Source organism: Columba livia, chromosome 5, assembly GCF_036013475.1.
Source record: "Columba livia isolate bColLiv1 breed racing homer chromosome 5, bColLiv1.pat.W.v2, whole genome shotgun sequence".
NCBI lineage: Eukaryota > Metazoa > Chordata > Aves > Columbiformes > Columbidae > Columba > Columba livia.
In genome coordinates, this window is record NC_088606.1 from 12,816,014 (window position 1) to 12,937,909 (window position 121,896).

The following is a 121,896-nucleotide window of genomic DNA, read 5'->3' on the forward strand; positions in this document are numbered from 1 at the left end:
TGGACATGAAAGAAGAGAATTTTTTTGCCAGCCTTTCACCAGCTCTCCCTTAGTAGGGCAGTGTTTAGGACAGGATTTTCAAGGAAGCCCAGTGATGCAGTAGCCCTAGGTCAGCCAGGCTGGGTAAACCCGCAGAACCTGGGGGAGCTGACTGCAGGGGCTCTGGAAGCAGAATTAGCACAGCTCCATCAGTGCATTGCTGCCCTCACCTAAAAACCCAGCTGGAGAATGGGTTCATAGCCTCGGGGGCAGCATTGGACTGACTCAGCCACCCCGCTCTCCCAGCCCAGCTGAACCCGCTCCACGCTGTCCTGAGCGTGCAGGTTAGCGCACAGCCTCACACTGCTTGAGGGATTTTATTTTTTTGCTGTACCATGAGTCTGCGGAGCTTCAGTGCTACGTAGGATTTAACACATACAGCAAGGCGCTAGAACAAAGGGCCATGCCCAGAAAAGTAATGAACACATGCTGTCATAACATGACAGTTAAAGTAACCTCCCTACCCCTATGAAACCTTCTGTTTCTTCAGCCTCCTCAGGACATATGCTTTACCAGCTCAAACTCACTCCTGTGCTGATAAATACGTATCATCAACTACCCTTTGCTACTTTATGCTAACAGAGTCTATATGCCTGCTGGAAAACATAACGCCATTTTGTTTGCTTTAATAAGTTTAGAGAGGGTTTACTCAGCTGCAAGCAATACCGCAGATTGTTGCACAGTGTATTTTACCATCTGACCACAGACACAAAACTAGTACACAAAAGGAAAAAAAGAGGAATTACACTTCTGAAATTTATTTTCAAATATTTGCTCTGAGACAAATGTCTTCCAACAGTTCAAGAAGCACTGAATAAAGAAACAGCCATAAGGTAGCAGATGACAGAGGGATCAGGATAGATTTTTTTCCCACAGAGGACAGTTTGTAGTTGTCTTACAATTGCCATATCACTCATGGAGCAGCCAAACCCATAGAGAAGATACATCCTAAGGCTGAAGACCTAGAAGTCTAGGGGCCTGATGGCAGAAATTGCAGCCAAAACTCAGGACTCTGTCACGGCATCAGTTCTTTAATTTCACGGAAAATAAAAATACTTACCTGTTACAGGTGTTCCAAAAGAATGAGGTGACATTTGTTAAACAAAGCACTTATTCTAAAAGTATTTCAGTGTTACTCATTAGAAAGAAATTCAGACCAGAATTCAGAATGAGAAACAATACCAGTGCACACTAATGTACGGTTTATATAAGTTGCTCTCATTCTTAGACTAGACATGTTTCTATTTGGTAGAACTGAAAACAATGTTTACGTCTGTGTTTTTCATAGGAAAAAAAGAGTTCAAAACCTAAACCCATCCTACCATCCAGCCTTTGTAGTGATTTTGGTGATAAATGCTTCTAAAATACTGGCACCCAAAAAAATCTTCAGTTGTCTTCCACCACTGTCAAGTTTAAATGACTTAGTTGCTCTGGATATTAATTGATAAAATACAGCAATACTAACTTTTCAGTAACGCTGTTTTCGAGAAAAGTTGGTACTTTTTTTTTTTTTTCCCCTGAATCAGTTCAGTTACACTTCTAAGCAGGAACAAAAGAGTGTAATTCAGAGGTCGTTTTTTGTTCCCTCATGTAAAAATGCTATCTTAAAAGTAGAAACTGATTCTTTAGATTGCACTTGTGGAAAAAAAACCAAACAAAACGAAACACAAACCTGACCATTTGAATAGAATGAAAGAATTGCTAGAGCCTTGCTCCAGATGAACCTTTTGAGCTGCACCAGCAATTCTGTGCCAAGACAAAGAAAGTTTGCCATGTGCGTGATGCATGCTACTTTGTTGAAGTACTAAACTTAAATATCCCAGCAATCATATGATATTCTCACTGAACTTACGGAAGAATGCAGTTGTGTCAAATGAGAATGCAACCCTAAGGCCCTCTGTGGCTCCAGTTTCAGTTCTAATTTCAGACTAGGAGCTTTATCCTGAAGTCTTTATTCAGATACACACACACACAAAAATGAACCAAACTGCAAGTGTATATTCTTCCTGCTTGCCCTTTTCATGTGCAAGGATTTCAGACAGACTTTGAATAAACATTACAAAGCTCTCAGTTTAACAGTCTAAAAATGCACATCTCTGCCCCTGGAAGGAATTTAGAGTAAGGTTCTCAGGTCCACCACACTCCAGGCATAGAGACTTACACACTCCTGTAGATAACAGATCACCACGGCCAGCTGCATCTTGTAATCATGTACAACTGTTAGCTCACAGCAAACACAAGGCATCAGGAGTTCACTGAAACTGAAAGACAAAACAACTCAAATTACCTTTTTTATTTGCTCCAGCTTCATGCAGCCTGTAAGCCTGGCCAGTTAAGGCACAATAGCTTGTTATCTGCGAGAGAATACATTTCAGCCAGAAGCTCCAAGACACTGGGAGGGTTGATCTCTGACCTGCAGGAGGTGTACTTCTAGTTTTAAAAGGCTTGAGATTTATCTGGATCGGTTGTCTCCAATAAACCTGGTGTTTACTCCCCTCATACTTGCTGTTTTAACCATTGCAAGATAACTAGAAATTCATGGCACCCCAATAAAACTCATGTTAAAAGGACATGAAGTTTGTATGAGCAGCCCTCAGAATAGTACTGTTATGCTTCAAGACAACTGTCAGATTATTATTTTTAAATAACAAGCAGAAGAGACAATCTCTTCTGATCCTTGGAAACCAAACTGTTTTTTTGCTGAGACTTAAAAAAACATTTGCCTGAGCCAGACACTGAGCATGGGAAAGCTGAATGTGGATGATTTGCATCAGGCATTGCTGTTGCAGCTCCAGCACAGGCTCCTAGAAAGAGGATTGTCAGACACGTTTCAGTACAGGCAGACTTACAGTATAATTGCACTGCAGGCAACATAAATAATAGTGAATAAGGCTTGCTAGGTGCTTGGACAGAAATAGTGTGGTGTGTTGCCTGTAGTGTTTTTTGTTGTTGTTTATGTTGTGTTTGGTATATTTTAGGGGGTGGTGTTACACTGAATATATGTTCTTAATCTTAATATGTTCTTAATCTTCAGACCTCAAAACCCAGAGTTCCCACTTACCTCATGGCTGAAATGGTCCTTCCCCAAAGATGAAGACAGATATGCACACAGTAATCACTACCAGAGTTTTCACAAATACCTGTGTAAGGAGCAGCTATCACCACTCTGTTCCCAGTTTCTACATACCACACGGCAAGTGCACCATCTAGTCACAGCATTGCTTGCTGCTACAGCCACAGCCCGATAAAGCACTTTGCAAACATTCAGGCACATGCTGTCGACTCCTTTATATCTAGACACAATTTGGAGATTTGAGGGCAGCAGGAGACAGATATTATACACAATGACTTAAATTCATTGGAGCTATATGTCGAATGTGGTTGTGCAGGAGAAACATGAATATTAGTTGGGCAGAGCTTTGTGGCCAGCCTTAGCTGGAACATTTTCAATGGAAACTCACTCATTTGCAAACTCAGCGCTGCCCAGAAGAGACAGAACATATGTAAGTGTTTATTATGTGAATCCATCTGAAGACCTATTTAGGCTGATAGTTTAATGCTCCAAAATTTGTACCACAGGCTTTAATAACATTTTGTCTCCTCCACATAAAGTTCTTCCAAAGACTGAAGGGAAAAGTGAACAGCAAGGAGTCCTCTTAAGCTACAATTGTTTTTCTGAAAGAAATACATCATGGTCCTACCCCAAAAAACAACACTATTTTTGCATAGCTGTAGGCATCATCAGGCTTCAGAAAGCCCACCAATACCCCAGGCACATAGTTTGTCTTTCCTCAATAAACATGAGCTACCACCTATCCCATTTTAACCTCCTCACTTCCTACCTACTTTTCAATTGTGGGTTGAGCTGTAGATGCTCATCCATAACAGGATGGTCAATCCCCTCATCATCTTGTAGTGGTCACACCTACCCTGCTGTCTGTAAGTGATTGGGTAAGAGTATCACAAATCTAACCAGCACATCTCGGGAGGAGCAAAAGAAAAGAAAAAAAAAATAAATTTGCTGCTTCTTCTAGCTATGCCACCTACTTTGATTTCCTCCCCTGCCTTGAGCTAGTCGTGCCTGCTAGACTGACAAGGCCTTTGAAGTTCATTGCTTCCAGGTTAACTGGGTGGCCTTCATTCCTCTTCTGTCTTGAGGCTCTGTGGAGACCATCCCTCCATACTGTTTTACTTCATATTCTCAAAGTAAATGCTTGAACTCACCATTCCATTGTCCCTTTAAACTAGGCTATTTCTCCCTCTTCTTCTCCTTTTTTGTGTGTCTCCGCAAAGCAAGACACACGAAGCCCTTTCCTAAAGTTATTACTGGCTTATGGCTGTGTTGATTTGGGCATGATCTTCATTCTTAAGTGCTCTACCACTACTCTGTTTGTTTGCTTTTATTCATGCTTAATATACATTGGCTTGTAGTCAGTTTCAAAGACAGATTACTTTGACACACTGATAGGTATAGTGTAAAACAAGCCCCTTTACTCCAGATGTCATATTTCTGCAAATGGTGTCAACAGACATGGTGACCCTGGATCTCCCTAGTTAGGAACTGGAGGAAGCTGCTGGGAAGCCATTTGCATGTCACACTTAATTTTGTAACTTGGTCAACAGAGCCAAGCATCTCTAACCTTTCTTGTTGGTTTCTCTGGAGAAGGCTTGAGACCGGGGACAGCCTGAATTATTCGCATTCTTTTTCACTGGTAAGCACTGGGAGTTTTTTGGTGAAGATCGTGATCTTAGGATAGAATAATGAAAATCTCTGCCAAGATCAATGCAGAATCTGGGTAGTAATGAGCAAAATATCAAAAGGATTGATATTCAAAAGGAAGACAACACCCCTACCTAACAGCAGCAGTGTCACTGAAAGTATTGGATAATTCCAGCTTTTTGGAGGGGAGAACAGGACTGGGCCTGCAGGCAGCTATGGAGAGCAAACCTGGTAAAGGGGCAGCTTCTCCCTCTTAGTTCCCTCAACCTCACACATGCTCTTATAGAGCACAAACTGAGATCTCCCCTGATGAGCTCATCTGTTAGCAGTATAGCAGCCCTGCAGTTGTCTAAAGAAAAACTCCCTCAGCATGGGCTCCACATCAGTCTTGGTCCCTTTATGGCTCTCGCCTACCACTAAGCCCACATGCAATTCCTTATGCTTTCATCTCTGTCTTCCAGGCAATCTTTGTTCTCCCTCAGCAAGGAGCCATCACTAACTCTCAAGCTCAAAACTACAAAGACTGCTCCAACACTCCCTGAAAACAGGCTGCCTCTCATATCTCACTGCAATCCAGGCTCCCAGCCATCAGATCAATCAGATCTCAATAGTCTTCCAAGCCCCATTATTTAGAAAGAAAACCAGACACAGGTGAGCGTTGAGGTTTAAATCCCTTAAAAGCTTACATTTGCCCCATGATAAGATGCAGGACTCTTGAAATACTTCCAGTAATTTAAACACGGGAGGGTAGAATGGAATAGCTCCAATGAAATCCACAGTTACTTGTCCTGTCAAAATATTAACTATTCCTTGCTGGAAATGTTGTAGATACACATCTGCCAGCAAGATGCCTCCCACTGCTCTGGAAAAACCAAATGAAGTTCTGGCCTTGAATTGGGTAGAAAAAAGATTTTTAAAAATTAGAACATGTGTTTTCCCCCTTCCAATTTGAACACCTTCGAAAGTCAGTGAGACAGAGGCAGGCAAATAAAAATTTCAGCACATGGTTTGGAGAGCGTGAGAATGAATATGAGATTACTAACAAAGTTGTTGTGCATGCTCTTTTGGATTGAAAAAAATACACAAGTAAAATATGAGAGGCTAGGAGTACACTAATGTATCAAAAACTTTCCAATTACCTGAATTTGCATAAAATATTTTGGTTTTCCTTTCATCGTTCTTCATTACTTCTTAGTGACTATCTTCATTCATTTACTTTTGTTTCTCAAGTGCACACTGTCTGTGTTGAGTTTATCAAAACCCAGGTACAAGTTCGAAGAATGGATAAATTTTGCATATCACAGGTAGTGATCCAAAATCCAGCATTACTTATGAATATGTAGACATGCATACGTTCAGGTAAGATGGCAGAAAATCCAAATTGGGTATTCTTATTGCAGTAACCTTTCCAGAAGTATCGTTAACCCCATAGGTCTGTAGATGTCATGTCTCTACTCTGCAGTTGAATTCCAAAGGAGACCAGTAATTCTGTTGGGGTAACACTACTGGCTTTCTCTACCAGTACAGTTGTGGTTTTGGTTTTGCTGCAGCTCACTGCATCATGAGCAGTAGTTATCTGCAGGCAAAGGACCACGAGCAAGTTTCTGTTCTTCCTTTTTGCTCTTTTCCCATTACCAGTCGCTTCAGATGGGTTACAAACTTCCCGATGCGAAGGGGATAGAGTTTGAAGAGATTCAAACGTTTCTGTGTACAAATGCTGCCATCAAGTGGCCATACATAGTAGAAGGTTGGAATTAATAGCAAGGATATCATTTCGAAAGAGGAAAGTGGACCAAGAGAGCAAGAAAAAAAACAGTATTTTTGTTTCAAGTTTCATGTGGCAAAACATTATAAAAACATTTTTGATCTAATAAAAATTCCTAGTTAAGCCTGGATTAGTCCCTCTTCTTTGTATTATACCACCTTCATGTTTTAGCCTCTTTAAAGTTGCTCAAACTTGCCTTTGAGAGACCATAAACATAAGGATGTTGCTCTGTGCCTGCAAGATTTGTTTGGATAGCTAAGGATAAGGACTAGATGTTACATTGTGTTCCCATGAACTCAGAAGTCTGGAACCCTGATTCAGATATGCACTTCAGGAAAGGTCCTCCACCTTGAGGATCTATAGGGGAGTGAGACGGAAAAAAAGTCCTTTTCTGAGCATTAGAGCTAATGAACAAGATCAATTAATTCAATGGTTTTCTGCAAGAGCAACCTTTCAGTTTGTGTCTGAGACTGAAGTACTCTCCTTCATATAAAGTCGTTTCCCCTCTCGTGAAGTTTTAAAAAACCACATCCTCACTTCCTTCAGGAAATTTAGAAAGAAAGTTCAAAATAATAGTTGATGTTAGAAGAGCAAAATCTAATACACAGTACATTTTCTGGGCCAATCTCATTTAATGGTCACAGAGATACAGTAAAGTTGGCCCATCTTTATGGGCCTCAAGTACTGGCTCCAATATGGGCTGAACAACCACAAAAGTCTTCTCTCAAGACTCTTCTTTCACCTAAGCCAGGCTGAACTGAATATTTTCCTAGGCTGCGTGACATCCAGGAATGCAAGATTTGTCCATGGCTCATTCACAAGAAATGCATAGTAAATGAGATGTGTTTTGGAAAATCAACAATGCATCCATAGTACGTGTGCAGTAATTTAGTGTGCTCTGGATGGATTTGCATGTAATTCTGCCAGGAAAGCCCTGGATTAAAAACAAAAACCAAAAACCAACAAAACAACAACAGTAAAAAAAAAAAAAATCACACAAACAAACCCCCCCCAATAAAACAACCAAAACACCCAGATACAAACTAAATAAAGTCCTCTCCCTGTAGCAAATTGTTTTGCCTCTAAGGCTGTGATAGTAAATTAATTTTGCCAATGCACAGGCAAATTTGAGAACTTGGAGAAGGAAGGACATAATTATGAAAAGTATTGTACTCAGGTATTGCAATCTGGACCATTATCTTTAGTGACAGTTTGTATATATTCCTGCTGCCAGGTCCTTAACATTGCTTCACCCTCAAAAGCTGAAGATCTATTTAAAGTAGTAATGCCATGGTCCATCTGGACCTCAATATTTCTTTTAAAACAGAACTCAGGTTATCAACCCGGAAGAGCAGAACAGAATCCTTATTGATCAAAACCAATGCATATATTATTGGCATATGGACAGGTATCAAGAATGGCAGTAAAAAGAAAAGTCGTGCACATGTTCTCTATTCAGACATCCTTGTCCAGAGTTTCATGATTATCACTTCATATGTTCTACTTCTACTGCAACCAGACCTCTCTCCCACCATGGCCATGAAAAATAATATTCCCCCAGAGTAAAAACAAAAAAACCCACCCACAAACAGAAAACCATTCACACCCTGTCTCTAAAAACCTGATCATTGTGAAACACCTTTTTTGTTAATGTAGCAGGAATACAGCTAAAATGGCTCAAAGGAAGATGGTTAAATTAAAAATAGTCTATCACAGGCCTATGTTATCTAAACAGAGAGGTTCTCCTTGTCAAACACACAAGTCTAAACAACGAGTATGATATATGTGTTTTTCTACACCCCAGGCGCAAGTCACTTAAGCATGTTTACAATCCTCCTCGCCAATCTTCCATTGTATTCTGACAGTGTCATAGATATGTCGTTCTCTGTCTGTCAATGAAAAATATGTAAAATAAGCATAAAATTGAAGTGATACCAATGGGTCTTTTTTTCCTCTTTGCCTTTATGTCAATGTTCCTGCATAATACTTGTTTTAAACTTCTTGCTTTCAGGACCTATTGCAAACTATTGATACAAACACTACAGCTTTCTTAAACTTTCTTATCCTCTTAGTTCTCTGTCACTTATATGGCGATCAGGCTTCGGAGATATTCACTACACTAACAGCACAGATATCAGAAATTCCCATACATATGTTTAATTCTTTTCTGGAAGGGAGAAGTTAAAGACAGCTCTTGTTTTATCCAGCCTTTCAGGTTTAAGATAAGACCTTTTTCCCTTTGGAGAGTATGGAAGGACAACAGCAGCCTCCTAAGCCGCTTCTCTGACACCACCAATGACAGGAAGGATGCTGGCAGCTGAAATCTGTGTTTTTTTCCATGCTGAGCTAGTGACCTTCCCTTCGAAGATGCTCACCTGCCTACAGATGAAAAAATACACCATGGTGGAGGAGCTGCCAACTAGGTCACCATGGCCGAAAATCATGTGACAGTTTATGAATATAATTTTCTGGATTTGATATTTTAAACACAAACTTAGTTACTCAAAGCCTTGCTCTGGCCTGGTGCGGAGCAAGCTGCAAGAGCTGATGAAGCTTCAGCCCAACGGAAGGATTAAGGTGAACAGTCAAGTCTGGAATTTAATCTCTGATTCCTAGCGGGTAGCTACTGTTGTAACTGTTTTTGAATCAAAGCCGTACGGTTTGAGTTACCTCATGGAGTTATTCAGTTTTTCTGATTACCTTCAAATTGGTCCTAACATACTTTTAATCACAGAATAGGTCACATTAAAATGCACAATACTGAATTACAGGTTTAAAAAATATATTTTTTCAAAGAAATGTGTAAACACTTGTGACTCATGTTTCATGGCTTCAAATTCAACACTGCTTACCTGGTTTTACATTCATCTGGATTTCTAAGTTAATGAACTTCACTAAGGCTGGTTAAAAAGTCGCTGGGTTTGATGAATATTTGTCTTCGTAACAAGAATTTTGAGGAGGACCGTCTGCTTGCTTTAAGATGTTCATCCTGTTACCTAGTCAATACTATCTACAGTAGAATTTCAACACCCTTTTCCTGTTAACTCTAACCTTTGCACTTCATTGTAATGCTATGATATGTGTGAATATTATCAGCAATACAGAAAACATGCTATATACTTGTAGCAAAGTCAACAGAAAAAAATCTTAGGGTGATGACCTGTTTGTTCCTTAAGACTTTTTTTTTTTTTTTCAATTTGAGCAGCTGTTGATGGATTTGGGAATAGCATAATCATCAGACGGCTTAGAAGACACTGCTAAATATCCCCATCTTAGGTATCTGGGGAAGCAAATTGTTACTTAACAGTAGCTAAGGTCACCTTAAAGCACTACATTTTGAAAGAAACCAGCTAGACACAGGCTGCCCAGTAAGGAAGTGAAGCTGGGAGACCCAGAAGGGTCATGCCACAGAGTGGGACATGCCCTCACCAACAGCACAGGCTCACAGAGACTGAACACATTGCCAGAGCTGGTGCTGGTAATAGGGTCTATCAACAGTTCCAGACACAGCAAGTGATGAACCAGCTCCAGAGTCCATCCATGGGCTCCTGTCAGCAGCAAAAGGAGACAGGGCTGGAGGACAGGTCCAAAGTTCCCATCCAGCAGATGGCTTGCCCACAGTACAGGTCTGAGGTGGAAACCAGCACTCCGACAGCACAGCTCAGATCAGGACCAAAAGCCCTGTGGGCAGAGGGTGAGTGAGGGCCCCAGGGGCTTTAAGTGCTCTCAGACCCCTAACGATTTTGTGGGTTTCCTGAGTCTTTGCCTGTTTGCCAGTGCTGCTTTTGTTTCTTGAAAAATCTTGTCCTCTCCTTGAAATATGACAGAGAAAAAGTAGAAATGAAGAATGAAAAGCAACTGTCCTCTTACAGGTGACACACTTTATCTTTTTATTTCTCCCTGTGACATAGGCATAAAGGATACTATTTTGGCAGAGTTCCTTTAGGAATACTTACAGAAAAGTCTGAGTCAGATCCTTTACTTCTCTGCCAGGTCTCTTTACAGAAAGTATGACCAAAGACATTGAATACCTTTTTAACATTTTTATATGTAGCTAGAACAATTTATGTTGTGAATGTGCTCCTGTTGATTGCAATCTCTAAAGTCCTTACAACAGGCAGAAGAAGAATTAGGCAGAGACACTTGTTGTGGACTTCATCGTACCATAACGTTTACAAATGAATAAATAAACCAGCATAACCTTAATTGCTGTTTATAAAAAAAAAAAAAAAAAAAAAAAAAAAGCACGCATTACTGAATAATTTACAGCATTTACCACATTTTCAAAATAAACTATGCACAGGACAAGAAAGCTGCAATACAGTTCCAGTAGTAAATTATCTTTATTAAAAAATAATTAGCTGCCTGGAAAAGAAATCAAATTAACATTCCCTGCTCTTTGATGCCTTTTTTTTAAAAAAAAAACCACCAACTTTTATTTTGGATAATGAAAAAATCCTTAACAATACAGATACATTATATTTTTTCATTATCACTCAGCGCAAGCTACAGCAAATGTACCCACAAATATTGAGGCCAGTCACAGGCAATATGTTCAATCTATTGATATTTTACATATTGCTAAGGAAAGTTACAAGTTGCTGCTCAGCTTTCAAGGGCCTAGATGGCAGTGTAGTTCTTAGTGTAATTTGTCAATTTGATCTTCTCTGGGAAGATAATATTAATTGAGAGGTTTTCTCCATTGTTAGATTTCAGAAAAAAGTTCTTTTTCTTGCGTAGGAGATGACTATATTTGGCATTAGCAAGCCACATTTCACATTTTGAAAAAAACACTATCCCAGTTGTGCCCAAGACAACAAGACACGTAAGCAAGCCCAGTACAACAAAACATATCACCTGGCTTCTACTGAGCAAGGGATCTGTGTTTTGGATTGTTTCTTTCATTGTTATTTTCAGGATTTCTTGTTGATGATGCACAGATCTGTGAAAAGCTTTTGGGGATGGCTTGTAATTCTGCGTATGCTTTGTCTCCATATTCACTCCAGCAAGGCTTGTGTTTTGGCTGGGATGTTTACAAGTTGCACCAACAAACTGTGGTTTGCAGATGCATCTGAATCCTCCCTGGGGATGTTCACTACATGTCCCTCCATTCTCACATGGGTCACTTGCACAGAGCATGACATGGCTGCTGCAGAGTTTTCCTGTATAGCCATGGGGACAAAAACAGTTGAAACCTACACCAATATCTGTACATGTTCCTCCATTTTCACATGGGTTGGATTCACAGTCATCTCTCTCTATTTCACAGAAGTTACCAGCAAAACCAGAAGGGCACAGACAGGAAGCATGTGGTGCAAAACCATTGTCATCAATGCACGTTCCTCCATTCTGGCAGGGAGAGCTAGAATAAATAACAAAGAAGCTATTAGGAAATATTTCATATAATAAAAGGAGGTAGTTTTCTTTCAAAGAGCCGATTCAAAATGCAAATCCACTAAGTCAATGAAGTCGAATCAAGAATGAGCTTATTCAACAGCTTTGTCAATACAGATTATAGTATCTTCTGCCGACCCTTTGGGCAAGATTAATACATCAGTATTAAAATTCAAACTGAAAATCTGTGAAGGGATTTTAAATTATTTCAAACATTTATTCAAATTAATCTTCCCAGTGCTTTCATATGCTTATAAGTATTTAGCTGAGCGACTATTCAGACAAGACTGAACAAAGACACTAGCAGCATGGCTTTCTTTTCCACATGATTATTCATAAGATAATCTATGTATTGTATTAGCAAAGAAAAAAATATAAATGCGATAGTGTCAGCCTTGGCAAATACTGTAATGTGATGACAGGACCATAGGAAACCAAGTATTTCTGCAAACCCTTTGAGAACTGACTAATTAATAGCCTGGTACTATGTTTTAAGTGATGTAAATGCACTGAGGTACCTTTTTTCACCTTTTCAATGTACCTGTGCCTTGCTGAGTACAATGCCAGAAGATGGGGCCACCCATTGACAGAAAGGCACAAATGTGTCAATTCAGTGGAGCTAGGAAAAGTGGACTCGGTCCTTCAACTGGCCGTGTTGCCAGAAAAGGGGCCATGGGTCACAGGTTTACAAATCTCAAAACACACTTTCATGGCAGTTTGTCATATATGCACAAAGCTTTTAAAACTTACCTTCTATTAATAAAAGTCAATAACACTTGGCAAAGCTTACAAGTTTCTTTTGACTCCCATTGCTCTGGGAGCAGCTATGATAGAGACTACCCCAAGCACCTCTGGCTTTACTGGGGACTGAAACACTTGGTGACCACCCATCAGCAGAGCCTGAATATTGTGTTAGAGGAATCATCTGCCTGTTTTTTAGCTGTTTCCACATAAACTGCTCTGTCTTCTTGTATTGTCCTTCATTGTAAGTGTTGGCTAAAAAAGAGGCTACTAAAAGAACAAATTGGAAGTTTGAAAGTAGTATCAGGAAAATGAAAGGTGTGGACTTTGACATATTAGTTGTTCATGACAACCTGAGGTGATCATGCAAACAAGGAATTTTGAAACAATCACTAGCCACTGTGTCTGCTTTAAGCAAAACACAGAAGCTGTAGTTGTACAGACCTTGAGAAAATGAGTGGATATTGCCTTCTTGGAGAGTCTAGCACCCTCAGCTTTACAGGTCCCATGGAAAATCTGACAAGCTGTTTTGGATGTAGCAATGTGTAGAAGTTTGAACTCTCATGGGTGGGTTGAATTACAGCATTTTCTACGTAAACAGGAAGAAATTCCTGGAGAATGTAAGTGTGAAATTTTCTCTGAAGCTCTCAGAAGTGTAAACAATTTAAATAAAAACACAGCTAAGGGGAAATATCACAGAATCACAGAATGGTTGGGGTTGGAAGGGACCTCTGGACATCACCTAGTCCAACACACCTGCTTAAAGCAGATTCACTTAGAGGAATTTCAAAAATTTATTCTTTATTTATTACTGAGTTGTACTTGCCTAATTTAAATATATTTAAATAACTAAGGTATTGATATTAATCTGCTTGAATGGATCCAGTTACTTTGCATTCTTGGCATTTAACCACATGTTCAGGAAGGTGTGGTACATGAAGAGCTAGCTGTGGAAGCATGGACGTACCACTTTTTTGCTTTCTAAATACTCTGCTTTCATTTTAGAAAGTACTCTGTTTCAGAGCAAAACTTCAAAACATCACATGCATGTCACTAACGCAGATACATCTGCCTGATTTTGTAAACAGGCTAGAACAATCACTTTGATTTGTGAATTGTCTTGGTTCCATCTGTGAACATTAACGAAGGAGCCAGTGGCAATGCTTAATAATCTCAACATTGTTAATATTACCACTGAGCTAGAGAGGAACTGAGAGGAAGTGAGGTGTGAATGAGATGACATCATATGATGAGGTCTCTTTCCAGGATGTGAGATGCTCTATAATCTCAACATTGTTAATATTACCACTGAGCTAGAGAGGAACTGAGAGGAAGTGAGGTGTGAATGAGATGACATCATATGATGAGGTCTCTTTCCAGGATGTGAGATGCACTCTCTGGTGGACTGTGAAGTGTTAGCAGATATGGAGTGGCTGTCCTTTTGAACTGAAAGCAGATTCGCAGAACCTGCTACTCATTTTCCTGAAAAAAGACACAGCTTCCTAGAGAAAAGGAATTGCTGATTCAGGAATGTTGTTTCATTATGGAAAATTGTTCATGAGATGTTCCCACCCTTAATCATCTTCCTGACCCTTGACTAGACTCCCTCCAGTAAGTCCATGTTCTTTTTGTACTGGGAAGTCCAGAACTGGACCCAGCACTCCAGTTGTGTCTTGTCAGGACTGAGCAGAGGGGAAGGATCCTGTCCCTCAGGCTGCTGCCAATGCTGTTCCTGATGTCATACCTTCTTAGAGAATGGAGAGCAATGTCCTCCCACACTCTGTTCTGCTGGAAGTGAGATTATCTCCTTCAGTAAACTATGGACCTACCATTATATGTCAGTTAAGAAAATAACAGGCTGGTGACTAGATGCTTTTGTGCAGCTTGTGCCTTGGCTACTGTTCTTATTACTGTATATGGTTTGTATATACAATCACCTCTCTCTACAGATAAGAACAGGGGCCAGGAAGTTTTTCAAGTTTGTTTACAAAAATCATAGGAAGGCATAAATTCACCACTTAAAAATCTGCAAATTTTCAGTTTTAGTACTCAAATTGTGCACACAAACCCATGCTTATAATCTGTAAATCTTTACAATATGAACAGATCAGACTTGTAAAGTGTGATAAAAATGTCAGCAACCAGCAGAAGCATTGTATATTTTAGCACAGAGATATGTCCACTTAGCAAAACATTTTGAACAATAGTCAGTAGGAGTGTGTTTTTGAATTCATGTCAGAAATGAATATTTACCCATTAATAATGCAGGGTCCTTTTTTGAGATGGCAGTTTTTTCCTGTAAATCCCTGGGCACACAGACAAATATATCCTCCATCACCAGTCTCTATGCACGTTGAATTATTGGTACAGGGTTTTGCAGAACAGGGGTGAATATCTGTTTTTTTTTTAAAGAAAAAAAAAAAAAACAAACAACAAACAAACAAGAAAAAAACCCTGTGCTCAATTAATCTGATGAGAAAAAGACAGACATGGTATATAATACTTCAAATAAGATAAATAAAATATACTTTAATGGTCTTTCATCCTGCATTTTATAAATTCTGATTTATTCCTCCCTCTGTTAAAATGGTGTTCAGATTTTTCAACTATTGTAAGTAGTTTCAGCTTGTTTCTCTCTTCCTAGCTCCCACTTGCAAATAGATTTGAATTGTTCCAGTAATATTATGAATTAATTTTTAGTTGGGGAGAAAGGACTATGTCTAGTCATCCTTGCACAATCTTGGCTTCTCCATGAGCAGAATTATGATAAAGCAGTCAGGAACATGGAATTCTCCCTACTCTGTGCCAGAGAGCCTATCATTACATGCTTGTGAATAAATAATTTCATAATAACAGCAAGTTACAAAAATTTCTTAAAATTTCATCTTTTGGCTGGGCTGCATCCAACCCTTGCACAATTGTGCCAGAAGAGAGCTGTATGACGTCTGGACCCAAAGTCACATATCCCATTTTGTTTACAATTTCCAGCTGAGCCATTTCCCACTCGAAGTATTACTGAATTTTTAAAATAACTAAAAATAAATAAGCAAACAAGTGCGTATTTTAGCCAACTAATGGAGCAGCTGCACAGAAGTGTTGACTTCAAGTTATCTGGTGCCTCAAACCTGCATGTGCACACTTTCTAAGAAGATGGAAAGGGATTTAAGGGCATTTATATTTTACTTCCCACACCATAACATGAAAGTTAGATGGTATCATGAGGTACTGCAAAATTTTAACCACAGTAAAACATTTCAAAAGCCTTAGCTTTCAAATACAATCTTCCCTGGATAAGAGGCTCTATTTTCTAACGTATTAGCCTGTTCTCATTGCAAGACAACCACTTTGCATGCACTTTGAGTGTAAACTCCGCTCTTCACAACGACCAAAATAACCTGGAATGCTTTTTGGAGCAGTGTTGTTTGCCACTCATTTTCATAGGCTTTAAAGGCAGCTACTAAAGTATGAACCCCTGAGCAAGGAAACTCTGAAATAGATACATGGATAACTGTGTATATACATATATATATATGTACACACACTTATTTATATATGTATATACACAAACATATGCACATATGCTACTGTCGGTAATTTATGTCAGGGATTTAATTTTAAAGCAAAACTTAAAAGCTTATTGGAACATGTCATTTTAAAACATAAATAAATAAGTAGCCCCAAATAGCCCATTTTAAATTTTTTCTCCAGTTGATCTCTAAAATCTCCAACAACCATTTTACTTGCTTCAAGTGATATCTGAGTCTAAGAGGAGAATTCAAAAAGAGGAAGGTACATTGACACATATTATGAATGGCCTCAATAAATTACCAATAAATTAATTAATATTTGTATAAAACTAAGTTGCCATGCGTCAGTATGTGAAGCAATCGCTGAGTATTTCTGTGAGGAAGGCACACTCAGTACTACTTTATGTCACAGCAGAATTTCTAGACCCTGCCTCACGCACACCCAGCACAGGCATAAGGGGCTCCCCCTGTACCCTGATGACAGCTTCCCGACACATGCCTTGGCAAAACAGTCAAGTGACAGGTACATTACAGTGGATTAAGCCCAGCCTATAATCTGCATGCCTATAAATTACTGGGAAGGCCATACTTGACCCAAACAGAGGACAAGACCACCCATAGTAAAAACAACAGCTACACATTCAGATGCATTAGCAAATCACTTGGTGATCTAAAACTTCCATGATCCAAGGCAAGAAGACTAACTTTCCTAGAAAACAGAAAAAGAGGCATCACCACCAGTCCAAATTATCCTTTTTTCCTCTCACAACTAGCAAGGAAATAAGCTACTGAGACTATCTCTATATTTTACAAATATTTCAGGTGTTTATGGTAGGGGATAAATGAACTTCAGACCCTCACACAGTTTTCCATTCTCAATTTTACCATCCTTGTGCATTGGCATTTGATAACATTAAAATAGTGGCTATGCTAGAAATTCCCTGGCAAATATTGCACTTTCTGTAGCAGCAAAAAGGAAGAATTTCAAGAGAATGCCGAAACTGTGTACTCATGACCATTCATCAATCTCCACAGAAGCAACAATGTAGCTTTCTTGCATGCTTTATCTTATCTGAAGGTAAAAATTGTCTCCATTAGCTAAAAAATGGCACTACGTGATATGCATGTGAAAAATATAACTGTGACCTGCTCTCATCAGATACAAACGTTTTGTATTAGAAGAGAGAGAGAAGGAGTCTGGTACTTTATTGTAAGAAATTGGTGGGTTTGTATTTCCACATTTAAAAGAGTTATGTTTAAATGACAGTGAACCCCAAAAGTGCAGGAGTCTTCAAAACTTTTCCTTTTTCCTAATTTAATCAAGTTTCATTTAGTGGTACCTGTTAATAAGCTATAGCAGTCTGTATTGACTTTATACAGCCAGGGAACTGACACCAACTTTTTGGCTGAGGATAATGAGATTGGTGGCTGAGCAATTAACCCATTTGAGTTTTCAGTGCTTTATTGAGTCAGGATAACAATCTTCAGCATCCTTCCAGTAGCAAGAAAAGGAGGATCCTTCTGCTGATCCTTTGTGGCAAAACAACACATTTATTGTAGGTAAATCCACTGAGATGAAAGCCTTTCAACATAACATGTGCTTGCAGATAAAAATATGGTTATTTCTTTTTGGCTGAATATTCTTGACAGCTCTTCATGAGGATCTAGAGTCAAATTGGCAAATAAGACTCTGAGATTATTTTAAGTGTTGAGAGAAATAATAGTATCTGAACTTAGGCAAGGGATACCTTTTTAATTATAGAATTATCTTAATGAATTTATATTAAAATGATATTTTTCCATAAAGATATGTATACAATTTCCAAAGCATAATTTTGCATCGTAAGTACCAATTGCAAGAGGCAAACATTGCAAGGCTCATAATTGTAGAAATATATTAGCACTTAGAATTTCAGCTAGGCTTTTAAAAGTATGCCCAGCTTGAAAAATTTACAGGAATCTTTGGGTGTGAAGATGGTGTCTTTAAAAATCTGGTCCTTTGGAGTCATTGACAAGAAACAGAACTGAGCCTCCTAAGGTGGCAGTGGGGGGTTGCTCTGTCTAGTTTTAGAAATCTATGACTGTAGATGACAGACAACAAAGGGACCCATTCCTCCTCTATAACTGTAATTAGAATCTAGGTGGCTGTTTCAGGTACAAACACATCTGTGAGAGGTGCCCAGAATGACATCTCTGAGAGCTTCTAATCACATCTGCACCATTGCTACCACAGTTCCTGCAAATATGCCAGGACTAGCTTTAAATTAAGAAGCCTTTCTATGCTTATGTGTGCAGCTGGTGAGTGAGTATGGGCTGAAAAACCTGACGAGAAGCTAAATGACCACCTGAGTACCTTGCGCCAATCTCGATGTCACTGGAGGATGTGAACTACCTGAGTCTTTCAGTCATCTTGTAAATTTTATCCAGTTCAAACTGTGTCATCATTAATCACTGTTTTGAGTATTCATTGGCAGAACATAGGCATGCTCCATAAATTATGAACTGTGTAACAACAACAGCCTGACAGACATGAAAAGTGAATGAAGCCCCGGACACCTGTCCTCTTCCAGCTGTAGCTATGTGTGCTGAACATGCACACATTCCTGGATGATCATGCAGTTTCAGTGCCACCAGATCTGTTTGACTGAACATTGACTGTGTCAGCCAAAATAAACCAGCTCAGCAAAGGCCAGTTCTTCAGCTTGTTTATGCTAAGCTGGCGCATTCTGACTGGCAAGGGAGCTGTGCTTACCCCTCAGACCTGAGAGGGAAGTGGCAGTCTGTCCAGCCGGATCTTTTTCTCAGTCATACTAACGCTCCTCCACTGAATTGGTGCTGGGTTAAGTAAAGAAAGAAATAAGCACAATGCTTTTCTTTTAAAAAAATATCAAGGAAGTAGCATATATATGTATATATATAAATATTAAAAAAAAAAATATATATATATATATAATGTCCTAGGTAAATCTTTCAAATTTTATATATACAAGACAACTGGTATTTTTATAGAAAGGTCTTATATGAGAACAAGAGAGCAGTTACTTCTTGGCATTGTCCCTGATAATCAGTGTTCAAAATAGAATGCTGACTTTACACTTTGCTCACACATATGCCCAGTCACGAAAGACACCATGCTTGGGCCTAAATTACCATAAAAGTTCCAGGCTTATACGCCGCTGCCCAGAATCCCTTTATTGTCTGGCACTAGCATTAAAATCTTCTAGAATTAGTTATCCAGAAGGACTTTTGCATGTTTCCAGCACCAGATGGGGCTGTTTCATCTCACTTGCCCAAAGAAAGGAAAGGATGTGCAAACCTATGTCACAGAGGCTGCCAACCCAGCCCTCCTCACAGATGCACTGCCAGGGTTTGGTGCAGCTGCCATGCAAACACCCAGGGAAAGGAACACACTGATTACAAAGAGCACCCTGCCAACCAGGTTGACACCTGAAAGAGACAAAAGACAAGATAGAGGCATAGTTTATTTTTAATGAACATAATTACAAGGATGTTCCCCCTTTTCAGACACAATAAATAAACTTTGGATACAAAATTGGACTCTGCAGCACATTTGAACAAAGATATCATCAATGCTTCTGGGATATTAGAAGCAGTTTATGTGTAGAAAACCATTTCATTCAGTGAGAAAAAAGGAAATAAATGATAATCAATGTAAAGTCTTCTTACTGGGAAAAGTAGACTAAAAAGGCACCTAGATGTCTATGCTCTTTGATTCCAGTTATTGTATTCTAACAGAGTGCTGTTTCATTACAGTTCTATGTTTGCAGAGGGCAAATCATTTCAGCTTTTGCTTATTTTACATGGACTTATTGAAGCTGTCTGTTCCTGTGCTAATAGCCCTGTCTGACATCTTTTTACCTGCATTCACTGGGAAATTCACAAAATCCATTCTCTGGGTGGCAGCCAGTTCTACAGTTTATGCCTGGAAGAAGAGATTTATAACATCAAGCCAGAAAAATTGTCACTCAGAAAAATATCATATCATGTCCTACACATGACTGATGTTTATGAATAACCCAGACTGCGTTATTTTCTGATTTTTTTTTTTTCAAATATATGTTTTTGCAACATAAAATTTTAGATTAACTTCATCTGGAGCATGTAAACAGAGTGTTACTATAGAGTAAGTGAAATGACATAAAGAATTAATTACGAAAGAGTACAAGCTATGCCACTTTAGCATACGCAATGTGTATGTAACATCACTATAAGCTACTAGGGAAATTTTGGAAGAGATCCATGTATGTAATTTCACAACATACTACTCCAACTGCATTGTTTTAGAACTACTTGAAACAAAAAAGTGCCTGTAGTCAGAAAAAAAAAAAAGTCCATTTAAAACTACTTGCAGTAGAAGTGTTCAATTCATTTCAACCCTAGGTCGGATGAAATAATAATAATAAAATCACCATTTTCATTACATCATGCATGAATAACATAAGGACAAGAACTCTCAGATAATTTTTGTTTGTTTGTTTAAGTATTTGCATGAAGCGCACTACGCAATGCTCCTCTGAAACGGCACCACTAGCTACTGACATCCCACGCAAGTGACACAAGAAATGCGCTCAGTCGGATGCAAAGGAAAAGCTCCCTCAAGACCACCAGCATCTTGGCCGGAGCCAGGGCGGCTCTGTCCCCAGGGGTCTGCAGGGGTCCCTCCGCCGCTCTCCCCCCTGCCCCGCCAAACTCCCCAAACTTTCCCAACTCGCCTCCCCTCTCTGCTCCGCTCCCCGCGGCAAACGCCGAGTGTCCGCTGCTCGCCCCACTCCCGCCGCCCCCCTCCAGCGCTTCCCGCCGTCAGCCTTACCTGGGGCTGCGGGAAGGACGATGGGCAGCAGGCAGCAGCAGCCGATGAGCCCTGCGGCGCGCAGCCCCATGGCCGGGACCGCTCCGCACTGCACCGCGCTGCTCCGCGCCACCACGCGGGGAGTTCGGCGGAGGGAAGGTGGTATCCCCCGCCCGCAGCGCCTCCGGGCTCCGGAGCGAAGGGGAGAGAGGAAGGAGGGACAGGAGGGAAGGGAGGACTGCCCGCCTCCTCCCGGCCCCCGGCCCTCCACCCGCGGGCAGAGGATCTGCCCAGGGGGCGAGGCAGCCCGTGTCTGACTCTGCCGCCCTATGCCCGCTCCCCTGCGCGGGAGCGGAGGGAGGAGCCGGGCATCTTGCGCACCCCGGAGAGTGCGGGCAAGGAGAGGAATTCTGTAAGGGCGCGGGAGAAGGGAGGTCTGGTGGGGGAGTGTTAAGCACGCCTCTTATCTCGTTCAAACTTATTCTGACTGTCAATGGAGATCTAATCTGAGGTTTGTCTTCAGAAATCTGAAGACTTCTCTTCATAGTCATTCTCATCAGAGCTCCAACTTTTTCAGCAAAGACCCCAGCAAAAGGAAGGTAAAACATTTTATGTTTCTGAGGCTAAAGAGTTAAATAACCAAACACCCCAAACGCTACTTTTGTAGTCTTTCGTACACTGATCATGAAGAAACCTTACTTCCACCACAAGGCAATTTATATACTGTGTTTATTCTGTGACTGCTCTTTCCTATTTTCTATCTTTTTATTCTTCCTTTGAGCTGTCCCTTGTGGAAATAGACTGGCTATTTCTTATTCTTTGTATTGTTTCTTGTTCGTTGTTTTGTTCTTTTCAGGAAGTTATGTCTGAGTTTTAGGATTCCTGAGGGACCTGTTTTCTTCTGCTTGCTGATGTAGTGCTTTCTTCCACCAGACCTCATTTACCAATTTGCATTTATGTGAAGCAACTAGAGATCCCTGTAATATGGTAACAAACCTACAACCATCTGCTTTTTCCCTAGAATTACAATGGGCTAATTCAAGATTACCTGCCTGAAAATTTACACACTGTAAAGCACACATTACCTTCAGATAGCCCATTTACTTGTACTTGAAGACAATGATGACATGTGGGATGAAAAAACTTCTATCTCTTAATGGTGACTTTTAGTTTTAACCAAGACTGGGGAAAGTTAAAGACAGAGAAAAGAAGAGTAGAGGGGTGTTTTAAAAGACAAAATTTAGGAATAAGGTGAAGGAGGCAGACACTGCTGCTTCAAAGCTCTCCAAAAGTTTTGGTAGCTGAAATAAGTTGTGCCTATCTGACTCTATGGACACAGATTGTGTCTCTATGCCTTTTCTGCTTGTCTTGCTTTCCTTTTATTACTGAAATGTTACTTATGGTTTTGAAAAGATTACTTTGCTGCTACATCTTTCGCTATAGCTCAGCAGACCAAGCCTTGCTGGGGCATCATGAATGACACTCTAGAGAAGTGAAAATGTGGAGTGGTAATGATGACTGCTTAATCCTTTCCTCTGCTCTTCTGTGAATCTGTGCCTTTCTAGGATAAATATCAACAGTTCCTTTTCAGTCTGTTCACTTCGCTTTTATTCTGACTTTCCTAGTTATTTTTTTACACTCAGGTTGTCATAAGTCCAGGGTTGTTCATTCCTCCTTTAGGTCGTAAGTTTTCTGCTTGATGATGTAGAAGTCTTTTTATGTTAGAGCTTGGGTTGGTTGGTTGGTTGGTTGGCTGGTTTGTTGGTTGTTTTTTTGGACCAAGAGATAACCTGGGTAGTTAAAAAGCCTACAAATGTAATGTGATTTCAGATATTCCTATACTAGCTTCAGCAACTGGTCAAAGTAAAGCTTTAATCTTTCTGCCTTCTGTCCTAAACAGCTGGCAGAATTTTCTCCTTGTATTCTTTTATCTTCAGACTGTAAGATTAGACAGTTTATAAAATTCATAGGTTTCATCTGTACACTCATCACTGTCAAATTATCTGATCTAATTTGCATTGTAAATATATACTCTGACATATGATTACATGGTTATTCTATTTTCTGAGTTAACTACTGAACATCAGGTGTATTGTCCAAAATGGATATCTTAAGAAAAAATCATTAGGAAAATCTTGTTCTTTGGTTTTTGTACTCTTTTCCTTGCTTGCTTTTCAGGCTTTTTGTATTTTTACCTAGGTACATTGAGAGGCAATTTTTTTTTTTTTAGAACTACTCTACTTTTTACTTTTCTGTGTCTCAGGGGTACCTCTTGGTTTGCTGAAATTAGGACAAATCTCTATTTTTCCATATTTTCTACTTACTTCAAAAGTTATCTTAAAATATATGTTAATTTTATTTCTGAGAGGTCAGAATCCTTTTTGTTAGGGTGGAGTCTATCCAACATAGCCAGAATCTGTTGAAAGAGAATCTGCTTGAATACTGATCCAAAAATAATATCAAAACAGAAACCACAGCATTCTGTAAATCCAGATTAATTCTCTCTTCTCTCCTTCCACCTGAGCAAACCAAACTGCAAATCTTTTTTACTTAGCTCGCTTGCTGCCAAAAACACTCTCCAAATCTCTCTCTTTTTTTTTTTTTTTTTGTAGATCTTTGCTTTACAAACTGGAAAGTAAAGAACCTCATGTAATCTTTGCCTGTGTATGGAGATCACTCAAGGTGTTATTGATTGTACTCCTTCATCTAAAAATACTTGAGTGGTGAGTACAGATTGTTGCAGGAATAAGAAGCATCAGGCCATCAAAGACGCTGACTGCAACAACTGAATCCAGAGAAAAATCTTAGGTCCTTCTCCAGAAACTGAGATACCATTATTTCATTTTTTTCCAGGAAAATGACACACAACCAGCCTGCATTCTTAGACAGGAATAACGAACATGTTCAAGGGCTGAGCTACTGGAAAAAGCAGACTGAGATTGAGAATTTAAGCTTGCTAAGAACTTCCTTTTTTACACTGAACATAGAAACAAGGTGCTTCAACCTTCTGGTCAGCACTGTGCAAACAACTTTGCAAAATCTGAAATCCAGAAACAGCAAGGAATCCTTGAAGTTCTGTCCTGGATAGGAGTGTTAGTACTTCTAAGTGTCTGTTTGCCTACTAATATAACACCTTTTGACTAGAGAGAAGTTCAATTGAATTTTTATTTCACTGTTGCAAGAATCTGGAGATGGAGAATCTGCATCAGTGACAAGAAACACAAAGTAAGTCATTAATATAACAGCTCCCAAATGTCCCCGCAAACTCCTGGTAGCTAAAATCTAAAGCTAACAGCAGTGTCACGTAGAAACCATATGTGAGACACCACATAAGAGGGAGAGATAACTGTGATTAATTTGTCCTATCCTTATACAAATTGCACAGACAAAGAAAAAAAGATCAACTGCAGGGCAGTGCCATCTCCCTGGCAAAGCAGCAATACTTTGTGAAAGAAAGTATCAAAAACTGTAACATTATCAGTGGAAAGGTTTTTCCTTAATCTCTTGAAGGTATTTCATCAGCCATGGCTATACATAGGCACAAAGTTCTAGGGTCTGTTAGCTGGGTTTATGAGTTTGTACTCCATACTGTATTCTCTGAGTAAAGTTGTTTGTTAGAAAAAGCTCATCAAATGCACCTGGAGTCTTAAGGAACTATTTTAAACTCTATGTTAGACTGTTCCGTCCTCATGTGTGACTGGACAAGATGGGCTGAGCCAGTCTACAAGCTTATTGGCGTTGACTAGAGCACCCTCTCTTCCCTTTTCTCCTAACCTCCTTGTTGTGTCCCAGCTGCACAGTTGCATTTCTCCTCTCATGCCAGCCTTACTTCTGGCGTTTCAGTGAGATGACTGGCAGGAAAATATGAAATTATTTCTGTTGTCATTGTACCCACTTCAAGACCCTGTTTCTGCGCTCACAGAAGGCAACAGGTGAATATGTATAGATTTCAGTGGGGAGACTGGGGTCTCATCCAGCACCTTCTGTATTAGGACACATAAACAAGAAAGTTTTTCTGCACAGAACAGTTTTCACTACACATGGAAATGGCAGCTATCAACAGTTGGCTAGAGACTGCCAAAATACTTCTTTTTTTTTTTTTTTTTTGTCATGGTAATTTTCTCCCATTGGAACAGTAGCCAGAGTGTGTAAAGCTAAAATGTACAGCAATACTTTACAGGAGTTAAAACCAAACCCATTCCCTTGCCCAGCACTGAAAATTCTCATAACCTCCCTCTCTAACTATTGACTGAGCACTAGCTCAGTGCTATTTATCACCCAGTTACTACAGCACAGAGAATTCTGCCGGCTGTTTCATAAAATACATTACATGAAATCTTGGCCACTCTGAAGACTGAGGCAAAACTTTCATCACTAGGGCAGCTTTCCCTTGACTGTAACAACCTTGATCCAAAAAATGAATGCAATATTCCTCTAAGGCCAATGTTAGGTAAGTCAGAGATTTTACCATTCCTGAGGTCATAGTCAAACCCTTCTTCAATATGGTCAAGAAAAAGCCCTGAATGTAGAAATTTGAAATATTCAGCAAAATTCTACATTCAAAGTTATTCCACTGATAGAGGCATGCACCTAGCAATTAAAATGCATCACTGAGAAACTACTACATAAAAAGCAAATCAAGACAACAACGAAAATCCTTATTCTTCTAGTAGATATTTTTCCATTCTGCTCTTCACAGCACAAAAGGTGAGAAACTGGAGGAGAAATTTGTAGCACAAGAATAAAGTAAAATAAAATATATTTAAGGAGTATGATTCTGTCACTAATGCAAAATAAAATGATAACTTATCTGAAGATGTTATGAAAATAATATGCGGTATTTAAAGAAATATAAGCAAAGTTATTTTTCAAAGAGCTGGGAGGGTATCATTATCATTTTATATACTACCAGGCTGTCTGTACTTGAAGTACAGAATGATGTAGACAAGCTCATTAAAAGACAGTGTGAGAATCATGGAAAGACTTTTTTAGTCTAAAGAGAGAGAAATGCTAGAAATATATCCATCATAATGTCTGAAAACAGGAAATACAGAAGTGTGAATATTTGTAGTGTGCAAAAGTAGCACTCAGAAATTTAGTTGGAAGAAAGATTAATTCAGCCTGGATATACAGGCATTTTCTTCAACACTGAGGTTAATCAGACAGTTTGATAATATGCCACCAGAGTAAAGGCAAAATAACTGGATGTCTTTAAAGAGAGGTTAAATACACTTATGGGAAGGGTGATATAAAACCATCATTACTTGAAGCAGGTGTTTGGATTACATTATCCAAGATGTCTCTTTCAAAGCCATAATTCATGGCCATGCAAGATCTTTCAGTCAGGAAGTAATTCCTTTGCAAACTGATGTTAAAAAAACCCTGAATCCTCAGAATTTTTAAAAGATGCTTGACAGTCTGACAGAAGTTAACAAAAGCCAAGAACTTTGTATCATAATAAATCCAGCATATCCAACATGCTTTACTCGCTTGGAGATGAAGATAATGTTCGGTTTGTAATTCACACCTCCTTAATATGTTTTATTTTCCTGCAGTGTGAAAGATTTGGCGCAGTGAATATGCACCTGGATTCTCAATAGTCGGCCAGTAAGCAGAACATTTTTGTTATCATGTTAGTGATATATATCTATTAAGTACATTCCTGAGGCTAGTAAAGTAATTTTACTACCTGTATAAAACAAAACTAGATTTGAGAATTCATTTCAGGGCAGGAGCTTCTTGTGTGTATACAGGAGAAAAAGTAAGAGAGGGAGAAACTGTCTATTAAGGCACTATGTTCTTATGGTTTTCTGGATCAGCAGAATAAATTATTCTGTATTCTGGCTGAAAGGGTTATTCATAAAGAATGAAGTTTGAAATGATAGTGAATCCCTAAATATTAAATGTCTGAGAGGGGGCAAACTCAACATTGAACAACTTTTTTTTTTGAGAATTCTCCATATATGGATAATGCAGAAAGAGGAAGCATTATCGTGTATTTCTGTGTGTGTTTAGAATCTACTTCTATATGATCTTTATAATACATATCTCTATATGATATCTATATATGGATCGTGAACAGGAAAAGAAACAGACACAGGGAAAGTATATAACAGAAAAAACAAATGCATGAAGGATTTTTTTTGTTTTAAATATCAGTTATTAGTTCAAAAAAAGAGAGGTAGAATCATAGAATTATGGAATCATAGAATGGTTTGGGTTGGAAGGCACCTTAAAGATCATCTAGCTCCAGCCCCCACTGCCTCAGGCAGAGGCACTTTCCACTAGACCAGGTTGCTCAAAGCCCCGTCCAACCTGGCCTTGAACACTTCCTGGGATGGGGCAGCCACAGCTCCTCTGGGCAGCCTGTTCCAGTGTGTCATGACCCTCATGGGGAAGAACTCTGAAGGTACTCTCACAGCTTACAAAGCTTTAGACTCTGAAACCTCTAGCATCTTCTGATACTGACATCTTCAACCTGAACTCTAATCCTTAGAAGTGCCTGAAATTTGTAAAGCTTTGAACTAGTTGTGGTAGAGGCTCTAGGTGCTTGCAATAGCCTAAAGGGAAGTTTGTGTTTGGCAAAAAATAAATGAAAAACAGTCCACGTGCCTTATGGACTCATTACTGCTGTCAGATCTCTAGCTTCTAATCAATCTTCTATTTTTTCTTAATCTCTGCGGTATTTTTTTTTTTTTTTTTTGCTAACTACAGAGGTGAACTGTTATTTTAATTCTTAGTGCTTTCTCTGTTTTCGTGCCATTTCAAAGGAAAGATGCTGCAATTATTTCCATTGTACACAACTTCTAGCAGTTCCGTTGTTATTTATACATACCCACATATGGGTATTTATTGTTTGCTGTTTCCCATTGTATGCAAAATTTCCAGTCTTTCCACTTTGTTTGTCTTCTGACAAAGGAACCAGAACTTTCCTCTACTCACTTTTGTTGTTGTTGTTGTTGTTTGTTTTGTTTTGTTTGTTTGTTTTCCAATATATGTGTTTATTTGCCCAAATTTCTTTAGCAGTACTAGAAATTAGCTTATATTATCTATGTCGTAGTCCCAGTTCACAGTTTCTTTTTTGGTTCCCTCCTCTTGCATTATAAACAGTGCTATGCTGTACAATCTTTTTCCTTTTCCATACTGTTTCTAATTAGTTTCTCTGCTGCTGCTTTTTTATGTAGCATCTTATCATTATAGCTTTCACTGCTCTTTTTAATGATAATGTTGAACTATAAAAGGAAACCTAAATTACGTTCTATTTGCCTTATTACATTTACCTTGAATTCTGTCTAGGTCTATTTAATCTTCATTTTATTACAGGATATTATGTAATCACCAGTAGAAAATGATCAGTTTTGATGAAATTTTTGCTGTTTTCTATCAATTATTTTTTACCTCCTGAGTAAGAGACACATGAAGAAACTTCCTCAAGAGTATTGTTCCAGTTGTAAATGTAAGGATAACCAGAAGGAACATCGGATTGGAATAATAAAGCTAAACATGCCAGAAGGATTCCTTTTTGCCATAGTCAAAAGCTCTTTTCCTCAGTCTATCACTGAGGAAAAGAAAAATAGAGATTGGCAAAATATCATCCCTTTATACACATGTAATATTGAAGAAGTCATTTTCACTAAGATATATAGCCTGTTTTCTTTGGTTTAATTTATGTCTCAGCTCTGCATTTCACAGGAAGTCTTTCTTCTTCCTAGACTTATCTTGAAATGAAAGAATTTACAAGTGATTGAAAATGTTCAATAATGGTACCACAATAATATGTTTAAATTCATTAGTCCTGCTAAATACTTGCAGGCAGGAAGCCTGACTTCTCACGTAACAAAAGGCACAACTTTTTTGTCCTGTAATTCCTGTGTCAGTCTTAAGATATTCTATAACTTCGGAAAGACAATTTTCAGTGAAAGATTTCCAATGAAACAAATTCAATACTTCAGTGAGCCAGTCCAGTAATGGAATATGTAGTGGACACAACAGGGCTTTGGGAACAGGAAACAGAACAAATAATCTATCATATATTACTTGATAGATTGCTTTTCCATACTATAGGTAAAAGCCAATAGTGCCAAGGAGGGGAATAAATAGCTAGACCTTTAACTGAAGCTCTGAAAAGCAGTGGCAAGCTGGTCTGATATGAAAGATATAACAATGCTCTCAATTATGTTTGTATAAATGCAGAAAAATATTGTTTTTTTTTTTTTTTTTTGCTGGTAGGACCACTGTATCTTGTTATTATTTCATCTGCTTGTGTCTTATGTGCTGTTTCTTATTTAAAATTTATAAATCCCTGAGGTCAAGGACAACCTTTTAATATTGCATTTTAAAAATACCAGTCTCTGTGATGGGCTGTTCATGATTTTGACAATACTAAGGTGATTTAATATTTGTGTTGCATTAAACATCTCACAGCTGCTATCAGGGCTGTAATCTGACTGCATAGGGCACTGTATAAATATACAGAAAGATACACTCTTACTCAAAAAGAATGTGAAAGAGCACAAAAATGAAACAGAACAACAGATTAGGATACAACCACACCCAAATCACATGATCACATTGATCTAGAAAAGAGTATGCTATCCCCATGGCTCTGGAGGTTGGGATTTTCTTGGTTTTTCAATATTTGTTTCTGTCACAGAAATTATGAGTATATACAAAACCTGTGCAATGTTATTTTATTATACTACTCTTGAAGCTGAAAAGTCAAGCCCTCAATAGAGAATGCAAGAATTAAGATCTGTATACAAACTTAATTTGGCTTTTTGTGATTATGCTTTCTACTTCCACCTGCAATTTCACTGTTACATACTATGCTTTTTCATAGCACATCTGCCTGATTCACCTTTTAAATAACTTTTCAGTATTTTGTGTATTCATGTGGTTCCTTTGCCTTATTTCCTGTACTTTTCAAAACGTGTTCTAAAGACAGAGTTATTGAACTGTCTCTGAAACTTTTCATGCTGTTCTTATTAAAATCCAACAGCTACACAAATAGAAATGAACGTATTTTCAGAACATGTCTGTAACATAAGGCAGTACTTGTACATACATTTTATATCTGGATGACTGAGGAACAACAGAAATTAAAATAGTTCCTGCTCGGTTTCAGTTAGCAATGGAAAACATTTTTTTTCAGTACATTTGGCATATTAGACATTCATAGCACAGCTCTCAAAGACATGAAAGGCAATGGTGAAAGCACGAGACCTTTTCAATTCAAGCTCAAGTGAGAGGCACAGATAATGAATAAGGCATAATTAATTGCCACACATGAATAGATTTGCTCTATCTACTTGCCTAGCATCATAGACAACACCATGGAAGGAGGCTGGGTAGAAGATAATTCTGCAGAAGGTTTAATGGAGAGATCAGACTTTCTCTTCCCACTTCCTTCTGTACACACCTTCTGACCTGTGGGCCTGCAGGATGTACACCTTTCACAGCACAGATGTAGCTCATTTTCACAACAGGCTGTTTCCATAAAACTGATCCCCAATTCCTGTTGCAATAACAGTTCAATAACCTTTAAGTAAATCTCCCACCATAATAAAGTCACGCAAGTGGATTGGGAAAAGATCTCACAGAGAAGTACATTTACAATGCTTTGGGAACTTCATGTTATCTTAAAAGCATTGTGCAGGTAATATTGTGGGGTTTTTTTAATAGTTTGTTTGTTTTTAAACAGAAAAAGGAGCAGGATATCCCATAATGTGACATCATCCTCGTGACTTCACAGTTCACCTGTGTAGTGGTAACACCTATAGCCACTACACAGAACTTGGCAGTCTGAGCTGGTGAAGTAACTGCTGGCCACAGCAAGTTCTCCTTCTAAGTGGGGCAATGAGACACTTTGCTGAGGGTTTTTACACATATTTGCTGACAGCAGATCAATGAGACTTATGAATATTTAACTCAATTCCAGGCATAGCTCCTGCTGTTTCTCCATAAGATCAATCCCTTCTGCCCCGTGTTTCCAACATTTCCTCGTGAGAGTATTTTATAGCTGTTGTTACTGTCTCAGTCTCTGTTACTCTTTCTCGGATTTCTCATGCCAGTCTTCCTTTGCAATCAGTCCCGCTTTCTCCCTTCTTAGTCCTCATGCAATCTGTCCTGCCCGTTCTTTTCTTCCCACTGCACCACTGCTGTCTGGGGAGCTCAGCCTCCTCATCTACTGTGTCTTCTCTCACTCCCCATGGGTACCCCCTATGCCTCCCTGTGGTCCTTTATCTGCGAAGCTGCACCCAGTACGTTTTCATTACAGGTTTCCTGCCACAATGTGTTACCTGTCCAGTCCCTGTTGTTCCCCAGTATCTGGGACTATATTAAACCCAGTACCCTTCTTGTTTCTTCTCATTTTCTCACACATTAGATCTGGTCTCTGAAAACATCTGATCACTAGCTTTAAGTCTTGTTCCTACAGAAAAGATGGGAAGGAACTCTTTGTAAGGGAGTGTAGCAATAGGAGTGACAGTTTTAAACTGAAAGAGAGTATATTATAGATTAAACATCAGGAAGAAGTTCTTTACTGTGAGGGTGGTGAGACACTGAAACAGATTGCCTAGAGAAGTTGTGGATGCCCCATCCCTGGTAGACCAGGTTGGATGGGACTTTGAGCAACCTGGTCTACTGAAAGGTGTCTCTGCCCATGGCAGGGGGGTTGGGTTAGATGATCTTTAATCCAAAACATTCTGTGATTCTATGATTCTGCTCATCCTCATAAACTCATCTTCTTACCTAGTAGTCTTGGTCTTTCTCTTGATCCAGCTCGCATCTCAAAAGTCTTCTTACCTTTTTCAGACTCTCATCCTTCCCTTGTGGGACACTGCACTACAGTCCCCGGTCTGCAGCATGCACCACATGAGCAAAACCTCTTGGGATCTTATCTGGTAAACACTAAGAATTCTCTGTTGAAATGTGCAAATGGCAATTTTTCAGGGGCTTATAAGTTATTTGGAAAAGAGCAGGTATTCACAAGAAAAACAAGAAACATGCCCTATAGGAAAGTGCAACATGTCCTGATAAACTGCAAAACCCTGCTCTGTAGCATGGTGATAGTACAAAGTATGGGAAATTTGTTTAAGTTTACCGTAATTTTGGCCCAGGCCCATGTCAGCCCTGTCCTGAATCTTGGAAATATTTTATTAATTTTGGCTGACAATAATTACATAAACTTCCGGAAAATACCTTCTTCATGCAGATGTTTGGCACACACAATTCCAGCTGGAATAGCTATAATCTTGATTAAGTTCTCATCTGTTGGAAAACAAAGTCTCATGATACAAAGGATCTTGCAATGTAAAGGGCAGGTGATGCTGAAACAATCCTACCAGAAGCTATGGAGGGTGGCAGGGTGGGTGTGAGCTAATGGGACTACAGGTGTAGAAGGTGAAGTGTCAGCAAAGGAATACTACAGAATACACAGAAGAATGGGAGTAGAAAAGGATGAAAGAATGAGAATGAGGCAAACTATGAAGAAAGGGAATAAGACTGCAACAGCAAGGATGGAAGAAGTCAAAAGAAATCAGTGCTCTGCAGACACACTTTCACACTCCTCAGAGGACTCTCTCAACTACAACACTGCATTTCCCAGTTATTTCACCACCAGCACATAGCACAACCATTCACACTTTATTGCCTTTGCTTTAGTAGTCTCTTTGCATCTACTACCCAACAATTTTTATTGGAGAAGAGATCATCACTAGCTCCTGGTAGTGGCTTTCACTCCAAAATTCTTGTCTTGTCTTGTCTTGTCTATCCTCTGAGCTCATAGACCACAGCATCTACATGTCCCTGAGCAGTCACACCAGCTCTGTGTCTCCCCAAGAGGTACCATGCCCAAGGCCAGAGCAGGAAGGGAGCTTGGCTCGGTCTTGCAGAAGCTCAAAGACACATTCACGCTCGTGCTGTGATTTCTCTTGCACAGTATGCAACAAAGAAACCTGGCAGGAGTGGGATGACCCATTTGTTTGGTTGCCATGACAATGTGCTACACAGCACAGAATGTTGCTCTGAGCAGCCTTGATGCTTGGCTGCTGTGGGCTGACAATACTCTACAAAAATAAAGTAAAAGAGTTGTCTGTTGTCATTGCACTGCAGTGCGTTGACCTCTGCGGGATGAGAGGTGAAGCTCATCTGAGGCGACGAAGATGTCTTGCTCAGAATATCCCATTTCTTTGGAAAGAGCTTTTGTTTTTTTCCCCCGAGAAAGATTGGTTGAATAACATGGGGTTTTATTTATTTATTTGAATTTCTAAGAGGGGTCATTTAATTTCTAGTACTAGTGTAATGCTGCAAATAAAGTACAACAGTGGCATATAAATGCGGGGGCAGAACTGTATTCACATTGCAGGAGGAAGACAAACATTTTCTCTGAAGTGGAAGCTGCTGACATCTGTAAGTGAGTATGCATGAGAAGCATGTAAAGTTATGCCCGAAGTCTGATTTAGAACAGCAAATAAAGACTGTTCTCCACCTGACACATGAGGGTGGGCAGCATTTGCTCTCTCAACCATGAGGAACTACCTCTGCTGGTGCAGAAAAGAAAAATACTTTACCACTAGCTTATTATCCCCCAGAGATAACTTAACTTTATTTCTTTAAAGAAATATAGGCTTCTCAAGTGCAGATTACCCAAGAGATGTGCCTGGAAGGGCTTTGCTGAGCCTTTGAGGCATTTTCTATGCTCCTAGCTTGCTTCTTGCTGTGAGACAAAGATGACTTTTATGTTAAATTTTGTGCTTTGCTATAGAAGTGTTTATGTTACTATTATTATTATTGTTAATTATGAGAATAGTAATTTGCATTGTTGTAGAATTTAGGAGTTCAAATCAAGAGTCTTTCTCTAACATACCAGACTCCGTATATACTTCCTTGTTTTTATTTAAACTTCTAGACTAGTTTTTTTTAAAATGCATGTCGGTGAGCATAGAGTATATAATGTGTCCCCCTAGACCAGATGCAATTTCTTTCTATTCTTCAGGAGATTTGGGGACGTGTATCTGCTCCTGTCACAAAGAGGGATATGCTTTGCAAATCTCTGTACCCTTGACAAGAGCAGCTCTTAGCAACAGGTAATTTCCCTGTATAACACTCTTGGAGTGGATTTTCCCTCTCTCTGTGTATTTCTTGTTAAATAAACAAGTTTGTCTCTCACTGGAATTTCTGCCTAAATTGGCTCAAAAACAATGTCTAAACAAAGTGTTGCATACACATTCACTTAAGAGATGAAACAATGAAGTCTTGTATACAGGTTTCTCCCTGGTTTATGTCCCCATTTGTGCTCATCAGTTTTGATTTGCTCTTCAACAATACACTACTTTAAAGTGAATTATTTCCTGAAGGAACTTGAATATCATGGTAAATGGCAAAATTGTAAAAGGGGTTTACATAGATGCTATCAATAGAAATGGATAACATTCCTTAATATGAGAATTGATTTTCTAGGCAACTGAAAGGGGAATGAAATAATCTCTCTGGATATCGACAAAGTAGGGTCACATGGATATATATTTATTGGGAAGGTCTGGTACGAAAGTACATGAACTATAATCTGGGTAAGTTAGTTAGAGGAGAGATGATAATAGGAAAAGCAGAAAGGGAAAGTATGTGGCTGGATGAAGGGAAGTTACTGGAGTTCTTCTTTGATAGTTTCTCAGATCAACCTAGTTTAATATTTTCAGTAATGATCTTGACCCCAAAAATAGAAATGTGCTGAGGAAAACCCTTGTGTTGCTAACGGCCAAGAGAGCTTGTCTCAAAAAGACTGTAGCAACTCAGACCGACTGCCTGCCCCAAACCGTGGCTGTTCAGGTTTCTGGCTGCAGGGAGTGCCAGAGCCTGCTGCTGCCAGGGCAAGACAGCCAGCATTCCACCTGTGTGAGCAGGTGCAAGATCTGCTCAGCATGGTCGCAAAACTTAAGGAGGAGGTCAAGACGCTGAGGTCCATCAGGGAATGTGAAAAGGAGATCGACTGATGGAGTAACTCCCTGGAGTGCCACTCAGAGAGGCTTCAGGGGGATATCCCCCATAAGGTGATGGAACCCTTGCCCTGTTGGGTGGAGGGGGAAGACCCAAGACAGCCCCTGCCCTGTTGCTGTTGGGCAGACATAGGAGACCAAAAATATGATGAGGGTTGGAAGCGAGTTCCAGTTCGGTGCCGTGGGCAAATCCCCTCCCTACCTGCTTTGCTTCCCCAGCTGCCCCTCCGTAACAGGATTGAGGCCCTGGATCTTGAAGAGTAGGTGAGGATGTGGTGCACGGCCCATCTACAAGGTCACACAGAAAGAGGCAGTTGACTCCATGCCTCAAGACTGCCACAGATAAGAAAGAAAGAAGGGTAATTGTATTAGGCAATTCCCTTCTGAGAGGGACAGAGGGCCCAACATGCAGAGTTGAACCTCATCGTAGGGAAGTTTGTAGTCTACCTGGAGCCCGAATCAGGGACATCACCAGGGTGCTCCGCAATCTTGTGCACCCAACAGACTACTACCCACTGCTGATCTTCCAGACAGAGGGGCAGGAAGCTGCATCCTGCAGTCTGAGGGGAATGAAGAAAGATTTCAAGGCCTTGGGACGGATGGTAAAAGAGTCTGGGGCTCAAGTGATTTTCTCTTCCCTCCTTCCAGTTTTTGGTGATGACATGGGATGGAATAGAAAAATTCAGTCCATAAACAACTGGCTACAAGACTGGTGCTACAGGCAGGGCTTTGGTTTCTTTGATAACAGCTGGTTTTACAAGACATCAGCCCAGACAGTGGTTAAACAGGGAACTGCTGGGTAAGCTCAAGTGGAAGAGGAGAATTTATAGATCATGGAAGGAGGGGCTGGCCACTTGGGAAGAATGTAAGGCTGTTGTCAGAGGGTGTAGGCAGGCAACTAGGAAAGCTAAGGCCTCCTCAGAATTAAACCTGGCGAGAGGGGTCAAGGACAACAGAAAGAGCTCTATCAAATATGTGGCAGATAAAACTAACACCAGAGGCAATGTAGGCCCACTGATGAATGAGGTGGGTGCCCTGGTGACAGAAGATACAGAGAAGGCAGACTTACTGAGTGCCTTCTTTGTCTCTGTCTGCTCTGCCGGAAGCTGTCCTGAGGAGTCCCATACCGCTGAGAACCCAGAGGAAGTCAGGATAATGGAGGAGTTTGCTTCAGTTGATGAGGACTGGGTTAGGGAGCAATTAAGCAATCTGGACATCCATAAATCCATGTGTTCGGATGGGGTGCTGAGGGAGCTGGCTGAGGTCATTGCTGGACCACTCTCCATCATCTTTGCCAAGTCTTGGGAAATGGGAGAGGTGCCTGAAGACTGGAGGAAAGCAAATGTTACTCCAGTCTTCAAAAAGGGCAAGAAGGAGGACCTGGGTAACTATAGACCGGCCAGCCTCACTTCCATCCCTGGGAAAGTGATGGAACTTGGTGCCATCTCAAGGCATATCAAAGATAAGAGGGTTATTAGGGGAAGTCAACATGGCTTCATCAAGGGGAAGGCATGCTTGGCCAACCTCATTGCCTTTCATGAGGACATAACGAGGTGGATAGATAATGGCAGAGCAGTGGATGTGGTCTACCTTGACTTCAGTAAAGCATTTGACAGTCTCCAACAGCATCCTTACAGCTAAACTGAGGGAGTGTGTTCTTTATGATCGGGTAGTGAGGTGAACTGTAAACTGGCTGAAGGAAAGAAGCCAGAGAGTTGTGGTCAATGGGGCAGAGTCTAGTTGGACACCTGTATCTAGTGGAGTGCCTCAAGGGTCAGTACTGAGGCCGGTATTATTCAATATATTCATCACTGATTTGGATGAGGGAATAGTGTACTATCAGCAAGTTTGCTGATGACACCAAGCTGGGAGGAGTGGCTGACACGCCAGAAGGCTGTGCTGCCATCCATCAGGACCTGGACAGGCTGGAGAGTTGGGCGGGGAAATATTTAATGAAGTATAACAAAGGCAAGTGTACAGTATTTCATATGGTTAGGAACAACCCCAGGTTCCAGTATAAATTGGGGAATGACTTATTAGAGAACAGCGTAGGAGAAAGGGACCTGGGGGTCCTGGTGGACAACAAGATGACCATGAGTCAGCACTGTGCCCTTGTGGTCAAGAAGGCCAATGGCATCCTGGGGTGTATCAGAAGGAGTGTGGTTAGTAGGTCGACAGAGGTTCTCTTTCCCCTCTACTCTGCCGTGGTGACACCACATCTGGAATATTGTGTCCAGTTCTGGGCCCCTCAGTTCAAGAAGGACAAGGAACTGCTGGAGAGAGTCCAGCACAGGGCAAGGAAGATGATTAAGGGAGCGGAACATCTCCCTTCTGAGGAAAGGCTGAGGGAGCTGGAGCTCTTGAGCTTGGAGAAGAGGAGACTAAGGGGGGACCTTATTAATGTTTACAAATATATAAAGGGTGAGTGTCACGAGGATGGAGCCAGGCTCTTCTCGATGACAACCAATGGTAGGACAAGGGGCAATGGGATCAAACTGGAACACAAGAGGTTCCACTTAAATGTGAGAAGAAACTTCTTCTCAGTGAGGGTGACAGAACACTGGAACAGGCTGCCCAGGGGGGTTGTGGAGTCTCCTACTCTGGTGACATTCAAAACCCACCTGGACACATTCCTGTGTAGCCTCATCTAGGTGTCCCTGCTCCAGCAGGGGGATTGGACTAGATGGTCTTTTGAGGTCCCTTCCAATCCTTAACATTCTGTGATTCTGTGTGAGTCGGTGATCTCGTAAGATAGGATCTCCATGAAAGAAAATAAGACATGAGGAAGTGAGAGGATTAATAAGAGGTGAAATGAGATGGAGCTCAATTAAATGTCATGCAAATTTGTGTAATTGAGGACTCAGATTTTAAAAGTGAGGAGCTCATTCATGATAAACAACTGAAAAGAAGGACCAGATCACAGCATAACAGTGCATCTGTGATGTGTTACTGTTGCCAGTGAAACACAGCTGCTCAGAAAAACAAGCCACAAATGGACACTGTGAGAACCTGTTAATTTGCAGTGTTCCCCCACAACCCCAACCACTCAGCTGCATACAGTCACCTGGAGAGGCCGTTGAGCTATGAGGCCTGCAAAGGGAAGGGAATGGTGGGATCTGGGAAGTACCGGATATGACCAGAAGAGACTATTGAGTTCAGCTTAGGCTGAGAACAGCTGCTGTCTCTCTATAAATATGTCACTGAGGATAAAAAAGTGTTATTTTGCAGGGGTCAAAGCTAGCACAAAACCAGATAAGTTTAAACTGGATGATAATTAGATTTGGCTGGAAATTTGAAGAGTGCTTATAACAGAGTAGTGAACAGCCTTTTAGAAGGACAATCAAGGACAAATAAAACACACTGTGAAGGGAGCTCTTTAAATATTTATGAGGAGATCTTGCGGTGCAAGCGGTGAAGGTCCTGGAACTCAGTGACCCAGAATCTGTCTTCCAGGTCTGTTTTTCTGCACTTATTTTTCCTAGTATCACCATGCCTCTAGACGTTCTCCATGCTTCCCTAATATCATTGGCATCAGCACAGATCCTGCCTTTGACTTGTCCAGAAGTGCATCCAGTTATCCAGTGACAACTTTTCCTGTTCTTTAGTAAAAAAGCCACTGTTTTGAAATTGTTAGTGTTTGGCCTCTATTCTTACCATGTGATTTGTCTTATAGCCATAACCCTTTCTCCTGATAACCTTGTCATGTGAAAAAAGATTAAACTACTATTGCAGATCTCATGATTGAAGGAAATATGACATCTGTTCCCATTTTAAGAATTGCTTTTTTCTTGTTGCTTTGGTAATTATCAAGTCCCCATAGTATCAGCTTCCAAGCATTTAGAAACAGAAAATCTCTCTCACTCTTTCCTTTTTAAGTCTGTTGGAGAAAACAATTAATTAATTTGTTTATGTCTGCATGTATAGGATGAGTGGGGGCAGCTTCTGTATGTATAAATAAATGACTGAAGGGAAACTAAATCATTTAAATAAATGTTACATTTAGACATGACAATTTTGAGACTTGTGGCTAATTTTGTTTCCAAGAACCTGCTTCAAATCCTCATCTTGTTTGGGCTCACAGATTCGGATGCCCCCATATTTTAACAGTTTCTTAGGACAGCTATCATGAGAGGTCACTGGACAGCAGAGATGAGCCCCCTGATTGTCACACTTTTCCTCACAGAGGCTTTGCCTCTCTGGCAGATTAGAGTTACGGGTTCTGAGGTGGATGCAGTCTGGAGCTTGTCACCTGTTACTCTTGTATTCTTATTCGGCTTTTCAGTATTTGCTTCTTTCATGCAGTAAGCTTCCAGTCTCCCAGATGTAATATAGTTTTGGTATATTCTTCTAAAACAGTGTGACCTTCTGTTTTGAGATTTATGCTGGTGGGTGGCAGAATCAATGACAAAAAGCCTGCAGTATCTGAAAAAGAGAGGTACTCAAGAACATGAAATAAATATTTGCAAATTTCAAAACAAAAGCTAACGATTAACTAAGCATAAACTCTTTTTCCAGATTCATTCTGGAAGCATCCCCTATTGCCTGAGAACTGCTGAAGTTAAACACATTCTCGAAGCACCTTAGAAACGCATTTTTTTCCTTCTGATCTGTGTAGATGGTGGGTCGATCATGACTTCTGCTGAGGAGAAGTGAGAAATCAAATTAAACCCTTTAATAGGATGTAGAAGAAGAACAACATTACAAAGGGTCCTTACATTAGCCAATGATCTGAGAAGGTTTTTCCTGAACCTTTTCTTTTAGTGACCTTTCAAAGATTGAAATTATTTTAAACTCAAATAAACTAGGTTTTATTGGAATGTGAACTAAAACATTAGCTTTAAAACAAAGAAGACTGGAAATCATTGGGTAGGAAAGAATAGAAATAGATAGATACATACATCCTTTATATGTCTAGAAACAAAAGAAGAAAAAGCAACAAAGACATTTAAGAGCAATTAGCAAAAGTAATTAAACTAGAAATAAGTATTTATTAATACACATCAGAAACAAAAAGCCTGCCAGAAAATTTGCAGGGTTCACTGATGATCACTCTCAGAGAAGACAGAGCAATTCCAGAAGTGATAGAGACTTTTGTTGCACCAGTGTTCACCGCAGAAGAAATTTTCCTATTGAAGAAATTTTCCTATTGAAAAGTCGTTCTTCACGGGGGACTCATCAGAAACTGAAGTGGTGCTGAAGGGATGCTGGGACTAAATGAAAAATGAACAGTCACATATCACCAGGACCAGAGTGTGTTCACTCATGAGATCCAAAGGAAGTAAAGGATGAAATAGTTGAATTACTAATCATGGTATATGCCCTCTTAGTTAAATTGCAACTACACCTGAGGACTCAGGGGTGACATTAAGGTATCTAGTTTGCTGATGACACTAAGCTGGGAGGGGTGGCTGACACACCAGAAAGCTGTGCTGCCATCCAGCGGGACCTGGACAGGCTAGAGAGTTGGGCGGGGAATAACCTAATGAAATTCAACAAGGGAAAGTGTAGAGTCCTGCATCTGGGCAGGAACAACCCCAGGTTCCAGTATAGGTTGGGAAATTACATATTAGAGAGCAGTGTAGGGGAAAGGGACCTGGGGGTCCTGGTTGACAACAAGATGACCATGAGCCAGCACTGTGCCCTTGTGGCCAGGAAGGCCAATGGCATCCTGGGGTGTATTAGAAGGGGGGTGGTTAGTAGATCGAGAGAGGTCCTCCTTCCCCTCTACTCCGCCCTGGTGACACCACATCTGGAATATTGTGTCCAGTTCTGGGCCCCTCAGTTCCAGAAGGACAGGGAACTGCTGTAGAGGGTCCAGCGTAGGGCAACCAAGATGATTAAGGGAGTGGAGCACCTCCCTTATGAAGAAAGGCTGAGGGAGCTGGGTCTCTTTAGTTTGGAGAAGAGGAGACTAAGGGGGACCTTATTAATGTTTATAAATATATAAAGGGTGAGTGCCATGAGGATGGAGCCAGGCTCTTCTCGGTGGCAAACAATGATAGGACAAGGGGCAATGGGATCAAGCTGGAACACAAGAGGTTCCGCTTAAATTTGAGAAAAAACTTCTTCTCAGTAAGGGTGACAGAGCACTGGAACAGGCTGCCCAGGGCGGTTGTGGAGTCTCCTTCTCTGGAGGCATTCAAAACCCGCCTGGACATGTTCCTGTGTGACCTCAACTAGGCGTTCCTGCTCCAGCAGGGAGATTGGACTAGATGATCTTTTGAGGTCCCTTCCAATCCCAAACATACTGTGATACTGTGATCTATTTAAAAAAAAAAAAAAAAAAAGAAAAAAAAGTGTTTCCAGAGTAGATCAAATTACTAGAAACTATAATAAAAAATTGAATTAATGGACATGTGGTACACTTGATTTAACTAGCAAGAGTCAACCTGTTTTTTCTGTGAAGCAGTCAGTATGTTGTTTTTTGGAAAGGGAAGTCCTTACTTGCAGATCTTTTACAGTTCTTCCCAGAGGTCAATGAATGTATGGATAAGGATGAAGTGTTTGATTTTCAGAATGCTTTTGATACAGAGTCTCATTTTTACTGCAACATTTACTTCTGATATAGGAAGCTCACCGATAGGGACAAAATGCAGAGCAAAATGAACTTTTGGTTTAATGTGGCTTTGCCAATGTCTTGTTATAGCCCAGATGACTCCTGTCCACTGTGTCCTTGCAAGTACTTTTTTTTGGTCCTGAGATTGGTTTCAGACAACACAAAACACTTCTGAGTTGCAACAACCCACAGACAATCCTGTCTGTCCCAGCAGTATTTATTTCCATAATCTGAAAATCCCAGATTTCTGATCTCTGTTCCTCTAAACCAGGGGTACCAAACTCATTTTCACTGGGGGTCACATCAGCCTCGCTGTTGCCTTCATGGAATGGCAAAATGTAATGGCCAAATGTAATTTTAGGCATGTATAAATGTAATTGCTCCTACTGTGGCTGATGTGGCCCCCAGTGTGGCAGAATGCAACCCCCCTCCCTCCTTCAGTATGGCACATCTCCCTCTTTCTCTGCTACTTGAGGCTAACAACTTCTTTTGTTTGGCCCAGAGCACCCTGGCTCCTGGGACATTAGAAGAAGGGAGTGCCAAGGCACACTGAGCCGCGCCCAGTGTGGGGGATGTTTGGAGGCTCCAGGGGCACCCACAGCCAGTGTGGGGGGTGCAGAGAAGCTTCTAGAGTGCCTACAGTCAGATCTGATCAGATAAAAACGGGATTCTCGTCGAGACCCAGCCCCATTTTGTGTGGGGGTCTCTCGGAGTACGAGCTTAGCCACTGCCGCCAGGAGAGTCCCCCTCCCTGGGATGGAGAGTCCGCTTGCTTCGCTGCCACGGGTGTAAGTAAAACTTCTCGCAGGATTGAGAGTATATTTATACTTTTCATGCACATATGCACGTATAACTTTCCGCGCTCCATATGAGCGCGTGTAAAATTAATCCTCGCAGAATCGCGGGTGTATTTTCTTTCCGTGCACATTTGCATAAGTACTTTATTTCCTTGCACAATCGCGAATGGCCGCCGAGAGCCCCTCACACAATCGCGAGTGTATTTTCCTCCCGTGCTTCCACATAAGCACGTGTAGGATTCCGTGCACATTTGCACGTGTAAAATAACTCTCGCAGGACTGCGAGCGTATTATAAATTTACTCTCGCGGAATCGCGAGTGCACACTTTCCGTACTCACTACGAGTACGTGTATCTCTTTAAAAATAATCCCGCACCGTGTTCAGGCAAGTGTGTATTCCTCTGGGACTCAGGGACGGCTCCGGCATTGTTTTGGTGAAGCCACGTGCATGCACTCTGTGGACCTCCTGTTGTATTAGTGGCTGCCCCTCTCAATAATTTTCCTCAGCTGATATCCGTATTTAAGTCACTTTTGGAGTGCTAAAACCCTGTTTTCCACCGGTTCAATAAAAGTTGTTTTTGGACCTTGTTGTCCCTTAAATTGACCTGTGGGGTGCCTCCGTGACACCCAGTGAAAATGAGTTTGACACCCCTGCTCTTAACAGTTTCTCAGTCTGTGCACGTACTGCAGGCTCCCTGTTCTGAGCCAAAACTCTCATGCCGCAGACACTCCACTTCTGTGCACAAACGTATATCTCTTGGGAAGGAGGAGTCTTCTCCTGCCTTCTAGAGGTGTCCGCCTCATGCAGTTAGTCCCTTCAAGGAACATAACATAACTGCAAGAATAAGCAGCCTAACAAAGCTTGTCCATCACAACTATGGACAAAAGAGAGCATCATGCTGGCAAGCAACCTGATTAGCAGGAAAAATTCTAGAAACACCTGCTGCCAGCTCACAAATGGAAGCATCACTAGTGGGCTCAAAGCCATGTGGGCCATTGAGATATCAACTGCCACAAAACATCCTGGCATACCAGATGTTATGTTAGGAAAAACAGGGGAATAGACAATATGATTTGTTCAGGAAGATAAGAGAGGGACACTATGCCACACTGATCAACAGCTGAAGAATGCCCTTTAATAACCAGGATCAACTGAAAAGCTGTTAGCCTTATATTCAAAGCCAGGCAGCTTGAGAATTTGGGAGGTGTAGCCAGTCTCCCTCTGTGAAGCAGATCTTGTATGTAAAATAATCCAGCCCTTTATGCCCTCAAAGTGAATCTACCAGATTTTGTGTCTCATTTAGATGCCTTTCTGACAGCCGAAAGGCAGTTGAGTTCAGACAGTGTGAGCTGGGTTGATATATACTGCCTTCATTTCTCATTGTTGCAATTTTAGTAATTTCCCTACTTCAGATGTTTGCAGCTATTCTCTTTACATCCACTGAGTATCACTGAATCATTAAAGCACACTAATTTTCATAATTGATCTCTTAAATGCACACTGGTTTCATCAGAACCTTTAGTTTGTCAGGTACTGTATGGCTCAAACTTGTTTGTTTTCTTGCTTCTCTGTGGAAGACAATAAAAGTGTCATTCATATTTTTGCAACATTTATTTTACAGTTTTAGTTTTGTCTTCAAATTATTGATGATCTTAATTAGGTGTTTCCAAGTGTTTTTATTCTAAAAATGATTGAAGACCCAATCCAGCACTGAGGTTAAAATAAAAATGGATATGCTGGATCAGCCTATAGAATCATAATATCTGATAGTATAAGAAACAGAATAGGCATTGCCATGTGGTTACACATTCCTTCTTCCAGCAGGTGATCATGTCAGTGGGCTTATGATTTCATACTGAGCCCATTTCTTTACTAGTTACGAAGGAGAGATTCTGGTACAAATAAAAATTCTATTTCAAATAGAAAACTGAATTTTAAGTAGAAATTTAGCCTTGTTATATTACTGGAAGAATTCATATGTACTGGAGTAAAAAACTAGGAATTTTCATTGGCTGCCTTCAAAAAGAAAAAAAAAATAAATCTCTATTTCTATGCAAACAAAGTGGTCACTGGAAGGCAAAAGGCAAATAAAAAGCATTTTGCTTAATTTATACATCCCTTTGTGCTTGGTTACCTGCTGTGAAATATCATCTGCTTTTAGTAGGAAGCCACAGGTATCGAACTGATTGGTACAGTGTCTTTATGAGAAATCAGTGCAAGTTGGGGAACACTTTCTATTTCACAGCAGGTCCGTCCTTTACTTTGAGTAACTGACATACTGTGGCTGGATGAAGAAATAGTGAACTTTTGATTTCAGCCGGCTTTCCTGAGTTACACACAGATGAATGTACAGATAAAACAGACAAAGAGAGAGAAAAGTTGTACTTGCAATCTGCTGCTGGTTTCTGGCTGGCAGCAGGCTCTGCCTTAGCTCTGCTGAAGCAGGAGGCAAGCAAAGGACAAAGTCGCACCTGATGTCTGCTGTTCCTCCTGGTGAGGAGAGCAAGGGACTGGTTTGGCTACAGCATTGCTGCTGCCAAGACTCAGGCACCATTTCACCATCTCAGGATCTGTAAGGCATCTCCAGCCTTTTCAGCCCTGACCTTACACCATCATCACCCAAGGGTGGATCTTCAAAAGCTCAAGAGAACAAATGGACCTCTGTGGTGAGGACTATGCAGCCAGACAGGACAAAGAAGAAAGGAAGATCAGTGTTGTTTTGGGGATACCTCCCTGAAGATGCTGAATGGCTAGGGTTCGATTTTCTTTATGTGACAATGTGCTTCTTTAAGAAAAGGTGGGTTCTCCCCTAGTGACAGCAGCTCCTGGGAGGACACTGATATTGCTAGCATGCATTTCTCATCTAGTGTCCCCAGCTGCTCTGTTCCTTACATTCCCACGTGTGACTAAGGACATGTCTTACCCAAATGGCTGTGACAGTCATTTTTTTGGGTTGGAGATGGAAGCAACAAGGAAACCTCACATCTGGGAGAGTGGTGGAGGAAGGGAGAGATTCAAAGAGTAGTGCTGTCTTTTTTTTTTCTCTTGCACCTATGGAGAATTTCAAAAGACTGATTTAGGGCAACTGGTGGCTTCTTCTTGGGCGCCTACTCTGGTAATGCATCCCTATATTTTCTACTGACCTGTAGCTGTGTGGAACAAGATTTCCTCAGTGAAGTAAATGCCACTACTGGGGATACAGAAAACTGAACTGTCTTCTGCAAAGCAACTCCAGAAATGAAGAGTAGAAATATCAATAGCTAATGGATTATTCTTCTCAAAACAACAACAACAACCAAACAAACAAAAAACCCAACCAATTCTTGGTTCTGTTTTTTAATAAATACACAATACTGTTGAGGATATTGGCTCTCTTTCCTGAGGAAATCCAGCATGCTCTTAACAGTTCCTGCACGTCGCCAGGCAGACATGAAACCTACACGGCCAAAAATGTAATACCCTTTCTGTACATGTAAAGGAGACAAATAGATAACCCATTGAAATGTGATCTTCTAAAGATGGCTGAAATTTTCAAATGAAGTATTTTTGGTGGAAAATAGGTTTCTACTAAGCAGAAATGTCTGCTTCAGAAAATTTCCATTTTCATTATAAGTTTGAAAACAGCCCAACACTGAGGAAAATTCTGATCAAGTTTTGAAATTCTTTTTGGCTTTCATGTTTGTTTATTTTTTTTTACAGAAGACCTAAATGCTCTGCAATAACTCTCCTGTCTTTAATTAACTCTACAATACTTTTAAGAAGCACACTTCTTATGAAGTGATAAAAAAATTTCAGTCATATTATAGAAACCAATGATTTTGATTCAGTATGACAACAAATAATTTGTGGCATCCAAGAAAGAGATGATATCATTATCTCACATCTGCAATAAACAACAGTTTAGGAGGAGTATGAGAAAATTCTAACCCCTCACTATAAATGTTCATTCTTATCCTTTTTCCCATATGCACATGCTCCATGTGGAATTCCCAGGTGTTTTAAAATGCAATGTGTTTGGCCTGCTGCTGGGATAGTAGCTTTAGTTGCATTTTTTATTATGATTTATTCAACCCTATTCTCTAAAATAATTACACAAATGGTAGAGTGAAAAAAAACCACCCTCAAGGCAACATGAAGTAACATTACAGGTTTTGTTAAATCTCACTGAAAAGAGTGGACTGTTAATCACAAGACCTAAAGGTACATTAAAAAACACTTCCTTATCCTGCTACGAAAAATTCTTTCCTCCAACATAAATTTAGGTCTTTTACTGCAAACCACGCACCACGTGGTAGCACATAAAGATACACTGAGCCAGGTTTAACAAGATTACTACCACAGCAGGAAGAGTCACTCCCTGCCAATGTGCTATAGTACCAAAGCTGATAGGTCTGTCATGAAGACCCATAAGGATTTTTGCGGTCAGTTGTCTTGAGGACATCCACATCCATGTAGAAGCACCAGAGAAGGGCTGAGCAACCAAATAGAGTGAAGGCTGCTACAAGACCTAGGTTTTAGTCTAAGCCACTCTTTTGAAATTGACCAAAAGCAGAACAGTAAAAATGCCACTTTTGCAGCTGACTGCTGACTGAAAGAGGTGTCAGAAAGTTAGTAATGGCAAATATTCCTGTTAGGTCCTCCTGGGTGTAGAAACATCACTTTTCACGTGCTTACTAAAGTAATGGGGAGACATCAAAGAAACAAGTGGCTCCATCATCATTCTTTTTATAAAATTATTTAACTTTGCACTACCCAGTAAAACAAAGGAATAAAGGTAAATATAAAGGTAAGAATTGTGAATAAGGCTTGCATTTTTCATTATACAAGTTAGCAAATGTTTTTTTAATTACTGATTAATTTACCTTGTATAAGAGTTTTGAATAGGCAAAAGAAATTACCACCACATCAGGACACGGGAGTCACACATCTTTGTACTACATCTTTTTGATGTTCCTAATCTAGAAAACTTTGTAAATCCATTTGATAATTAACAACTAAAATATTAATTGCACACATTTAGCGATACTGAGGATGGCAAAATTGAATTACTTTCTTAGGCTTAGCAAGTTATTTGCTTTGCAGAAAAACAGATGTATTGAAAACAGGTCAACATAGATGACTTCCTATCATATCTCTTTACATAAAGTTTTGTGTTTAATGCAGGCATAGGATTTTGCATGTATGCAACTTACTTCAGGATTTCCTGTTGCCCTCTCCTATGACCTAGAGCTACTTTGAGCTATACAAAGACTAAGGGAGGAAAAGAGTCCTAGTGGGGACAACTAATGGCAGGAAGGGAGGGAATAGAAGTACCTGATGAACACATTTCATTCCTTCTTTAGCCCATGACCTAACATACATTTAAGCAAAGAAAGAATGTCTGTAATAGTTCAGCTTAGGTATAAAAAATGAAGAACCTGTGCTGAAGTTTATACAAGGCCAGACCGACCTTAAACGTTCGCACACAGCTTCCCCAGAGCCAGCTCCTACAACTTGGATAGATAAAGGTCAGGCATCTGTAAGACAGATGTGACAAACTGATGTTTTAGTTGTAGTTTGGGACCATGATACAGCTGCTGCAGAAATCAACTGCTACAAGTATTTCCTTCCTTCTCTCTCCTGTTGGCCTTGGCTGGAGACAGGATTCAAGAGTCCAGCATGACCTGGGAGTTACAAACGTGGGCTGTAGTGGGCCAAAGGAACAGTGGGAAACGATGCAGAAGAATACAAGGGCAGTACTAGGGGTTTACTGGTTTTGATGCTCATTTGCTTAAGTGTATTTTTAACAGCAGGTTTGCCATGGTGCTAGAGAGCAGTAATATAACTAGAAGAGACCTTGTATTCACATCATGTCAGATCTCTTATTATTTGGTCTTAAATTACTGACATAATTTTTAAAACTTCAGCAATTATTGTCTTTGACACCACTTGTGGGTTAGTTTTCTCAATAGACATACTGTGGTTCTGGCGGATATCACAGCCTGTAATATTCCTTCCTAGCAAATTCCTCATCGGCTTTATTAACACTGGATCTATATTACATGCTGGCAAATCCTATTATATTATGGTGTACTACTACACTCTTGTGCACTTTACATCACTGTGTGAGCATTTTGCATCAGTCCTGTTCAGCGCCTTTGGATTGAATGCTAATTAAGTGGTTTAAATCATCTTTCTCACTTTTCTCCTTCTCTATTACCAATTTCCTTTGCTTTTGCATTCTCTCCTTCTCCCAATCCTCTTCAGGTCTTCTCAGATTCCATAGCGGTTTCTCCATCTTTCAATTATCACCTGCGCAAAAAAAAAATTCATTTTCTACTTAGTTTCTGGCAAGCCACTTCGGTATTTATGGACTGGAGTCTGCCACTGATGGTGGGTTGTGTCTCTCCTTGTAGCTGCCAAGCTACAAGGGAAAATCCTGCATCCCATGGGGAGGTGCTTGACCTGACACCCACAGTCTAGAAGGCCTAGCTCAAACTGCCCTTAGAGATGGCAGATTCAAGCATCAATGTCTCAGACCTATCCAACCAGAGGCACAGAAAAAAAACACATCAACATGCCTGAAACTATGTGCAGGAAATATATATTCCTTTTAAAACAAGAGGTTTGCTGGAGAATCACAGAGGTAATAGGGGTGGATTATTTCATATCTCTTTCAGACTCACCTTTTTCTTCTAAGGATATTTCTTACTTCAGGCTTAGAGAATGACAGATTCATTTTCATGCTGGTGTAAATGATAATAAATTAGCTGTGAAAATCCCTGCTTCCTAGTCTACAGAGAAAATAAGAGACATTCTCATTAACATTTTATGCAGCCTCTGGATAGAAACAATACAACCAGAGTCAACAAACAGCTCTTAGATCTCAATATTGAACTCTTTAACTGCCTAAAAATAAACTGGTTTCCTTAAGGCTTGCTAGGAAAAAGAAAAAAAAAAAGTGCTATGGTCAGGGATTCCCTTGAGTTCACATTGGCATAACAGAGATTTTCTCATGGCATTTTTATGCACTTGCAAATGGCCTGCATTGTGGCAATGATGGAGTTAAATGTGGCTGCTGACATACTTAGGGTTCAAGAGTCTACAGCCTGTCTATAGAAAAATACTGGAGCAGCTGTTTAGGACTTTTTATCTCCCCCCCCCCCTTTTTTTTTAAATAACTTATGGTTAAAAACATTATTCAATTTAATAATAACAATTCTTGTCCAGGCCTGATTAGGTCCTCAGTAGTTTTCTGGAGTCATGATTTTCTTCTTATTGTCTTATGAAGACGAGTCTGAGTCCATAACTGAACGATATTGCAGTGGCTCCTGATCGCTACAACCTGTCTTTCATGCTAGCTGCTCCAGCTCCTACCTTGCTCATCTGCAATTGGTTCAAAATTCCTTTGAGTTTGTCATGTTTATTGACTGGGTAGGGTTTCTGGAGTACTCCAAAAATATCCAGAGGGATCTGCATTCTTCAGCCTTGGCTCTTGAATGTATTTAGCCTTGTATTTTTTCACTTTGAAGCACATGACCCTTGCTTCATTATTTTTTCTGACCCTTTGCACCTAATTTGAGCATCTGGTCTTCTTTTGAGAAGTTATTTGAAGCTGCATTTCACTTATATTTCTACTTTCATGTTTATCTGCTTCCTTCTATTTCCTTTTGCAAACCATTAGCACCTTCTCTGCCTGTCCACTTGTCTTTGCTTTTGCTTTGATGTTTTAATTATCCATGAGCATTCTCTCTCTTGCATTCCAGCTGGGGTTTTTTTCTTCACACAAATTCTTTGCTGAAATACAGCTACACATTGTCCTTTAAACAATCTACATGCAAATAAATTATTTAGACACACACACAGATGTGCACACCTTATAAAATAACTGCTGATTCCAAAAGTAACTGATTCTATTTCTGACTTAATTTTGCCCTACTGACAGAAAAATCCACTGTTATCGGAAGAAGTTAATCTTTTTATGTAACAAATATTTTTTTCCATGTGACCAAAACAGATTTTTTTCTGTGAAATGCTTTATTTGTGAGTGGGAGCAGGTGCAGCAGGTCCCCCACAGAGCTATAAATTTAAACAGGAAAAATTGTCTTACTATCTATCCAAGAGCAAATCTATTTAACAAGCTCACAGAGTACACTGGCAGTTAAGATAATCTACTAAGCATTTTGTGTGGAAGCTACTGACTGATCTGAATATTCCTAAATGTACCTGATTAGGTCACATGCAAAACTTCTGTCCCAACACTTGGATAATCCTCTGTAAAAAGATTGTGCATTCTTTCATCATTAATGACCAGATATATACTACCTTTCTTTTAGATTACTAATGCAATCCTCCGAAAGGATACAAGTCCTGTCTTCATGAAAGAACAGGATGTATATTTGTTTTCTAACAGTCTGCCCAAACCAGAACACACAATGTTTCTCATAGTCTACAGAGAAAAGAACTTACAACTCATCAATTCATAGCAAAAGACCTTACAAACTTATCTCTAAATGTCCATAAAACAAATGTTCTGTAATTGTTTCCTGGAGAGAACACAAGAGAAGGCAGCAGTTCTGATTCTAGTAAATACTTCAGAATTGCAATACCTCTTTGCCTGAGCACCATTCTGTCAAAATGTGTTCACTATGCAAGTGTACCTAAATCACCAATCCTACATTTAATTAATTATAAAATCACAATAATCAATGAAATTTAGAGTCTCTTTCTTTCAGAGATTATTGGCTTGTGGCCCTTGCACAATCCCTCTGAGATCTGGAGCCTTAAATAGGGCAGTTAATGGCTCTTCGGCACCTTTTGTGCCCCATTGTGCCTGTGCCCACCTACACACCTAAGGTGGTCCTGACAGTCACATCCTCGCCACTTGGGGGCAGGGTAACTTCATCTCCACAACCTGGGGGACAGAAGGGGCGGGACCCTCAGTCGATTGACAGGGAGGTACCCAGAGAAGCTGAGAAGCTTCTGGACCATGTTGTAATGCCCACAGGCAGATCTGATCAGGCTATAAAACAGGGTCCTCGCCAAAGACGTGCTTTGAGTGGTCTTAGAGCAGTGGGTCTGTTAACTGGAGACCTCTCCTTAGACTAAGATGCCATCTGAAGGAGACTTCCTGGGATTGAGAGCACCTCACCTTCTCCTGTGGTCAGTAGTTATTTTTCTCTACTGGATATATCCTTAAACAAGTGCTTGTGTAACCCAGGGAAGTGATTATTTCTTCTGGGTACACATGAGTGAGAGGCCCCTGGTTTTGTTTCTTGTGAGTGCATGCATGTACATTGTGGATCCTCCTTATTCTTATGTTGTCATACCCCAATAATCTCCTCAACTGATACTCAAACCTGTATTTTATGTTGTTGGAGTGTTAAATAATTGTATAAACCCTGTTGTGAGTCAGTTGGTTGGCTACACTTTTCTGATTGGAATAAAGTCTGTTTTGGAACTTGTTATCTGTCTATAATTGACTTCTCGGGTGCCTCCGTGACATGGCTGATTAAGATACAGGTGGGATTGCAGGAAAGTATCTAGTCCATTACCCTGCAGCAAGGTAGGGACAGGGAAACCTAATCCACTCCTTATAGATGTTTTTTCAGTCTGTCCTTAAAAAGCTGTAACCACGAGGAGCCCATGTTTATAGAATCACAGAATCATAGAATCATTTTGGTTGGAAGAGACCCTTAAGATCATTGAGTCCAACCATCACTGAAATGTAGCACTAAACCATGTCCCTAAAAACCTCATCTATATGTCTTTTAAACACCTCCAAGGATGGTGATTCCACCACTTCCATGGGCAGCTTGTTGCAGTGCTTCACAACCCTTTCCTTGAAGAAATGTTTCCTATTATCCAATCTGAACCTTCCCTGGTGCAACTTGAGGCCATTTCCTCTTGTCCTATCAGTTGCTACTCAGGAGAAGAGACCAACACCCTCCATACTACAACCTACTTTCAGGTAGTGGTAGACAGTGATGTCTCCCCTCAGCCTCCTTTTCTCCAGGCTAAACAGCCCCAGTTCTTTCAACTGCTCAACATAAGACTTGTGCTCCAGGTCCCTCACCAGACTTGTTGCCTTCCTCTGAAATCTCTCCAGCACCTCAATGTAGTGAGGGGCCCAAAAATGAACACAGGATACGAGGTGGAACCTCACCAACACAGGGAGATGATCTCTTCCTTAGTCTTGCTGGCCACAGTATTCTTGATGCACACTGGGATGCTTTTGGCCTTTTTGGCCACCTGGGCACACTGCTGGCTCATGTTCAACCTGTTGTTGATCAATACCCCCACATTCTGTTCAACCAGGTAGCTTTCCAGCCACTCTTCCCCAAGCCTGTAGTACTGCTTGGGGTTGTTGTCAACCAAGCTCAGGACCCGGCATTTGGCATTGTTAAACCTCACACAATCAGCCTCAGCCCAACAATTCAGCCAGATCCCTCTGTAGAACCTCTCAACTTAAGCTATTTCAGTGGTTAATTATCACCACCGTGGAGTTTTCCCCCTATGTCTATCCTAATTCTCCTTTGATCTAATTTAGAATCATTATGTCTTGTCCTGTTCACTGTAGTTGCAAGGAACAGATAATTCTCTTTCTCTTTGCAGCAACATATCATATTTCATGTATAAGTTTTTCTATTGGAAGGTCATATATTCTAAGCCTCTCTATTTTTTTGGTTGCAGGCAATGATTTGCCTGAGCATTTAAAAACTTAAAACAGGTTTGGATAAGACCTTCTGCAAATTTGGAATCTAAGAGATAAAATCTTTCATGCAAGGTTTAATCCAAGTTGGCTGCACAGTAAATAGTAGAAGTGCCTCGTGATTCTTCACATAAATCTTTCCTAGAGCAGGAATAAAACCTTATAAATATCATGATTGTAAACAGATTTCTTCCTGGATGAACAGATATCAGATTCCATAATTCTAAAAAATAATACATCTTTGGTAGTCTGTCCTCAGTCTCTGCCAGCTTCCTAGTAATTAAAATCAAAATAACCTGATAATTAAGGCTTTCATTACTAAACAGTTAGTACTTGGGTGTGGCTGAAAGTGATTCGTAAGGGAAGATTGAGCCCTTTAGCCAAGAAAGGAGAAGCAGGAGGCAGGGAGTGGTTGTAGCTCCAGATTTCACCCTTTAGCAGGAACCCAGGTTTGAGCAACAAAACTGTGCCCACTGCCCTGCTGATGGCCACCGCCCACCTCCATCCACCCTGTCCTGATTCCATGGTAGATAAAACTGGTAACCCATAGGCTTGCCAAACTGCAGTGGATTCTCTTCTGTTAGGCTTCGACAGAAGAAGTATAGTGGATTATTGCCATGGGAAAGAAGGAGCTTGCTGGAGACAGGTTCAGACCACAGCATGAAGTCATCATGTTTGTGGAAGCTCCTAAATAGTGGAACTGAAATGCAGAAAATAAACTTAACAGCAGAGTCAATTATACTGTTAAGCGGCATTCTTTATTTTATTAACACTGGGAAACACTGGGGATCATCCTCCATAAATACTCCAATGACTGGATACTATATTCACATAATTATTACGTGTGCATTACAATTTTTGAAAATTTTGACATACAATACATCTATACTAAGAAATAATTGATTATGTTAGGTATAATTCTTTAGTTTCTTACTTACAATACACCTATTAATTATTTGCTAGATATTAACTAAGCACTCTGCTTCTAAACAATGTATCACTCATCTTCTGTCTCCCTCTTGTCATGCAGAAGGATCTAAAACTTGAAAAATATCCCATCTTGCAGGTGGTCAGAAATCATTTATCTCATGTCAATTGGTTAATGATGTGTACGTCTTTTATAACTTAATCACAGTATACATTAATTTGGCAGCTTCTCTTCAGAATTATTAGGAGCTAAGCTCCTAAATTGTGGAACTCCTAAATAGTGCTGCTCATAGGATTACCTGGTAGTGAGAGCTGACAAAAAGACCAGTGCCTGAGAATAAAGACATTGCCATCCTAGGAAAACCTCCCCAGTCTTATCACAAACCCTTCAGACACAAATACAGTGATATTTTTCACATGTCTTAAATAGAAAAGAAGGTACCATTGGTACTCTTATTAGTAGTTCATTCACTCTGTAATGAGAAGGAACATTTAATCACCTGAAAAGGATTAATCTCATTTTCCCACCGTGCTTGGAAAATATTTTTCTTTTTTTCCTCACTTTTTGCCATCAGTCAATGCTACATAACACTAAGGAGTTTACTGCAGGTAATAGAGCTGTACAACACAACCAAAGAAATTCCAGTAACACATCCAAGTAGAGATGCACTGAGAGCAGAAAATGTGACAATGTAAGACGGCCTTGCAGTACAGATGATCAGACCTGGGCTAAGCTGTGCCCAAACCCTGTGTTAGCCTTTTCGCTGCACTTTACAAGTAGAGTCATCCAACAGGCTGGATACCTCAACAGGCTAACAGTAGACCTAGATAAATGCTAAATGGCTACTAGTCCAGGTTAAAATCCTGTATATGGTTTAGTAAAGGTTTTAGCTGATGCTTGAGCCTTCTCTGGAGAGAATTAATGACTTTTCACACAAGTCAGTGTGAGCGTGGGACTGCTCTATATACAGCAGGAAAGGCAGAATCAAATGCAAAAAGAATGAGATAGGCACAGTTGTCAGTAAGGAAATTCTTCTGTTCTGTAACATCCGCAATAATTTCAAAGATGAAAAGGTTAGACTGCTGGTGTGCTGAGATGTATCTATGAACACTTTCTTTGTCTTTGAAAGAGGAACTGTTTTGTGTTCTCCATTTATTCACAGACCACCCAGATGAGTCCTTCCGCAGACTTGGGCTGCTGTCCCTACGAGATCACAAGTAGTGTTGAGAATGCTGGTCTTATGGAAATAAGTTGGTTTGTTATAGCTACTAGTTGCACACTTGCAGTTAAACTCTAAATAGAAAGTATATGTGTAACCATAGTAGCCACATAGTCAAGTCATTTTCAAAACCAGTCACTTAGATTGAGGTTAGTTTTAACAATGTTCATACAAATTTATAAGTAGACTGTCCCCGTTGTGGAAAAAAGGGCACCTCATTCAGCAAACATGATTAAAGAGTAACGTATGTAATGAATAACATTAGAAGCAACAGATTATAATAATGTATGACCACTAAATTGGAAGTAGGAATTGTCATGTTTCACTGAATCATCCATTTAAATACTGCTGAACAAACAACATGCATCACTTATTACTCATCTTAAGAAAATAATCAGAAAGCATTGAAGTGTTTTGTCTAAAACTTCTTAAAAATATTTATCAGTGCATGTCTGGAGCTGAGGCTGGGCCATAAATTCATCATATAAAGCTAGTGGCCAACTTGAAATTGTTAGGCACCTGGAGTTTAAAAAGCTATTTGGAGTCTGCTATAATTTTTTCAACCTTAGCTTATGGTTTCCAGAAGTTTTACATGTATGTGGATTTTAGAGATGGATTGAATGATAACTTATTTCAGGTGAAATTTAACAATATTTAACTTCAGCATAAATTTCTGAAAAATCTTTTTTTGTTTGTTTAAGCAATAGAAATAAAAGCTGAACATTAACAAAAAGGAACATGACATACACCAAACATATTTCAGTCTTCCAGACAAGTACACGTTAAGATTACATGTATTGTAATCATACTTGGAAGTATAACCTAATTACATCTTCAACCTTAGACTATCAGGCTGTGTCCTTTCTGACATTATGGCTACTGTCCTGTCATCTCAAACAAATTTATAATTCCTGTTATCTGTAAAATATTGTCTTTTAAAGCTATCTTACTGCTTAGCTGTTCAGGAGGAGAATTTAACCTGTTCTTTACCACATCTTGGCTAGATGTAGCCTCACAACACTTGTTATGGCAAGATGAGTAATCAGCAGTTTCAAGACCAGAATAATATCTTTTAGACAGGAATTTATTTTTTTTTTCGTTACTTCAAAACTTCTTTCCTTACAAAGAAAGGAACTTAAGTGATTCATGAGCAGATTCTAAAGGACCAAATATATCTCCAAACCCTGCTTGAACAGGGGCAGAGTTCTGCTCTGCTTAAAATCTGTTGGTCAGGATGGTGTTTAGACATGAACTTTGAGTTTATGGATACTTTCTCCAGATCTCTCCATCAAGATGTTATGAACTGTGAAGAAAGACTTGTACAATGCTTGTGGTAACTAGAAAAACTTTGGCCTTCACAAATCAGATGGAGTGGTCTTTGTAGCATGTACGGTGGTGTCCACTTGGAGTATAGCTCAGTCAAACAAGAACATTTTTTAAGCTTTTATGTTTAAGACATTTTGTGAACAGCATGAACTGTTAAACACAGTTAATTCAGCTATAACCCGGCATTAGAATTTGGTTGAAGTAAACAATTCAGTAATGATACAGTGTTTATTATTGTAGATTCTTTGAAAAGCTGTTTGTATTCTTCACCATACTATTTGTTCAAAAGCAGCAGTGTATATCAAAGCTCTCTGCCATCCATAAGACACACGACAGAAATCAGCCTAGCTCAAATGCCCCAATTAAAACACTGTCAGTCTTTGCGGATTTCAAGATGTGGATTTACTTTGCAAAGCTGTTACGACATAGTTGGCTTTGTGGAAGGAGGGAAGAAAACAGAGAATCAAACCAGAATTTGCCATTAACAAACTGGGCCCCTACCACTTGCCAAGTTCACTGAGAGGAAGGAGAAACAGAAGGCACCTCCTTTCTTTCACGCTTTATCACAGGGATAGGTCAAGGAGAAAGAAGAGTCCTGATCTAGTCATGAAACTGCATCAGTCCTCGAAAGAGCAGTGAAGTAAGCCTTGTTGCCTGAGCCAGATGTCTGGGTAATAAAATTCAGAAAGTCCTCTACCTTCAGTTGCATTTGAAATAGAAGATGGTTTCAGGAGTCATCTTGCTGATTACAAGTAGCAGTTTGTTAAAAATGACAGAATGATAAAAATTCCCCCAGAAGGAAATCAAACCATAAAACTAGATTATTAAGGTAAAACTAAATATAACTGGGTTGCCAGGGTGACCTTTTCTGAGCTAATGATAATCAGACTAACTCCCCCAGTCCTACTTCAATGTTTGATAGTTTTAAAAATTCTTTAAAAAATTCTCTTCTGCCATTTGTCATTGCCTCTACAAAGATGAAATTAAAGGAAACACCTGTACACTTCAACAACAAAGCCAGCTGACCTTCAGAATTTCTTCTACATTTCTGTATAAAAATACTTACTTGTCTGTTAAGTACCACCATCTAGAAATATCTGTTTCACTAAATGTTCTGGCTCCACTAACGTCAGCTTTCATATACAAGATCTGCTCATTATCTTAAAGAAATGAGAGATATCTTTGTGAAGTAACTATCCAGTTGGGCTTGCATTCCTAAATCACTTAGACACTGGAAAAGCTAATTTTTAACAATTTTCAAAGTATAATTTGAAAAAAGAAAAATCCCCGACATTACTACTGGGTAAGATATCCTACAAAAATAAGAGAGGATAATTGTTGTTTCTGCTTTTTTCCTTATGTTAGTCTGTTATCTCTCTGGGACAAGGCTCAACATCTTAATGTATGTGTCACGTACAACAGTGACTTGAAATTTGACTGGACAGCGCTGGCTGATCCCTTTCAGAAAGCATAGCCTGCAGCTAGAAACTATCATCGTTCTACAGAGGTGTTCAAAGAGAAAGATCCACACCTAATTGCAACTAAGCTTTTGTTATTGCCCTGCCTGTAAAATTCAATAAAATAATAACATTTCAAAATGAATGCCTTTCTCTCAGAGTACAGATTATTTTGCTCCTGGAGAAGGTCTGTTTGTGGACAGTGATTATTAACTAGTACATTTTTCTAAGTTTGATACACTAGCTCAACTTTCTTCCAGCTACAGTTTGTATCAAAAACATCCGAGTCCTCAAGGTGACAATCTGAAACATCATGTCCCTACCTGCCTGATTTGCATGTACAATCAGATGATTAATAGTGCATTTGTCTTGCTTAGTTGACTTTTGTTTGCTAAGTGCTCAGATAAACTTTGAATGCAGAAATGATGTTTTCAGTAGAGAAACCTGCCTTTTGTGATGTATTAGTCTTTTCTACATATGTTTTAGAATGAACTTAATTTGCTATATGGGAACAATCAGTCCAGAAGCAACACCTATGTTGTCTTTCAAAGAAACAGTGGAGTAGGTGGCCAACAATTTCTAAGAGAATATTTTTGTCTCAGAGCTCTTCTTGAGCACAGAAATATGAGGCATTGGAAGTTATAAACTTGCCTAAAGCAATAAATATTTTGCAAAGAGGACCTTATTACCCATGTTTCTCCCAGCCTTGCCTCAGGCTTCTGGATAGAGACCGCTTTTTAATTTTTCAGTTAGTTATACTATTATGAGATACTAGAAGCAAAGAAGACAATTTTGTATGCAAAAATAAGAAAATAACCAGTTTCATCTAAAAGTGAATAAAAGTTTACTTTCTAACTTGTACTGTCTTGCCATACAGGAAATTTTTTTCTTCTCTGCCAGTGACAAATTATTTTCACTAACACCCAGCAAAGGAAGAACAGATAAAAATACAACATGTGCAGAAGAAAAAAATATCTTATTCCATGTCATCCTGAAATAAATCCTCTCTCTTTGTGGGAGTGAGAGGAAGGGATTGATTTTAATAGATCTTCAGTTACAAAAATCTTCTAACGAAATTTGCCTAGGTTTGGTATCACCCCAGCTCACATAGGTGAATGGTGGATTTTCCATCACTCCACACTTTTGTGAGTTCTGTGGCCAATATCCACTGTTATTCTCATAGGTCACCTACCACCAATCCCCAAGAGCTGAGCCAACTGCATGAACCCATTGTCTTGATTCTTATGTGATCCTGTCACACCTGTAATTAACTCTCAAATAGAGAGCACATAGTATGGAAGAAATTGAGTGTCTATCTTCCAACTAATCTGAAGGAAAAGTAGACTTTCCAGTGAGACTCATCACCTACAAGGTGCATATCCTGGAGGGAAGTCCCTTTCGTACTCTTTTGAAGAAGCTGACTGTCAAAAGATCTTCAGGTCTCTTGATATTTCCTCAGTTTCTTCTCTTTTTGTGGAACCCATAGTTCACAATGAACAAATAGCTCAAAATGAGATGGCAAATCATACTTTAGGGTGTCAGGCCGTTGAGATATCATAACACAGGAAACATGTTCCCTTCACAGAATTAACATGGTTATTCTGAGAGCTGAAATTAATCATTCAGCCTCTGCTTATAGTAAAGGTGGGTAGCTGAATCTTTCTAAAACATAGAATACTAACCTTAGGAAAAAAAAAAAAAAAAAAAGAAGAAAGAAATGGCTTCTAAGTCCTCCACTTCTTCCATGAATGCATCTCCTACTCCTCCGCTCATCTGTGTGACAGTTTACCTCAGAGGGATGGACTCAGGGCACCAGAATGCTTTTCCTCTTGAAAGAGGAATTTTACTGATGTCCTAATTTACTAAGTGACATCTGTCATTTTCAAGATCATCATGCTGGAAATTAAATGTTATTTATTTATTTATCTATCTATCTATTTATTTATTTATTTATATTTAAAATTACCATAGGTGCACTTCTGAGATTTTTTCCTGAAATTTCTTTTACTTCCAAATTGAAAGAAAAAAACTTATTTGAATAGTGGGTTTTCCTGCCAAGTGGCATTCTGTGCTGATGTATGAGCTGTGCTTGCCACTTGCCCTGTCCAAAGTGTTTAACTGGCATGATCTCTTCTAGAGACTGATTTTTAATCTTGAGGTAAGCTCAAGATTATGACATGCTAGCAGCAAAGGAAACAAGCCTCAAAATGTCTCAATACATTAGGAGTTTGGAAAACAGACATGAAAACCAGCAAACCCTGAGGCACACACCATAGACCCACAGTTTCCTATGCTCTGTAGGATGTTGATTGGTACCTACTTTCTCCACAACAAGGTAAGGAAGAATCAGTTAAAAGAACACATGACTTTTTAAAGACTTTGAACCTCTAAGCTTGAGGCCAATATTTAGGTCACATGAGGATAGATTTTATACATGTCCCAGCGTAAAGCTGTAGAATAGAGAGAATAGCTTGAGAACTTGGCCCAAACTTCCCTCATTCCTCATGTTTTAATTCCTTAGCCAAGGAAAAAAAAAAACAAAAATAATACCGCTTACCCTTTCTGGGAAAATTACGGATGTGATTTTTTTAGGAAATCATTTTAGTTCCAATAATCAGAACCATCTGTCTCACAAACATTTGTTTGGTTTCAAACACGCCATGTAACAATGAACATTGTTACAGAAAAAAAACATAAATTATATGCTGCTGTGGGAGCTTTAAAAATTCTGGGCAAAATTCTCTGCTGCTATAAATGGATGCACTTGCGCCCTATTACCCTGGCAGAAAATCTATCCTACTGTGTTTCTGATGTCACCAAATAAAAAGACAAGCTACTTAAAGAAAAATCAGGCTTTTAAGCCGCTGCCTGTGTAATCTACAATATATACTGCACTGTAGGCTTTGTAACTACCATATGTTTTCTTGTTTTGTTGTCCGTACGGGGGTATACTATCCAGACAAGATGGAAACAGTGGTAACTGACTTTAAGTCTGAATTGTAGCAAGCAGAGAATTTGGTTTTGTGCTTTGGAGGGTTTATGAGGTCATAACAGGAAACACAGCAGAAGAGGTATCATGCCAAATGTCCTGGAGAGAGGAATGCAAATGAAAACCTGGTGTGATCAGAAACAGTTCAAAGAGAAAATTTAATATATCTATTATATACCCTATTTATGTTACAAGTTATTATTCAGAACTAAACCAATTATTATTATTTGCTAACACAGACTAAGAATGTAACGCATTTCAGCCATTGCAAGACGTATTACTGTTCTCAGAAATGGGAGTGTGGTAACATTCTTCTCATTTGGTTGTATCTACCTTGACAGGAATATAGATACAGTTGGAAACATCATAACATTTAAGTTGCAAAGGGGAGTGCAAGTCTGATTTTAAGTTGGCTAACTTTTATCAACACCACAGTCTTTGCATATTATGTTCCCGTGGTTGGGCAATTTACAGCTTCAAAAGTGTTAATATGATTTCTGAATGTGTTAACTTGACTGAGAAAACAGCCTAATAAAAACCTGTATCTGTTTCTTCCTGTCAGTTCAAGTCAAGGAACCCTCAAGAGAGACTGAATTACAAATAGTCTTTGAGTGATGGCAATCCCAGTTTCCCCTACTATACCAGGTATGTAGAATATAGCAAAAAGGGATTTTTCCTTTCTGGGCTCTTGGCTGTATCTTCAGAATATAAAGCACTAAAGAAACCCCATTTGACTAACAAGGATTAAAAGGACTTTACTTCTTTAGACCTCCATAAAGAGCAGCTAGAGCAGTACACACACAGGTTCTTCCCCATGTGGACTGGCTAAAGAGATCAACAACCCAAGAAGAAGTAGCTTAACCCCAGCCAGTCAGAAAAGCTGGATAGCTTCTTGGCCCTAACACAAAAGCTAGGGAATGTGTCTGTGTTTGGAAAAACAACCAATTGGTGCCTGGCCCTGAAAAGGGTCATTCAGCTGTAACAAACCATTGACATTCAGCTCTTTTGTAATGGCAGTTGGCTCTGGGCAGAACTGCCAAGCACAAGTAGGCTTCCACTCCAACTCTTACACAGCCTGCAGTCTGCCATCCATCAGGGAAGGGAACAAAGCATGGGCAAAACTGAGAGCCAGCCCTTGGCTGGAAGGGACAGCTGGTGACAGTCAGCCTGCCCTGCAGCAGCACTGTGCTCATGGGCGCAGCAAGCTTTCATTTGGCTCCCCTGGTTAAAACACTGCATTGTCCCTCTGCATCAGCTCCTGGTTCATCAGTCATCTCAATTTCAATGGTAATTTGGCATCATCTCTCAGCCACTCAATGAAGCTGATTCCCACTGTCAGAAACCATTTAGCCTCCTTGTGGAAACAATTGAATAAAGTTTTCCCCAGTTTTGCCATAAATCCAGTGTCCTAAACTGAAACTGTACACAACAAATTATGCCTATCTCTGTGTAGTGATTCTTTTATTTATGGAAGCAGAAGCTGGAAGATAAACAAGAATAAGAACAACAAAGCAAATTCAGCAACCTTTTCTCAGCAGTGAATCGCACCCCAGCCCCTGCTCCTGCTAACCTGAGTTGGGTTTAGACTGCACTGCTCCTCCCAGCTCAGATTTAAAACCAAAAAGGTGAATAAAATAATCATATTGTCTTCAATCCTCAACTATTTAATATTTCCTGAAAAACCTTTTTCCTGGTCTGGAGCAAAAAGCCAAATTTGCCCCTGCAGGATCCAGCTGCTAGAGAAAATACTTTGGATGACAGTATCAGCTTTTGTTTTCCTCAATTGTATCTGAATGTGTTTGTTTCTATTGTTATGACAGTACACACTGATGCTGTACACATTTCTGTTTCAGCAAGAGAAGTTCACACATCTTTCTGTCTTTTCATGTCTGTTTCATGTGAAGAATTTTAGTCCTTCTGTCTTTCTATCTTTTCTTCCCCTCCCCCTCTCCTGTTTCTGTTATTACTAGTATTATTTTCACTGTTATTATTAGCTAAGTCTGAGGGTGGAGTTCTGGTGAAAGAGCCAGTGTATGTGCAAGAGTTAACAGCTCCACTTTATACCAGAATAAATGTGCTGTGCTGCATAGAACCAGCTTAGCCTGGTTTGTGCCTTGGGAGATTAAATTGATCCAAATATTCACGAGGTGTAACCACAGCTTGAGACTAAACTAGGTATCAAGATAAGTTGTTTTAATGAATAAGAATGGTTAATGTGCACATAGCCCATGTTCTTCTTCATAGTCAAAGATTTACCATTTCCCTTAGCGAAATAAGGTTTAGGCAATGCATTAAATCCAGATCAGTTTACTCAGCTGTATGATGCCAGGTGACTGAAGAGCAAAAATGTGAAGGAAAGACTGTAGTTTTAAAAGCAGTGAGAAAAATTACCTGACAATGCAAAGATGCATATCATAGTGGGTTCTCACTGAGGACCAGGATTCATGAGCATTTGCTTTAAGAGAGTGAGAAGTTTAAACACCCGGGTGCTTTCTGTAATATACTTATGACCACACATAAAACAGAATTTTTTTTTTTTTGTCCTATTCACTGAAGTAGCCTTTGACAAAAAACAAAATTCTATACATTTTCAGTATCCAGTAGTTCACTAGTGGAGTAAAAATAATACGACAGTTATATAGTTGCAGTGGATTGTTGCCTGTAGTTGGCAGGATTGTAAGGTTCAAGAGAATGATTAATTTTCTAAGCTGAATTTTGTAGAAAGAAGAAACATGTAGTGAATATTCAGGATGCTGGAGGATGGAAGAGGGAACTGGAGCATTGGTGATTTCCACATCTGTTGTTGGTACTGTAGAACACAAAACCTAGAGCAAGATTTTGCACTGCAGGCATCCAGTTTCATAGGTTTGGACTTATGCTGAGTCACTGCTGAGTCACAGATTTGGACTACATGTGTTTGGGTGGGGCAAAGCTCCACACTGAAAACATGCTTTCCAATCCCACATTTTAAGGTTGGCCATGATTGCTTCTATGCCGAGAGTTCAATGAGAATAACCCTTTTCTTGTTTTGCTTTTGGTTTCAAGTATTCCATGCATCTGCCTATGCATGAGCCTTTGGATTAGCAGTGGTTGTTTGAAGTGAATTGCTCACTTCACTTACAGTGCTTTGAGTCTTGCAGGATGTGATCAGCATTCATTCTGAATGAAACCAAATTGGAAGATGTGCTCCACCTACCCACATAGTGCACCTCAGCCATCAGCAGGAGTTTGGGTCATAGGAGTGGAATAGGATTAGCTTGAAGTAAACCCCTCAAATGTGTACAGATGTCGAAATCTAGACCCCGACAGCACACACACTCCAAAGATCTGCTTTACCAGACAGCACCACTTGTGAATGTACATAGATCCTTACGGATCTTTTTCTAGGATAAATTTTAACTTCTAACCACTACTTTCTCCCTTCCCTATATCCTGGTCTTCATAAATGTGGCACTCCAGCAGCTCCATAGGGAATGATGACACAAAGACAGGGGAAACAGAAACTGAATAAGATGTCTAATGTTTTTTAGCATTTCTTCGAAAAACTGTGCCTTTGTGTGCAAGGATCCAGTTTCATGATGTCCAGTTACACGATATTGTCTCAGTTTCCCTGTCAAAAACATTGTCAATCTGTGAAGCAGATTGTCTGTAAGCAGATTGTCTGAAGCAGAAGTCTGTAAAGCAAGACCAAGTAAGATTTTAAAACCTAGAAACAGAGGGATTATTTGGGAATAGTCAGGAACTCAAAGTCTCAAGAAAGGGATGCTGACATGAAAAGGTATAGGAACCTGTTGAGCAAAGAAAGAAAAAAAATAAAGTCTGAGTTTGAAAACAACAGCTTGGCAAAAAATAAGCATCACCCTGTTTCAAGAAACAAACTTCTCACCTAGTGCCTCCTTAAAGTTTATGTGTCCATTGAATACTTTGTATGTAGTGCTTGTAGTGATGAGATGGAGATAAGACTGAGAGTGCTTGGCCTAGTAGCATGTTAGTCCCAGCAACTTATTATGTCTGTTAAACAATAAACATCCACTGTTCACTCACAAATTGTGTAAAATTCTGCTTTCAAGATGCACAAATAAAGTAACTGAGAGCCACATTTCCTACAATCTGAAACTGCTTTTAGGCCACCTCAAATCCAGAGTCATATCTGTTTCCTTTCTTGACAGTTTGCCCCAGGGAGCCAATTAAACTTTTGAGAATGAGAGCTAGGTTCAAATTCTGCCTTACGCATCACTTACAGACTTGTTAGCCAAGCTGTAGCTGCTGTGTGTTTGTAATTTTTTTTTCCCAGCTGATGCATGATTTGGAAGAAATCCACCTGGGTCTCTAATCCCAGGTTGAGTTTTCAAAATGAAATTATTTTATTTTTTTCCTTGTAAACTGTACAAATCGGGTTTGCAGTTGTCACATAACTATGATCATGGAAATGTTTAAAGATGGGGTTTACGTTCATTATTATCTAGTTATAAGAATTAATTCTCTCACTATATTTCTTTCAGGGACAGAGCTGGGCTTCTAGACCTATCAAAATCCACAGCATTCTTTCTATCAGTGTCAGGAGCTGCTGGCATGTATCCAAAGCCAAATAACTGATGCTTGTACCCAATCTGATATGAAGTGAGACCTGAGTAATATAACATTTTCTTCAGTGCTTCAGCTATCTTAACTTAATGCAAACTGTACACACAAAAATGCCAATATAAGTTATGTTAGAATAAATCAGATCTGGTAGAGTGCTCTTTAGCTTCATGTGGGAATTTAAAGCTTTTTCTTTAAATCTTACAATAATTTGCCAAAGAAGCTGTTTACTACAAGTCTGCCGTTTGACAAAGTAAGCTTAACAGTGCCAGAAAAAAGTGAAACCAACACAACCATAGAAGGCTGATAGCTTTAAGCTCCCTCTTCCTTTCCAGCAGTTTCGTTTCTCCCTTCATAAATGCTTTTCTTCTGACACTTTTTTAGAAAACTTTTGAAAGTACTAGTTCTTCACAAGATACTTCCACAAATTCAGAAAGGCTGAAGTTCCTTCCTGAAGCATTTGAAGTGGGAAAGAGCCCCAAGGCTACTGCATCAGTCAGGAGGATTGTGGAGAGCTCCCTCTGCATGAAAACCTGCTGACCAATGGAGCAAAGTCAGCTGTCTCAGTAGGATGGTGCTGTCCAACTCCAGCACTACACAGGCTTGGGGTCCACAGTTCAAGAGATGTTTCCATACTGTTTTGAGAGGGGAAGAAAGGGCAAGGATCCACATACCCTGCTTGCCTGAAACATATGTGGAATCAATCAGCAAGTTAATGCAGCATAGATATCATATGGTCAGGGCTCATCTATTGTCATCTTTTAACGGCAGAGAGCAAAGCAAGCAGCACAGATGGCTGCATTTATGGCCACATTCAGTTCAAATACAAACACCACTTTCTGATGTTTTTTCAGTGCTACAGATAAAGAAAGTAATTTGCATTTCTCACTGTCACATACAGGGCTCACATATGACAATGCAGTCACTTCACATTCTAATTAACCAGGATTAAGCAGCACAAGGTCTTCAGCACCAGTACCAAAATGGGTCTGACATTTCACTTCTGCAGTTAAGAGTTTGAATTTCAGTGGATTTAAGCCCAGTATAACATGCAATAGGAGTCAGTCCACATTCTTTTTTTTTTTTCTAGTGGGCAAGCTTGCTGCACTGCAGCTAGAACCTATTTGAACTTTTGAAGCCAGCCTTCATCCTGATATACATTAATGCATTCCATGTAGTGTCAATAAAGAGTTGAAGATGAATTTTTGTTGTTTGGTGTATTTACTACAAGGGATGGGGACAGAGGTTTTTCACTGGCTATTTGGTAAGATTACTTACTTAGCTCCAGGAATTTGGTATTTCTCCCTATTTACTAAGTTAGAGCCACAGCATCCTACATTGCCTTATTCTGAGTTTTTTTTTTCCCATCAGATCTGAAGTCCCACACAACCCCATAGAAGGAGAAAACTGAACACGAGCTTATGTGATTAATAAGTAACTAAAGGCAGGAAATATAATTAATGTCAATCAGTATGAATTCATAGCATTCAGAACTTGTCAAATACTTTTTTTGACAGTACAAATATAGCTGGTGAATGCAATAGTGTCAATGTGACTTAGATTTCAGCAGAGTGTATGGGCAAGATATCATACAGTACTCTGAATAAGAAAGGAGAAGAACAGAAACTGGAGTGCCAGTGAAATTGATTTAGAAGGGGCAAGATGACTGTCATGGAAAATTAATTCTGAAAGGGAAGCAATCATGAATTGTCTGCTCCAAGTGGTGTCCCATCCTTTCTTTAATTAAAACATGGAAACTCCACATCAAATTTTAGTTATTTTAAACTGCCTTCTCTTCCTCACTGTAATACCACGGATTAGACAGTCTGCCACAAATGTTATACTTTTGACCAAATGTTATGCAAAGTAACAGGGTGGCAAATCATGGATGGTACAATGGTATTATAAGAAAATGAGACATCCTGCCCCTTGCCAGGCTATTCTGTGAAACCACTCAAATCCTCTGGCATCCCTGCCGTGCTGGCACTTTTCAGCTGTGGGCATAGTTTACAGCACTGTTTCATGCTATTAGCAGATTTCTCTTAAGATACTGCTGTCCCAAATTTAATGTCACTTTGGGCTACTATTAGTTCATTTTTCTTTGCGCCAGCATTCAGTACCTGAACACAGGATTTTTTTTTATTATTATTATTATTATTATTATTTTTTTTTTTAAGGAGAAACATCAGTGGCAAATTTCCAAGTCAGTCACTGTGATGACTTTAAATTACAAGCTCCTTTATTTTTGTTATGCCATTTTATAGTCCTGTCAGTTTTCTACTCCCTGTCTCTAATTTTTACACCCACTTCTGGTGCGTACATTTGCAAGAGTTCCTAAAGGATTTTGTTCTTATTTTATGATTCCAAAAGGAAGCATATTTAGCAAAAACATCTATTTACCAGTGAAAATCAGCTCTTTGAAACTTATGTGTCTGCTACACTGTAGATGCAGATTCTTTAAAGCAAGTAACAGCCAGGAATTCTTCTCTTGAGATTAATGAGAATTTTTTAAACAGAAAAGTCAGATTAACCCTAAAATATGGCCATGAATAATTGAGTTATTCTGCATTATTTTCATCTAAGTCTTTCAAGAAACAAAAAAGGCAACAGAAGAAAATAGCTAGGGTGGTATGAATTGTGTAAATAGCAGGTTTGTCTTGAAATAGCCATATTGGCAAATTGGAAAAAGAAAAACAAACGAAAAAAATTACATAGCACCAAAAAATAATTTCAGATGAAGGAAGAGAGGGGTTTCAGTGAGTTTAAAGCAGAATTCATTAATGCTTTATCTACTTATTTATTTACTTATTGTTACAGTAACAGAAATATTGATTAATTGCAGATTTGGGGAACAAAACTGACTATCTCTGCAATGTCTATTCTACAAAATTTTCAGATTAATTCTACTTGAAAGTCATGATGAAAGTAATTCAAGGAAACTAGCTTGTGCTGCATATAACAGTGAACATTTTTCATGTAATTTGTTTTTTACCAAAATTAATCAAATTATTCATTTGCCTTGGAAAACTGCATTTTAAAAATGCAAACCCCAATTATTTCTCTAGATCCTTGGAAGAACCTGTAAGAAACATGTAATCTACCAAAAGAATTTGCAAGCAGTGAAATCCAGCACATCTCAAAAGTGTAAAAGGGATTGTTCTAACTCCACCAAATAAAAATAAAATAATATTACTGCTGTCTAATCCGCACAGAGGAGCACCGTGCCAGATCATTAGCATTTCATTTAGTGAAAGTACTGTCTAAATCTGCAGACCCTCTGGAGAAATCCATCTGTTCTCATTAATCAGGGCATCTGTTTTGCCAACTAGCTATTAGCAAGAATTCTGTAGTCTGGATAGAAAATCCAAAAGCCATTTCTTTATGAATGTGATATAAGAACCTTGTTTCATCTTTAGCAGATTTTTTTTTTATCCCCTCTATTATTTTTTGACCCCCCTGTCCTGTTAAATACAGCTGCAAATATATTGCTGGATCAGTGCCTAATCCGTCTTCATCATAGGGAAAGCGTACAGATTCCATCTGGGTAATGAGAAGATGGAGGTTTAAGCATCCTTCATCAGACGCATCAGCCTTGAATGATTGATCTCTCTCTTTATCATCCGTGGATGCACTCAGCATAGGACTGAAATGTAGTGTCTGCAGCTATGCTGAGAGGGAGAAGTTGTAAGATTTGTAAAGCACTCCTGAAAGTCCAATGGCTATAATACCACAGAATATTATTTTATTCTGCATTTCATTGAGATGAACTGAGTCTGACACACTAAGACATCAGTATTTTCTGTTTTTTACAACTGTTAAAAGAGTATTCTTATAAGTAGACTCAATTTTGCTATGAAATAAAGCACAGTTTAGTGATCTGCGTGCGTGCTTGGGAACTTGGGAACAGGGAACTCAAGTTTCAATTCTGGTGCTGAAACTGATAAATTTGGTGGCCCCAGGCAATGAGTTCTGGCCTCAGATCAACACCCCATCCCTATTCAGCAAAGCATTTAAGTAGAAGTATAAGTACATAAGACTCTCTGGGATTTAAGCAACTGGTCAACAGCTTTGCTGCACTGCAAGGTATTCGTTGTTTGTTATTGAACCTTTGAGTAAAAAAGGAGACATAGAAACAGTTAGATCTCTGAGATGCTAGCTGTAGCTTGTGCTAGTTATTATAATAGGTATAACAGTATTTGACATAGCAAAAATTAGCATACAACTTTGGACACAGATATACATTAGCATTTAATGTAAAAGAGGAAGAGATGATCCCAGAAGACAAGAGCTCTAAAATCTGTCATTTGTCTTGCTCTTGCTGAGCCAGAAAGATTGCGAATATGAGAATGACTGCTTAAGAATTTACTTTATTAATGCTCATCTCACATAAATGAAAGTATTAAAATTGTATCATGAAGTTTCTGATGTAGGGAAGTACAGTATTTTCCAGAATAACTTTAGTAGATTTCATGTGACTTTTTAGAAGGACAAAGCTAGTTTAAAATAAAGTCTGCCTTTGTCTAACAGTAAACACAAGTAGCTTGATCTTCAAGAGTGACAAGCAGTAGCAGCTACTGAAGTCAGAGAAAGCTGTCATTATTCTGTACTCTGCTAACTCAGACCCTATAGTTGTCTCTGTTTCCCTATCTGTAGAGATGATAATACCTGTTCGCCTACCTGGGATGATGGGCATCAGAACCAACTGTCTGAGACTGAACAGTGAGATTCCAAGGTGCATTAAAAACCTGCCTGTTCACTATACTGAAAAAGTATATAAACTGTGGTGGTTTTCTGTTGTTTAGTTTATTTGTTTGTTTTTAATCTAATTGTTAATACTTTAAATTTTAATGGGAACCATCACAGTAGGAACTGAAATAACTTCTGAATATATTTGATTTGTGACAGAAGAATCACAACAACATAACTCTGTTAAACAAAAAAAGACTTTCATGAAAAATAATTTTGCCCAATAAATCATTACAGAATTCTAGTTGTGAAAGTAAAGAGGTGTTTAAGATATCATTAAAAAGGATTTATGAAAATGCATACACAATTCACAAGCTAGATGTGATGTAAGGGTCTCATTTTCCACATGTATATGATTATATAAAAAAAAATCAGTCAGAAATTCAAAGGCTGGCAAGAAAGACTTATTCAAAGTAAAGAGTGAAAGTTTAAATAGTCCTTCACCATTTGACTGTGGAGGGTATAAGGGTAGTTCCTAGGATTAGCTCTGATCCTCACAAAGGATGGAAAATTCACAGACTGTCTGTGAAAATTCAATACTTTGACTGGCAATGATCCCCTTAATGACTCTCTTACAGAGAAAGGATTAGGTAGTAGGATATGCCAATGCCTATTGTAAGACATGAAAAATATCTTTTCCAGACAATTCATAGACATAAATCTGGAAATGAGGAGTGGTTAGAAATGGTGGGAGATGACACAAGGGAATTTAAACTTAACAAAGGGGCTGTTTCTGGCCTTTTTTTTTGTGGTGTACCAGGCCTCATATAGGTTATGTTGTGTGCTTTTCCCTGGACTGGGGCTTTTTCCCCAGTAGTGCAGGACAGGAGAAGAGAATGATATAAGGAGGTTTTGAATTCTAATGAATACAAATACTGTGAACATGCTACTTGATTACTTTGGAAAAGGGTAAGTAATTTCTTTAGACCTCTACGGAACATAAATGTCATGTGCCTCAGGACATATGATCTGGCAGCAGGTAGGCTGCTGTTGTCACTCTTCTATCTATACAAAGGCATTACCAACATCTTTTATTAGAACAGGATCACATAATAAAAACCAAAACTTTACTGATGAGCTGTCAGTCTCTTAGACTATAGCAACCATTTGCAGTCTGCACCCGAAAGCTTAGGGGAAAAAAATAGAGAAAATAATTGCAAAATTATACACATACTCTTTTACGGATCTATTAAACAATTATGAGAATACATCATTTTTTTCTGTATTGTTATACTTTCCTTATGAGGCAGAGTGTTTGGGAACATTAAAGAGAATCTAAATCTATCAAGATAAAATAGTCTGTTAGTGTTGTGGTTCTTAAACAAGAAAGATCTCCGTTCAATGTCCAACTATTAAGACATATTCAGCCAGCACACTGACAATTTCAAACTGGTTTTGATTATTGCAAATACAGGTTGCTGCAGCACATATATTTTTTCTGCTAAACATTTGCTTGAAAGTAACTTTCAGTTATGTCTAATTTGAATTAATGTGCTAAAACTGATAATGGAATTTTAAGGGAAAAGATTGATCATAGCTATACAGCGTTCAAGTATTACATGTAATACTCTCTCTTTGCTGAGTGAGTAAAAGTGCTATTGACTTCCCTGCAGCCAGGTTTAATTTAGTGAAGTTTTAGATCAGTTTTAACCATACTGAATGAGTCTAACATTTTAATCTCTCATCATCTGTGAAATCTTAGTTAAGAAGTGTCAAGAATACCTTCATGCCATGACTCAACTAGATCTTTCATAAAATTTTCCTGAATATTCTGGAAATTCATTTATAACATAAAATACTACAAAGTGCATTTATAGAAAATTCTTTGTCTTGCGAATCCATAAAGCCAGACAGGAAAACATAAAGGTGTTTCCATTTTCTACACCCTTGATAGTTATTCATCTTTCTCCTGCAACATTATTCCATCCTTAGGGGAGAAGTGGGGGATTATTGGTTTTGTGTTGTTGGGGTTTGTTTGTTTGTATGTTTGTTTCTTTTTTTGTTTTGTTTTGTTTTTTTTTCCTTTCCCAAACATCTCGGACCTGTAACTGCACTGGTGCCTTTCTGAATTGCTGTCACAATGCTTATAGGGCTGTGCTGCAAGGTGGAGCCTCATCAGGCATTCTCATACTGTTCTGTATCACCTCGTTCTGAGCTCAGAGCTGCATATTCAAGCACAAACTTCTGCATATGTGAACATTCACTAAAACACAAGCAAACAGAATCTTTTGTAAACACCCAAGACAAGGAAGTGCAAGGTAATGTATTTATTCATATTTGACAGAGACTAAAGCTTACGTATCAATTTTACATTTATATAGAAGTGAACTGAATAAAAATAGCACATACATTAACAATAAATGTTTGAATTATGCCATTTGTTTAGTAAAATTCAGTTTCTCTGAGCACAAGTTACCATAACAAAAAGTAATGTTGTTTTTAACCATGATAATATCAACAGAACTGAAAAACTTCTAACATTCCATAATTTATATGAGCCCATGCAGATCAACTATGTACTGAGATCTGAAATGTTTTGTTTGTAGGAACTAGCCATTTAGAACAAGGTAAAATGTAATCCAAGAGGTTTGCCCTGCATGTATTTCTTGTAAATGGCACTTATTTTTGTAATATTCTGTAAAATATTAATTCTTTGATGTTCAACAGCAAGCTCCTGAAGTCATTTGCATCCTTTTGTATCTTTACATTTGGCGTGATTTAAGCTTATGTTAAGGTTCAATCAAGGAGTATCCCGGTATCAGTGTAGCTATTGCCCCACAAAGGATGGCAATTGAAAACAAAAACCTAAAGAAGCAGAGACAACAACTGTTTTATAGGGATGGAGACATCAATACAAGTAGCTTATCTAAAATTAGAGCCAGGTGCCTCTCTAAGCCCTAAATAATACAGTTTATTTTATGCAGTCTTTGTTTACCAGATTTCATGTCTGCATGAATCTCCTCTGGTTCAGTCTAAATGATACCCAGAGGGAACAGAGCACATCCTTATTTTCATTCTCAGTAACTATTTAGGCCCTAGTGTGGTAGAAAAGTGCATGTATTTAAATGAGTGAATTTAAAAGTAGTATAGCTCAGAATGCCCTTTCTTTTCCCACCTATCCACTTTCTCAGTTCAGTAAGGAGAATCAGACACGTTAAGCTTTAAAACTCAATGAAAATCCATCACAGTCTGGTGACAAATGTTGAATTCCACAACTGAAGCTACTTTAGGAGTTCTCCAACATTGTATCTGAAGTGATAACAACAGCCCCACTTCCTTTTTGTGTGGAAGCCAACATTTGACGCATATAGCTGGAAGGCAGATTTGTACTGTTTAAACAAAAATTATCCTGATTAGGAATGTTTTGATTCAGATTCCCTGCATTGCCTCTCATTCACACATTGGCCAATAATACTGTTTTAAAGCTGAAACTCTTAACAAGGAAGTGTTTATTTCAGTGAAACTTTCATGAGGAAACAAACAAATCCTGAAGGCCACACAGACCTAAAATTCTCATCTCAGAAAAGCCAGTTGCCATGAGATTGTATCATCTCAGAGTAAAGTGCAATGACTGATTTCTTCTCAAAATTTCTTTTGGTAGAATACCCACTGTCACAGAAACACCCTAAAGTCAGTTTTAGGTGGACAACAAGTTCCAAAACATAATTTATTCTAGCCAGAAAAGTGCAGCCAATAAACCAACTAGAAACAGCGTTTATAAAATCAGTTAGCACTCTGACAACATAAAATACAGGTTTGGATATCAGTTGGGGAGATTATTGGGGTACAACAAAATAAGAATAATGAGGATCCACAACGTGCATGTACACACAAGAAACAAAACCAGAGGTCTCTCATTCCAGGGTACCCACGAGAAATAATCACTTGTCTGGGTTAGGCAGGAGCTTACACTTGCCTGGTTAGGCAAGGACTCTCACCTTGGTTGGGCAAGGACTCATTCAAGGATATATCCAGTAAATATCCACTCACCCAAATGAGGAGGTGAGGCGCTCTCAATCCTGGGAACTCTCCTTAGATGATATCCCAGTATAAGGAGAGGGCTCCAGTTCACAGACCCACTGCTCCAAGAAGACCACTCCAAAGGGACCCTTCAGTGGGAACTCCATTTTATAGTCTGTTCAGATCTGGCTCTTGGCATTACAACAGGATCCAGAAGTTCTGCAGCTACTCTGGGCACCTCCCCTGCTAACAACCCTGTCAATTGACTCATGGTCTCATTAAGGACCCTGTCCATTGACCAAGGGTCCCACTCCTCCTGCACCATCAGCTGGTGAATGTGAAGTCACCCTGTCCTGGGGTATGGGAGGATGTGACTATCAACACCTTGGTATCACGCTAGTAGGATTTGAGAGAGTCCAGGGACTGCTGGTAGGGTCCCTTTGGAAAAAATATTCTAAGAGGAAAAAGGAAACCAGAAGAATTGGTAATTATTGATAAATTAGAAATTGTATCAACAGGTTGAATTTAAATAAAAAGATTGTAAATGAAACCTTGCCCTTGTAATATCAAATATAGCTTGCAGAATATAACCTCGGCAGAGGAGGGAGGGAGGATCTGGGTTGGAGGAGTTTTATTAGGTGACAAACAGAACAAGATTTAATACTGGACCACTGGATCTCCCAGTGCAAAAGAGACAAATGTCATTCTGATGTATCAGTAGGACCATTTCAGATAATGTAGATTATGTAGATTATTCAGATAATGTAGTTCAGATAATAGGGTAGCTGCTGCTGGGAAGCACTCACCTGGAATACTGAATCACACATTATGATTTAGTAAAAGAGATGACAAACTGAAGAGAATACAGTGGAAAGAAACAAGAAGGCTAAGGATTTTGTAAACCCTACACACTGAAATAAGGATAAAAAGTGCTAATAGGCAGTTATATAGATTTAGGTATGCATTCATCACTTGTTTGGAGCAGATTCTGTATAATGAAAAACATAAGTAGTGTTAAGCACTGCCAGAGCAGCAGCGTTTCTGGAGATTTGATGAATAGGTCAGATGAAAATATGCTAATTGTGCCTCAGGTACATTCTATCCCACCACAAAGTTGAGAGCAGAGGGAACAACACCTGAAATTCCTCCTCAATCTCACTTTTCCACATGTGTGTGTCTTCATGCTTCTCTGGTTTGTCTGTGGAGGAGGTGGCAGTTCAATGGTGTTATTGTGTAAGGAGTTAACAAACCAGACTGAAGAAGAAGAAGGAAAAGCATCAAAGTAATCTTCACAGTTATGCTCATCACTTTTTAAAACGAGGATACTGCGCTATTTTTAGCAAAGTTCCTGGAAGCATAACATACTGAATATTCATTACCCACAATAAAAGCTACAAGATGGTGTGCAATATTGTTCAAGTCTTTCTTTCACAAAATGGGTGAAGCTCAAAGCTGAATATCAAGTATTTGGATTTGTTTGTACAGTATTTTGCAATTAGAGGTGGGCACACAACTTCCAGCAAAAGATAACTCTCTCTCTCTCTCAAAAAAAAAAAAATTGTTAATCATTCAAAGTAAGTTTTTACTCAAGATCTAACAGGTCCCATGGCTGGCTGGTTTCCTGACGACTTGCCTGCAACCTCAGCTGCCAAATTGGGAAGACCTGGTCAAAGACTCCATCACGGCATCAGAGTTTCTTAACTTCAGGAGGCAGGTGAGGCCAAACTGGAGGGCAATCAGGCACCAAACTTCCCTGTGAAATTGATTTAATTTTCCTTGTGCTGCTGAAAAGTTTTCACGTTGTTTTCAAGTGAAATTAAAAACTTCCATGTGGAGAGAAATCACTGGAAATTTTACAGTTTTCCATATGGGAATTAATTTGTCTGTCTTCTTATATGGTCTTGAATAACAGACACTACAGATCAGAGACACAAGGGAAATGATAAAACAGTTGCTTAAGGGTGCTAATACTATGCGAAGCATGAGGAAGTGGTCCTGCTGTGAGGGGGGAAAAATCTGAGCACAAAATTTAATAATATTGTACATGTACAGGGACCACAGTGACTTTCTGAGGCCATCTATTAACAGCATTTCCTAGGAAGGGAAGCTCCCCAAGTGTTGATGGTCTTCTAAAACAGATTTTGTGCATATAAAACTGATTTAGTTCACAGCAGCACAACTCATGACTCACCATGGCAAATAGCCAGATGAAGATCACAGTCTCACTGACAGCCTCATTCTTCTCAGTCCTATTTCAGTGCTCACAGCTACCTGAAATAGAGTAATTTGCTTTAAAAATAGTCTGCTGTGTAGCACCGCATACCTTTGAAAACCTGCATCATTTGTAGAATCATAAGCAAAAGGTAGAATGGACTATCAGATGATCCAACTCGTCTTTCTCTGTAGTCATGGCATGATGGTGTCAGCTCAGGTGAGTGATATGTGCCAAATAGCTTTGGATATTTTATCTGCAAACCCTAAAAGTTCTCATTGCCAGTAAGACTTCTATCATGCATTAAATCTCACTAGTGAATAATATAAGTTTCATGGGATCCAACAGGAGCAAGAGTCATTGCATTTTTAGGGATATCAAGTCACACACACAACATGCATATCCATGTCACATGAAGACTTAACTACTTCACTGGAGTACCTCCACTCTTCTGGTACAGCAGTCCTCTGTTGATTTTGCTATTAGTAACTAAAAGTTATACAACCTGTTCCTATTGAAGAAGTTATTTATCTCTTATTTTTACAGACACCTTTTTTCTACCATTTGTCTAGGTGTTGTTTTCACCTAAAGTACAGAAGAATCCCCTAGATGTACACAGCTGGAAGTAACCAAATTACGTACAATGAAGGAGTCAGAAAATGCAAATAAATTCTCTGCTAGAAATACCTCATGTGGTAACTGAAAACAAACAAACAAACAAAACCCAATAGAATAAAATGAAAGGCAGGTTGTAGGTACTCCACAAAGTACCTACAAAGTAGGTGAGTCAAGAATTATCACCTGTATTTCTTCCTAGCTGCATTACAGATTTTCTTGTACCTCAGGAAAGTCATTCAACATTCTTGGATTTGTGTTTTCTATATAAGCACATTGATTCAGATCTCACTTAGAAGCAGTTTTGGAGCTTGAAACCATTCACATTTTTAAAATTTCTTTGTCTTCTTCAGGTGAAAGCAGCCAAAAGGACTGAAAATATTATTTCAAAGTCTGAAAAAACTTTTGAGTTCTGCTCAACCATACCTTGATATGCAAAGACAATAAATTAAGGACAGGCAAATGCACTTGGCACTTCCTGTGGCAAAATAGTAATGACTATTTTATCAGAAAAAGGAGTGAGTCAAAAAGTAAAGCAAAAATGTATAACATCAATTTGCATGCCTGTATTTCTGTTGTTGGCATTTCAAATGAGAATAGTGTCCTAAGTAAAGTAGGAAGATATTTAATTTAACTTCAAGTCAGGCAGAAGCAGAGAAGGTATATCATTTGAAAACATTTTTTTTTCATGGAAAACTGCTGATTCCATTTGTAAATTTCTATAATAAATCACATAAAGTAGAAATTTCTTAACATGTATAATCCAAGAGAAAGGTAGTGGTCAGGGAAAGACACACTTCCTTTTGTCTCCCAAAAAGCTGCCATCTTTTGAGCTGTTATTCATTCCAGTCCCTAAAAACTTTATGCACTATATTTTAAATTCATTGTCTCTAAGAATTTCATACAGCAAGAAAAGCATCTGTCCCCTATCAAAAATTCAAATTAATAGATTGTGAGGTGTACAGCAGATTTGAATCCTTGTTCTTTGGTATATAAAAGCCCAAAGATCATCTCTAATGAACAAACTTCTGAGCCTTCAGTTGTTTTGCGTAGATTTGGGTTGTTTATTGACTGGCTTGTAGTCAAAAGACGTGTAGTTACAAACTATTAAATTCATAAAATGAGTCATTCCACACAAGGAAGTAGCTAAGTTTTATGAGATAATTTGGCACAAAAATACACATTAATCCAATTTGTAGGAAACCTACACATCCAGGTAACACTAAACTCTACTTGCGTAGACAGGAACTGGAATTTTGACAAGAAAAAATTTCCTAACTTGACTGTCCAAGTGATCTGACATAAACTGGAACAACAACTCCAGTAAATATTTTGTTATGACTCTGTAACCCACCTACATGTTTGTTTGTCCCACAGACCACACAGACAGTACTGTTCCAGCAGGGTCAGGCTCATGCCATGCAGGTTTTCAAACCATAAAGCTGAATCCTTCTTTCTGTCCACACAAACTGTGCTGAGTTTAGGTGCTGCAATCTCCATACATTTAAGAAGAAAATCTGTCTTCGCTCACCAAAGCTGCTGTGAACCTTTTTGGAACCGGGGTCTCTGCAATGCATTCATGCAAATATAGTGTTTATCGTAGAAGTAATTAACACAACACAATGAACTAATCAGGAGAAGGAAGAAGTAGTGAGCTTTTCTTTGATGGCCAGATAACTTAGCTTTCACTTATCTCTCTTTAAAAAAGAATGGGGCATCAAAGTCATCTTTCCAACTTAATCAGCAGTTGACAAACTTTAGGTACCGAATGTGGTACATTCTTTTGGCTAGTCTTCTCTTGGGGGTCTCCTGACAAACTGTATGCTTCATATCAAGGAGCCTCAGTATTTAAAAGATTTAACACCTACTACTTATTATCTCTTCTTAAATCTATCTCACATGGCTATGCCTTTGGCAAATGAGGAGGAAGTGTTTCTCCTGCATGGGGCCATTCTTCATTCTTTTTATGGAAATGAGAGGAAGGGATTTGCTAGAAACATCTTCACCAGCCTCATGGGCATCTGAGGCCAGTCACAGTTTCTAGTAGTAAGACCTGCATTGTGGAAACTGAATTTAGTCCACTATGTCCCTAATGAGAAATTATATATGCTTCAGCTAGAATAACACTGTCTGGGTTGTACAGAAATATTCAGAGCAAGCAAGCAACTCAAGAACACTACTTCATATACAGAATTATTAAGACAATCTCTACTATTCAGAGAATTAAATCCTATTACTGAAATACTTGTGAAACATTTATGAGATCTTCAAGGAAAGTTGATTGAGAATTATTAAAGGGTGATTTCATTTTTACAAGTACACAGGAAACATCTGAATTGTAAAGTATTTATTTATCCACAGATCATTTATTTTGAGCAGCTCTGAGGCTCTTAATGTTACTTTACTGTTGATGTAAATGATTGGTACTGAAGGTTCCCTTCTTTCCTATATTGAAAGAAGCAGCTGAGCTCCACATACTCTATTTTCTGTGGATAATCATACTAGCCGTTTATGCAGGCAGGTCATTAACATATTATAAAATCATAGTGCAATGTTTATGGATGAGATACTATTCATTCAAATCTGTTGTATTCTTGCACAAAAATCAAGGAACTCTAAAGGTTTTATCTCTAATACAGCACTGGAAAGAAGGGAGGGAGAGGTGAGTGATGAAGAACTCAGGAATCATAATTGGGTGAGGGGTCCAGATGGAAAGGCCAACCTATTACAGCACTCTTCCTACAGCCTCCTTTTGCAACCTGGCACAGTTGTACCCCATTATGTAGTATATATCTGCCTTTAAAAAAATGTAAAATCCAGTATTTGGTATTGTCAATATGTGAAAACCCAAAGCTCAAAGATGCTGGGTTAGGGTAAAGGCTGCAAGGAGAGCTATATGAGGGAGGCCAACCTTGTGAGAAGAGGAGCTCTGAGTAGGAAGAAAAAGCTGGAACAAACTTTGGGGTACAGCTGGTTCTAGGGCAGGAAGAGGGAGACTGATTGCATGGAAGAAGGGGCTTGTGGAAGGGTTGAGATGAACCAGAGGCACTTTAGACCAGAGGAGCTGGAAACAGGGTCAAGATGCATGCATTAAACCCAGCCTCCTGTTGCATATTCTTTATATTTTGAAATTTAACAAGACCACAGGTGATTCATACATTTTGTTGTGGTAAATGCACGATGAGACACTCCCATGTAAATGACATTATGGTATTGTTACTTTTGCAATTGCTTGGTAAGAGACTAGTCTAGCAAATCCATGAAGAATATCCCTTTAAATATTTTGAATGAAAACATACCTTATTCTTGAAAAAAAAGACCACAAAGTTTGAAAGTAGACACAAACCTGTAGCACTGCAATCAAGCTTGATTTTTTTCTTTCTTCTCTCTCTCTTTTTTTTTTTTTTTAATCTTACAAAAAATAGGAACTGACTAAAAACTTCCATCTGGAGCTCATTTCTCTCAATTGTTTTTCTCTTTAAGTGTACAGTTTTTAGTTTGAACCCAGCTGTTGCACTACACATCTTCTAAATGACAGAATTACATTGAACCTGCCTGACTAGGATGGTAGGATGGTGTAGAGTGGGAGCAGGAAAAGGTGAAAATTAATATCTGAGGATGAGGGTAACTAATTAAAAAATCACCTAACAAATATGCATTAATAAAATAAATGGAAGGGAGAAAACAAAACTATGGAAGCCATGAAATATGGAAAAAGAGAAAAGATCATATCATTCATAGCTCCTTTATCAATCCTGAATATTTATTGAACCACAACAGTAGTAAACTGTAAGTTCTAAAATAGTTGCTTCTTGATTCTTTGCCAACAGAAATTTAGCAACATGAACCCACCATCCTGCAGAGATCTCCAGAGATGAAAAGACATGCATAAAGTGCCCTAGATTAATATGATGACACTTCAAAAGTACAAGTTGGAATATTCCCCATTTCATTCCGAGTTGTGAATAATTCATAATTTTGAAACATGGGGGTTTTAAAACTTAGATGCAGACTTAAATGCGTAATTATTGAATTTCCTTTGATTTACATTGGTTTTTAAATCAGTTACCTAGCATTAGGAAGCATGCTTTGAAATGCTTGTAATTTGAGTTTTCTTATATAACAGAAAAAAATAAAAAGAAAAAATAAAGAAAAACTTGAATACAATACTAAAGTATCCAAAGCCATTTTTACAAATCTTTTCAGCAGTTTTGATTGTAAAGCCTTTATGTTTCCTACATCAAATGAGGGATAACTAGAGGTTAGGTACTGATGATTCAGTTCAATGTGGCATTCTAACTTTGATTACATCTTTTATTACAGCTGCCTAAATTTGATTACAAGTTTATCTAGAACTACAGAAGCTACAGGCACTGTAGAAAATGTCCAAATGTCATGCTTTTGTGAAGTTCCAGTATCTATTTTTGTACAGAATAAATGAACCGTTTAGCTTGCTGTAACTGTTAATTATAATAAACAGGTAATCTTATCTGTATACATAAAATATTTTAAGATATTATTTAAGCCAATGAAACCTGGTAAATGATCTTTCACGTTATTGTCCTGCACTGTTCCTGTCAATCATACAACAGAAGATGGCTTCTAGCCAAGATAAACTATTTATGGTAAAAGTGGCTTTAAGTAGGCTTAATTACAAACCAAGATTAATTAATTCTCCTAAACAGATTGGTTTCACATCTTAGACAAACACGGCTCACGGTCTTTAGGTGTGAGGCAAGATTATAACCTGAAGACATTTCCTACTACTGAGCACAAAGCAAAGCTATCTTTGAAATCTTTCCAGTGCTCAACAGGAGCACAGCAAAAGCAGCTCCATGCAACAGGGAGCAGAATTCACAGCTGTGCTTTCCAAGCTGTCTGCTGGCCTTAGGAAAGACAATAATAATCGTATATCTTCCTGTATCTCAGCCAGCTAGCACACAAGAGATGGTACACCAGAAGCTCTACTTATTTTTGGGTATACATGAAGATAATTAGGCCTGAGGAGCAGCAAAGTCAAAATAAGTAAAAGGAAACTACACTTATAGCATATTAAGCATACCTTAAATGACGAGTAACCCCTCTTTGGTGCATAATATTTTGTCCCATCAGCTTTTAAAAGTTCTCCATCGGAAATCAACTGAAAAAGATGCATTTGCAGAGACTTGAGTCCAGAGAGGCTGTTCTATCTTTACTCAGAGCTGTAATTTGTTTGGGGGAGCATTAATTACCTAGGAATGCATGAAGCAATGTTCTTGACACTGGGATGACTGAAAGACATGAAACTATCCTGAAGAATGCATTTCCAGTGATCTCATCTTTTGGCAAACACATTTCCATTTCCTTTCAAATGCAGTATCTAATACTCCCTAATCCATAAAACCTCATGGTTCAAACTCAGCTATGTTAATGGAGACATTGCTCTTATGCTTTAGAAATACCAGAGACCTATGTGAAATTCTGCCCCTGTTGAAGTCTGTCAGTTTTGACAAAGTTTGTAACAGAACAGAGACTTCATCTGAGGCCCAAGTGCAGAGCATTTAGAAGTCAGTGAAAAGATTGCATAGACTCAATGATTTTAGGGTTGGACCTATGATTCTACAACATTTGCTCTTGTAGTAGCAATGGGTTTTCCTCAACAGACTGAACAAGCCTGGAACAAATTTTTACTGGGGAATATAAGAATGGTTATCTTCCCCAGTCTTTGCATGGGCCAGAGGGTAATAACAGGGTAAGCGTGCAGTGAAACACCCTTCTGTATCCTCCGAAATGGAAACCAGCAGCTGTGTCTCCTCTTTACAACAGCCCACCTGGATTTTTCTTCCATTGGCATCTACAGCATCCTGCAGACAGGCAGTGGGAGTTATGTGGAAAAAATACTTCATTGCCATCATTTTCAACTTGATGTTTAAGAATTTTATTTGCTATTCCCTTGTTACTGTATTCTCAGAAACAGTGAATAAAATTCACTATATCACATCTAGAATACTTGCCTTCTGTCATATCTTTTCAGGCAAAGGATCTTAATCCAATTAGTTTCTCCTTACAGGGAAGCTTCCCATCACATTTGATGTCATTCTTTATTGCGTTTCATTTCCTCTGAAACCTGAAAGGGAGCAACTGCAAACTTGCACCTATTGTTCAAGTTGCAGGTGCAACGTGAATTTGAATAGTAGCTTAACTGTGTTTCCTGCTTACTTCCTTACGCCTTTCCTAGTACTTCCTACCACACTATTTTTCTTTTTTGACCACAATTGAGTACTAGGATGATGTTTGCAGAGTACTAGCCAAAATCACTCCCAGATTCCTTCCTGTAGTGGTGACAGCTAATTTAGAGATATTTGGTATGTGTGTGTATATTTAGTGTTGCTTTTCCCTAAAATCTCAACTGGCTTTCATCAACACTGAATTTCCTCTGTTATTTTATTGCCCAGATAGTGTAAGATTCTTTTTCCACAGCTGGATTGGCATTTGATTATGCTGAATAATTTTCTTTCATCAGAAAGTTTTACCACCTCACTTTTCATCTTTTTTCCAGGACACTGACAGACATGCAGGATAGCACAGATCCCCTCTTGGATACCTGTGGGGTATCACTGATACCTTCCTTCTGCTGTGGATTTGTTCTAGCCCTTTGTTTCCTATCCATCAACCAGTTATTAAACCATGAAAGGACCTTCTCTTTCATCTGATAGGTTTTGGTTTCTAAAAGAGCATTCAGCGAGGAACATTGGTCAAAAGCTTTTTGAAGGCCTAAATATAGACATAAAAATTGAATATATAAGTATATATCAACTGAGTTTTAGTGATGTACACCATCAAACTAATAGATTTGTACCACAAGACTTCTTTCACAACAGCTGTATTACGTGTTCCTCTCTATGCCTAACAATACACCTATACGTTTTATTTATTTATTTATTTCCCCCCCCCTCCAATCACTAATTTGCTTGTTATGGAGGATCAGGTTTACTGGTGTATAGTACCTTATATACCACCTCAATACTTTTTTTTTTTTTTCCCCAAGTCGTCTCACTGTTTTCTATTTTGCATCGAGACCATCTAAGGCACTGTGTTATATACCACACTCAATAAATAGGTCAGCAGCTTTGCCTTTCAGCTCTGCTGGTACTCCATGGCAAACACCACATGATCTTGGTGATCCTGTTTTATTTACACTTGCATAAAGTTCATAGGGTTTATGTATTGTTTTCTTTTCAATGAAGAGTCACAGAATCACTAAGATCTTATTTTAGAAATTCCTTTTTAAAAAAGCTGACACTTTTTTTTTTTCCTCACAAATTTAAAGACATTTGAAAAACTGAGGACCACATCTTAACTTTTTGCATTCCTACATACTTTGTTTATCCTCCCCTTACAGAAGGCCACAAACAAGATGCAGACACTGCTACAAGGTGTGGGAGGTCCATGCAACCCCATTCACCACATACCAGGTGATGCGACCTCAGCAATGTCAACAATCCTACCTCTCCTTCAAGAGGACAATCCCATGAAAGTGATCAGTAGAAAAAAGTGTGCTCAATCCATTAGTCAGCAAATAGACACCTTGAGCAGAACTGCAGAGATCATGGATACGAGAAAAAAAAATGAGGCAAAACATCCAGCGGAGGGAATTTTAAAGATTATCTGCAAAGAAATGGCAGCACTGTGCAGAGTAACAAAATACCGGTATTTTTATTAGGAAGAGCTAGACGTCCAACTGGAGCAGATTTAAGAATCTTTTTACCTTTGAAAGGAAGCCTGTGGCAAGGAAGTGGTGACGAACAGGATACTGGTAGCCAGAGATCACCACATCACAGAACCAAAGAATAATGTGAGCTGGAATGGCTCTCTGGAAGCCATCTGATCCAGCACTTGACAAAAGCAAACCCACCTTCAGAGTTAGAACAGGTTGCTCATGGCTGCATCCAGGTGTATTTGAATCGCTCCAAGGATGGAGTTTCCACAGCCTCTAGGCTCCTATTCCAGAGTTGGGCCACCTGACTGACGTTCTTTCCCCCCTCTAATACCTAACAGCATTTCTCTTCTTGCCTAAAGCCTCCAGTGAGGCAGCAGAGGTTGCCATGGTGGAGGCAGAGGACATGCCTGAGCAAAGGGGCATTGTTAAACATCTTCATGCTGTGTTCCTCCCTTCTCATCAACCAGGAATTTTGGCTTAAATATCTACAGAGATTTGTCTTAAATTCCTGACTATTAAAGATGACATAATCCAAACAGAAGCAAACTAAATAACACTCAGCTGGTTAGTACACAAACTGCTGAGACCTTCAGGCAAAATTCATGTTCCTGAAATTTGATTCTGTTATGTAAAATAATAATCCAAAATAATACAGGAATTATTCTAGAAATACAGGAATATTCTAGAAACAATATTCAAGTATGTTAGAGAAGAGATTCAAGTCATGCTGAAAAAAATAAGTTTGTGCTGTTTAGAAAGAAGCTTTCCCATTGAGAGTGCTTCAGCTCTGGAAATCAGGGTTTGGGACCGATCAAATATCCAAAGGAATACACTCAAAGTCTTGGTAAGAAGAGGTGACTATTATACTTACTAGTTTTTGTAAGGATCAGCTCAAAAAACAGCAGACATTTTTCACCCAATTACAACTAGATGTGAGCTAGAAGAAGAGTCTTGGGTAAATCGCATTGCAGCTCAAGTCAGCCACCAGCTACCTGTGTTCATTTATTTTTTTCTGTCTAGCTTTGAACATATTGTTCAATATCCAAATGCACAAAAATGTACTCTCTACTAATGCATGAGTTACACTTTATTCCCAAACATCTATGCAAAACATTTTAAAATAACAGATTTAACGAACTGTAACTCCTATTTTACATCAAGAGACATACACAGCAGTTGTTACAGGACAGAGCTTCTAAAACAAGGCAAAAATATAAATTACAAAGCAAGGACAACAAAAAATAATCTCAGTAGTACAGCAGCCAAAGACAGATAAACAAGAACAGCCATCACAATGTGATATACAAGATGTTCATTACTCATGACTCTGAAAAATAACAGATAACCTTGCATATGTATTAATTCTTGTATTACAACTCTGGCAATAAAGTGTGGTCTTTGTCATGAAATGTTAGATATAAAGAAGTGAGTAGAATAAATTAGTTTAGTTCTAGTACATGACTAGAAACTGCATAGCACCAATAAATAAATTAGTGCTTAAGGGACATTAATTTATTTTCATGCACAATTCTCAGTTGTGTTCATGTCACATTAATTCTTCATTTGGAGAGGTGAGTAGCTGCAGCTCTGAGGGAAGAGTATAAACTGAAATGTCACGTACACTAAGGTGTGCATTGTTGGGCAGAAAGGGTTTAAATGAATGTACGTTTACTTTTCCTATCCCCTGTAACCAAATTGCAGCCCAAAGTATTTCCAGGATATGGAGATTGGAATGACATACCAGTGTGGGTATCTGAAATCTAATCATAGCCTTTTAATGCTTCCCTGTGGCCCCATCTCCTAGTGACAAGTCATTGGTAATTCTTCACTGTAACATTTAAGCATAGGGGAAGATTGGATACAACAGACCTTTTAGGTATCAGCATTAGGGACTGCTGCATGTAATCACCAAAAGCACAGCTGCTTAACACAACCCTTGGATCATTATTGTTCCCCTCTCTCCATACTCACATGACTGACTCTCTTTCTGAGGAAATTTGTAGCTCTTCCTCTTCTCCAAATGCCCCTTCCAACCTCTTCTCAATACCTTTGGTCAACAGATGTTACTTTGCTCTTTCAGTTTTCATTTACTCACCACTTCATCTGAGGCCAGACCAGTAGATTAGACGTTCCAATTTTCCTCTGATACAGGACTTTTCCACTGTTACTTTGACAATCTTTACCTTAAAATCATAGAATCATATAATAGTTTGAGTTGGAAGTAGCCTTTAAAGGTCATCTAGTCCACCCCCCTGCAATGAGTAGGGACACCTTTAACCAGATCAGATTGCTCAGAGCCCTGCCCAGCCTGGCTTGGATGTTTCCAGGCATGGGGCATCTACCATCTCTCTGGGCAACCTGGGCCAGTGTTTCACCACCCTCACTGTAAAAAATTTCTTCCTCATGTCTATCCTCAGTCTCCCCTCTTCTAGTTCAAAACCATTATCCTTTGTTCTATTGCAATAGGCCCTGCTAAAACGTATGTGCCATCTTTCTTATAGTCCCCTTTTAAGTACGGGACGGTCACAGTAAAGTGTCCTCAGAGCCTTCTCTTCTCCAGGCTGAACAACGCCAACTCTCTCAGCCTGTCCTCATAGGAGAGGTGTTCCAGCCCTATGATAATTTTTATGGCCCTCCTCTAGACCCTCTCCAACAGATCCATGTCTTTCTTGCGCTGAGGACTCCAGAGCTGGACACAGCACTGCGGGTGGGTTCTCACCAGTGGGGAATAGGGGGGCAGAATCACCTCTGTCAACCTGCTGGATCACTGATGACAACCTAACTAGACCTATCTGGCGGGACACCACAATGGCTGATTGGTTGCCACCTATGAGCTGATGGGGCTCTGTTGTTCATCTGTCCCACTTAAGCTTTCATCCGGAATTATATACCTCTCTATATCCTCTGGTCCAGATCTAGGGAAATTTATCCAAAAGCTTTTACTTTCAAGCTTTGGAGGTGAAAGACATTTAACCAGGAAGGCTAGCCTTGATACACTTCAACTTATAGTTGTATGAATGGTTGAAACTGCATGATTGAGCAAACCTACTAAGTAAGCTATATCTGATTAATGGAAGGTGTCTTTTACCTCTTACCCCTTCTCTTAAGCTACCAACTTATAGATAAAGAGCTAAAAGTGGGAACTTATTCCATAATGTATTATGATTTATGATTCTTGACATTTTCACTGAAGAAGGACCAAGTCAGATACTTGACTTAAAACAAACAAACTAACCCCCAAACCAACCAAACAAAAAAACCCAAAACACAGACCAAAAGAAAAAAAAAACCACAAAACACAAACCAAACACAAAACCACCCCAATTAAAAAAAAAAACAAAAAAAAAAACCACACACAACAAACAACACACACAACAAAAACCAAATGCACCACAAACAAACACCAAACTAACCTAACCAAAACAACAACACCACTACACAAGCAAACAAATCCCAAACCCCACTATGTCTGTGTGGATGGTACCATGCTGCCTTTTCAGGAAGCTACTTGTCAGACAACCAGCCCTGTCACAGATTTTTCTATTCTAGCTTCATATGAGCACATTAGTATGTCTCAGTTCTAGTGCTAATTGTACAGCCCATGCATTCTCAGCACATTAACCATTTTCAGGCCAAGAGCAGAACTTTATAACCCTTCCTTTTGGCCACAGGTTGGAAAGTCTGTAATTAGCCAGCTAAATGATAAAAATTCTGGTAGGGGAAAGTCAAAGGTCAAAGCAGAAAAATCACGTTAAATGAATCACAGTAGTTTAATATGCCCACATTAAAGGGGGGCACATTACTGCTAAAGTTATATTGACATGTCCAGTCAAGGTACCCTTTGCCAACCCTGATGCCCATCCCTTGACATGTGAAGAAATCTAGTCCAGTGTTTGGAGTAAATTCCCATCGGGACCTTGTTCTGTCCAGATGAATACACACTCATTCCAGTAGAGACAAGAATGGTGGTACAGAAGCAGAAATGAGAGACTGAGACTTGAGTTTATAGATCAAAGCAGATACAGGGAGGAAATCCGAAGAGAACCTTGGGCTGAAAGCTGGGAATGCAGCTGAATCTGGTTCTGACACAGATAACCTCTGTGGTCTTGGACAAGCTGCTGAAGCACTCTTTTTCCACTTCTGTTCTCTCGTTGCATTCCTCAGTCACACAGGGCTGCACAAGAGCCCCCTGTGCAGTGGAGACGCCTGTTAAGTGGACATGAAATGTCACAGTTTTATCACAAATAGACCAAAGTGCAGCCTGCAGGGACCTCTGCCCTCCCTTCCCTGCCTTCCCTGTGAGATGGGGTCAAGTCACACTGGCCTCTGCAAGTTTTTAATTCTGAAAGTTTCAGAAAAGATGGTTACTGTTATGCTACAAGAGAAGGAGAGAACAACCTTTGCAATTGTGGAGATGCATATTTTTTCCCAATTCTTTTTCCACAAAGGAAAAAGGACTATGTTCCACACACAAATTATTTTTAACTCTATGGCCAGAGTTGTTTGGGGATCCTGTCTGTCACCACTCACGCATCGTAAAGAGCTATTTTTTTTTTTTTAATATTTTTTTTTAATCCATCTATTTAGAGCCATGTTCTGTCAGCCTGTCTTTGGATGAGCAGCAGTTCAGCAAAGCTCCATTCCATCCTGTAATGGGACTGAAGAGCCCCACTGGTGGCTGAGAAAGTTCAACAAAAACATACAGTACCAGGAACTTCGCTTTTGGCAGTTGATTTATCCAAGACCCCAAGCAATCCTTGAACACTATTTTCCTGAGGTTGAAACTCAGCCTAAGTACTCTGCAATATAGATACAGTGTACAGACAGAGAAGATCAAGAGAAAAAGGCTGCTGCTGCTGCTACTCTGAACCTGAGAAAAACAGACAGCATAAGCAATGCTTTGGTGGTTTTGTTTTGTTTGTTTGGTTGTTTTAATTTGTTTCTTTCTTCTAAGTCTGTTACCACTTTCCAAACTTTTGTGTTCCTAACACAGAAAAACTCCTTAATCTTGTTTCTGACTACGGTCAGCTGAAGAACTCCTAAGCACAGCTGGCTGTGGGTGGCAGCAGGAGGCTGAATTGGCAGAAAATTTCTGGCTGAATACAATTATCAGCAAAGACAGCTTTCTGTGACTACTGATGCTTGTATTTCTCACCTTTTTAGGACAAATTTCCTTTCCCACTTTCTAATGAACACTGTAATGCAGCTATAGTTAAATGAGCTATGGATTATATTTGCCTCTTACCTGTGCAACAGCAAAGGGCTTGAGTCAGTTAACAGTCACATGGACAATATCAAGGCTAATAAAGCCTGAATAAATTCTTATTCTAACTATAGCCTTTTCCAAATAGCATCCATTCAAGAAGCAGAATTTTCTCCATATGAAATTCTTCATGTCATATCTCTAACCTTGAATCCCACCCCCCCGTACTGGTGGATCTTTCAACTACTATCTTGAAGTTTCTAAGATTTATAGTTATTATACATTGTCGTTAAAACCTGCATGGGCCATCTGACAGCAATATATTCTTAAGTTTCATAGGTGGTGAATAAGGTAGATATTTCTGTTGCCCAGTTTGCTTTTAAGGAAAAACGGAGTGCAAGTGTCATGGGTGATTTCAAAGTTATTTAAAGACAAATAATATGAGAACACAACTCTCCCAAGCTAATTGTATAGGTAATCAATGCATGAAGACATATGTGTTTTCCAAGCATAGTAGTATTTACAAGTGCATACACAGTGTCCAGGACCATGTGTGTTCTTGTATAGGTAGTTACATACTAGAGCTTATTGTACCTGTATGTTTTTCTCTTGCTGTGAAATACTGTACCTGCGGAAACAGAATATGGAATAAAATGTTTGATCGTTTATATAGTTTAAATTAATTAACTTCCTGCTGGAATGGCTTACTTGGTCCTTATTAAATGTCATAAGAGGTAAAGAGAAGGGCACATCCCTGAATACATATATATATATATGTATATATATATGAGATAATGCCACATGTGAAGAAATACTTAGATGTTTCCTTTTTAAAACAAATGTTCATAAAATCTTATGTCTGTGTGTTATGTTCATAATTAGAAAAAAATCTCCATTCAGATTAGCCCTTTATAATACTAAAAATGTACATAGGATCCTATTTATGCTTCTTACAATATCAGTGCACAGCCTTCATGCAGCAATATGAATCTCCTGCAAAGTAAAGGGAATTTGGAAAGACTTTTCACGATAAAAAATGAAAAAGCATGGAAGACTATATGTAATTTCTTCTTGTGGAAGTAATGCAACTCAAGTGAAACTGCTGACCATATTTCCAAAAGAAACTGTCAGAGAGAACATCTTAGAAAAACGGATTTAAAAAATAACATTCCTTGATTTTTTTGATATTTTTTTTTCCTGTGATAAGAGGAAGAAATTAACAAAATAAAACCTTTTAAACTGGACTATGCCTTTCTTCCTGTCCTTCCCACAGAAGAATTCAACCAAAAAAACCCCAAAGCAAACAACAACAAAAACCCCACAAAAATGAAAACAAACAAAAACAAACAAACAAATACCCTAAAACCACCACCAAAAAACCCCCACACAACAAAAATTAACCACAAATCCCAAAAAGCACTACCAACAACCTCTCTTCCCCATCACGACCAAGAACATTTTAGAAAATTTGTCCAAGTTGCTCTTTTTGGACACGTGGGGCCACTGAACTACATGTATTTGTGATGGGACTATCTTTACAGCCATGACTGACTTGGTCAAAAAGATATTATTTTAATACTCTTCTATGCTAAAAGAAAAACTTCTCCCCCCATAATTTGTATTTCATTAGCATAAGGTGAGAGCGTTTCCATGGAAACAGCAGTGATATATAATTTCTGAATAATGATTTCTCCACAAAGAATCCAAAAAATCATTTTCAGATTACAATGCAAAAATCTCCAAACATCGTTCACTTATTAATATTACAGAGAAATAGGTAAAGACTATGAACCTTAAATTGTAGCTGTAAATTGTTAAAGATAAATTGAGTAGGCTATTATTTCAATCCTAGAAAAGGAAAATGTGGCAAAATACTAGAAACCAAAGTTGAAGTTACAATAAGTGTAATTTCACTGTATTCAGTGATCAGCTTCATAAGTCAGTACAAAATATGATGGGTCAGTATAGCATCTCTATATATTCAGATCACTCTAAATAATTCCCTTTCCTTTCTATTTTGACTATAAAATGTTTTATACCTATATCTCATTTATAGAGTGTCAATATTAAGATGAAAAGATGCACTAAATAAAAGTTTTCTGCTTGTTCATCATCTCCACTAAAGTGTTAGTAAAGGTAGAATGATTACTAAGAATGAAGCTTCCCAGCTGGGCTTTAAAATGAATGAGAAAAACATTACCTACAATAGGGACAATTTATAAAACACAAGGATTTCTCTGAATGTCACTCTCAAAGGAACCAGAAAGGCAAGATGAGCAGAAAAAACGAGGTGCTCAGGAAGATGATATATTCCCAGGCTAAGCAGTAAAGAAATCTCAAAGAACTTTAGTGTCAGAGAAGAAGGGAATTTGAAGATGGAGAGGAGGAAGGGGTTTTGTATTTCTTTCATGTGTCACATCTTTCTTGTGTTATTTAGGTACAAAACATAACAGTTAGAAATCCTTTCATGGTGTCTTGACGTTGTTTCTTCATATATGTCATTTTCCTCAGGGAGAAAACTATTTCTATGATTTAGATATTTGATGTTGCACTTGGTGAGAGAAAATAAAAAATCAAAACACACTATATTCTTCTTTATATATATAGTTAAGTGATACAAAAGGAACACCACACCATACAGATGAGGCCAGCGAACTCAAATGCTAGGGCCAGGCAGTGGGAGGTGGAGCTGTGAGTGTATTCCAGAAATAGTGAAGAGAGGAAGGAGAAAGAAGATAAAAGGCACAAGCTGAATGAGATGTCAGGCAGATCCCAAAAACAAGGGCTCAATGCCTCTGACCAGACACCTACATAATACTTTTAAGATAAATTGCTCTTATCTTTCTCAAAAAAAGTCTGTTTCAAACACCATGTATTCAAGGGGTAGATTTTTAATATGACTCCTGTAAATTAACACAAATATACTTTGAGAAAAATAGGTAAAACTGTGATCAACATGTCTAGGTAGAAACAAACTCCCAAACCACAAAATTTTGGCTGAAAACACGGGCTAAGGTATAGCGTACTGTACAGATACTTTCCCAATGAGGGAGTGTCGAGGGTTAAGATTGCGGGGTGACAATAAAACCCTGGCAAATGTATTGTTAACCTCCTCTCCCCGCCCCACTTCCCCCTTTCTGCCCCTCCCTCTCCCCCCTTCCCACGGGCGATCAGGAGGGAAAGTAGGACAGAGAGAAGAGAGTTTGAAAAATTAACGTTTTACTAATGCTACTAATAAGAATAGAGAAAATAATACAAAATATACAAAACCAATCTTGAAAGTCTCAGCAACTGCAGAGCCGGCAACCAAAGTCCTGGATTAGACTCTGCAGCACACCGGAGCTGGATTCAGTCTCTCATTGGCCTCAGTTCGCAGGGACAACTAGCAAGGTCCTCTCCTAATGTCGGCCATAAGCAGAAGGGAAAAAGCAAAGGCAAAAGGGAAAAAGGGACGAGATTCTCATGATCTCCCACTTTTATATGAAATATTCATGTGAATGGAATGTTATACACAGTTGGTCAGTTTCTTGGTCACTTGTTTCTCATAGCCCCTCTCCTGAGATGTCCATCCATGCTTATGAATAAGTTTGCATTCCATTGCTAGGTTTACCAAAACATGTGTCTGGTTCTCCAGGAAAATTCAGTTAATATGAAGGCTTTAACTGACAGGCAAAATTCACTGAAAGAGAAACTTGTTTTTAACAAAACAAGGACAGGGAGAAAGAGCACCTACAAGATGAGGATGACCTGGTGGTTTATGAAAGTTATCTAAAGATACTTTGAAGTGGTACATGATTATCTATTCAAAAAGTATGCACAAGGGACTAGAAACTAAGGCCACAGGGTCCCACAACCCTGAGGGGCTTGAGCAGTTTCTGTTACAAGGAATTACTGTTTGCAGAACCTTGCTTTGAGCATGAATAAAATTAAGGATTATACTTACATATTCCAAAAAGCTTCCTTGCTTGAAGAAGCTCAGCAGCTGTGCCTGTTAGAAAGTAACATGAAGTGGGTCCAACACATGTCTCCTGGGACTGAAAAACCCCACAAGCATCCCGGTCCCTGTCAGCTTCTCAATATGTGCAACATTACTGAATATCCCAACCTCACACACTGACCTGTCCCAGTGAAAAGAGGGCAACTGGCTGAAATATCTAAGAAAATTTTTCCATGGAGATTGCAGGTGCAGTATTTGAGTTCAAGGCCTTCCTCTCATGTTCTGTCCTTAAGGGGGGGGGGGGGGGTTGGAAGTATGAAAAATGGAAAACATGTGTAGAAAGGTTTGTTTTCTTGAGCATTGGAAATGTCTTTATCTCCAGTCCAATGACTCTTTCATGAACTACATTCAACATGAGCTCCCTTGGTTTAATGCTCTGGCTTGTACTTCACCCTGTATGCCTAGTAAACACAGTGAAAATGGAACTAAGTTAGACCTATATGTGCCCAGCAAGTCAAATTTAAGAACAAAACCATTAAAAGAGTATAAATAAATCCACTACAATTTACTTTGTGAAACAACAGCCTGTCAGCTAATAGTTCACAAATTATTAATAAAGTATGTGATCATAAAACATGAGAGTTATAATCTACCATATAATTCATTAAAAACAAAACAAAACAAAAACCACAAACAAACAAACCTGAAGATTTAAAATTCTTACAGCTAAAACTGAATAACAGCTTTTATCAAAATCTGTTTAAAGTCAGAAGGTAGCAGGTCAGTAAGTTATAGCATGTGTTCTCTCACAATATCTTCCACAGTGTCTCTTGTTTAAATCCACATTAATCTCCAGTTTTGTGAGAAATGAGTTGAGTACCCAGACCAGGCTCCATAAAAATGAACAAAATCTCTAGTGTTGGGTATATGCATCACTCCTTGCTAACATCTGGCTTTCACTGTGTCGTGCTGTCAAAACTCTCATCCTGATTAACGTAACTTTGGCTTCTCAACCTAGGTAGCAGGGGCACTTCCATTCTTATCAGAAGGAGTAATTTCTTTAATCCTTGTCATTCTGTAGTTCTTAGTGGATGTAGCCAACTGCACAGTGACAAACTTGGGGATCCATTGTGTCAGCCAGCTGTTAGAACACCTCAGATGTGTCTTTGTAATAAAGTTTCTAACCTAGATCATTGTGTCCTACATTAGCACTTGCATAGCAGTGGAACAAACAATTTTCACTAATTTTATTTCTAGGACAGCAAAGCTGTCATTCCAGATTACTTAACTGTAATTATCATTTTAATTGTAGAAATGGTGAGTTTTGCAGGCAACAGATTTTACCACCATCTCTGAATGTGTAAATTTTAATTATATACTGAAGATTATTAAGTCGACATTAGATTCACAATATAATGAGTAAGCGCAGAATACTGATAACCTGTCCTTCAAGGCCTGATTGAATTGTTTCCACAAATTTTGGAACTTTTTATGAGCCATTATTTTTGTTTATTTTGTTGGTTTTGATTTTCTTTTGAGTTTGGCAAAGCAGTTGTCAGGCACAGTAAGTTATGATTAAGTATATGCAGCTGCAATGTTTCCTGCATTTTTGCACCTGCACGTTGAGTAATAAGACCCAAGAGATTTGAAAAAAAAAACACAAAAATCACACAGGAAGACAAAGGAGGACAGTGGATTGGACAACAGGCTGCAAAAGAGGGTGTGACACTACAGGCTTGCCTTCTTAAGGGGGGTTCAGGACTGTGTGGATATTCAGTTTCATACTGATGGCATAAATACAAGTATTTTTTTATTTATGCCACCCTGTATTCATACCTCCCATATTATTTAAACATGAAATTAAAAAAAAAAAAAAAAAAAAGTATTTCTTGTTAACAGGAAGTCTTCCAAAGATGGTTACTGAAAATACATACTATTATCCTGAGGCACTATAACATCCATATTAATCTCTCAAGAGAGCTCTTGGGAGGCTTGTTCTATGATTATATAAGATGGTTTTGAATTTCTTCACAAGATAATAAACAGTATCAGCTTTTTCTACCACTTTCATTACTAAGTCTGCAAGAATTAGTGCATCTCCTGTTGACGAGGTTTTGAATAAAACCTGAGTATTTCCCGGATGATAGGTCAGATTGGCAAGAGAATATGTATAGTAAGATAATTACATTGTCACACATTTCTTATGAAAGTTGTATAAAATGCATTAGAGTACCACAGTGCTATCTCAAATATAAAGGCAAACAGAGGGTGAAAAAAATAATAACAAAAATAATTCCCCCCCCAAAAAGCCCTGACACAACAATACATTTTGCCTTATGATCAGCCCTTAGTAAACCACTTCACTATGTGTATTTAGTAACCAGATGGAGGAGCCAAGAGTCCGTTCTTATAATTGACACACACAAAAAAACCCAACATTACTACAGTTATGGGAATAAAAGAAGATCGCTAAGTAATCTGAATGTATTGTACTTTTCTGGGCTTTGATATTCAAGACCATATTAAAATTCCGGTCAGATCCTGAGAGTCTAAGTCACTCTGCAACAAAGCACTGAACAACTCCTGAGAAAACCCTTAAAAGTGATTATTGAAAATGGTTATTTTGGACAACTATTCCCAGGAAAGCTGTGTTTTACAGAAAGGAAAATTATCAGCTCAATTTGAAAGACTAAATGTATAAATATATTACACTAAAATCAGCACTATGTAAACATTTAAAACCTTAAGTCAGACACTCAAAACCTAAAAGTTGGATACGCTCTGTTGAAGATCACCTCAAAAATCCATTTTTGGCTTTTTAAAATACATGCTTTAAGACATAGATTTATGGAAAAATTACTTCGCAATCACCTGTCTCATTCAGCGAATAGGAGGGGCATTAACTATTGAGGTTTAACTTTTCATTATTGTACAAAGTGTGCTATAAATGAACCCCAAGGCAACACAATTCAAACTGTGCTTGACAGAATTATTTTTCTCTTTGCAGCCTTGCTCACTGTTTTTAACTCTCCTGTTTTAGGGGGGCTTTCATGGTCCCATTACTGCAACTCTCCTGGTGCCCTTGAAGCCACCTTTCCTGACCACACACCATGGATTATATGGGTGCTCCTCAAAGCACACTCTGACTTGTGAGATTTCCCCACCCCAAATGTTATGGGAAACTCCCAGAGCCTTTAGAACACAGACAACTTGCATAACCAGCTGGGGGACATCCCCTGAATCTCAAAGACCTGTTGTCAGCCAACATTTATTCTGCAAAGCAGCACCTCCTTACCGGATACTAGCCCATGACCCCACATCTCACCTACTTTCTTTCAGGTGTACACTCTACTTAAAATACAGAGCCAAAACAATCAGGCAAGTCTGCTGGCAGACTACAGGTTGGAGGGAAGTTGGAGTGGGATGGGAAGCCTCCTTGCTTCTCTCTATATGGAAAGACTAAACAAGAAAACTCAGTTTCAGAAAGGCCATTCAGAACAGCCACTTCTTTGTAAAGGCTACTTACAGCTGGCATATGCTCATACTAACGAATTTTGCCATCACCAAACAAAAACTCAAGGAGGTCTCAATCAGATTAAAGATACAAGTTCTTATTTGAAAGGAAAAGTACTACTGATGCTCCAGAAAATCCTCAGCACAGCAAGAAATCCTGCTGACTTTTGTGGTCGTGCACTATAGAATCTTTTGGCAGAAGAGAAAGAGGCTTCATAATCTACCAAGCAGAGAAAACATGACAAGAACACAGTAGCATAGAAATACTCAGTCTACATGTAATGCTGAGTTAGGGACTGACAGTAACCAGGATTACACTGAAAATAGGTAGAATTGCTTCCTGGTCACAATACGATTCCTTCTGCCAGGGAGGATCTTGTCACTCTTCTAGTGCTGTGACTCCAGCTGGCCTTTCACCTGGCCCTTATCTCACAGCTCAATACATGCAAGCTTTTGGCCACCACTTTAGGATTCAGAAAATCTTCATTTAGCAGCTGGACACCTTTCTCTGAGTGGCAGCCAGGTTGCCCTTCCTAGGCTGGAATAGATACTTACTTGTACTCAGGTAACAAGCAGCAAATTCCCTGCCGTGCGCTAGCCAGTAGGGGCTGCCTTTTACACTTTTTTCTTTTTACTATAAGCCTCTGTACTGACAATTAGAAAGTATTTTACACTTGGCAAAAGTTTAAAGTATTTCCGTAATTCATCACATGTGGTTGGCCAACAGTAACAACTGATAGCTGCTGTCCTGCTCTACCAGGTAGAGATAAAGACCACGCTTTGCTAATAGAAGATATCTTCCTTCAGGACAGACCATGTAAACCTTGGATTCCCTTGCAAGCATTGGTAGTGAGAGGCTAAAAACAGCTGCAGGTTCCACCAAGATGGACTTCTTTTTCTGTGGACAACCCAAATCCTTTGCTGATTTATTTTCTTTGACTCCATTCTTAGGCTTATCTTTTTGCCTCATCAGCTCTAACATTACCCCAGCAGCTGATTTAGCCTCTTTCTGCCTTTATACCTCGAGCGCCGGTGCACCTTAGGACGTAGTTACACTTGTCTGCCACAGTCAGCTCTTCCCATTAAACACCATCTCCACTTGTTTGGGTTCCTCTTACTTGCTAAACTTATAGCCCAAATGAGTAATACCAAACAAATCATAAGGAACTGAAAACTACATCTTACCATTAAAAGTGGCCAATAATTGTGGGAGACACCACACAAAGCTATTTATCTCCCTGTGAGTGAGAATATCAGGAAGGGAGGAGGTTTCTAAGAAACTGCCTAAGATAACTTTTACTGGGTGAATTGCTAGGGATCCATTACAGCTGTTGACTAAATACTGACAGCTGGGGCTCATTGACCATCACCCCTCCCACAACCCACTGTTAAAAAAAAAAAAAAAAAGGAAAAAAATCTTTCAGAAAGCATGATTGTGTGATTGTGCTGCAATTGAAATAATCCGTGGGAGAGAGCTTCTCTTTCAAATTGTCAGTTTATTTTTTAATTATGATTCTGCAGTTCTTGAGGAGTATCATCTATTTTTTCTACTTGCAATGAATTCACTTCTGCAATTAGCTATCTGAAATACATATGTATGTACATAAAAATACAAACATATATACATACACTTTACTCTCTTTTTCTCTCCACACTAAGTACAGAACTAGTAAGAAGTCAGGGAATTAAAAAAAATAAAAAAAAAAAAAAAAATTGAAGTAGTGCTAAAATTTGGCTGAAATTGTGCTTAGGTAGTAGGTAGACCTTTTGCCTGTGAAGCTGAATTCCCCCTAACATATTACTCTAATTGAAATTACACCAAAAAATATACATAATGTTTATAAAACAGATTTGGGCACTTTCTGTAAAAGGAGAACTACACACAAGTAAGGACAGATGGAAAAAACACACCCTACTTTACTTATCCATCTGCCTGTGTTGGCCTCCTCCAGTGCTTGGAGATGTCTCTTTGAAAGAGCAGGTGTAAGGTGGCCCTTTCTGTCCTCACTTATGCATCCCAGCAGACTTGTTCCCCCAGCGTCACCAGCTAACAAAGTATGCCAGTGCCACCTTCTTCTCCTCTCCCTGCTCACAGATCCTCTGTCAGTCCGAAAACCATCAACTGTCATTATACCACAGTATTTAGCTAAGCCTAATATATAAAAGTACTTAGGTAATAAACAGAAGAAAAACAAAAATACAGAAAATAATTATGGGTCAGATCCATAGAACAATATGAGCTTTGGTTCAGGACCCTTGTGCATCTGTGAAAATAGCAGTGATCAATTCTTCCTGGTGTGGGTAAAGCATTTTGAAATTATTTTGAACAGATGTGTCATTATTTACCTTAATTACCATGGCCAGGTAGAATACCTATTTCCAAATTGCTCTTGAGAGAATATCCTTTGTTTCTGTTAGGCCTATTACTATTATAATTTCCACACCCTGGGAACTTTTTTCTGTTTTTAAAGGTCTTTTGCCCCAGATTCAAACTTAAATCAATCACAGATGTTTTTCCAATGTACATTCTTTAAACAGAATGGGCCAATCTGCAATTTCTTACCTTGTAATTACTTTCAATGGGGCTGTAGTAAGTGCTTGTAGTAGTGAAAATCTGCAATTGCTTAAGGACTATTATGGATATATAGTTACAGTAAGTACAAAACTAATTTCCTTGTGTTGCACATACCCACAAACAAATGCAAAGCCAGTGTAGAGACTTCTAATACAGATGACTGACATTAGCTTTACTATAGCATGATGCTCCTGAAATCACTTGAATTAGGCTAAAGAAGGAATACTTAAACCCAGATTTGGAATACCCTCCAAAATATGTGGAGAATTCAGACTTTATGGTTTGCTTGGGCTTTCTGTTAAAACAGAAGTTCAGACTTTACTCAAAACGTTGTTCCTGCATTTTCTTTTCCTCATCTAACACTAGGTTTGTACATGAGGTTTTTTGTACAAACTGGAAAATACTTTGCTTAAGCAGGAAAGATAGCATAAAGAACAATTTGCTTGACTATATGTCCTGGTTTTGTTAAAAACAAGACCGGTTTTCTTTTAGTGATTTTTTTTCTTTCAGCTAAGTTCTTCTAAGTACCTTCTACGTAACTGCACTTTTCTGAATTAAACTACATGTTTTTCAGACACTGCGCTCCAGACCTGGTAAGATGACCAACTGAACGCTGAAGAAGCTCACGTTTAGATTTATTGCTATGATAGCCAAGAATTCTGATAAAATTTCACATGTTCCATTGTGAGGGGGCCATGTTTGCAAGGAGCGGGGGGACAGAATAGGTGACTAAAACTGACCAACTGAGTATTCCATCCCATACACATCATACACCCTATAAAAGAGGGAGATCACGAGGGTCTCATGCTCTTTGATCATGGCTGGCATCTGAAGAACACCCTGCCTGTCATCCCTGCAAATCCAAGGCCTGAGACCCTGCATCCCTGAATCCAGTTCCGGTTTGTTGTGAAGTCCTGCCCAGGGCTTCTGGGTGCCTTACCTGCTAGAGTTATGCCAACTCCATACTGGGCAACGCTGCTACCCCCGGAAAATCAAGATTGGTTTTGTTTATTTTGTATATTTTCTCTATTTATTAGTAGCATTAGTAAAGCCTTTAAACCCTTTCCAACTTGCAAAGCCTCTCTTCCTTATCCTTTTTTTTTATCCACTTTTTCCTATCTGAAGAGAGGGCGGAGGGAAGATTAACAGAGAACATCTGCCACAGTTTGTTGTCACCACTCAGTTAAACCCTGACACTATATAAAGATTAATTCCACAGAAGTGTCATTACATGGCCCTTACTGAAGTTACTCTCAGCTTATACAACTGTAAATGAGAAGGTGATTTTATCATCTGTGAAAACTGCACACAGAGGATGCATAAACAGATGCATCTCAACCTTAAACATGTGATGCTTCCACTAGCAGTTAGGGACCAGATAAACAACACCCACATGAGTTCTTTTAAGTTCTCCTACTATCTTTTTTGGTCTGATGCCTCTGGAAATAATTAGCAAGTCCTCACAAATGACATTTATATAAGTGCTGACAAACCCTGAAATATACAGTAAGTCTTTTTTTTTTAAAAAAAGAAAATACATAGTGAATGATGATCACCTACAATATGAATTACAGATTCTGTGCAAGTTAGCCTGATTCATGATTATGCAGTGCTTAAGGGTCTGCTGCTACATTTACATTTTTACCATGAGCTTTTTTGGTTTGCATCATCTTGAAATATAGATTAAAACTCCACAGCCAGATGATTAATTAAGTCTAAAAAACCCTGTGTGCCTGATCTCCATGTACTGAAAATTAATGCAGTGCAGTTTTTATCCCAGATGAATATCTAGCTCTGAATTTCAGTGAGACGCTAATACTTTAGGACTGAAGGTTTTATTTACAGAATTTATTTTTGCTGGGTGGAAGAACAAATGTAATCATATTTTGATATTAAATCAATATGTTGCACACATTCTTTAGATGCTATCTTTCATCTGGAAAAAACAAAACAAAACAAAACAAAACAAAACACCAAATTGTGGAATGTTTAGTGGAAAACTCAAGAGAGGACAAGAGACTTAGACACAAAAAGTAACCTATCTCTGCCCAAAGTGTGTGGTACTAAAAAGTTCCACATGGGAATTCAAAGACGTTGGCTGTGCATATCAGTATCTGGGCTGGCTGACTGCAAAAGCTGATAAGAACAGCCATACTGCTTAGTACAGGAATAGTTTTTTAAACTATTTTGGAGAACTGAATAATGTGTCTAAATAGTGAATCAGTGATGTGTGTTTTCCAACACCTTGTTTGTGCAGGGAAAATCTGTCTTCCAATCAATTATTCAAAACATAACTGCTAACCTATTTAAGTTTGAATATAGGTGTACAGGAACCATGTTTTTCAGCTACACTCCAACCCTGGAATCCCTGCAGAATAAAGTAAATGGATGACTATGTCCAGTGAACTATTCAGAACAGTAAATCTTTCACAATTCTGGGGCAATGTGTCAAAGAAATATAGGTGTTCCCTAAATACAGAAAAGCCTATTTAAGGATAACTTGCAGAAAGTGTGTAAAAATACTTCCAACTTCTGCAAGTCTTCCAATGTAACTTAAAGCATGATGGCTGCCCCATTCGTGTCAAAGGTTAACAAAATTTCTTCAATAATTTATCAAGGTTAAAGTTTTTCTCTAAACAAATACAACTTCAGTGAACTATTTAGATACTCAGTCTGCCTTTCAACATGGAAGATTAAATAAGCTGTAGCGTTTTGCAATTTTAGTTTATGGTGTATTTTGCAGAATCTTCACATTAGTTTCATTTTTAGGAGAGCTGAACATTAATATAGAAATAATGTGATCAGTAATTTTATGTAATGTGCTGTTTTACCCTCAGCCATTGACAAGGAAATAGAACTAAAATTGGAAGCAATTGCAGTGCCCCAGCATTTGAACCAAAACCAATTACAGTATTAGTAATTAATGTTAAAGCACAATAATATGCTTATTTAAGACAATCCCTAAACCATCTTATTTGTTACGTATATTATAGAAATTCAATCTAGAATTGCCAGATACAGCTCATTGAGATTTCTCGGTTCAATTAGGAGCTTTCTGGTTTGAGATATTAAAAATAATATTAATTATGTGGTAACAGCTGCTATAACATACTTCCAACATCTCATTAAGAAAAGATAAGTCAGATTTTATCATCATATATGAAAACTGTTCAAAAGTTGTGATTTGCTATTTTATCATTTTTAGATCTTGCAACATTCAAGGCCAGACTGGATGGGACTCTGAGCAACCTCATCTGGGTGAACACGTCCCTGTTCATTGCAGGAGGGTTGGACTAGATGACCTTTGGATGTCCCTTGCAACCCAAACTAATCTATAATTCTACAGTTCTATGCCATTTACATTGAGAGTGTCAAAAGTGGGCACTAGTTGTGTGTGTTTGTTTATGGTTATTTAAGACATATATTTATAGGAAAGCTGGCTAGTCCTCACTGCTTCTGGAATCAATAGAAACTGTGTGTTCAGCATATCAATGGGCTTCTTGTCTGGAAATCCAGGTTGCAGTCATACACAAATAAATGGCCGTTCTTGATTTCGCAGTCAGTAAACATAAATAATTAAGGCTTGTGATGTACTCAGGTACTACCATGTGCATGATTTGAAAAAGAAAGAATAAAATAAATCCATGAGAAAGCAACTGTGCTGCCAAAGACTTAAACACCGTGCGGTAAATGAGTACAAGCTGCTCACTGAACAGGGCAAGTATCATTTCTCCACCCAGCTGTTCTGCCCGTCCTGGGGCAGGAATATGTGGATCAGTGGGCAGAGACACCTGGCTCTGAGAAAAAAATCTGTTCCTCTACTGAACAGCACAGAAATAAATAAAATAGTGAGCAGTTGCTCCCGAACTGAGCATTTTCTGCTCTGCTCACTGAATACAGACTATGCCACTGTCTCTGGAGTTTCATGTAGGCAGCGAAGGTGCCAAATTGAAGATGCTCAGGGAGCTTTACAGAATCACAGTCACAGAATGGTTGGGGTTGGAAGTGACATCTGGAGATCATCTATTCCAACCGACCTGCTAAAATAGGTTCACGTAGAGCAGATTGTGCAGGAATGTGTCCAGGGGGGTCTTGAATGTCTCCAGAGAAGGAGACTCCACAACCTCTCTGGGCAGCCTGTTCCAGTGCTCTGTCACCCTCAAAGTAAAGGAGTTTTTCCTCATATTCAGATAGAACCTTCTATGCTTCAGTCTGTGCCCGTTGTCCCTCATCCTATCGCTGGGCACCACTGAGAGGACTCTGGTACATCTTCTTGATATCCGCCCTTCATAGTGGAATTCCTAACAAGAATATATGCACCTTTTCTATCTTCAGTAAACTCATTCCAAGTTCATCTTTTCAGTGTCACTCCCTGGCTTTTAAAAAACAGAGCCCCAGATGCCACCTTCTGTACTCACACCAGCGTGGTTCAGCAGAAGGGTTCGAACCTTTGGCTCCACTAAGGAAATTGCAGTCATTTTGGCTAATGGAATAATGGGTAGCAATCTAAGCTTGTTATTCTCAGTCTGAATCAGCACTAGAGAGGAATGGACACTTTACTAGCTTTTTTCACAGATATTTGTGACAGCAAAGAAATTATGGTTTTCAGTTCATTTCCATGTATTTGATTGAAGCATGCTCTCTTAGAAGCCTCAATGCTCCCTGCCAATTTCCTCTTCTCCCCTCTCATCTCCAAACTGTCTGTTTTGCAGGATTGTGTCTTAGCTGTTGTTCCTCATTTCACGGTCCTCTCCTCTCAGTCCCAACCTTTGCTCCATAAACTCCAGCTCAAATCATTTACAGATTACATCTGGACTGCAGTTTTTCAAAGTCTTATAAGAAAACCCAATTTGAATGGAATTTCAGAAGAATAAGGATAAAACAACCACCATACCAAGTTTCAGGTAGCTTGCAGATAAGAACTTTTTTTTCTTCTCCATGGGGGCCAAACATGATTTTTCTTAGCCTTACAATTAGTTTTAGCTGAAATATTTCCAAGGCATTTAAACTATCCAGAATCATTGAAATATCATGTAGACTTACCAGTCCAAACAGCTGAATGCCAGCAAAGCTTCTTACTAAAGAGAATGACTTCTTACTAAATTCTTACTAAAGAGAATAATTATCACAGCTTCTTGAAATTTGCCACCAATTTCTGTGTTAACAGCAAATGCAAAAAAAGCATCAAGACAAAAATAAATACATAAGTGAATGTATTTACCCATGAAGAAAGTTCTGAAGCTTCTTTAAAGTATTTTTGTAAAATTTGCTTGGACCAAATTTATTTCCTTTCATCCATGGAGGGCCAAGTCCTATATAAATATATATATATATATATATATGTATGTATATGTGTTTGGTTTTTTTTTTTTGGACAGTTTATAGAAAGAAAAGATGACATTGATCAGGACAATGGCACTCTTGCCATTTTTATCAAATATCAGTAATCATAAGGTGTGGTGCACTCAGTAAGTTATCTAAGTATATTCTAAGTTACTTTATTAAGCACATAGCTATCAATTATAAGACCCAGAGAGATGTGCTTCATGCCTCCTTCCTAAACCTAACAATATCTCTGTTTGATTATGAGTAAACCTATTTAATTTCTCTCATTTATTTATTTATTTATCTTTAATGTTCTCTTTTTATCACACAACTGCTTTCTAGATTGTAAATTTTCTTGGACAGAAACCATATCTTATCGCTTTGAGTGGTCCCTGTGCAACTTTTAGGTGAGTGTGCTCATGTTCTTCTGCAAATCTGTATTTCAGTAATAAGGGTTATAATTAGTTAAAGAATAACAGAAAGACAGATTGTGGATCCCTTAGTCACTGCTGAGCTATTACTCATGTGAACCGCTCCACAAAATCAGTCACCAACTGCATGACTCTTATGAAAAACTGAGCAGTTAGGACTCCAATCTGGTTCATTATCATTATGTAATGTTACACATTGGTGTAAATTGTTCTAATTCAGAGGTCTCTTCAGTGCAAATGTCTCTTTGAATACACTCTGCTTCAGTAATAGATTAACTTCCAAAGGGCAACACCCCAGCAGGAGACAACACATCAGCTACTATGAGGGGATGTATACAGTATCTAATTAATTCTAATATTTTTCTAAGTTTAGTCATCTAGGTCATCAACATCCAAATATTTAAGCTTAATCTTCAGCCCTTCCTGGGGATCCGCAAACATGTTACAAGTATTAACATGACTGTTCCAGTGACACATGGTGTATCTTCAAGTTATACTGCTATCCTTTTCCAAGCCATGTTCCCACATTTCTGAGAGAGAAGCTGGATGGAGACGTGTAGCCTGGTTTAGGACATGAGTTTAACAGCAATAGCTTAGACTATCCATATAAATATTTTCACTTAGTTGTATAGAAACATATGAACACTTTCTCTCTCTTATCCTCTTGAACATCTGCTGATTCTGGTATTTCTGTGTCTGTGGTAGCACCCTTCTTGTCCTGTTCCAGGAGGTCTGTGGCCGGGCTACAAGCTATGCATCATCTTCATAGCCCTCTTTGCTGTGTTTTTTCCTGGTCACAAATACTCTTCCTCAAATATTGCTGATGGATCAATATTTTTAGAAGTTCGAAAATGGCAAGAACGTATTTAAGAAACAATTTATTTTCAAACAGGAAATAGAGCTAATAAATCCAACAGTATGAATTAATCAATTGGCATTAAAAAGGATGCTTTTCATGTTAGAAACTGATCATCAGTCATTTCATTTTACATTATTTTTATTGTTGTTTGGTTGAAAATAAATGTTTTGTCTACCACAGGTTTTTTTGGAAAGAAGCAGTGAATCAGGGTATGGAGGGATTAATCTGCTGGGTGGCTTTTTGGGAATTGGTTCACCCTTGCCCACACACCACAGAAAAAGAGCATCTCATCATTTTGGACTTTGAGTTTCTACTACCGCTAACAAGTTTCTGAAACTGCTTTATACTTTCATATAATGATGTCTGTTCTTACTGAAATTACATGGTTGTACTATCAGTACAATGCAAATAAAAATGCATGTCTGAGAAGAATAGTGAAAAACGGACAGAGAGGAGAAATCAATGTGTAAATGGTGAATTTTCTTTTAGTTTTTATATACTGAGTAGGTTTGGGGGGCGGGGGGGCATTCCTGAAATTAATCACAAAAATGGTATTCTTTTTTGGTTGTGTTCTTTGGGATTTTCTCTGTTCCCCTTTCTTTTTCATTTACATTATACATTACTGAGCACAATCAGCTAAATGACTTTCAAGGTATTTTTCCTAAACTACCCCTTTTTTCCTCATTTTGATTGCTTTGAACTTCATTCAACTTTTTTTTTTTTCTTTTTTTCTTCTTTTTTTAAATGTGCAGAGAACAGAATCAAATAAAGGTGTCTCTCAATCTACTGAATACCTCAAGTTTTGCTGATGATTTGTAAAGTGGGAGTACAGAAAAAAAATCACACTCTCCCAAACCCCAACTCTTCATATCAGATCTCTGAGAAAATTTAGGAGCAAAGGAAGAATATAGAAAATGGAAGGAAAGATAGCCCAAAGCTGAAAGGGCACAAGCTCACAAATTTGATGATTTAGTATTTCAAAATGAAAAAAATATTGAAACAGGTCCCTAAGTACACTTGATTCATGCTCACAGAGCTTGCCTCTAACACATCTCACAGATAATTAAATTGATTTTATAGTGAGCTAATAGTGATTTGACAGGACCCCAACATGAAAAAAGGGCAGTACCTCTTATTCATATAACTTGCTTTGTGTTGGCTTGGAGTAATCTTGCAGCTGGGAAGAGTATCTAATCACTTTGCTTATGCAGGTGGCAACTGAGTCACTGTGGCAATTCATAGTTACACTGACATAAGACAGTAATGAAATTTCTGGTGAGATTTGGAAAAAAAGATGAAAGACTTATTGACACAGAGAATAAAATTACACTCTAAATGAGTCCTTACCTAACGCCAAGGGATATTGGGGAAAAGACTCCATTGATTCCCAATGAACAATTAAAGCAATGGAGAAGGAGACAGCTCCAATTTAGAAACTCAGAAGATTGCCAAGTGTCTGGGAATCTATCTCGAAGAACAGAGGAAAATGATCTCATATAATAAAATTAACCGTAAAACAACATCAGCTACATTTTCCAAAGTAATAGTGCCAGTAATTTATAAAATGGGCACCCTGGAGCACCAACACATGCAACTCAGCGCACTATCAAAAGGCAGTAAAATATCTGAACACACATACACCCACTCACACACCCACATAGCCCCCATCCAGCTTACTTAGACAGGTGGCAATTTGAACATTTCACTCTTTGCTGGCTGTTACACAACCCAGGATTTGTTATATGAATGTCTGCTGTCTATTTTATTTTCCCAAAGGACATAACTTTACAAAAATACTAACCCAATTGTCAAAAGTTGTAATTCTTGATATGCAGAAAGGCCCACATAAGCAAAGTAACAATCCCAGTCTGGCCAGCTTTAGACTAGTGACAGGTTTTGCACTAACACTTGTTATCCTTAGAGAAACTTGATCTCCCAAGTTGCTTTTCAAAAGCAGAATAATTTCAGAGAAATACACATGTTGAATGCATTGTCCAAATGACCACCTGAGCTACAGGGGGACCTTGATCAAGATTTAAAACCACAGATCAGAGAGACAATCTAGTCCATGTTCTCCATCTCCATTCAGAAGTTGGTGCAATATTCAGTTTAGGAAGCAAAATTAGATTATCCTCTGGAAATTGAGATAGAACCAGTTCCCACCAGAAAGGAGACTGGAAAGCACCCATTGTACATGGAGACTTAGAACTGTGTGGAAAAAATGCCAGTTTCTTCTCTTTTTTTCAAGTCACCTACAAATTTTTTTTCTTGAATAAAAGACGAAAGACAAGAGCCTATAGTGGTTTATTTAAAAAACTGTTTTTGAGAACATTGAGAATTTTAATTAAAAAGCCCTGTGACAAATTTTTCTAGAAGCAGCCAAATACATAGACCAATATAGAATTGGTCCATGCTTGGTGGCTTAATTGAAAAGTAATTACAGTAAAAATGAACTGCAATGGCAAGAAATCTGTCAGGTGTTGGTTGGCTATCTTAGACAGAATAATCAATGTCCAGCACTTTCTTCTTCTGTGGAATAATACCCTCCGAAACAACGAGGAGGAAAACCACCACTGCCAGGTAAGGAAACTTTATTGTTTTTGCTCTACATGTATCTCTGCAACAAGTTTCCAGGGTTGTTAAATCTACCATTCACAAATGCTTATTACAGAATCACAGAAACAGAGAATCACAGAATGCTTGGGATCAGAAGGGACCTCTGGAGATCACCTAGTCTAATCCCCCTGCTAAAGTAGGTTCACCCAGATTGTGTCCAGGTGGGTTTTGAAGTTATCCAGAGAAAGAGCCTCCATGACCTCTCTGGGCAGCCTATTCCAGTGCTCTGTCACCCTCAGGGAACTTTCTCTTCATATTTCAGATGGAATCTCCTGTGTTTCAGTTTGTTGCTCCTTATCCTCTTGTTGGGCACCATTGAAAAGAGTCTGGCCTCATCCTCTTGCCATACACCCTTGAGTTACATTGATAAGAACCCCTTTCAGTGTTTTCCAGGCTGAACAGACCTAGCTCTCTCACCCTTTCCTCATAAGAAAGATGTGATGCTCCAGCTCCCTAATTGTCTTTGTAATCTTCCGCTGGACTCCTTCCAGTCTCATTTTCAAGAACATAAAAAGCAGAATTTCAGAAGACAGTTTCCTCTGGCCACGAAGTTTCTTTTTACAAGTTTATGGAGGAACCTGTTAGTTTCCTGGAAAAAAAAGAATACCCTCATCTTCCCAAGGAAGGAGACAATATCAAATGTGACACGCCTATAGAAATGATCTAATATTTTCTTGCTGACCATGGTTAGTTGGGCAACTCATTCCACCTAGCCAAATACTGATATGCTACACTCAGCAGTGTCAGTTTTATAAAGCTAAAATACACCTTACAGATGTCTAAAGCTTAGTTGCCAGTAATTGTTCTTTCCATGTTCCTTGTGACCAATGACATTTAGTCAGAAAATATGTAGTTGAACTAATATGCTTTCTATTGTGTATGGATTATTAAAGACTTTTAAAAAATATTTAACTATTTTTGTCGTATTTCTAAATATCCTGATCATTCCTTTGATTTTTTTTTCCTTTTCGTATCAGAGATATAAGAATGAGCAGTGACTAGACAATTCCTTTGCCCTCAGAACAATACAATAAAACATTCTACTGGCTGGTATAAAAAAGCTGGTACAATAAACAATGTGGTTGGATTTACTGAAAAACAGAAATGGGACATGTGCCTGGAAATCTGTTTAATGCTCTTTATCAGCCAGAATATATGCATGCAGGGTACATTGCATGTGTACAGCAAGTGCACTATGAACAGGTAATGATCTGCAGCACAGAGGCCTACAATTCAGAAGAAAAGGAGGCAGAGGCTACTCTGTTTCAGTGATTGGCAAAGAAACAAAGAGCTAAGATTTGGGGTGAAACATGTCTTGTTCTTGAGCTTTCTTAAACAGGCATAGAGAAAGCAGTGAAAGGAAGACAAAAACCCAATCCCTTTTCAGCTCTACATAAAAGATGGCAATCACAACAGCAGAGAACACTTGTGGCTAATTCAGCTCATTCATCACTCGTTGTTTGAGCTTGGACCCAACTCTCATTGAAGTCAAGGGGAGTATTTCCTTTGCATTCTGTGCTGAAATGGATTGAGTCTTTCAAAGTCCTCTGGGAAAGCAAAGAGCTCTCCTTTAGCAAAAGGTGAAAATGCACTTTCCCCAAGCAGCAGAAATGCTAAAGCAATTGCATGTCAGACATGTCAGAGGGGCCTGGCAGAGCTGCTATTACCTTCCCACAGTACACCGCACCTGGAGAGAAGCCACAGTAAAACGGGAAGTGTTTATCCTTCTCAAACATACAGCACCATCTATTATACTTCGTATAAAATGAAGCAATTCTCCCTTGTTTATCTGCATGAGAGCAGTGAGCCAGAGCTCTCTGGTGGCTCACATGAGCAGAAACTTAGGGGGTTCTTTCCTGTTTTAAAAACCAAGAGTCTTTATTTAAGGCAATTATTTGCAAAGCTGTTTCTTTGAATAAATCCAAGAAGCAGCAGTTTCTCTTGCACAGTATTCCTTTCACACGCCGCTCAAAATAGCATTTGGTTTTCCTTTGGAGCACACTAATAGACGTTCCTTGCTATCATAGAGTACTCACAAAACCCTTTTCAATGCTTGGTTCAGCTGTTCTCTGACCCAACACAGACCCAGGCAATAGCTTTTCTCAGCCATGTTACTTGCTACTGAAATGCATGAGGGGGTCTTATTTTCCCCACAAACCCCAGCCCACATAGCAACAACAGAAAAATCTGTGGGGATGTCAGATTTATTTTCTTCCACGAAGTTGTCATCCCGCATGTGCAATTTCTTCTTCTTTCTGACAAAAATTACTTTTTCTGAAAGAAGGCTTCTATTTTTTACCCCTCTGTGCAGCAATACTAAAGCTCTCACAGGGCATTTTTGAACAGATCTTTTCCTGTTCAAGGGCTTTCATGTGCACCAGTGCATCATCTAGATACAATCAAAATGCCAACACAGACTTGCAGAAGGTATCCTTTCCATTAACCTTTTAAACGTGACAGTCACAATGCGGAAATTGAAATCCATCATTTTAAATTGCTGCAGGATTGATTCTAACTGAGAAAAAAACTCTCATCTATACTCTCTTGCCCCACTTACTTCTAAAAATGTGCCCTTTAAGATGCCCTTCTGGAAACCAGCTATATTTATAACTACCTTGACCTTACACATTCCTCTCATTTTCTGTAGTTTACACCAAATCTGATGCTGCTATTTTTCTTAGGTCATCTCCAATCTCATATATGACTTAAGGAGCTTTAGTCTGTGGCCTCTGTCTCTTCAGTCCTGCCAACAGGGGAGATGGCTTTGAAGGGCTGCGTTCCTCATGCTGTTAACTTTTGGTACACCAGCACAATACAAATATCATTGTGGACAGGTTGGCAAAAGACTTTTCTATTTTCTATCCCATTTCTAACCTGAAGACGTCCAGGGAAGAGAGAATGGTTTGTCTTGGATAAAGTATTTTCTCTGAAAAAAAATATTTAATTGGGTTTCCATTATTCAATTCAATAGCATCATTTTACTGATTGGCTTGGAAGGCAATCTCAGAGGTTAGCTTGTCACTGCTATCTTAGGTGTTCAAGACAATAATGCTGCAGAATCTAACTCAGTAATTGAATTAGAAATGATACTGACGCTTGATAAGGAGCAAAATAACATGGTTTAGAGACTGTCATAATTTTGTTTTGTCTAGCTAAGATCTAAGATCTAGCTAAGATTAAAAAAAAAAAAGTCTATGTAAGCTGGAAGAGGGCCTCTGAAGATCTGTACATTCCTGAGAACGTCAGGATGAAAGTGGCCAATGAACCAGTTTATGTGTTCTATGCTTGACCTGAGCTTGTGGTAATGGGTGTACTGATGGCAGTCAAAGACATTGAAATGTATGTAGAAGAGACTGAAGACACTGAGACCTGCAATTGCATATCAGACCTGAAGAACACACAGGTGGGGGGCTTGGGAAAATGTAGGACATTCCTGAGTGGCAGTACCCAGGTCAGAAAAAGAACTGGGAATGGCAGAAAGGATTGGCAGGATGACTGCAAGCTCTCCAGAAATAGAAGATACTAGAGAATTCCTGACCACATCAGAATTTGTGAGAACAAGCCATAAGTGTCCCACTAAAATGAGTCACGGCTCTATCTCCAGGCGCGAGTAGCATCTTATGTGCCATGGAGTGTGGAGTCTCTTTTCCCATACTGAATCTTTCCAATGAGTTCTGACAGAACAGAATGACCCAGAACACAAGTAAAAGGTATTTCCGCAGCAGGAGAAGGCCTCTGACAAGCTGAAGAACTACTTTCCAGTTGATGCAATGCACTGCCAAGTTTGTACAAAGGCTGGCTGGGTCTTGAAAGCAAATCAGATGGCTGGTGGTCTCCAGGGGAGACCCAAGTATGTGGTGAAGCCTTTCAGCAATAATTTGTGTTTATAAGGGGCCCTCATTATAAGTTCACAATCCTCACCCAAAGAAATGTGATTTTTATTTTTTTTTTCAGAAGAAAGACAGTTTTATCTTGAGGACATGACCTGGGATGGGGAGAACAGCAACCTCCCTTTCCCCAGATGAAGCTGAGACAGAAGAACTGGCTATGCAAAACCAGTGGTGAGGTCTTGATTCTCTTGTGGAATAAGTGCTGTTTCCAAAATGCTACTGTTTCCAAACTACCGTTACTGGTCAGGTAATCAGAGCAAAAGTCCTCACAGCCTCTCTAGAGTACACAATAACTGAATCCTTTCAGGACTGAAAAGACTGAAGTACTGCTTCTGAAGGGCTAATGTTTTGTGGTTTGGAGGGAATGGAAAGCCTGGGGGTGTGATAGCTTCTGAGAGCAACAGTTTCGGTTCTTCAGAAAAAAAATAACAGTAAAAACTCTGCTCAAAAGGAATTGTTACATTGTTATACTTTGAAATGTGAAGTGATTAACTCTCTGAAAATTGTTTGATGTTATTTGAGTGAGCGTAGCATTGTTTCAGGATGGTAATGTGTAAAAAACCTTTAATAGGGGTGTTATCTGTATAGCTGCTTAGCTGAACTTCACCAGTTGTATTTTATGGCATTTTATTTAGGATGTGTTGTTCAGAGTGTCATCATTTTAATCCCTCTCAGGATATTGAGCTGTACAGTGCACAGTGAGTTTAGTAATTCCTGTTGAAACTGGTGGGTGGGTTCTTCTACTTCTGAGGTTAGCAAAGATATGAAACAGTGAACAGTGAATTATCTGTAGAACCTGAATGCTGTTATGATAACACTGTTGTGCCGAACACTCATATCACAAGCTGTCACTATTAACACAGAGAATACACATTCAGAAGCAAGACAAAGGACTACACTGAAGGGGTATGTGCAAGAAATTAAGTAAGAAACATCCTGAGACAGATGAAAACTAAGTTGTCAAGGGAACATCAAGGAACATGGTCCTTAGAAAAGCTTTGTAATGGTGGGACAGGTGAGGGACACTCTCCTATTTGATACTTCCTCTGTTTAGGAAAAAGGCATACATAAATATAATTGAATTGAAAATGACTGACAAACCACATATGGATTCACTATAACTGCAAGCAAGTTAATTTTTCTATGATGAATAAGTAATCCAGGTTGCTTTTGACATGAGGAATAGATTCATATGATACTGAGTTGCATTACACAGTCCCTGTGTATAAATAGCTAAAACCATCACAATCTTGGTGTGGACACATTAGCATTTTCCATTAGGTTCATGGGGGAGGTCTCAAGAGGCAAATATGGAGAGGGGAACTCAAGATACTTTCACATCCTCATTATTCACAAGAGTGCAAGTCCTGCAATAACAGGCACTGCCTCCCAGCATACAGGGTGTACATCTGAAAAGGCTCCAACTCAGCAAATAGTCCCAGATGAATTAAATATTTAAGATCAACCATGTTCCTTAGGCATTTTACTATGTGTGAAAATACTTCACATAGTTCTAAATATTTTTCTGAAGCCAGCTAAGGTTCTTTTGTGTCTATGAGTCCACTTGGTCCCAAGGGTTCTGTGTAGTTTTCTGAATGTGATTGGGAAATGGGCTCCTCATCTGTAAAGAATTTCCAAGAGACCAATTAAAAAACTGGATCTTACACTAGAATACTTACTCGTTTTATACTCTGGCAGAATTAATTTACTGTATGTGAAAAATTGAACTGCCATCCCAGTTAGTGTTTCCAGTGTCTGATCCTGTTCCACATTAATGACTTATCTCTGTGTAAAGAGCAAAATTACTGTTTCAAGAAGGGCCTGAAGATTTCTGAAGTATTTTTTGAGACAGAAATGAAAGTCTACCATTCCAAAATTCTCCACAAATGGTATGACTGAAAGTATTTTGTTTTGAGGTGACCAGAAATGTTTCAATGAAATTTGTCTTTTTTTTTTTTCTTGTTTTGCTTTTAACATTGCAAAATCATGTATTACAAAGCAAAAATATTGAGCAAAATAAAATAAAAAATGAAGATTTTCACAATTTTTTCTTACATTCTTTAAATATCTTTTTTTACTTACCTGAACTACACCCTGAGATTTTTCTTTTTGAATAATGTCTAATCAAGTATGACAGATGAAGCAGATTTTAATAGAAACACTCTGAATAATCACAGAAATTTATGACAAGATTAAAAATAAGGATATTAAATGCCTTCAAATCTGTAACAAGAGAATAAATGCCAGAACAGTCTTTCATTTAATCTAATAATATCAAATCTACCACGTTTGTATTTTAAGTCAGACAGTAGGAGCTATTTTAAAGAACTTCTTTTAGCAACTGTGCTCCTGTGTAGTGGGTGACCCTTTCTTTTGCAGGCATCGCTCATTTGTCAGAAGCGACAGAGACACTCACATGCAATGTGATCACTGGGATGGCGAGTTTCCAAGCCTTGTTCTCACCAGGTGAGGGCAGTCATATTCCTTAATGAAAAGCAAGCAGCTGTCACCTTGGGAGAAAACCAGATTGGCCGCCCACACATATAGCCAGAGGGATCCTGCTTGGCTTGAGATTTGTGTATAGCAGAGGAAAAGAAAAATCAGAAACAAGGAAAGAGAAGAGAATATTTCATGAGCATAATATATTTGTGTTTTTTGTCTTGCAGAGCCTGTCCTATTTGAACATCAATCGCTATCATTTTGGCAGAAGCGGGGGCACTGGTATAGTATACATATTTATGTGCAAAACAGACATGGAAATACAGTCATCCTTGTCCCGATGCAGTGAAAGACTGTTACATCTGCATATCAATAGCCACAAATTTGATGCAGTTCTCAGTATTGTCATTACAGAGAAACTCAAGGCAGGGGGGACAGGCATGGAGAGTTTTCAACTTTTTTTTCATGTGTTGCTGGCTTGCTGGTTTCCTATTTGCAATCAGGGGACCAAGCTTGGCTAAGCAGATGAGAATGGTGCAGAGTATACCCACGTGGACCAGAAAACCTCTCTGAGCTTTGAATCAGGAAAGAGAAACTCACCTTTTCCTCTGCTGGAGGACAGAATGACATGTCATGGTGCCTCCATGGGAATTTAAAGGCCGGTTCGGCAGTCTGTTAGCTGGGTTACCTTCTCCAGAGACAGCACTGAGCCCTTCTGGATCCCTGGGGAACGGGAGGAATGAGATCACTAGGTGCAATAGCTGTTTGTTGCAACATGTGTATGCGCTGAACCTTGAGGTCTCCTCCACCTCTACAACCCTTGCAACTGCTTGGGCTTCTGGAGAAAATGAATAACTAATGAATACCCCTATCCTCACCTTCATCAGATATTAACTTGACATTAACTTTGAAAGAGTTATATATTTTGTGCCTCTCTAAACACCAGCTATTGGTAACTGTCAGAGACATGGCCTGGAAGAGGGCCAGAGGGTCAATGGTAGCTCTTTCTTCCTTCAGGTTTCTACAGCAAATCCACAAAAGGTAAGTGTACCAGGAAACTAGCATCGGGCTGACAGAAGCACTGTGGGCTTGCATGGTGTAGTAAAACATCTCCTTCCAAATGCCTACTATGAATGCACAAGAAAGAAACCATATACCACAGGTGCTGCAATGCTCAAAAGCATTAAAAATATTTTTATAGGGTGGGAAATAGGTCAACAGAACAGACAATTTGTCATCACTCTTACGTTTCCCTTGTAGGAATATTTTTAAATGTCTACTGGTCCAAAAATTAAGTTTTTACAAAAATATCAGGCCCATTTACTCAGATGTTCAAAGGATTTCCCTCCTCTAAGTCTAACTAAATTTTTCTTCAGTCCTCAAGTTACAGGAAATTATATGATACAAACCCAGTGTATGCATGAGAATGAGAGAAATTCATCTTGCAGTAAGAGAAGGTTACTGTTAGTAATTTATATTAGAATTAATAACTATTTATCATTGCAAGTAACTATGTTTCACCTAACAGGGTATGTTACACCTTCCACAGCATAATGATTACTCATGTTGATGAAAGACACAACAAAACAGTTGGAATAAGGAGTTCCCAGCCAAGTCAACAACTTAATCCTTTCAGATCTTTGTGTTTCAGTCTAAAATAGAGAACTGCATAAATCCCCTTTGAAAGTTGAATCAAACAAATGACATATGAGCTGCTTTTAAATGGGGAAAAAAAAAAAGTTAAGAATAGTTGGTTTGAGTCAGTTTGCTCACACAGCTATTTGTTTCTCAGTAGGATAACTCAAAAGGCATCTCCTCTTTCTGTGTGCACATCTACATTCCCCATGATATTTCCTAGTACAGTGATACGTGATTCTTGTTTGTGTGTGGTGGGGTTTTTTGTTTGTTTGTTTTTAAGTCTTATAATGAGTAGATTTCTATGAAATAGCTTTTCCTTACTGACACTGTATTCGTAAAGTCATCTACCAGCCACAGGCATGATGCACATATATCAAGTAAGAAAACATTATCCTCAGTATATTTAATTTCCAACTCATTTAAATAGGATTGCATGATGGCATTTAAGCTGTTTAGATAAATCAGATACATTTTTTAATACCTTCCCTTTTGTTTGTCTGGAAACGCATAACAGACTTATTGATTTTAAAAGTTCTGCATTGCATGGCAGCTGCACGTTACAAATCTTATGAGCTGTAGAATCTAAAAATACATTTAAGATACTATTTTTCTTATAAAGAATGCATTCTCTTTTAGTACATTTTATTACTGAATAGGGGAATTCTGTTGAAAATTTTGCTATTTTGAGCTTTAAAAAAAAATGAATCTGCAGAGCTTATTCCCATTTCCTCATGCTCTAAATTGTTATGAAAGCTGTTACAGGCTTCATTTTTATCTTCTAAAATGTTTGCCACATCCTTAAGAGTGCAGAGGGAACCTACCCATTTGTGTTCATTTCCAAGCAGATCATAGCAGGAAAAAAAGAAGAAAAAAAAAAAATAAAAAAGATACACATGATACACATCTGTTGCTATCTTGCACAAAGACTCCTTGATTTCTTTTGTTTATCCACAGGTAAAATGTCTTTGAAATACCCATCTTCCCCTTCCTATGAGACAACACTGTATGGTCTGTGTTATAACAGATAGATGTGTTTACAAGAATAGCCAAGGGTCTTTTCTGGAGAGCAAAACCTGAGTTCCAGCTGCCAGAAATGCTGCATCGCGGGGAGGAATTTGAGGGAGGTGTGAATTGCTACTGGTGCTTATTCTTGTCTTGGTGACATAGCACACTATCTGCAACCTTACAATCACCTTTATAGCAAATGAATGCTACAGAAAGAGGACTCAGTTTAGGTGAGGAATAAAAGGTGTGAACAAACCACTTCTGAGCAATAAAACTCCTGGTACCTTGTAAGTGATCCTAGTGATAAAGAATAAGGAAGTAACTTCAGTTTTTGCAGTACAGTTTTTAACAGAAAGTCTTTATAATCTTCTCTGTAAGAAGTTAGAAGGTCTCTAATATGCACTGTTGAACTTCTTTTAGAAATAATTTGTACACATTAGAAACAATGCTATTGTAGCAGATGTCTTGAAAGATCATCTTCTATAGAACAGTGGAAGGTATGAGTAACCTTATCTTTTCCTACAGAGGCTGTCTCAATTGCTACAATTCCAATTGCAGTAACACATCAGGAGGTACTATGACTCAGAGGCATCCCTTACTGCCCAATTCTTACTTTCCTTTCTTGTACCTGAAATGTTACCAGTAAGTAGGAGCAGTTGGGCTGCTAAGTTCATTAGAGTGACTTGGAAGTAAGAAAGAGGGTAGATGTAAGGGCTAACTTGCTGCTATTAGCAAAGGAGATGCATGTATCCTCCTGCAGAAACAAGTCTGGAGTGGGAAGACCAAAGGAAAAGACTTTTTTGCTATTGCTGCTTTGCATTAGTATAGACTTCACGATATCACCAAGCCTTTAGCCATGATTGTGTCTTCTGAGTAGTGGATGTGAGCAGAACCTCAGTAACTCCGGTCAATGCAGTCCCCTTCCCTTGGGATGAGAAAACTATTTTTCCATGTTCTTACTCTGTGCTTCAGGGAGATTCTGCAATTTCACTGCCTGAAGCCAAAATCCTAGTGTGCAGCTGAGAAGCTTTCAGCACCTTGTTACAGAGAAGCCAGCTGGATTTGCTGATGGTTTCATCATGTCATGGTAAATATTTCACTAACACTTTTCCTGTCCCTTTCTGCCTGATCACCTTCAGGACTCATTTGACTAGACCAAGCTACTAATTTTTGCAGTTCCAGCTGCAATATAACCTCATTGCTACATGAGTTGTAATGAAGTGCATCTCTTTTTGCCCAACATAACCTAGTACCCCCATAGGAACCAAATTAGACTCCCACATTCTGTGAGCTCCTGCAGTATTAACCTTCTCTCTCCCTCTCTGAATGGATTTTTCTCAGATGTCTTCAGGTAAAATTCAAAATAAATAGCTGGGGAGATTCAAAGACTTGGTGAAGAGAAGTGGGAACTGTGGTTTCTAAGCAGGACTGGAAGGCATTTGGCAATCTTTACCAAAACATAACTATACTGTTTTTACAGCAAATTCACACTTCAGTTTTCTCTACAGTTAAGTCACAAAAGAGCCATTACATCCATCATCGGACTAGCTGCCGAGTGCACACAGGTGTGATGCTTGTCACTTTGGAGTTAACCAGGTGTACAGGGGAGTTCTTGGTGTCTGGAAGGAGAAAGTATTATCTGCCATTTTCTCTTGGTAAGATCTGAGCAACTCATGCATCCGTTGTTTATATAATCCCTGTTCTTTCTAACTTCATCTCTATACTTAGCCACTACACCTCCAACTCATGGCCTCACTGCAGTAATGCATATTGTGACAACAGAAGGAATTCCAGCCTTGATGCTAAAAAGCATCCCTCTTTGACCAGATCTGCACACAGAACAGTGGATTTCTGGATATGGCATTTTACATATCCTGAGAGATTTGTCATCCACCCAAAAACAAGGAACTGGGATATACGCTTTAGCAGGGATGTAAATGTTTTTCAGTCATTTCACATTTCTTATGTCATGTATAATAAACTAATGGCATCTCACTCATCACTGGAGAGCAGCATGGGAGAACAGAGTACATAACACACAGGTAAAATTTCTTCCTTTCTGTTTCGACCATAAAGGTTGAAATTCAGATGAGTGCAGGATAGTGGCTCCCGAAGAGCCATTTCAACACAAAGCCATGGAGAAGTGACATAGAAGTGTCACACACTTTGCATGTTCACACCTGGGGACAGACACAAGGCTGGAGAATAGGAACTGTGAATCCTTCTCAAGGACAGACTTTTCAGTGACCCTTCAAAACAGACCTACTGTTTTTCAGAAATATTCTCATAGTGACATTTTGTTCTCTTCAAGACTTCCAGCCTGAAAACACAGTGGCTAAGCAGTGGAAAGCTGCAGAGCAGCAGGTGCTGCTGGTTTAAATCCCAACAGGACTGCTGTTTGCCTGCAAGCCAGACTGTGGATGGGAACACACCCATATTGATAACAGCAAGATGTAATCCCCTGTATAGTTTCCCATCAATACTTTGATTCTGTCAGAAATCTGCTGGTTTGCAAAAGTCCTCAGTAATAACTTGGACAAAAGCCGGCACTTCTGACAGTCAGTCTGTCTCCTTCAGTTCTCCCACACACCTGTATACATCTATATATATACACAGAGCAGAAGGGAGAAAAAATATCTCCTAGAATTGCTTGTCCAAATCTCTTTGTTACTAGACAAATAGCTTTCTCCCCACACAGTCTTTTACATATTACCTCCTTCTCATCAAACTTACAGAGTAATTCTGGAGAAAAATGAAATATTGAAGGGCTAATCCTTTATTTAAAAAGCCACCAGACATGAATGGTTGGCTCTCACAATTTATTACTGATGCTAGGAAAACTGGGAAAATAAATGTTTCATATTTATTCACAAGTGACAGACGAAAGGAGTAAAATACTCTACAGCTCCAGAGACCTGCAACTTTTCACTTTCCAAATTAAAATTCAAAAAAATATCAGATATTGGGGTATTTCCTTGCTTGAAGATCACTGCTGCTACTTTTGCAGGAGAACTTTCATCTATTCTTTCTGCATCACACCCACAATTGAACATTGCAATCTTAGATGAGCTGTTAAGTGAAAAGGTCAGCATAATTACAGGTTTGTAGTCTCAGGTCAAGAGACAGTCTTCTGAAGGCATATAACATCTCATTTTTTTTCTCTGCTTCCCCAAGTTCTTGAAATCTTTTTTAGGTCTTGAACTACTCCTTAGCCTGTTTTCCAGAACAGCTAGCTAAGTGGTGACACCTTTTCCATATATATATATATATATATATATATACTTTTTTTTTTTCCCTACCACTTTGTGAACTATTTTTCCTTGTTATAACCACTCTTCCCCTCCCTCCACTCTTATTTTTTTCAAACAAAACTACTAGTCATGCTTAGAGAAACAAATAATAAAATACTTTGCATTTGGAGGACAATGTTCTAGCTGAACCTATGAAAAGGCATGAAAGGCACCCAAAGGAGTAAATTACACTTCTAAAGACAGCAAGATGAACTGCCTCTGCCGTATCCAAGACCAGACCTGAAGCCATACTCTTCACATTAGAATCAGGCTAAGAGAAATAATTACTTGGTAGCGGATATTTAGAGAAAATATTGCTGAGTGCCTGCTCTGTAAAGCTGTTCCACACTTCCTCGCTGTAGATAAGCATCTGAAGAATGGTTGAGAAAAGCCATAATTTTAGTGTCAGTCA

The 121,896-nt window shown here is 38.9% G+C and overlaps 1 protein-coding gene and 2 long non-coding RNA genes across 12 annotated transcripts; 2 read left to right on the plus strand and 1 right to left on the minus strand.

Moving 5' to 3' along the window:
- Positions 1–10,390: 10,390 nt before the first annotated feature.
- On the minus strand, positions 10,391–21,375 carry DLK1 (delta like non-canonical Notch ligand 1). Of its 2 annotated transcripts, XM_065063467.1 has the most exons (5): positions 21,018–21,375; positions 20,066–20,129; positions 19,503–19,633; positions 14,913–15,054; positions 10,391–11,886 (listed from the first exon to the last, which is right to left on the minus strand). In XM_065063467.1, the coding sequence occupies exons 1-5, from the start codon at positions 21,085–21,087 to the stop codon at positions 11,145–11,147; spliced, it is 1,149 nt and encodes a 382-aa protein (XP_064919539.1). In that variant the 5' UTR covers positions 21,088–21,375; the 3' UTR covers positions 10,391–11,144. The 2 variants fall into 2 exon arrangements, with proteins under 2 accessions (XP_064919539.1, XP_064919540.1); XM_065063468.1 differs by lacking the exons at positions 19,503–19,633; positions 20,066–20,129 and having other exon boundaries at positions 21,018–21,309.
- Positions 21,376–21,455: 80 nt separating this feature from the next.
- Positions 21,456–92,076, plus strand: LOC110361364 (uncharacterized). Of its 9 annotated transcripts, none has more exons than XR_010472762.1 (9): positions 21,456–21,595; positions 23,609–23,719; positions 26,552–26,603; positions 31,809–33,404; positions 33,991–34,081; positions 61,513–61,595; positions 72,368–72,535; positions 75,829–75,951; positions 80,895–82,142. It is a non-coding gene; the product is annotated as an uncharacterized LOC110361364 (long non-coding RNA). The 9 variants fall into 9 exon arrangements; XR_010472766.1 differs by having other exon boundaries at positions 31,809–31,897; XR_010472760.1 differs by lacking the exon at positions 80,895–82,142 and adding an exon at positions 89,351–92,076 and having other exon boundaries at positions 31,809–34,081.
- Positions 92,077–94,261: 2,185 nt separating this feature from the next.
- On the plus strand, positions 94,262–109,490 carry LOC135579534 (uncharacterized). The gene is made up of 3 exons (XR_010472768.1): positions 94,262–104,895; positions 105,659–105,723; positions 106,787–109,490. It is a non-coding gene; the product is annotated as an uncharacterized LOC135579534 (long non-coding RNA).
- Positions 109,491–121,896: the final 12,406 nt, after the last annotated feature.

Bases quoted from the DNA above. Each gene is read 5' to 3' on its own strand.
- DLK1 (XM_065063467.1), bottom strand. From the start codon at position 21,087: ATGGGGCTGCGCGCCGCAGGGCTCATCGGCTGCTGCTGCCTGCTGCCC. The intron at 19,634-20,065 runs GTAAAAAGATGT...TGTCTCTTTCAG, and splicing joins GAATTTCCCAGTGAATGCAG to GTGTCAACCTGGTTGGCAGG. The intron at 11,887-14,912 runs GTAAATATTCAT...TATTTATTCTAG, and splicing joins GGACCCTGCATTATTAATGG to CTCTCCCTGCCAGAATGGAG.